At 41.6% G+C, this 122619-nt stretch overlaps 3 protein-coding genes across 3 annotated transcripts; 2 read left to right on the forward strand and 1 right to left on the reverse strand.

The window, feature by feature from the left end:
• The first annotated feature begins 892 nt into the window (after nucleotides 1–892).
• On the forward strand, nucleotides 893–7744 carry LOC138200944 (immunoglobulin superfamily member 3-like). Its single transcript, XM_069153971.1, has 10 exons — nucleotides 893–1000; nucleotides 1663–2037; nucleotides 2166–2582; nucleotides 2749–3153; nucleotides 3337–3708; nucleotides 4916–5287; nucleotides 5420–5812; nucleotides 5924–6337; nucleotides 6892–7284; nucleotides 7376–7744. The coding sequence occupies exons 1-10, from the start codon at nucleotides 922–924 to the stop codon at nucleotides 7579–7581; spliced, it is 3426 nt and encodes a 1141-aa protein (XP_069010072.1). The 5' UTR covers nucleotides 893–921; the 3' UTR covers nucleotides 7582–7744.
• An 18355-nt stretch (nucleotides 7745–26099) lies between these two features.
• On the forward strand, nucleotides 26100–92656 carry igsf3 (immunoglobulin superfamily, member 3). Its single transcript, XM_069153972.1, has 9 exons — nucleotides 26100–27053; nucleotides 42374–42754; nucleotides 64645–65064; nucleotides 68523–68909; nucleotides 71667–72074; nucleotides 74622–75047; nucleotides 85364–85774; nucleotides 87521–87985; nucleotides 88653–92656. The coding sequence occupies exons 1-9, from the start codon at nucleotides 27014–27016 to the stop codon at nucleotides 88901–88903; spliced, it is 3189 nt and encodes a 1062-aa protein (XP_069010073.1). The 5' UTR covers nucleotides 26100–27013; the 3' UTR covers nucleotides 88904–92656.
• A 6063-nt stretch (nucleotides 92657–98719) lies between these two features.
• Nucleotides 98720–101981, reverse strand: rpe (ribulose-5-phosphate-3-epimerase). The gene is made up of 6 exons (XM_069153973.1): nucleotides 101799–101981; nucleotides 101343–101422; nucleotides 101091–101230; nucleotides 100616–100750; nucleotides 99548–99634; nucleotides 98720–99442 (listed from the first exon to the last, which is right to left on the reverse strand). Exons 1-6 carry the CDS (start codon nucleotides 101954–101956, stop codon nucleotides 99320–99322), a joined length of 723 nt encoding a protein of 240 aa, XP_069010074.1. The 5' UTR covers nucleotides 101957–101981; the 3' UTR covers nucleotides 98720–99319.
• Between the last annotated feature and the right edge of the window lie 20638 nt (nucleotides 101982–122619).

A 122619-nucleotide genomic window follows, 5' to 3' on the forward strand; every position in this document is an offset into this window, starting at 1 on the left:
TTCCAAACTACCCTTGATTTACAAAACAGTTGTTTATTCCTTGTATGTTTTATGAACAGATAGGCAACAATGTCTATTCCTACCTCTAAAAATAAAGATTATATAGCATTTACTCAATCATATATCTTCTCCACTATGTGGCACTGTTGCCTCACTGATCTGCAGAGCCTTTCAAACTATATGAATGAGCCCAAACCTTCACTGGTTGCCAAAATCGTCAAACTTGGACTGCAGCTGTTTCCTAGCAACACAGATCACTTCAACGTTACCTGGTAATAGTCGTAACTGTATGATCAGATAAATGTACCTGAATATATTTCCAATCAAATAAATGAGTAATCAAAACCTGACAACCTGGAACTCCCACACATTTTATTCTGAAATAAGAAACAGTGGTGAAAGGTAAACAACTTTCAGACATGAAGGGAGGTTTCACCTCTGAAATAGAATCAAGAACACCTCAGCAGAGAAGAGCACATAGTTTCACTTCACACAAATTCAGAAGTGGTTAAAATTAGCGCCTCAATGTCCAACTGATTTTGTATCATATCATACAGGTGTTAAAGCATGTGATGTAGGCAACATGAGCCTTGCGATTAGTAGGCTGATTCGGTTTTTCTCACCATGGCTGTGCATCTACCGATCAAGGACAGAACTTGTTATTTTGTAGAATTGTTTTATTTTTCCAGAACACAACCACGAGCCATCTGCGCATGTACATTCTTCAGATACCGCTGTGGAAATGTTGCATCTGTGCATGCAGTATGCAGTAAACATCTCTCACTTCCTCTTGCTACACAGGAAGCATCAACCTCTTGAATAAATCCGAAATGGCATAAACATATTTTCACACACATAGACAAACTAAAAAAGGGCTTGGTCACAGCTAGTTGGCCGAAGACACAGTGTTACTGCTGAAACATGTTCAGGATGAGGTGTTCCCTGCTCTCCCTATGGAAGACCAGTTTGCTCCTCTGTCTGGGTCTACTCATGCATTGTGGTAAGTAGTACATTAAATTCCTGCAGTTACACTGGATTAGATTCTGGGGTAATCATGCTGAAAAGAGGGGGGATATTTGATACTTGGTCATTTAAAGTAAATGTAGAGCCATCACGTGAGCTCTTTAAAGCATTTTAAGGTGAACTTAAACTTACTGTGTCTGCCACTAATTAATAAAGATAATTAATAACTATGAATAAATATGTATATGATGCTTAATGTATATACATCTGAGATGCTGTCTGTCCTTTTGGCAACCTATTTTTTTTTTAATAATTTCATGAAATTGCATTGAGTAAAGACCTCTGTGATTCATAATCATTTCTTCTTTGGTAAACCCTCCTTATTTTTAAACACAATTTATTTGATGTTGGCAAACTGAAAAACCTGCAAATTATTTTCACAAATATAAAAAAAAAGCTGCATTAATTGCTTGATTTTTTTTGGAAGGAAAATCAATTCCCTGCATCAGAACATTTCTGTGAATAGTTATAATTAAATACTTTACAACAAAATGGTTTATATTTCTTGCAATGTGGAGAACCACCGAAGGACTGTTTCCATGCTGAGGCTAAGATTTGCACCCATGAAACACGACAGACTTTCTAAGTTGCAGCGTTCAACTGACTTCAACATCTGTGTTTTGTCTGTGCTCCTCTCAGGAGAGGCCAAAGTGCACACTGAAGCACCGGTCGGGCCTCTGTATCGAGTGGTCGGCTCTCCGCTCTCCATCGCCTGCAGTGTGAGTGGCTTCACCAGTGAAAGCACCGAAAAAGACTTCGAATTCCGTGTGACAAAGCCAGCGAAGCCGTCATTTGAGTACAACATCATCACTAGCAAAGCCCGACGTTTCAGTTATGCCATTTATCAGCAGCGTGTGACTGACAATGACATCAATCTGAAACGTGTATCTCCAAACTCAGTCCTCTTTGAGATACAAACCCTACAGAAGGACGATGAAGGGGATTATGACTGTTCTGTAATCAACACGGTATCTGCATTTGACGGAATCTACAGTGCTAAGACAACAGTTAAAGGTAATCGATCACCATTCTACTCTTAAAACTTACTTTTCAAAGTAATTGTATTCAAGCTCAGTGCTACAGAAACATATGAAAACATGTATGACTTTCAATGTCTTTTTTTTTCTGATGTGGTGCCATAGTGATTGACAACTCCCTAAGTGTTTCATCACCTGCCTCCCTCCTGCAAAGCTTTAATGAGGGTGAAGTTCTCACTTTATCATGCCAAGCCTCCAGCAACACCATCCAGCACACCCACCTGTCTTTTGCCTGGTATCTCCGTAAGGACGGGGAGGACGACGCTCAGCCGATCATTTCTCTGGACAGAGATTTCACACTGAGCCCAGGCCAGGAGTTTGAAGGGCGTTACCAAAAAGGACTCATAAGCTTAGAGAAATTGGGAGAGGCCACATACAGGCTAAAGATGGCTCAGCTTGAGCCGTCAGACCAAGGTAAGATCCACTGCCAGGCTCAGGAGTGGATCCAAGATCCTGATCGCTCCTGGTACTCCATCGCACAGAAGGACGCAGAGGAAATTACCCTCAAAGTCAAAGCCAAAGGTTAGAAGCAGCAATCATTTACTTGATTTTATTCAGTCATGCCACAGTATATCAAATAGGACATTCATATGTGAGCACATTTATCTTCGTTTTACCTTTTCACAGTAATCGTGGCTTCTTGACAGGATGTGGTTTTTTTATCGGGCTGTTTTTATCTTTTGAGCAGAGGTGGTGTCAGACACTTCGTCTCTGGTGGTGAGGATCTCGGCACAGCAGACAACTCTGCAGGAGGGACAGGAGCTGTCACTGTTCTGCAACATAGACACAGAGAACCTGGAGGAAAGGTTCTTCTCTGTAGCCTGGCTCCGGGGAAGCGTTGAGCTGGCCCGTATTGGCCATACGGGCGTTCTGTCTGTGGGGCCTGAGTACAGTGGCCGAGAGAAAGAGGGGGAACTCAGGGCCGCCCGGGTTGGGAACAAAGATTACCGTCTCATCTTGCAGCCTGTCAGAACCGATGACCAGGGAGAGTATATCTGTAGAGCATGGCCCAAGGACAGAGGCGCTGATGGTGTCTTTACTCAGGGAGCAGCCCAGGACTCCAGCTCCCAGCTGGTCAGCATCTCAGCCCCAGGTCTGTCCAAGTGAGACACACATACAAAGGCAGTTATTCAGGGTTTAATTTCCTTTTCCATTACCTCCTTAATTTTGTCTTTTGTAAATGAGGATTATAGATATTGATTTTAAAAAGTTAAATGTTTTTTATTAATGCTAATATACGTATGTTTTCTAATACAGTTGCCGTATGTCTTTACAGAAAGTGGACTCTCAGTCAAAATTCAAGACGCTTTAAGCGTTATCGAAGGAGACAGGCTGGCGCTCGCCTGTAATGTGGATGGGTTTAAAGGTCAGCTCTCTGTTACCTGGCAACACAAATCATCATCCCAACCAGCGGCCCCGTTCACCAATGTGGTCAGTCTAAGTCAGGAGGGTGTTATGGAGAAAGCGGGCGACTTCATGAGTCGCAAAGTAAGGGCCACGCGTCCAGCAGCTGGCCTCTTCACCTTCGAGCTGGATGAGGTCACGCCCTCTGACTCAGGTGTCTACCAGTGTGCTGTGTCTGAATGGAAAACCAATAGCAAGACTCACAGCCAGTCACAAACTACCACCGTGACAGTGACTTTGATAGGTAAGAGACGGCCCCACCTAATTATTCAAGACAAATGACGAAACCTTCATATTAACACAACTGGTTCCTCTAATCAAGTGGTTTTATTATTTGCTGAAAAAAGGTCATGTCAGTGTAAAGTATTCTGACACTTTTATAGGAAAACCCTTTTGATTTGTTTTAATGACTTTTTGCAGCACTTCGGTCACATTTTGTTGTTTATAGATGTGCTATATAAAGAATGCTGACTTGATTTGACGTGATGTGATGTGATGTGTGACGTGATGTGACGTGACTTGAGTTGGCTTGACTTGAAAGCTAAGGTTTTAAATAGTGGTCACGCGAAAATCAGTCTATTGTTCTGTACACAAACCAATCCAACAGTTTAGTCCATAATACAATATCCTAAGAACTGAAGGCTAGATTACCATGAAATAGAATATGGATATTTCTGAAGATTCATCTAATGCCCTCTGATCTTTACTGTAGCATCACCAACTGGACAAAATGTACATTTGCAGGCAAGAAATCTTTTTAAAAGAAATTTACTGAGAAATTGTAAAGAAAATATACCATTTCCATTTGCAGTACTGCATGGGCGCCACTCTTGTAGTCTCTCAGGTTCATTTTTTGTACATGGTATATTGCCATGACACATACACAGTCATGCTTCCAAGCGGAAAGTTGTCTTGGCTTTCAATGAGCATTTTTAGCTCAATCTCAAGTAAAGCTCTAAGAAAATACAAAATCTTCAGGATATACCCTCTAATATTCTTTTGTTGCACCGTGTAAAGAATAATACTGAGTTCACTTTGACAGCCTGAGACTGGAGATTTTGTTAACATTCGATTGTTGAAATGACACAAAACTCTCATCTTACTGCATTAGTTTGCATATAATTAGATACAAAAATTAGACTGCCTAAGCTTAAAAGCTTTATAAGACACAGGACCATTTTATATTTAATAAATGAACAACCTTTTTTCTAATATAGCCTCATGTTTATGATCATGTTAACTTAACCCTGTTTTAAGGAAGGAAATGATATTGAGAAATAATGTGCAATCATAAGTGTAATCCAAAGTGAGAGAGAAGCCAGACTTACTTTGAAAACACCATTTGCTCACGTCCCTTTTTTCCTTTGAACACTCATGATTGCATGACAATGAACACAAGCTTCTCCTTTCTTATACGTGCCACTGACAACTATTTTGGTATCATGTTTCAGACACAAAGTTCGGAGTATCTCTGATCATTCGCAACAACACAGTGACAGTAGGACAAAATGTGGAGTTGATGTGTCGGGTCAAAGGGCCTCGAGTGCCAATAACACTGACTTGGAGCGTGCAACGTGATGCCTCAACCATAGATAACATCCTGACAATGTACTCCGATGGTGGCATCAGCTGGTCCGGAGACCAGCACCACTACCAGCTGAAAGTACGAATCCAAAACAATGGCGTCCTTTACTATCTGCAAATCATTGGTGCCAGCCACAGGGAGGCAGGAACCTACAGGTGTATGGTGTCTGTCTTCCTGGAGAACGCACACAAGAAGCTGCCTCCATCCAATCAGCTGGCTGTGATGGTGAAGGACCCAGGTACTGCTCATATTTGTAATGCTACAACCGATCTTTGAAGCATTTTTGTGGGAAAACTGTACTCTACATTTCATTTCATTTCTCTCTTCCCATTCTCACCATTTGATGTCCAATTTTGTCTCCCTCTTCTAGAGAGCAAACTTTCTCTGTCCTCCAGCCCCACCGTGACAGGAAATATTAACACTGACATAGAAATAAACTGTTCAATTATCTCAACATCCTCAGCATCCTCTCGCTACGCTGCCACCTGGCTGCTCCAGCAAGAACCAGAAAATAAGACCATTGTAAGCTTTGACCTCACTGGCCTCGTGAGGTATGAGCCCCAGTCAAAGCTGAGCTTCAGACAGCGAATTAGCATGAGACGCACCGAAGGGCCTATTTTTCATTTGACTATTCGACAAGCTAAAATCTCAGACAAAGGCTCCTACATATGCAATGTGGAGGAGTGGCTACAAGATCCACGTGGAAATTGGTATCGGCTCTCAACCGTGTCCAAAACCACCAAGCTAGCAGTTACTGAGCCTGGTAAAGTTATTTTCAATAAACTCTCTTTTATGTAACATATGCAATTAGCCAAAGTATTAAATAAAATACCAGTTCTTAATTCACTCTTCTCTGCCTGTTCTCACTCTCTAGCCAACGACCTTCGGTTGGATAAGAGAGCGCAGCGGTTGATTGTCAGGGAGGGAGATGAAGCGGAGATCAATTGCAACATCATCTCAGGAGCATCCAGTTCTTCGTTTTTCTACAAAGTCACTTGGTTCTACGCTGCACACGATTCGCTCCTCATGAATGCTTCCCTGCTGGAGCTTGATCATACCGGCCTCCTGAGTTACCCAGAGAGCCCAGCGCTCAGAGGCCTGCAGGGGCGGCTTCGTCTTTCCAGACCCACTCAGAGCAGCTTCTACCTGAGCGTTCAGAGGGCCCATGAAGGGGACAGTGGGACCTACTGGTGCCAGGTGGAGCAATACCAGCTGGATCGTGAAGGGCTCTGGCAGCAAAAGGCCTCAGACAGTGCTGGCCCCATCACGTTGAGTGTAAATGTTGCAGGTATGATTGTATGTGTTAGAGCAGTCCTTAGACAGCTCAATGTGATCTGTCTGTCTCTGCATTTATATGCTTTGTTCTTTTGTAGGCAGATTTTCATAATTTTCCAGAGCCAGATTTTCCATTTCCCTCTGTTTCTATTCTTTGTGCTAAGTTAAGCTAACTACCTGCTCATTTAAGGTTGGTATTAACTTAGCCACACGAGTGGTATCAATTGCCTCATTTTACTTCCTGTAAGAAAGCAAATAAGCGTATTTCCCAAAATAGCTAACTCTTTTTATTTTTATTTTGCAGCTGTCAGTACATTCACTATGTAACATAATGTGTCTGTCTGAATGTCTGCATGCATTGTGATGACTTCTGTTGGACAAAAATGGAAGTAATTGCTTTCTCAGCAAAATGACCACTTTGTTGTGTTTTCTTTGCCTTCTAATCTCCTTTTTGTCTCATCTCCATAACTTGTGTGCACCCAGGGATTTAATTGAAATCTCATTGATCGGTTTGCCTTGTTAAATCCAAGTTTCATAAGATGTTTCTTTTCATGTGCTTTTTCACAGAAAAAAATCTGTCCATTGTGAAAACAGAAGCTGAGTTGAACGTAAGCTCATCTCAGGATTTCACCATCCCGTGCCACATCACCCAACAGTCCAGCAATGAATCCGCATTCCAGGTGACATGGTTTTGGCAGAAAGGGATGGAAACTAAACAAAGCCCCATATTCACAGTTTACCGAAACTCCACCCTACAAAACTGGTTTGAGAAGGATGCTAATCTAAGATTTGAGCGTCCTCTGCCGAGCCTATTCAGTCTCACAGTATTGAATTCTGGTCCTGAAAATAATGGCCTGTATTTCTGTGAAGTCGAAGAGTGGCTCCCATCTCTGTCTCATGGATGGAGGAAGGTTGCTGTGGAGATGTCTGGAAATTTGAATATCAATGTTAATGCAGAAGGTAAATTTATATATAGCCCTTTCTTTCAGAAGATGAAATTTATATAAAGTCATGGATGTGAAAATTAGTTTCTTTGTCTTCTTCTTTGCAGGAGGTGTTCAAGCTGTCTCTGAATCAGAATGCAAATTTAGTATCTGGATCATGATAACTGCCATTATTATCTTCATCTTGCTGCTGGTCATAGTGCTACTGCTGCTGAAGATGTACAAATGCATTTCCTCAGGAGGAAAGACGCAAGATTCGTCTCTCTGGACTGAAGAACATCCTCTGAACTCCAAACCAAGTGCAGAGAACTGACCTAAGGGACTAGAAGGAAAGGAGAGAAAAGGCACTCTTTTTTTCTATATGTATGTTGTGCAGTATCTGCAGAAATGTTTTAAATTTAAAAAAGAATTTCACTGTTCAATCTTTTTAGTCAAAGTTCAACCGTCCTTATTTGAATAAATCTGTTTATAATGTTTAATAAAAAAAAAAAAATAGCTTTACTGTTCTGTGCAGCTGTCTGGGAATAATTTTTCCTTTATGAATTAATGAAATTTATTAAAAGCTATGAAATTAAACAGGCACATTTCATTTTACAGCTAAAACGTCTTTGCATAATCGCCAGCTTTTTACTGCCTGCAATGGACAGTTGAGCGAGGCAGCAGATCAACTTTGTGGCTTTACACCTGCAAAGAAACATATTCTTACTGCCAGATTCATTTGCAGAAGTCAAAGCATAGCATGTCTACGTACGGGAGCAGCTCAGCATTAAATGTGGTAAGGTTTGAAACTTTTCTCTGAATGTAACACAGCAATAAGTCTAGCAGGAAGTGGTTTGTGGTTCTGCGCAAGTTGGCTGTAGTCAGCAAATAGTCAGCAAATAGTCACAGTTGAAATCATTGTAGACATTTGTACAAACAGTCACTTTGCTCTTAGACGCATTCGTACGGTGTTATTTGAAATCTGCTAATGCAAACATTATTTTTGCTGCCATTGCGTAACTGTCTCGCTAAAGCCTTCACATTTGTTTTGGGATGATGAGCACAGCTGTCATTTACATATGCTTCTGGATGCAGTTTCATTTATCCATGAGATGTTGAAGATGCGTGTGTATTTGTGTGAGTGTGTTTGTGTACATTCTGCACAGTCCACATGTAATAATAACACTGGAGTAATTTTTCATCGCCATGGCTCTACTCCAGCATATAAGATTCAAAATGAAACGATGAATAGAAAATTCGGTGTCTGATTTTCATGGCTGTTTCAAGGTGTTCGCATCTATAATAATTGAATAATGCCGACACTGTATTGTTTTTTCATCATAAACAGGGGATTAAATGTAAAACCTACTAAGGCTAAACTATAAAACCTTACGAGATTATATACCAAACATCTGTTGATGTCTATGAGTAAATCATTTGCAACCAATTTAGAATATTTCAAATTATATTCCCAATTGATTCATTTCTTAAAATTGCAGGGCTAAAATCTCCATTTGTTTGGATGACACCTTCAGAGTACAGATTAAAATCTGCGCTTTATAGTCCAACAGAATAAAAATGTGCATTAATGCAAGTAAACTGAGATTCATAATCTAAAAGTATCTCTGCTATAAATTCTTGTTTGTATAACAAAGTTGGATACAAATCAAATTTAAGAGGAATGTGGTGGCTTCATGTGCTCTCTCTCCCTCCATCTTCTGTCTCCATGTCCTCCTGCATCAGCCCTATCAATGTTTAACACCCCATCTGTGTGAGAAACTGGAATAGAATCCAGCTTTTGCTTTCACTTTTGAAGAAACAGGCCTAGACACCAGATTACTCCCATACAGAGAAAGGCTCTTGTTTGATGACTGGGTACAAGTTCTGTACAATTTAAACTAAAATGTAATGTTTTCCTTAAAGAAATGAGGGACTAAAAGTACACAAAGGAACTTTAAGGTAGGCTGTAGTCATCTCAGCCCCAAAGTGATGATGTAGTGCTGCCTTTGGTCTTAAATTATAGCAGCCCTTCACAGTCTGGTGGACTGGCTCCCTCTCAGTCTCCCTCTTAACTTTACTGTAATTCCACTCCCTTGTGTTTCCATGGCAATGCCTGTCAGAGCAAACAAAGAAACATTGAATTTGGGAGGCAAATCAATGCTTGTGTCTATGCTGCAAATGTAACTGGGGCAAACTAACGGCAGCTGTCCTAGAGCTCCCTCCTTATGCTCTTAATAAAGTCTCAAACATTAACATATTAAACAGTCATATCATCCGTTTTTGTGTTGACAGAAGTGCCGTTGCATGAAGTGCCTGGGGAGAAGAGGGATTTACAAGGCCACATAATCCTTCTCTCGCCTAAACTCAGAGGTGTTTGCCTGTGTGTGGATACTTTGAGCTGGTTATCTCTGTTGCTCTGGTCTCTTTCCAGATCTGATCTGGCTTCAACTTGATGCTCTGCCCCTCATATGACATGAAGGGACTGGATTTCTGAAAATTGTGTAACCATTTTTCTCCATCTCAAGTAGTCCTTGAACTGCTGGAGCAACAGCATTGTTGTATACACACACACACACACGCACACGCGCACGCACACGCGCACGCACACGCACACGCACGCACGCACGCACACACACACACACACACACACACACACACGCACACACACACACACACACACATGCCAAACAAAGGCATACATATATTAAAGTAAAAGCCACCTCTTTACAAGAACTGAGAATGAAAGACGATTACTCATAATGATGGAATTTCATTGACGTATGCATAAGGTTGTGCATGTTGTACATCTGGTTTTCAGCATACCTGCAGGGCACATGACCAACATTATTGTTATTACTTTTTTTTACTGGTGATCCCTTCACGTTTATTTGAGCACTACTATGAGGAATTTTTTGCTTTTGGTAAAGTGTCTTCACGCCCAAAACATGATGAATGCTAATAACTTTGGTGATTCCCTGACTTTTAGTTTCGTGCCATTAACAGGACAAGATGTTTGCTGGCTGAGTAAAATATTTCAACATTTCCGAGATGGATTACCACAATGTTATGGACAAACACAGATGGTTTTTCTTGTAGACTCATTCACTGACTTTTGTAATCCTTAGACTTTTCTTCTAGTGCCACCATGAGGTTGACAATTATAGTACAGTCTTAACTACTGAATGATTTTCCACTATCTTTGACCACAATGAGGTCAAAATTTTAGTGTCCAGTACTTTGGTTTATGAACACATACCTGGAAGAAAAAGCGTTTTCATTCGTGCTGAATAGTAAATGTTACCTACTTAAACACCAGCAAGTAAGCATTGCCATGTTAGCAACAGACTTCACCTGAAACAGAAGCTCCCTCTGTGGGAATGTTGTGGTATTTCTGTGTGTTCACACACACACACACACACACACACACACACACACACACACACACACACACACACACACACACACACACACACACACACACACATGTAAACAGCACAAGTGATAATGATCAAAGTTGGCCCTAAAATACCCTCCTGAACAAGAGGATAATGTGTCCTGGCAGAGGTATGGATACAACATGGTGGGAGAGAGACACTCAAACTGCCATCCGCACGAATTACGTAACTCCTCTCCTAGAATCTGAAAGTCTTCTCTAAAGTACTGCCTCCTCTCACTACAACTCACTGAATCTCTTTGCTCATAACCTCAACTCCTCTCTTCTCCCTTATGGCCCTGTCTTGGCTTTGATATTCCCTTTTCTCACAAGGAGAGGACACAGCCTGACAGAGCTGCCTTCTGTTGATCTGAACCAAGAGGTACATGGTTTTACTCTCTCTCTCATTCTCTCTCTCTCTCTCTCTCTCTCTCTCTCTCTCTTTCGCTCTCTCTCTCTCTCTCTCTCTCGCTCTCTCAGTTTAATTTTTTGTCAGCACCAGAGGGAGCTATTGTCAGAGATACACAGCGGTCAACAGGTTACCATAGAGATGGCAAGTTAAAGTGTTTCCCATCTTGTCATCAAAGCACCCAATCTGAAAATCTAAGACTCTAAAACTAGTAAGGACTTTCTTTCCCTTCCCTTGTTGATATGAGGTCTCCTGGTGCTGGGAGCTTGGTGAGCATGTGTATGTGTGAGAGAACAGAAAGAGAGGATAGAGACGTACTGTACAGGTGGAGAGGATGGAAGTCAGCGTGATGTCTCTGGGCTATTGGGGGTGTGATGACACCTCAGGCTCCACTTTGTCATCTAAAATAGGAGCATTTGAGAAAGTCGTAGTAAACGGCATGAGTGACAGGTCCTTTCATGCAAACACACAGAGAATTACTTCATTTCTCTAACCCACACCACAACACATAAATATATGGATGCAAAAACTATACACAAGCCTCTAAACTGATAAGAGCTCCTCGCCTTTTCTTGTTGAGGCCTGATTGTTATCCCCAGAGACTGCACCGGCTGGTGGAAGGAGCTGGAGAGTCCAAAATAAAAACAGCTTAAATGGTGCAATATGAAGTAATAGCCTGTTCTGTGCCGTGTCAAGGGAGCTCTCAACAAAACTCAGAGCTCACATTTTTTTCTCTCACAGCTGTACTCTCACATGCTGGAACTGCATGAATGAATATCCGAATATCCCAGCACAGCTTTGTATCTGTGCGCCTCCTGTTATTATAAAGAATGCATGCATATGTCATTCATGTTGGTGTGCTTGCCTGTCAACATATGTATGCGCATATGTTGTCACTGAGTCCTTTAATCATGTTTGCAGTATGCTGTTGTAACCAGAATAATTTAATCTGGGATCTCAATTATTATGTTTTGGAACTATGTTATTGTCCCCTTAAGTAAGGTCGACAGGTTGTCACAGCCGTTTTCCTCTGTACACAGAAAAGTACGAGGAGAGTCAATCTTTTCCTTAATATTTCATCTTTGTTACTCCATGCACAGAGTTCGATAGAAGTGATCATCCATCTCTTAATCTTTGTTTTTCTGTCGTCTGTGCTTCGGTATGGTACGAGTTGTGAGCAGGATAAGATTAATCAGATTCCACGAAAGAAAAGTGAACAACTTTAAATTGAATGTTGAACGACGAGCCATTGAAGATCTGCAGGTTCGCCAACAGATCCTTAGAACTTTGAACATTTGATATCCTGGTGAGTTTATTGAAGTTCAATGCTTCAGCAGGAATGCTCGACGATATTTAGAAGTAAGTTGTGTGTGATGTTTACAGCCATGCGGGTTGCAGGCCCAGTTGAGTAAATTGAATTAGTAGTGAACTATTGTCCTGCACATGTGCAGAGGTTGTTGTTTTTTTGGAATAACTTCTTCGTTGGAACCAGAGGTACCGTCCATCCACCGTCCTGCCTGCCACCACTCACCCCATCTTCATCCATCTTACCGTCTACCTTCACCTGAGAGAATCTTCATCTCAGCTGGACATCACAGTTCACCTGGAGTCCATTTCGCTGGACATTGTTTGGGGGAGGGGGAGGGGGGGGGGGGTTGGACATTTGAGGACTCAACTCTTTCTTTTATACCTTTTTTTTTTCAATTTAATTTATTCCTGAGATCTCAGAGGTTTTTTTAAATTTTCATATTACCTGCTTGGACACTTCTTGATGTGTGGAATTGTTAATTTGTTGTAGTATTGGTTAATATATTGTGTATATTTAATATATTAAACCTGTTGTTGTAAGCGTAATTCGGGGTGGATATTTCTTGTCTGTGCAGCAGTCAGACGAGTGATAGATGAACCAGTCTCCTCATCGAACCTGGATTAGATTTGATAATTCCCCTCTTTTCTGTCTATTCTGCACTGTCTCTGAAGCAACAGCTGCATGGGGGTTACACTGACTCCTCTGACAGAAGATACAAAAAAACTGATGATGACAAGTTCAGATTTCCCCATAACTGCACCATGAAGCATGTATTGATTTGCTCTTTTGATGGCTCATTTTGTTTCTGTTGTTTCTGTTTTATTGTTTTGTTTTATTCTGCTGGTTGGTGCATGAATAAAAACAATGCACCCTTAACTAAGTCTTGATTGAGAGTATTTCTCCGCTGCCATTCTATCTTGCCTATTCTCGACAGACCACTCCACTTAATAAGACAGCAAAGACATTCCCATCTCACTGACAAACAAGAAACAGATTTGTCGTTTTGGGATTAAATGCAACATACTTTCCAGAGCTGATAAAATGATAACGCTCCCTCTGTCTGTGTTTCTTTATAGGACTGCAGGGGCTTTTACTAAGAGACGATTGCCTTCCTATGGTGCAAGCCTTGCAGCTACTGGTCGTAATCTGTCATCATTCATGCTCGATTCATTCAGAAATAATTGGCCATTTATAATGAAGACGTACCAGTGGCGTGTTCCAAGTGTGAAACACATACAACTGGCATAGTGTTGCCATGCAATCAGAATCAAGCATCATCGCTGACAGACGTCAGCTGCAGAAGTATTTTATTTTATTTCAGCGCAACCGCGATTTCTGATTGATGTTGTTGATGTGAACTTTCCTTGGTGAGAAAATGGGCAAACAGTTAAGCTGGTTCCACACTCTGTGTGCAGTTTGATGTTATCCGATTTTGATACTGACAGAGCTGCTGCAGAGAAGAGGCCTCTTTGTGAAGGGATGAGAGAAGAGGAAAATGTCAGCTGCTTCCAAAACATTTGTTCGTTGGTATCTCCAAGCAGTGCAACAAATACAGCTATCAACAGAGGCCATCCAAGCTGCTAATCAGCCAGTACATCAGCCTCTGGGACGGAGGCTTTCCTCACTACCAGTGCTCATTAGGGTCTTGTAGCCAGAATGTTTTCCTGAAAGGTTGCAAGGATAGAAATGTCATGGTCAGTATGACTTTAACTACTCCTTCTTCTTGCAATGTCTTGCAGAGATGTGACCAAATAAAGAGATTTCTGCCACACATTATTTGAAGCCTGTCTGCCTAATGATGATTTCATCTCATATTTTTTTATGCAAATCTGTATTTTACCCGATATATGACTTTTTACCAGTTTTTTCCATCCAAAACTTTTTCATTAGCCATGTATGATCATTTTCACCCACTGCTGTATGTGCAAACAAACACAAGCACATCAAGAGCAACCTGAAAACAAACAAAAAATGAAACTTTCAGCTTCCTCTGCTGATTTCAGCCACTCCACTCCAGCCTTTGTGGATTACTGTATTTGCCTGCCCAAATTATGCAGGAAAGACTAAGATGACATAAATCAGCTCAGGGCTCAAATCAGACAGATCCATCAAACAAACCAAGCCAATCTGATTGTGTTTGCTCTGGTTTTTCAGTTCCACTATGCACATTTGAATAGCTGTGCTGTGCCATCAGGACACCGCCATCCTTACTGGGGTGAGATAATTGTGTGTTCACTGGCACAAATATTTTTGTTCTTCAGTGGCATGTGTACGTCTGACAATTCTTCTGCGCTGTCTGAGCAATTTATTCACGCAGTAATGCCAGTTTTGACGGTTGCCTCGCCTGTGACTAAGATGGCTATGCTACTGAGCTGATGTCTTCATTAGCAGTGGTTTAGATGCTGTACCCTCCTCCCCTACTTCCTCCTCCTCCTCCTAAGTCACCAGCAATGACGCTCTGCTGTGCCCATCAGCTCCCATCAGCCTTTCCCCGCGTGTGAGGCGTTCTCCCAACTGCTGTAGCACTAACTCATGTTGCTAATTAGCTGACAAACACTGTACACTTCCACTCAGGCTGGCATGTTTAAAAAACTTATGTTTGTATACCTCAGCAACCACACACAAATATGGAAGATACGCACTCCCTAATTATACATTATATATCACATACATATGGCTGTAATGCAAACATTTCCCTACAGTGTGTTGTTCTTAATGGGTACAAATTAAGTCAATGCATTATTTTACATTTCCTAATCTGCACGAAAAACGACCCAAAAATGCTACAATCATTCAAGATTATTCCACATAGAAAATATACACTGTAGCATACATTTTATTGATTTTTAAAGTGTACTCGATCAGCTGAGATAGAGACTCTGATTACCATATCCCCTTTTAAATCATCCTGGCTACCATGGTAACCAACTCCTTGAGATGAGTAAATGCAAAAAAAAGAAATGTTTTCAGAATGTACATTTACTGCATGTGACTGACATTAATGTTGATTTTTATCTAATTTAAGATCGTTTATACAATTTCAGTCACATTTCTATCTTTGGCCAACTGGAACAGTGTATGGAGGACTTTGAAACTAAAGGACTTTCAGTGTTTCTGTCTCTTTCAATCTCACTCATGCAGCTTCTCTCTTTCTTTCAGCAGCTGCTACATGTGACACTGAGGCCGACAGACCTGTCACACATTGTGATGGTCTTGAGGAGTGACACTGTAGGCCTTTAGGCAGAAAGACGTTCTGGGCCAAATCCACGTCGGTATTTTAGTTTTTTTTGCACATGAAGACTCATGAAGATTTTTAAAGGAGCAAACGAAATGTCCCATAATACTTATATCCAATGTTTTCTTCTATTCATCATGAGCCAGTCTCATTTTAAATAACATGCAATACAGATGTAGCCATTAAAGAAGCAGCTCCTTTTATTTTATTTATAACAAACTATCCTGGATTAGATAAGGAATTAGAACAAGGCTATTTTTGATTATATAACATGCTGGTGATACAGGGATGACTACCTATGTAATACTTGGTTGTGAATACTACTATACATCAATCCTTCCTCTCTTTAACTGGTTTTCCACTCAGAGTAATAATCCACACGGATGCACACTTGGTAGAAAATTGCTGTGAAAGTTTGAACGTGTCCAGCATTCGCCACGCTTCAATCAGAGATGTAAATGCATGTAATTTTCTTTTTTGAAAACAACCCTGATTTGGAGTGTGGCCAAGAATGCAGCCGCTTTACAGTTTTACCTATAGAGAACATTTCAACAGCAATTTTGTCCTCTGTGTAATTCAGTACAAGTTTCTAAAAAGAGTTTTATTCTTTGAAAAATCCAATCACCAAGTAAACGTGTTCTACACCATTTTACATGACAATAAATGCTGCCATTCTTTAGATTTTTTTTCTTTTCTCTTCATGAGAGTTGAAAATGAAGAATAAACCTCCAACTTGAATATTTACATAGGTTACAAGTTACTGGGCACGCTGTAGGTTTTATTTAAATGCTTTAATAATGTAGATATTTTCTGAGCTTTTAATAATGTGTTTACAGCAGAGACAGCCAGATATGTTACAGACACAGCTAACATGAAAGGCTTACTCCTTGTAAATCTCACGCAGGAGATGTAGCCCCATAGCATGTTTGTCACACTTAGTCTCGCTTTTCTGGGTGAAAATGTACAAGCAACAAAGCTCGTGTGAGATTAAATCCTCGTTTATGGTCACCTCACAGCAGACGATGTCCTTTAAATGATCCATACACTATATTTAGTGCCATATATGAGCTGAACAAAAGAACATGCATTGATTAAGGTGTATCAAAACCAAGTGTCAGCAGTGGATCTTTTAAAACCGTACTGTTAGTGGTCTTTAAACAAGCAGCTAAGAGTAGAGATACAGATTTTATTGTAAGAGAATTTAGCCTTTCATCCTGAGCATCTCTCTGCCACAGCAGGCCCATTAGGCGTCATGATGCAGTGTGCTGTAATTGGTATTTCTGTTGGTAAGCAGCTTCTTTTCTTTTCTTTTCCCTGAGCTGAGCCTCACGCTGTGCTCGAGTCTGTCTGATATCAGAGCCGCACAGAACACATGACTGAACCTGTACAGCGAGCGACACATCACTCAGATAAACTCCTCCCAGAGTTTGAAGAAAACTCTAAGACTTTACCAACAAAATTCAATCATAGACTGAACGATTTGGTTTTTGCTCCATATCCTGCTACGGTAGCCTTTTTATATGATACCAGTGAAACAACAATCCCTCCCCAATTGGAAAATGTCTGTTGCATCTCCCAAGCATACTCAACAAGATGACCCCAACACAGCTAAAGGGAAGTTCATACAAATTTACATTTTTTAATTGCTCTGTGTCATCAAAATTGGCTGCTCGGTTTACACAAATGGCAAGAGGGTGGTTGCCCCTTTGATGTGGTAATAGGGTGTTTTGATTTCTGTGTGTCAAGCATGTTTTAACGGTGAGAGGCAATCCCAACAGCTACTACTTCAAAATCAATTAAAACGCCTTTGCTAACAGCTCTGCCTGGTTCAAAAGAGGAAAACTAATTCTCTCAGACATACACGCAGTCATTTAAAGAATGTGGACCAAGAGGAGCGGAGATACAAAGTCCTGAGGGAGTGTGAGTAAAAGTCATGGATACAGATATTTCAGCTGTAACATTATCTTTGCTGCATGTGCGCTGCACTCTGCATGCTTTACTGTAAGCATGCAGAGTGTGACCATGAGAAGCACGTATAAAACATAGGCCATCTGGGCTAATATAGACTCTCGGTTTTATGTCATTCCCCCCTTTATTTTGCAGGTGTGTGCATTTAACTTATTCACAAGTTATTTTCAGTGTTGAGAACTGATTATATACAGTTTGTTGTTGCCACAGGGATAATAGTCAATCTACGGTCATCACAGTAAAACTGAAAGGGAAAGGAGATTTTATAAACATACAGTCTTAATCCACTTTTGATCGGTTTGAATGATGTTCCAGCTATGCTTATCAGTTGTGCAATTCAAGCCAAATCTTTCAACGGCAATCTGATTAATAAACTCCCTGAACTTCCTGTCGCTTACGCAAGTCCTTGAACTAATATCCTCTGGAACATTTCTTATGCTTAAACTAATATCACATGACCTGGTGCTGCTGATTTAAAATTTCCAATTGATTTTAAAATGATAATCTCTTTTATGCCAATACAATCTTTACTCTAGCCTTACTCTATTTACAGTACTCCACAATAAACTGTAATTATTTTCTCCACAATCTGTCAGTGCCAAATGTTGAACTATCAAATCAATAAGGACTCACAAGTCTTATTTCTGGCTTCATGCAGTAAGATGAAAATGCCAAAACTTGCTAAATGTTGTATGTTATGAGTCACTGGATGGAGGGTCCTCTGTTACGCAAGTGCTCGCATAATATAAAGGCTCTGAAATGTGAGGTGTGTCAAAGTTTGTTTGAGCAAGATCAGATTTTGAGCACAGTCAACACATACTCATATTAGCCTGTATGTGGGCATGCGTGATTGTCTGCAAGTCTACTCGTGATGGTTACATGCTGATATTTTCCACCTTCTCTCTCTCTAAAAAACAGTATTTATCCAGCAAGGGAGCCAGTCACTGGGAGCAAAGCTGTAATACTGTGTAACTCTGTTTATGATTGTTGAAGGACATGCAAAGCATGTAACGTTACTAATCAGTGCAGGAGAGATGAATAAAGAGAGCAGGCTTAAAGGCATATGGAACACGTTCTGATGGCATGAGATAGTGTTTGCATCAGAGGCTGTGTTTTCTCGTACCAGATGAATGTGTATTCTAATCTGTGTGTGCACATGTGTCTCTTTGTGAGTGTCCACACAGATGAATATGCAAGTGTGTTTGCTTAAGACAGTGGAGTGCATGACTCAGCCCGAGGTAGGCAGGCAGCTCATGTTTCTTCTGCTTGGCAGGCGGCACAGATAAGATCGAACTGACCCGACCATTTAAGAAGCCCTGGGCTTTACCTCAGCAACAAACACCAGCGACTCAGAAATCTTTATCTGAAAACTCTCAAGTCCCATCTGACTGGTTTGATTAAGTATCAGTACACAGATCGCCTTGATCTCAATCAAAATAAGAGGATTCATTTTTGTCACTTTCATTGAAATTATAGAGTTTAGCCAGACTGGCATTAATACGGCTAGTTAGTTAGTTAGATGGATGGATGGATGGATGGATGGATGGATGGATGGATGGATGGATGGATGGATGGATGGATAGATAGATAGATAGATAGATAGATAGATAGATAGATAGATAGATAGATAGATAGATAGATAGATAGATAGATAGATAGATAGATAGATAGATAGATAGATAGATAGATAGATAGATAGATAGATAGATAGACAGATAGATAGATAGATAGATAGATAGATAGATAGATAGATACACCACTTAACATTATTTGCGTTTATTCTGTGCCTCACTGTGTGTCAGTGTAATCAATACCTCAATGTGACCTTTAACAGGATTTAATACTTGTGTTCAAGAGACTGTGGCGCTCCCAGTTTTCTCTTCTCAGATTTCACCGTCAGTGATGATGTCACATTGTTTTCACAGTGCTGGTGCAGAGACAAAACCAGCATGGCATCGCATGATTGTAACTTTTCTGATTTTCAGTCTGAAAGACACTTCGACAGAGGTTGTGGCAGATTAGAGAACCCATCAGTTCCTTCTAGGAACTACGAAGTTAGAAAGCAACTTGAGTCCATTTCCAACCTCCTGGTTCAATATGCATGAACCTAATTTGTTGATGGTTGACATGTGAATGACTATGGGTTTGTAATTGAATTCACATAAAGCATGATGTCTCACTCATAATTTTATGACTGAATATAAACTGAACTGAATGACACAAATAGGCCTGGGTTCTGGCTTGGACCTCACTCCCTAGCTGGGTGGAGTTTGCTTGTTGTTGATAGATTGGTGGTTAGAAATAGCCCATAGGTGTGAATGTTTTTTCTGTCTCTATGTGTCAGCTCCATGATTGACAGGTGACCAGTCCAGGGTGTACTCTGCTTCCAACCCAATGTCAGTTGTGATCAGTTTGATTGGTGAATGAATGATGCAACCTAGTAGCTCAGGGCTACACATTGTCACCTTTAGGGTGATGATACTTTGATAAAGTTAGGATATTATTATTTTTGCTTACTTACAAAAATGAGCCGTTTGATACTAGTCTTGTGTCTATACACTAAACATGATGCTGGAGCCTGCAGGCATCTTGTTTAGCTTAGCATAGCAACTACAAACATTAGAGAAACAGCTAACCCAGCAAAATTCACTAATTAGCACATTAGATGTTGTTTGTTTTTAGGATTAAACCAAGTGTTAGTCCGCTCTAGAAGTGCTTGTAAGATTATTTTATTACCTTTCGGACAAAGGCAGGCTGGTTGTTTCTCCCTAATTCCAATGTAAATTAAACTACCTGCCTGCTGGATCCTGTTCTATAAATTGAGTAGAAGACCATGTTTGATGCCAAGCCTTTTTCGTGGATGCAGAAATGGGTGTCTGTCTTTACATCCTGTGATGGACTGGAGATTTAGCTGGAGATGCAAGGCCTAGAAAAACCTTTGTTAATGCTGGGACAGGCTGCGTCCCCCTCAAGTGATACCGACAAGTAAAGCAAGTGTAGAACAAAATACTGACCTGCAAGCAAGCTGTATAAAACAGAAATAATCTCCATTTCACAGCCACCAATTATGTGCCAGCTTTTTATGAAATAATTACCACTTAATGTCCCTGCTGTCAGATTAAATCCATCTTTTCCCACTATAAACCACTTTCACATGGAGACCTTATATTTGACACAGGATAACATGAAACAGGTTTCACCCATTTACCAATTAGACTGCTGTCAGGGGTTAATAACATTAGTCTAATGCCCACAGTTGTTCCATACAGATAACTACTACATCACAAAATTATGCCAGACTTTTGCAAAAAAACAGCAGTAGATTTCCAGTTAATTAACACTGGTTGCTGCAGTTTCTACACTACTTGTTCAACAATAACAGACAACATTAATAAGGTAGTCTGATATAACAGGATTTCTATTTGTATTTACTTATTCAGATTTTTTTTTTTGAGAATTACTTTCTTTTCTTTATCTTCTAAAAAGCTAATGAATGTTCTCAAAGACAGAAAATAATAATGCCGTAAAGGAACAGGAATAGACACTGCTGTCCTCAATGAAAGGGGTGATGTGATGGCACAATCACGTAGCAGCCTTTTCCTATTAATATTGTTGACACATGTTGTTATCAACCTTTCATACAAAATCAAGCCGTGTCACATGTGTTCAGCAAAAGTCAGGAGAAGGTTTGTGAAGTCAGGTCAGATAAAGATGTCTGAGGTTGTGCTGTTGGTCTGAAGGTGGACTGAAGACGTTCTTCAGAATCAAGCTGAAGCCTTTTGATTGAAGAAATCCCATTAACTAAAGAATTAAAGTTTAACTTACTGCAGTAATGTCAGGTTATACGCTGTATTTGTGAAACTATATAGTAAAACATGCAATATAAAAGTAAAGGATGTACTGTCTGCGAATATAAGTAAATACACTCTTAGCATGCTGTCATGTATCTGTTGAAATAATACATCTTTGATGCATTGCCCCTCTTTTCTTTGGGTAATGATGTGATTCAGTCATCTGATGTTGTATGAACTGGGCCTCCAAAAGCTTTTATAGCCCACATACTTCCTTTTCCACCCATGAGTCATATCAGTTTTACATGTGTGTGTGATACAAATGAGTTACCTTACCAAAAGCTCCAGTAAGTGTGACCATGAAAAGCAAATAATGTTTTGCAGCCCCGAGTTGATAGATAGCATCTGCGTTGCTGCTGTTTCCCAACACCAAAAAGGACAAGCCTTTACCTGCGAGGGGCGATGATGAAATGTGTGTGTTGTGTAATGTGGTTGGTGTTTTGGTGCATAAAGTTGAACAATCTTCACAGTTTGTCTGAGCTCACTTTGATGCTCTCGCTATCATGTGTGTGTATATATGTGTGTGTGTGTGTGTGTGTGTGTGTGTGTGTGTGTGTGTGTGTGTGTGTGTGTGTGTGTGCATGTGTGTGTGTGCGCGTGTGTGTGTGTGTGTGTGTGTGTGTGTGTGTGTGTGTGTGTGTGTGTGTGTGACCAGTTCACCACAAATGAATAATGTATGACATTCAGCTTCATTTGCATGTTGGGCAACACCCACATAATCAAGAGGAGACAGACAAAGACAGACAGACAGAGAAGAGATGAAGACAACACACAATGCCTTACTAAAATTATTTCTAATGAAGATCACAGAAAATTAGTTTTTGCCGCCTGCAATGAGGAACAAGTGGACACAGCTGTCCTTCATCATGACAGGAGGATTTGTATCCACACTGCTGCCAGAAACTGCTATAATTGTACCTGACTTACTCTGCTGCGTATGTGAACACCTGGTGTCACACAGCGTAATAATAGTAAGCCTCACCGGGCCGGGTGAAGGCATCTATTGTTTCGCCGATGTTCATGTATTTGTTCACTTCATTCAGAAGCCTTTAGGTGCCACATTCAGCATTTGCAATTGAATAAATATAGGGAGTGTCCTGCAGCCCTCTTGTCTGTTAATAACAATTATAATTACTTGTGGTATTTGGTCCTTGTTGCCGTGTCAGCTGTGCTATAATGTAAAACCTAAGGGGATTAAAATGAACACATACTAATGTCTTTACAACTATCTGCAAAGGTAAAGAGTGGACGGTTTCACTCGAGTGTGTAATTACTGAAAAACTGTGTTCATGCAAGCATGCACATATAAAAATGAACATTCATTTACACAAACATGAGTACCAGATGATATAATTGTTAAGCAATCATGGCAATCAATGCTTTCAAGTGTAAAGACGCAAAGACATAAAGTGCCATGAGTTGTTTGTAGCACAGAGGGAAGAAAGTAGGAGAAAATGTCTGTAATTGCTGAAGGATGGAAAAAGGAGACACAGACAGATAGAAGGCCTCAAAACTTGAAGCTTGACATTCATTTCATATTAATACTCTAATTTAAAAGCCCCCTATGATGAATAATTAATCTGCTGGAAAATGTAGTTATTTGTGCTCCTGGCCAGCTAATGCAATGTACAGTAAAATAAAAAGATATGTCTATGAATGTACACAGAGTAAGTTTGATGTAGAACTGAGTGTGATTTTTATCTTTAAAAAAAACCCCAACTGCTTGGGCTTGACACTTGGTTTGTAACATAATGACAAAATAAATCGCTGCACCACTCTGCTGTAAATAATGACAGGTTATCTGACAAAGCACTATGTAATCTTCCAAGCTGATTTGAAGTGTGGTGTGAGAAATTGGACAGTATTACTTTGAGTGTGAAGTGACTCAGCTCGTGTTGAGATTGGTACAGTTGAATTTGTCTGGGTGGACCTCGCTGGAGTGCTGAACTCCCCTCAAAAACAATCTGTAATTCTTTCTACCTCAAAACCTCACTTGTACTCATATTTAAGTCTGAGATATTATAACATAACGTTTGTTTGACGATGAAATGTTACACTTTCTCGGTTCTCTGTTTGTCTTCCCCCCATCTCTATCCATCTGGATTATTTTCCCATCCCCTTTCTGCTGTGCTCTCTGTCTCTGTCTCATTTCTCTCAGGGAAGCCTCCTCGAATAAACATGGAGATGAGTAGTTTCAAAAGTTGTTTTTCTTTTTGTCTATGCTTTTTGACTGCACCGGCACAAAGAGCTTTTGTTTACTTATTTATAATTCTTTCATTTGTTTCAGAGACCATTTATATAAGGGCACTCTATGTATCCTTGGCGTACCCCAGATTACAGTCAGGATTCATCAGCAAAAGGATGTACATGAGATTCTACATATGGAACTCTTGTTTTCAAAGTTTATTGCCTCAAATGAGGAACTTTCCTCTGTAATTTGAAGTGACACTTGCATCTGTATGCACGCATATCCTCTAAATGTACACAACTAAACGTTGACATGTGCTTCTACGTCAGTTTCCTCTACGCTATCCTCTGTGTAATACTGACAACATTCATGTGAGACTAGAGGAGAATGCACAGAGAAATCCAATAAATCATTCATATACTTTTGGGACGTAGTATGAAAATGTGTGTATGATGAAATGCGTGAACAAAACTCTCTCTTTCTCCACACTCTGCGCCTCTCTCAGCCATCTGATTGCTGACACCAGCTCAAAAGATAGTGCTAAAGGGTACAAAATATTACATTTACAATGATAATAATGATACTAATAAGTGTGTCTCTACATTATCAAACACTGCTCAACAACTGAAGCTGTGGATATCAAGACTTTATCTAAGTGATGGACCCTGTCATGAAGCACACATAAAGCAGACCCCTCTGTTTCCATGGAGACCTATTGTGATCCCTAGCACCCATTATGCTCAACATTCCTCTGAAGCCTTTTTTTCCTCTCTCCTCTAAGCGAATTCATATATTTGTGGATAGTTGCCAGAACTGGCGTGAGGTGTCAAAGGTGGTCTCATCTTCAGTGCTAACACGGCGCCGGGCTAAAACAGTGTTATAGCTGCCTTTTAGCTGCCTGCCTGTGCAAACTGTGCTATCACTTGGCCATGCTATAAGGAGTCTGTGGAGAACTGTGCTAATTTTAGGTGCAGCAATATGTAGACCAGGTGTAGTGCACATGGCCTACCTAGCCTGCTCTCTTTGGCTGTGTATTAATTCAGCTGCATTGGACCTGGATAGGCCTTTGGAGAAGCTGGACCAATAGCCCACATGCTTCATAGGGGTGTCTAATCCCATTCTGACTTACTTTTAGTTGGCAGCAATATCTGCTAAAGCCTTTGTTTTTTCCTGTATAAACATGATAAAAGCTGGCTCTCTTTTCTGATAATACTGTGACACAGTTTCAGACAGAGGGACAGACCAACAGATCTCTTCCCCCCCTCCCCCCCATTAAACTATTTGTAACTGTTATTCGGATGTGAGGTTAATTAATATACTGTACTCTGCAAATATCTCTCTCTGTGCCTCAGGGTGCACACCCATTCACTGGTTGTTTATGAAGTTTTATCTGAGCTCAAATCAACACAGCAAGGGAAGAAAAATTGTCTCTACTGCTTCCAAAAAACAGCATTTATGCTGCATTCAGGGTCCAGAACTTGGAATTCCCAGTTGATGAAGAGAACACCAGATGGGTCCATTGCAATTACGTTTTGTATGCACATGCAAAGGCCCTACTAATTTATTTATGCATTACACAGAAGGGAGCTTTGGGTTTCACTAAGTTAGAGCTTTTTGGATTCCATATTCCTATTCTTCTGCAGAAAGCAGCTTTCTTTTCACAGCTTCCCACCAAAGCAGTATTATCTCATTGTGCTATTTTCTGTTTCCCTGCAAACTCCCATTCACCCTGTCTATTTTGAGATCCTCCTAATAATGCAGCAGAGTCGAGAAAATCAATAAATCTGTGCTTATGGCAAAGTGATGCTCGGTTTAGCTGCTTCTAATCTGAATCAAAGAAGGATGGAATTTGCAACTTGCCACCTCTGAAAGGTGAACAGTAACGCGTTGGGAAAAAAAAAAAAAAGTTTGTTCTGATATTTCCTACAGTACCCAGGGTGGGTATCATTATGTTGATTGCCTGTAGTGTGTATGGCAGTGTGGGGTAGAAAAACGTTGGGGGGAGGAAGTGGTACATCATTTTTGTCTGTAACAGACACACACAGAAAGCTGGGGAAATTACGCATGAGAAGGTGGCTTTTGTCATCTGCACAAGACAAGTAAACATTATTAATAAAAAGCCCAATTAAAAAAAAAAAGGCTCTATCATCATGCACCTAATATGCAAATGATTTTGTGCTACCAACTCATATCAGCCGCAGAAGGTTGGTTAAACTCTACATTTCAAAATATAAGGCTGAGAAATTTGGTAGCTTTATAGCTTTAATTACCCTGCACTTCGGTTAACCTATTCAATCCAACAAAGGCCTGCCCTAGAAATGGATTCAGAAATGCAAATGTGGCCTCTCCCATAGTAGCTGGCCCCACACGGCCGGGGCGTGGTCTTTGTAAGGGGGTGGAGGCAGACAGCACGCTTTTAACTTTTCAAACTGCTAAAGTGCAGTGCCAAGCAGGAAACGAGGAAATAACCTTGGAAGAGGGAACGAGGTGGGCTGATTTCTTTCTGGAATTTAAACAGCATTTTGTTGGATAGATTATAATGAAGCAGTTTTGTTTGATCTCATAAACCGAACTGATCTTATGACCGCTCAACAATCTTGTTGAAATTTAGGCACATAGTAATTAGAACCATATTTGCTCAGGTGTATAGTGCAGTATCGTGAACCAAGTGTTTTTTGAGTTAGAACTATTAATTGAGATCTGCTCTGTCAGAGCACAAAGCCTTGTCTGCTTCATCGAGAACGCCCGCCCATCGGGCTTTCTGCGGAGCGATAGTGGGAGATTGATTATATTCTCCGGGATTTACCGTGAAAGAAGCCGGAGCCTGCCTGGACTGTGATTTGCTCTCCCATCAGTGAAGGGGAGGAAAATTAGCAAGGACTTATTCCAGTCTGACTCCACACCGCCTGCACATCCAGATCTGTCAGTCTCCTGCCTTTGATCAGGTATCCAAATACGCGCACTGGACTTTTGGCTTTTAGGATACAGAGGAGGCTGTGAGTGTGAATCGCCTCCGCAGTCTCGGATGCGTAGTAAACGGGGAGTGGGTTGGGTCGCCTTGGTGCCTGGCATACGCACACGTCGTCAGCGATAAAGGCAGATATAGGTGAAGGTGAAGGCGTGAGGAAGCGACACCCGAGGCTTTTTAATCAGGGGGACATTGTTGGAGAGGTGAGTCGTACACTTGGAGACCGCCGGCTTCACCGGCTGTGGATTTCACTCTCAAGACGAGCTCCGGCAGCGTTTTGTCGCCGGGGATTCGCAGAGCTTCCTCCTGTAATTTCTGATTCAGGACCAGCGGCTGACCACACGACCAGACGTCGGCTCCTCATCTGAAGGGGGTACTGGAAGTGAATCTGCGGAGCAACACACAATGGCAACCGGTGCGCTCCTTCTCGCCTGTGCGCTGCTTGGTAAGTCATCTGAAAAAAGATTTCAAGATTTTTTTTTTCAATTTTCTTTTACCCTCTCTGTCGAGATTTGCGAGGTAAATCAGCATCTGCTTTTTTCTGTCACGGCACACCTGTATGAGACAGGAGTCTAACGGTTCATAGCTGGGAGATCAACTAGTCATCATGAGTCAGGTGGAAGTAGACTACATCGATGATCACGGCACTAATAACAGATGCCTGTGAACAGCTGGGTGTGTGTGGTGAACTAGGTTAATGTGATATTTGGACTTTAGTCACAGATTAACCCCTTACTGTCTGACCTGCTGTGTTATCATATAGAAATCCTGCTATTGTAATTCACGACACATGTCTAAATACAGCCAGTTTATATATTGATGATCACACCAGACACACCTGGATTGCACGTCACTAACCTGCCACCCAGCCGTGAGAAGACACCTCGTCCCTGCTTTTTGCACAGTAAATCATCCCAATAAGGTGAACGTGAGTGTGCTCACTTCTCCCTCATGTGTCACTTGATTTGTAATTTATTGGATTTCACAGACAAATACAAGTACAAGCATGCGCAACACGATGACACACAGTGACACAAACATTCATACAGGCGTAATGGCGCGCATGCACACGCACACGCACACGCACACGCACACACACACACACACACACACACACACACACACACAGTACATCCTGCCTGTGAACTGTCCCAAACAAACACCAGATGGCTTTTCTGTTCCTGGACGGGGTGGCCTGTCAGTGCTGCTGGGAGACAGAGGGAGGGGGGCGGGAGTGGGAGTGGAAGTGGGCCCGCTGGAGGCCCCCACTTGGCCAAGAGGATTACCAGTCTGCGCCTTGCTTCACCTCCCCTTTCATCACATCACGAAGTCACTTTCACTGAGATGGGGCCTAGACAGGTTTTCCTAATCCAAATGTGAGATGAATTGTTCCTTGTACAATAGAGAAGCCTACACGCAGTCAGAGGGATACCAGAGGGTTTTCATATTACATAATTGTGGATAGATGGGAAGCGATTTGAAGTGGTGAAGAACATTTCAGGTGCTAGGAAGGAGGTGGTTGTGTTTAATGTGACGTGGGAAATCATAGTTTCTCATGATAACCACTAATGTTATCAGCATTAGTGTTTTTAGCCTGGAAATATGCTACAAAATAATAAATCTCCAGGGTTGAAAAGTTTGTTGATTGATAGAAAACAATGTCTTTGGAATTGGACTGTTTTTCTCACAGAAGAAGGCATCCCATTTTGGAACTTGTGATGGGTATTTTTCACTATTTCCCTCCTTCAGAAGAACTAAAAAAAAAAAAAAGGCTCTGCCTGCCAACCATACAGATCATTAAAAATATTAGGGAAGCATCAAATATGCTAGTAGCCAAGTTGAATTTGAAAAAGAGCAGTCAAGTCAGCACTATAACATCAGAAACTCTTGTTTATTTTTCCAAGTTGTTGCCTTGAACTCATTAATATTAAGAGGAAAACATACTTCTAAAATGACCTGTCTTTATGAAGGATAAGGCTATGTTCAACTTGCAACAACACTGCATCACTAGACAATGCATTGCAATATAATGCCATATCACTTTGTTTACCTGTCATCTAGTGTGCATACATGAGCATCTGTGTTAAGTGAGATGTCCGTGTGTGTGTGTGTGTGTGTGTGTGTGAGAGAGAGACATCAGCTGTCTGATTTATTCACCATGTGTCACCCGGCATGCATGTTTGCACTTGAATTTGTTTGTAAAAAAAAGGATAGAATAAAGGTGTGTGACAGCTGTGTTAGATTGAGACTGTATCAGTCATTGTTAAACCCAGAGGTGCCACTTACATTTTTTTTGGCAGGCAAATCTTATACCGGGTTATTTATGCTGCTGACTTTGCAACCAGGTGCGAGTGAGTGCGCGTGCGTGTGTTTATTTGAGGCACCGGGGTATATGATATAAAGCATATAAAAGAGTCGCCTGAAGGAATGACTGTTTATTAGGTTTACAAACAGGATGTCTTCCTTCTCTCCCACAGAGAGTGAGAAAGATGTCATGCTTTCAGTGTGGCATAACAGTGTGTGTGTGGTTTTTTTTTTGGGGATGTGCTCCTGTTTGTGTAAGAGTATGTTTGAAGCAAGGAGCCAACCTAAAGTATCCAAGACGTCCCAGTTTATGTAACCTAAATTGAAAGTGTAATATGTGCGAGGCTGGCTAGTTTAACTGTGAAATGCCTCGGTGGTTTCCATTTACTGGGCTGACAGGAGAGCTGCAAACAGCCACCTAGACTATGAGGAGCTGCCGTTGGTCCTGTTTATCGGCTGGTCTGAGAGCAGTTTCACTGTGAACAGAGTCAAATCTCGAAGCTTGTGTCTGACGGGATGCACATATTCTGCCACCTGCACGTATTCACGCATTTTTTTCGTGATATGATATTTTATATGTAGTATCTTCATTATTTCTGCCAGCATGTGAAAAAGACGGTTTTTACCTTCTTCTCACTGTATTTTCGTGCTGTGAATGATTTTGCACATGCCTGTGTGAGAACGTTGGTTGTGTGTGTAGGAAGGGAGGGATGCTGCTGATGGTGTGGCCTCTTATTTGAAAGGAACATTGCTTCACCAACATTCCTACAAAACACAGACTCCTACAGACACTGTTTTCATGTCTCAATTTTCAGCAAGTCAGACACGTGAAGAACCAAACAATCAGCTCATTTGCTACAAACCAACAGCAGTATCAATTGAGCCCTACAGAAGCTTTTCATCGGTTCTCTTTCTTTTTCCTGTATGGGAATGACAGTACTCTGACAAATGAAATGCCATGTCATGTTTGCATTCTTATCATTTATTATTGTGAAGTAAGTCAACATAAACTTTTAAAATGAGTCTGCTGTTAAACTTCTTTCTTAATTGAATGAACACTGTGATGGATGACGCAACTCAACTATGTGGACTTAACTGGGAAATAAATTAAAAAAGCTAAAACGGTATGCAGCAATATAAAGTATACTTTCTATATATTATTGTCGACCCAGTCAAGCAGCAATATAAAGGAGAGGAAGTCAAACTTGCCAAAAAACTGTATGATCCTTGTCTGCTGTCTTCTTTTTCTCTTTCAGTCATTTTCAGTGAAATTTTTGATGCTATTTTTGATCAGAAGAGACATTGAAACAATAGCCTGTTATCCTGGCTCATTACAATGCTATTGATTGAAAAGGGAGAAGTTCTAGTTGCAGTAACACCATCAAACTTTTTGATTACCAGCGGGCTGAGTGTAATGCCAGCCCTCTATAATTGGCCTGATCAAAGCACATGAAGCCACTTAAAAGCTATTTTTTTTAAGTTTAGGCATAACTGTGAATTGTTTTTTTTGTTTGGCTCTCCGATCCACTCATGTACAGAGTTGACTGATCGTGTGAAGCTGTGACAATTGTAAACTACTTGAAAGTGGAGCAATCTTGTTCCTTTCAGACAATCTCTTCAAAATGTGTGCATTTCTTAATGTAAAGCAAGTTTCATGATTAACAATAAAATAAATTTGAAATCTGGCTCACCGATAACTGACGGTATGAGCAATATTGTGGTGAAGGTTTAAGGAAAAGCAGGATGAAAGATACCGTGGTAAATACTCAAGTATAATAATTATGTAAATCTATAAAGGCTGTGGTGACGTGGTTGATGTTGACTCAGGCATTCGAAACTTTGTCGGGATTTGAAGTTTGCCCCGCCACTCCCTGATGCCCACCCAGCTTCTCCTCTGTCCCAAATAGGAAGGACAGCTGAAAGCCCCCACCCGGAAATTAAAGGGATTTTAGTTTGTGTGTGGTCAAGCCAGCGCGTCCTCTCACTGAGCACCTTGAGTCAGCTGTTGGAGCTCTGGGAATACTTTTCGTGTGTTTTCTAAGCCTCAGCTGACACACGAGAGAGTTCTGTCTAGACAGTGATGCAGATTGCAGTAACTCACTGTCCTAGCTGTTTATAAAGTGGTGCGATATATATATGATATGGAAATTCTGGCATGCGCGCATGTGACTGTCCCAAGATTTGTTACTCATTATTTATGCCTGTTGTCACCCGTATCAGAGAACGTACTTCGCTCTGTTTGGGGAAACACAGGCTTGTGCAGCTGTCTGATTGCAGTGCTGTTTGCTCCCCTTGTTATTTTCTGTGCCTGCTGTATTCGGGTGTAGCATGCACGCCTGTTTGCATCATAAGCACCAGACCCATGTCTTTGTGTACACCCATGACAAGATGCCTTTTGTTCTTTTATTTTTTTCATATCATAACATCGTTGACTCAACTGACAAAAAAACAAACAATGGAAAATCAGAAGCGAGACTGTCAGCTCGGCATTCATCCACCAACTGTGATAAGTTTCCAGTAAATATTCATTAAAGTTGGGATGCATGAAAACACAAGCTATCGCTACGACTGAGATGTCCCATTAGTCGTGGATCAATAGAAGTGGATGAGGGGTATGTGATTGTGCTCATACAAACATGCGGTTGTTGCTTGTGGAATTTCTTGCATCAGGCGCAGCTAAAAGCAAGTCAAACACGGGTGACCGTCTACCGTCCACAGTCTGTAATACAGACTTCACAGTCTTCTGCAGAAACTCACACCCAGCTACCACTGCAGTTGTACAACAGACCACTGGCGTCTGTTATCAGGCTCCCTTGTCTCTCTGTGTCCTCTCAACGGTGGAAAGTTAGAAAAAAAAAGAAGAAAAGCAGCTCCTCCTCCGATGGAGCTTTTGGAAAACATCAAGGAAATTTTTTTTTATCAAACTGGTTTCAACGCTATTGCTACCGCAGCCATAAATGAAAAACTAAAATTAGTTATGTGTAATCATAACTCCTCTCATGCAGTGTCTTTTATTTTAAATGATGATCCTCCCCTGTGACCCAGATTAGTCTCTCTCCAGTTCACGTGGGGAGATGAATGACTAACGAGAAACAAAGTTCTTGAGGGAGACTTCCTGCCTGCAACAGTGAACCAGGAAAGTGGCTGGAGCTGCAGACAGAACACAGGCCGTGTCTGCTTTGTGTCTGCTGTTGACTTCTGTTACCTCTGGTAACTGTCACGTTGCCTCGATCTCATGGAGCCACGCCTGCACATCTCTTTGCGCATCAGATCCTATCTCGTGTTTTTGTGATAACAACCCGGCAGAAAGCCTTTGGCCATTCACTTCGTAAACCGTTTAAGTGTTCTTTTGGGCTGATTTGCATGTATCTCTGCTGCTCCTCACTCACACTTAAAAGGTACTCCAGCTGCTGCCGCCTCCTCCTCCTCCAGTGAATAGCCCCTGACCTCCCTCCCCCACTCTGTTCTAAACAATGCTTTGCCCAACCCACCTCCTCTTCAAAGAGCACTAATTAGAAACTGCCCTCAAGTGTGATCCAAACTAGATATTTTCATCTTCCTAACAGTGTCAGAGGAACTATCTATGCTTAAGAGTCACATTTACCTCAGACTGTTTACAAGCCCGATCCTAAGGAGCTACTAAAAACAAACGCACCCCCACTTCACTTTGGGATTTCGTCTGCTCCTCCCCTTTTGCCATTCTGCATTGGGAGTGATGATGACTGGCTGGCGAGAGGATTCCACTTCACTCCTACACACACACCACACACACCACACACACCACACACACCATATACACACACACACACACCACACACACACCACAAGCACCCACAGTGCTCGGAGCTGCTGTCCTTCCGTGCAGCTACACTCCCCTGCTTGATCCTCCACCCGAGCAGATCCCACGCTGGTGGGATGCACACCAGGCGCTGTAACTATGACGACCGCTCCCCACTTGCACACCGCTGATCCATATTTAGCAAAACATGCTCAGCTTGGTGTGCACGTTGAAGGATGCACGTAATTAAACGTCTACATGCATCTGAAGTGTTTTTTTTTGTTTCCCCCTTTTAAAAATCCCTTCGCCTAATAATGACGAGCGCTTCGCTCGCTTTGCCATTATGTTCTATTAATGCAGCTTTTTTTTCTGCTTTACACATAAAACCAAAGATGTGCATGTGTATGTTTGTGTGCCTAATTGCTTATGCATAAATGCATAAATTTACAAGCGCAATGTCTTTGACTGCTGGAGAGACAAAATGACTGACAATGGCAGAAAAAGTCTGTTTGAAGTCGTCTAATTAATAGTAAATTAGTTTCCTTTCCAATCTGTAGCTTAATGCGCAAACGTAGGAACTGATAGCAAGTTGCCAGCCGTACAAAAAAAAAAAAATCCACTGTACATAAAGTAGATACAGCTGTCAGGCGTAATTGTACACAATCACAAGATGGATAATAACTGAAGATAGCTGAGACTTTTTTATTACCTTACTTTCTCTAACAACAATTGATGCAAACGTTCGAATCTGCTGGAACAGTTGTTGCTGATGGGATATAATGTGTTGAGATTTGCTTATTTTTCTTTTTTTTTTGTCTTGGATCTGAGACCCCAGTGCTTTGTCAGTCAGACAGGGTGGGGGATGTGCATCGGGATGGTTATGAATGGGGGTTGGGAAGAGGAGGTTAGTGGGGTAGCAGGTGTCCATATAGAGTTAATGGGTTTGGGGAGGGGTGTAGATGGGGGCACTTAATGTACTGGAGGTGTGTGTGTGTGTGTGTGTGTGTGTATATGTGTGTGTATGCTCGGGCTGATATGAATGGACCAGTATGACTTTCCCTTTCGACCCCTTTTCCCCCCTCAGTTATAAGAAGCAATATATGGGAAAAAAAATGGACACATTTTCTATTAAAAAAAAAAAAAAAAATGGATCATGTCAGTTTTAACTTTTAGGCAAACACCTCCATGTGGCGTACAGAGCCCTGCTTTGAGTTTTATTCCTCAGTGTACACTAACCGTAGCCATCTGTCCCACTGTAGATGTTTACTAAGCTCCCGTTACAGGCTGTATAATTCTGGAGTTATACAGTCATATGAGGAGATTTCAAACACTTCATTTTTCAATGTAGCCTTTTGGACAGAAGCTAGAAAGTTGAAATAGACGCATTACTACCCAGCTAGAGTTTCTCATGGTCTCTCTCTCTCTCTCTCTCTCTCTATTTTAATTATTCATTCATAGTACGGTTGGTAATGAACTTTTTTCACCTGCGCTTTTTAGGTTTTAATTACATTTATATGTCAAGATGCTGCTCCGGCTGTGTCATATGTGGCTACGGTGCAAGTTCCAGCTCTGCACAAGTTCTCCCTGTTGACTTGTGCTTCACTGCTGCGCAGCTAAAAAGCAGAGTCATGCAAAGTTTCAGAGTAATCATGTTTACATTCCCTCTCCTTTATATTAGCTCTGCAAGATGTGAAGGAGAAAAATAATTTATCTGGTATCAGTGATGAGAATTTGGATTGAAACAGTTTGTTAAATGTTATTCAAGAGTAATAGAGAAATTACTGTGTGCTAATTTTCAATCTCAAATGATCGCTGTAAACTCAACAGCTCTTTTCCGTCGTGGTCCAACAGGAAGGCGAAGCAGCTGAGGTGTAGGAGGGAGGATGAAGAGGCAGCTGTTCTGCAGAAAAGGATAGATTATGATCTGCTGTTGACATTATTGACAAATACTCACAGCTCCGGAAATGGAAAGAAAAAAATATGAATCAGCCCACATTGGGAAAAAAAAAATAAAATAAAAAATAAAATCCCATTTTTGCTGCGCACGCACAGCTCCTACGCTTAGTTACAGTGTAGTGGTCACTCACACCTACAGTATTCAGTCACACATTGACGCACAAATATGAATTAGCGTGGAAATCCCCCCCCTCCACACACACACACACACACACACACACACACACACACACACACACACACACACACACACACACACACACACACACACACACACACACACACTGCTTCCATCCTGAAATCACCAGCTGTTATGAGCAAGAGCTCAGGTGGGGTCATGACTTTTGTGGCCCAGGGGGCCCATAAATTAGGACGAGTTAGCATAGTGAGAGCAGAGGACGGCATGACCCAGGTGTGATTCAAAGCGGACTACCAGTTCAGACAGAGATTTGAGTCGCAAAAAGGCACACTTATGACTTGAATACAGCGAGGCTCGACTCACTTGACACTTAAAAGCAAAAATCCTTTATGTCCCATGTTTTACAATCATTGTGGAAATGGTTGAGAGCAGGTAGCTTGGCTCCGTTCATTGTTACATCTATTTTCTGACTAAAAGTAGGAGTCTTGACATCATTTTGAGGTTGCCAGGCAGAGACCCCAGAACGTTACTGCTTTTAGCCCCAAAAAAAATAGCCCAACACGCCTCTGTAAAACTGCAGCTTGTGGTTTTTGTATGGAGGATATCATCTTTTAATTAGTGAGCTTTTGAGGTGCTTATGGGTGGATTTTGTTACTGTTGGACAAACTGCTAAGCTAAGCTAACTGGCTGTGGGCTGGAGTATTAAGTTTACCACATTTACTTCAGGGCAACAAAAAGGGCATGCAAGTGAATAAATGCATTTCCCAAAATGTCAAACTGTTTCTCTAAAAATCAGCTCTGTCCCAGTTGTGAAAAGAGAGAGCGAGAACTACGTTGATGATATTTGCATCATAAGTCTTTCTGCTCCAGCATAAGAATGAAGAAGGAGCATAGACATTCATGCAGTATACATGGAGAACACTTGTCTGTTTCTTCATGTGTGATCCTCCTCCTGCCCTCTGGCAATGTTTCCTTCTTCCCAAGTCTTTGAAAAGTATGACGGCGAATCCTCCTCAACACTGGTGGCTTACAAAAGCTCCCCGAGTGTTTTTTTTGTCTCTGCATGTAACTGTCCCTCCTCATCTTGTAATCATTTCATATGTGCTCTGTTGTTCCTGCACTGATTAGAGCTGCGTGGGTGTAATGGACAGTTGTTGTAACTGTTTGTCAGCTGTCGGAGTGACCAGCCGCCCCGTCTAACTGGCCTCCAATGGAAGATACAACACTTTGTCTCATTCTCGCTGTGTTTGTCCATGTCAGACACAGTGTCACAGCTGCTTCTCAGCTGACAGAGCTTCCATGTTTTTCCTTGAAGATCCTTTCACATTCTGTTCCTTACAGAAGGAATAAGTCTCCCTTATTTGTCCCATAAAAGATTCTATTTAATAAATTAGGCAGTCAGTGAGGGATTTGCTGAAGATTCTGAAGCTGGAAAAAGGGTCAGGGGTTGTTAATGACATCCCTGCTACAGTGATTTCTACATTCTGACGCAGATGATGATTATCGCTGCGGGAAGGACATGGACTGGAAAAGAAGGAGAGGATGAGGCCTGAATTGCAATATTTGATGCTGTCTAAAGCCCTTCAAAGAGCCAATACTATGAGGAAGAGGAGGGGAAGAAAATGGGGATTCTCATCCATCCAGTACACAGTTTACATTAGGATGTGAGGATTACCCAGTGCCATGTACAAAGAGTGAGAAGCCAAATGTTCCCTTCCTTGCTCGAGGACAGTGTGAGTTTTCAGTCTCTCAAACCACAACATTTGTCCATCACTCAAGCATCAGCCCTGGCACAAATTTGCTCATGTCAAAACAGATAAAGTGTGAGAGGCACTACAAAAAGGCCACTCTGAATTTGGAAAGCCAAACTATAATGAAGCACGTACAGGTTTATATTGTCGGACAATATTGGAAAACAGGAACAATTTGCATTGTAACATGGTCATATGTTCTCTAAATGTCAACGTTCCACTTCCTTAAAAACCCCTCGTCTCTCTGCCGCTTTCATCTGTCTCCATCCAGTTTTCCCTCATCTTGGAATCTCTCTGTCTGTTTCGCACTCTTGCTCTCTCTGGTAATGATGTTAACGGGGTCAAATGCTTTCGGGGGCCTAGAGGGAAAAAGACATGGAGTGATTTTGGAGAATGGTTAACTAGTGCTGAGAAGTGTGGAGAGGAAAATACTCTTCATCTCTCTGCGGAGTGTACATCTCTGTAAAGCGTATGTGCCGCACATGAGTCGGTGACATGCTTATATATTCACTTGGTTCTGAGCATTTTTATAGTGTTCTGCACCAGGGAGGCTGTCTCTTTAGCTTTCTACCTTTTTCCTCCTTTTTCCTCCCACCATGTGATCCTTTGCTTTCCTCATCACCACCTGGCTGTCTGTGACGCTTCACAAGATTTCAGATGTGGTGGAGGAGTTTGAACCTCCCCGGTGGAGATAGGACATTGATTTCATCCACTGATTTATGTCTAGCATCCAGCATGTTCATATTTTTTTTATTCATATTTTACTGTCTCGAGTCATTTCAGGTCTCACTTCAACTTTCCCAAATAGTTTTTTGTTGTTTGTCATTGAGAGCTGGTGATACCAGAGTTAAGCATTGGAAAAACTCGACAAAATCAAACATCTCCAACCAACTTTCTTAAGATTGTGTTGCTAAATCCTTGTTGGTGTGTGGGAATGCATGACATCTCCTTTTTCCATTTGAGTCATTCTCACTTCAAACCAATGAGATGAACCCAGACACAAATACAAAAAGCTGTTGTTACTTGGGTTTAAGATCTTGTGTTTGCGTCGTACCCAGTCGCTCACAGTAATAAGGTGATTGTGGCAAGTGGCAAATGTATTGGGGAGCAGTCTATCATGACTGAGTGATTTATGACATGAATTCACTGTTAACTGGTCACTTGAGTTTACGTTAATTACTACAAAATAATGTGCTAAATTATTCACTGGTGCTCCTCAGTCATTCAGATTGTGAGAGTGTATGTTTTTCTCAATGTCTTATTGAGGTATGTACTCACCTTTTAGCTGTAGATTATTGCCTGTTCGTGTGTATGGAAAAAAAAAAAAGTGAGGAGTTGATGGACAGCTCGACTCTCCACATTAGCACATCTGCGACTGCTGCGAATGTCCTCTATATTACTTGCACCCTGTAGTGTTTTTATTATACACCTTTCTAGGTGTATAATTATCATGTGTCAAAGAAGAGTGATGATGTGAGGAGTAGGCATGAATGTGAGTAGCCTCACTGCTGTTTCCACTGAGAATAAGACACTGGCCACAAATGATTGGATTAGTGTTTAACCCCCCTTCCACTTAACTTAATCCTCTTTGCTGCCTTCTGTGTGTGTATAGTTGTATGTGTGTTGGTATGTATGTATGTATGTATGTATGTGTGTGTGTGTGTGTGTGTGTGTGTGTGTGTGTGTGTTTTAGAATCATCTGCTGCTCCCATTGCGCTGTATGCTCCAACCGATGAACAGCAAGGTCAGCTTGTTTGTGGTCATTCACCATTGTCTGACATGAGACACACGTTCCCTGCAACCAGTGAAGTTGTGTGGGAAGCAACTAGCAGCTAAGATGAGAGATGAGACATTGGATAGGGTAGCCAGGGAGACAGAGGGTGGGAGGAAGAGAGGGGTAGCAAAACAAGACATCTGTGGTATGCAGAGATGGAGATGAGTGTTAATAATAGAATATGAGGCCTTGTTGAGCAAATATGGGCACTTAAAGATCGAGGGAGCACAGCCAGAGGTGAGGAAGAGGGGGAAGTGGCGGGCGGCGGATTATTGTGAAAGGCTGGTGGTATAGAGTGATCAGTTGAAGGTCTGCAGGGTTTGGTATGTCATTGTCATCCTTTCTAAACAGCCTGCGGAGCGATGGGCACTTTGAAGTTTCACAGAGCTGCCTAAATCCTGCCTGAAAAGATGCAGGGAACCGCGAGGCATCGAGAAGAGACAGGAATACACAGAGAGAGAAAGAGAGACTGGAGGGCAGGACGAAGGGAAGGATTGATGATGGGTGAAGCATGTAGGGAGGGGAGTGAGCGTAATCAGAAGTAAGGAGGCTTGTTTCAGGAGGATGACAGGAGACAGACAAGTGGAGGAAAGCTCTTAGTGCACCAACACAGTATGAGTAGTTTGGTCTTTTTTTTTTCTGGATGTATGAGTAATGTGTTTCCAGCAGTTCTAGATGAGAAGCTGCAACACGAGAAGCAGTGATGCAGCGGTACAGCTTTGAGCTGATCTTAGCTGGATGTGGGTAGACTGGGTGCCGCCAGATTAGCACACTGACATCACACTGAAGGAAAACTAGGAACCAAGGTCTGAGTCAGTTTTGATGGCTCCTTCTTTTACCTACTGCATCTCATAACATGCTCAGCCAGATTTGATATAGACTTCCTGTCAGTTTCAGTGTTGTGTGTTTACTCGCTGTGGAAGGATTCTCGATGTTAATTGACTTTTTGAATGTCAAGGGCTAAATGTGTACCTCTCGTTTCACAGCAGTGTGGTACGGCGGTATGTGCAGGTCACAGACAGGCAAACTGAGTGCACACATTGGAAAAACATGCAAATTTATCCCAAAAAACTATGAATAAATGGAAATGTTGGGAAACGATATTGAAATGCAAATCTGTATGGTGCGCACGGTTTATTAATTAATTTCTATAAACCCTCAGATAAATATTGCTCTAGCACATGACCCCCTGGAGGCTCCTTATAAATCTGAGGGTATATATTTTGTTTCTTAAGTGCCTTATTTATTCCGTTTCATTTCTATGTGCAAACAAAAAACTACTGGTCTAAATGCATTATTTGTTATTGATTATATTTTTGCAAACAAAGCATCAGGAGATGGCGAGAGATATTATTCAACATGAAAAATGCATGCACTCAAGAATGCATGACAAATGTAAGCAATGTGCATGAGGGCAATAACAAGTACAGAATTATTAAAAATACATTGGGAACACTTGTTAACTCCGTTTATCATTTTGAGGCAACAGTTCCGAAATTATTCCTAAAATATTTATATAGGGACTTATCGGATGGAGGGGCTGGTGACATTTGCAGTGATAGTTTCTATTATTTCACGGTATTTCTGTAATTATGTATTGTCTTTATATATTAACTTTAGAGTATTAATTGATGTTCCTGCCACAACAAAGAGATATCCGAGATGCCGATGATTGACAAAGAACATTTTTTTCTTTTCTTTCGAGGGGGTTAACAAACTTGTAGTTGCTGCATAAATCATTGCCTGATTAGTCCTGTGGGGGTTCTTTGGGAGAAATCATGCCATAAGGAGTTATTACATTAATGAGTTTTCACTTTGGTATGCCGCTGTGAAAATATTCAAATCATATTCATGTGAGGGACTCTAAAATAAATTGTAGATTTGTAAGGATTTTACTTGCTCATGAGAAGGATGTTACCCAGAAAGGAAGCAAAACACCTGAAGCTCAGGAAGCGCAGGAAGGAAGGAAAAAGACATGTGATGCACACAATCAGATATACATGTTTGCTTAAATAATACACTCATAAATATATACACATTTAACAAAATGATTACGTCCCTTCCTCCCATTCTCCTCCGTTTGATAGTGAACTAAATCTTGAAAAAATGATTTAATTTTTCAACAGGATAACCTTGGATCCTGATACACATTCACAGGAGTCACGTGTGTTTTTTTTCACTTGGAAACACGTACATAGGTTTAAATGGACCCACAAAAATAACAGTGAATGGAAGAACAGGGGTGCAGTGAAAGTGTGAGAAGAGCGTGGATGTTAAAGTTTAAAAAGTTGTTCTGGTGAATTATTAATGCTGAGCAATGTGCCCACAGACACAGCCTCTCACAGATTTATACACACACACACACACACACACACACACACACACACACACACACACACACACACACACACACACACACACACACACACACACACACACACACACACACACACACACAGCTGCAATCCCCAGTTGCTTGTGCAGACAGGAAACAGTGTACTTGTCACTCTGTCTGGATTTGGGGTATGTGTAAATGCTCTGTTGTCTCCGGCCCCAATGAGAGGGATGTTTGTAGTTGTTCCCTGAATGGTGAATGTTCTCTGTGTGTGTGTGTGTGTGTGTGTGTGTGTGTGTGTGTGTGTGTGTGTGTGTGTGTGTGTGTGTGTGTGTGTGTGTGTGTGTGTGTGGTGTGTGTGTCTGCAAGGGGCTTTTACACCATACAGTCTCCTCACAGATGGTTGCAATACTCATTACATGGTTTGTGGTTCACTCTAATAATTATTTTGTTTAAAAGAGATCAGCATTTGACCAAAGAGGATTTCTTATTTATTCCCCTCAAACGTAATACATCTGAAAGCATGGTGTTTTGAAGTTTATCCTTCTCAGATCCCTGCATCTTTTATTTTCAAAATTCAAATGATAGACCGATAGATGAGTACAGTGCGTGTACAGGATAAATTATATGGTGATTTAAGTGGTAGCAGTTTTGACCGCTGTGTTAATGTATGTAATTAAACTGCCCCTTCTGGCATTTTCAAAAAATCCATTTGGTGCCCAGATTTGTAATTCTGAATTAATAAGGACAGCACATATTTTTCAGTTCGCAATGTGCTTAGTCACATATTGAGAGTTTAAAAACTCTGGTGACATTATATTAACTGATACTCAATTTTGTACACAAACATATGACAATTATGCAAACATTACGGTTACGATCCCCCTGACCGAGATGTGGACTGTGTGGGAGAAATACAGTTAAAAAAAAATAAACCCATCAGTGCTGTCTGGTAGACAAGTTATTGAATGTAATGGTTAAACCTTTTTAAATGACCACAACCATAAAGTATATTTGGCATTACTATTCTAAAAGGCTGGCAATAACCAAAATATTTGTCAATAATATCAGCTCTGCTGATTTATCCATTTGACTGTAATCTGTAGTCTCCACACATCCTTGCTCAGGAATCATGATGAGGACTTAAGATTAGGGATAACAGTATTTATTATCCATGTAAAAAAAAAAAAGTAAATACTCTGTGCAGCTTGACACACTTTAATATGCCCCACTGGTGTTTTACCAGCTCATACTGACCTCTCTTCCAACTCCCAGATGGCTGCCTCTCACCTCCAGTGTAGTACAGCCACGCTGCTGTCCTTGTGGTGAAGGGTTAACATGTGACTGTGTAATAGCAGTGAGCGTGATTAGACGACAGCTGTTAAAAAAGAGTTACTGTGAATTTTTTTTAAGTGGCTTTTGGTGTTCAAAAAGTGTTTGTGTGAGCGTACGTGTGCACTTCAACCTCAGTAAGCACTCTCCAGAATGCTTAGTTGCACATGTCATGCTGTTTCTGTATTTCCAGGGAGATGTGGGGTGCGTAAACTCTGCCAAAGCTAAATATTTAAACTGCAGTTTTGTAACCCATGTTCTCTTTCTCCTTTCTCCCTGCCCTCACCATATCATTCTTTCTTTCTTTCTTTCTTTCTTTCTTTCTTTCTTTCTTTCTTTCTTTCTTTCTTTCTTTTTGTCCTCTCCATCTCTTTCTCTTCCCACCTCCATCTGTAGCTGGTGTTGCTGTGGCTCAGAGAGTGGTGACGGTGCAGAGTGGACCGCTGGTACGGACTGAGGGCTCCCATGTGACCATCTGGTGCAACGTGACGGGCTACAAAGACGGCGTAGAGCAGGACTTTGAGTGGTCCATGTACCTGCCATCAGTACCAGACCGGGAGATCCGCATTGTGAGCACGGCTCAGGCAAACTATGCCTATGCTCTCTACGCCCAGAGGGTGAATAGTAAAGAGATCTTTGTGGAGAGGCTGAGCCGGGACTCGGCTGTGCTCCACATCACCAAAGTGCAGGCCAAGGACCAGGGTCTGTTTGAATGTTACACGCCCAACACTGATGGGCGGTACCTGGGATCCTACAGCGCACGCACCAACCTCACTGGTGAGTCTCTAAGCACACACACATTCAATGTAGAGATAAACCACATCTTGTTGCTGCAGATAAAGCTGTAAATATAGGTGGAGATGGCCACTTACTGTGCTAGAGAACAATGTTTTGTATTTCGTGCTCTGCCAGCAAAGGACACACATTTTTTCACATGACCTTGCAGCGTATAAGACATACACAAACATATTGGATTTTTTTTTTTTATTTTGAATTGGCCTTCAGCCTTGTCAAGGCCAGTCCACTTGTATACTGTAGCACCTTTCAAACACAGAGGTATTTCACTAGCGCTCATGTAACCTTTGTAGCAGTGTTACAATGCATTGCATATGCTATTTCCATTATCTTCAAGGCCAGATTAATCTGCTAGTAGACTTTGCAACTTCATTCCCAAAAATGTAACATGTCCTGCCTCAAGTTTACTGTGTGTCAGTTAGTCAGGGGTGATTTGATTAAACATGCATTTTTATTTTTGCTTGATTCACCATGTAAATGTTTTATCAATGAAACTAGAAAGCTCTAAAAACTAGATTGTGACTCAGGGCTCAACACTAAACTGGCCCTTGTGATGACATAACAATGCCGAACCTTTCAATTCACTAGATATTGTGTTTTATGTCCATTTCTCTTAACACATTTAAAATACTATTTTTGACCTAGGGCCTTTGGGGCCCTGAAGGGACTTGGGGCTTTCAGCAGTTTGTGAACTCAATGTGATGTCTTATTGTTAGTGGTTTGTAAGTCAATGACAGTCAGGGTGATAACTAATATAAAATCTAAAAATCACGCCCTCTGGATCGAGTGTCAGAGGAAGTGCCCCTCCAGTGCCACACAATCCCACCTGTTCAGAGCGGGGAAAACCAGGCTCATAATGACACACACACACACACACACACACACACACACACACACACACACACACACACACACACACACACACACACACACACACACACAGGATGTGTGACTGTTTCAAACAGTAGCACAAGTTTCCCTCTTCCAACTCCTTCTTTGTCGGAGTCATATGCAGATCTACCCAAAAAGGCCCGCAGTACTGAAGGCACAGCTGGCATAGTTGCAGATTCCATTCCTTCCATAGCTTCGTGCCTGTGTCCTTCACATGGCTGACCTTTCTCTTAAGGTCACAGTGCAAACCAAATGTCTAGGGCTGAAAGTTGGAGTTGCACTTGCCTCCCAGTGTATCCAAGTCACTGTGTGGCACTGTGAGCTGAGGAATACAGATATTTGTATGCTTTCTTTCTTTCTGGTCAGTATTTCATTGTTACGTTATGACAGAGGTTTTATTATTAGAGCCTCGGCAGCTGTACTTTCTGGTGTGTGCAGTATGGACTGAATGTGGGGCAGGGCTCCGTTGCAGTGCACCGTGATAGCACACAGTATTTATAGATCTGTGTGTGAGAGAGAGAGAGAGAGCTGAACAGTGGGTGAGAGCAGAGGTGTTGAGGGACTGTTATCTGAGCCTCTTTCTGTGTCTCTAACCTCTTAACCCAGTTTCAAAGGTCAGGGGCATGCAGCGGGGTCTCTCCACTCTTTTCTCTGCTATGCACCAGCGGCCCCCTGGGATCCTCTGGCAGCTGCACGCCTTCTTGCGAGCAAACAGGCCCTTGACAACGATCCTATTGCGCCTCTCTTCCCCAATTCTTCTGTGTGCCTTACTGTCATGTCACTTTCTTCATTCATGAGCACTGGCTTCTTTGTCTAATTTGCTCTAATTCTAAAATATTAAAGGTAGTAGCGTTAAAATAAAAAGCCCTTTGCTAATTCTGCATTTTGGCATGTGTGTTTCAAGGGTGATGTTAAAGGACAACCATAAGCGGGGAGTATTATGATGGAAATACGTGGAGGAAGGATATAAGATAGAAGGGCAGACAGAGTGGATATGTCTGTGTGAGTGTCTGGCGATAGGGTGGTTGGGTTAATTGTAGGGGTGCTGTAATCTGTGCCCTGAGCACTACATTAAGTCTTACTCACAGTGATGTGTTTGGTCCACTGTCACCTTTCAGTACAAAGAGCAGGGTAGGGTTTTAAAGTGGAACTTAATACCTGCTGCCTGAGGAGGTGAACAGTTTCAGCAGTACACCTGGACACCGTCTATGACTTAATGTTTTCATGTGTTGCATTGTCTGTCACATAGAATCGGACACCCCGGCTGTACGTGTGGTTAATTGCCTGGAAAGACGATACCAGTTTCTATTTGTATGCTTCTTTTTAAGGGAGTGAGCAGTTAGAGTGTTTTTTTTTTAAATTTTTGTATGCCCTCTGTGATACTAAACCTAGATTAATCAAATGAAAATGTAGCTCTGTTCAGCCTCTAAGCACCAATAAGGCCTTAGGCAATGCTGTAATACTTCACATGTGAAAAGAATAATTGGGCATCAGAGCACACATTCTGGATCATGTCCACTAAATCAGGGAGTGGCGCCGAGATGATGGAACATCATTATTATGAAATACAGAAAACGGTTTGATTTGACATTTCGTCTGTAATTTTCCTCCCAAGATTCTAAATGGGAACGCAGGAAAAGCTTACTGGCTTGTCTCCAGCTGTAGCAGGCAATTGTTTTCCCTAATGAAGAATCTCTAAAAACACACTATAAGCTACTAGAGCACCACCAAACAATAAACAGACACATTTAGCAACTAGCTGGTGAACATAGTGGAGCATTCTGAAGCCAAAGCACCAGTTATTTACCAAAGAAAATGGTAGAGACCAAAATTGGAGCAAAAAGTCAGGTGAATAAAGGACTTTCACTAATCGGGTGACCAGACACATCACTTTATATGTTAATGTTGGTTGGATGTGTAAATAGGAAACTAACACATTTCCTATATCTACTTCATAAGGTGAGAAAGTCACTGTGTTGTTCCTGTTGACGCCACATGGCCCAAAAAAAAAAAATCACTTGTGTTGTTTTTTTTTTTTTTTTTTTTTTAACTTTTAGCAAGAATTGACCTTGAAAACACAGAAACCTACAATAACATAATAATAATCATGTTTACATGTTTTTGGTGTTTACAGCGCTTTACTATTTTGACAAACTGAGAGGAGTACACCAAAACTTGCCATTTTCATCAAAATAAAGCATGTCATTAATCTCACACAAATGTATCAGTGTGACATTTTTTTCTTTGCTTTTGTAATTATTTCTCACACTCTTTGTTTGTCTTTTTACTGCAGTAGTGGATGTTGTTTGTGCTCCATTGTTAGTGGTTCTGTTACAAAAGTGACGCATTGAACCTGGATGTTTTGAAGCGGTTTAAAGTCAAAGATCTCTTGTAGTTCCGCTTTGCACACCTCCACTTTCTCAAGTTAGGGTTTGACTAAGCTCAGTCTGTTGCACTTGCGTGCACGTTTCTGTGTGCTTGTTTGTACATTTGTTTTTGTGTGTGCCTGTTTGACTTCCTCCTACTCATCAGATTGCAGAAGAAAAGGACAACAGCCTGACATGGCCATCATGGTTGTCCTTATCCTACGCACCAGCCTGTATGTGAGCGTGTCCAACAGCTAGCAGAACAACAAGCCCTCGCTGAGACACACTGCTCTTACTTCTGAAGCTCCCATATACCCTCGCTGTCATACAATGCTCCATAGGAGTCATTGTGCTGGCAGATGCACAGATTCTAGCCTCCGCATTTGGCAGTAGTCGTCCGTTTCCTGTCCTGTAGTAATATGGTAATAAAGCTGGAGAGCCAAAGCTTGGGGAATCTTGGAACAAAGGCGATCTCTCGCTTCTTTCACATCCGCTGGACGAGAGAGAGGAAGAAGACGTCCATCTTCAGATGTGTGACACTAGAAAAAAAATAAGTTTGGCAGCTTGTGGTTTTGAAGAAAAAGAAAGGTAGATGGATGGTGTGAAAAGGCAGGAAATTGAAAAAGAGAGGAATGGGGAAAGAAGCAGTCGTATTGGAAATAGGTAGTGGAGCGATGCTGAATAGAGTGTGTGACCAATAAATGATGAGCTCTTCCTCACTTCAATGTGATTGGTTACACCTCCCCGAGGCATTACCCACAATACAACTGCTGCTATAGGGGTGTGTTTTAAATAGTCTCTGCCTGATGTGACTCCTTAGGTTAATGCAGTTACGAACCACCACACAAGTTCTAAATGCAATTAGCCAGCACAAATTGAGGAGATTCGGGGAAGGAAAAGGGTAGAGATGCAACCTAGGAATTTCAATTAGGGAAAACTATTTGGCAAATAACAAGCCATGGCAAATTGCCACACATCTCAAGTCATACACTTTATTTTCATTATTTTTTGGCCCATAACATAGCGGCCATTTAATTCCGTCTTGATAGGAAAAAAAGAATCCTTTCACCTGATGAAGGTGGGGACCCAGTGTAAGCTAAAAATCTGTTTATGGACTGAAGCAGTGCCTTCTGAGGTCAAAGGACAGTTATCTTTTCGGTGTGCATGTGACTATGTGAAGGCAAACTGTGTGGGTGTTCATGTAGAGGGCAAAGAACAAGAATGTTGATTTTTCTTGCACTGTTAAACATACAAAGTCAGTCGGAGAGGCTGAATCATGCTTCTGCTGAGCTCAGCATTGAGTGTGTGTGTGTGTGTGTGTGTGTGTGTGTGTAGGTGTGTGTGTCTGATTTGTGTGTCTCCCCTGCCTTTCTTTTCGCGAGGGAGTTGACGCTGCCAAGCTGCACTTCTCTACTTCACTTAATGAGATGGACCAAATGGGAAGATGTCATCTCGCATTCCATCTTTTACACTGGGTGACACAGAGACCCCGCCTCCATTTTCCCTATTCTCCACGCTGTCTCCCCATCTGAATACTGCTCGCTCCGTCAATTGAAAGCTCCAGATTGGATTCCCAGTCCCTGACTCGGCCTCAAGTCGGTGTTGGTCATGCAGGTATATGGTTTTGTCAATACAGCTGCTCTTTGAGCTTTATCACGGGAGAAAGGATGGTGGTGATCGACACGTAAGATCGGGAAGGAAACCAGTGATTGGATAAAGACATAGAAGGAAGAATGGAGGGAGAAAAATAGGAGGGTAGGATTTCTTCTCCTTTTTTTTTTTTTTTTTTAAGACATAAGGATAAAAAAAACCCTGTGTCGACAAAAAAAATGATAGTAAGACATTGTCTGCTGGAGAAAAAGGTGAATAGAGAAGAGAAAGTGTAGATGAATAGACAAGAGGAGTTGTATCTCTTGGTATTGATTGGGAGCACAAGCCCGTGACTTACTGAAGCATTTTGTCTCTCCTCCCTCTCTCTGGCCTTTCTATCACCTCCAAGGTTCTTTTATAATTACATTTCCTTTTTTTGTCACGTGTATGTATACACATCTTCCTGTCCGTTGTGTGTAGCATGAAACCATCAGGCGAGGATGTTTCTGTGTTCTGTTGTAACTTTTTTTTTCTCTGGTCCTCACACTTTCAAAGGGCTTTCTGAGAGTTAAACTTGGCGTTAGTGTTAAGATTAGAATTAAGTTTATCTTGGCGCAAAGGTTGGGATTTAGTTGCAAAGTTAGAGTGGGGAGCTAAGGAGTGCATTATGTCTACGAGTGTCCTCACAAGCACGGAGATATACTTGTGTGTGTGTGTATGCACAAACTGCTTGTAAGCTGCAGACCAGGCAGGACTCCAAATGGAAAGAGATTTTATCGCTATGTCTGGCTCGTCATTTCCTTGCACATCCCATCTACTTTAGCGGACAAGGCTTCCTGCTCAATAACATTACTGCCACTCTGACCCAGCATACACCGATGCACACTTATACACACTGGAAACACCAACACAGTTGCAGTTACACACTGTGTTGAGCTGTCAGTCAGGACAGATGTCACAACCATAATTGAGTCTGAAAGGGACGGTGCTGTAGTGCTCCCATCGGAGCGCACACTTTCTACTGAACATCACTGAAGAGGGCTTTAACAACCCAGCGGATCACTGCGGTACACAATACAACTGCTGAATAGAACATGTAGCACCGCGAGTAAAACTGTGCTGAACAGGATATACCAGACACCGTGATACTTGGGCTTGTAGGACAAGCTGTACAATACTGTATCTACAGGTGTGGTGGATAAGTGAGAGAAACAAAATGTACTCCAAATTTTATTATTTTGAGACCAGTCCTACGGCCTCATAAAGTTGGCAATTCATTTAGTTTTGAAGGAGCCACTGCATTTTCAGTTTATCTTTAGATGCATTATCTCATTACAAAAAGGTCAAAATCACATCTGGCTCTTTGACGCTGTCGAAGCAGTGGTTTTAAACTCTGAAGATAAATTTAGCCAGAGGGCATTTTGGATTTTGGACAAATTATCCGTGAACACTGCCAAAGTCAAAAGGGACCAAAGTAACAACTGACTTTCACGGGTGCAAAGTTTTAGACCCAATCCAGAACCTGACCTGAAAACAGATCATGATGATTATGTCAGCTGGGATCCGTTCACACAACGCTACCAGGTTACACAGAATATCATTTGGAGGTTGTCAAAAATCCGTCTTCGGATCCAATTTTGAAATGAAGGGACCTACTGGAACTGCAAATACCTCCATAGCATGCATGCCCTACCTCTTGCTCCAAATATTGCTGCTAAAGAGTATGATGGACCAATTGTGAAGTGATTTTTGTATTAAACATGACTCTAAATGCTCCACGGATGCTCTTTCAGGCGTACACTGCCTTGCATATTTTGACTGTTACACTTAGGAAAATATAAATGATGTCTGTGATCTCTGCATTTAGCTCATCACCCACGCTGAGCTAGGCTAATTAAAGGATTTAATATGTTAACAAATTACAATATGGCAAAATGCACGTGTGTGTGTGTGTTTGTGTATTTGTTGGTGTGCGTTTAGGTGTATATGTTTATTGATGTTTATATAACGGGGCTGAAGATGCGCCACTTTTCCTCCGGTTGATTTGATTAGCTTAGCTAAGCGCTAACCCTCAGGGGCCCGCTGGTTCTTCTCTGTGAGATTAACTGAGCGAAGACACGGTTTGAATATGAATTCAGAATGAATACCGACGTGAATGAATGTGCTCACGAGTGTTTGTATTCACGTTAGGAAAGACTGGAACTTGCGGTGTAATAGCCTCGTTTGCTTTTAAGCTTTATCTGAGCACGGTGGGGGGGGGGGGAAGGGGGGGGAGTGGGGGCAGCAATTATTGATCAATTATCAATTGATTAATGCCGACATTTATTTGTGGTATTATTTTAGTCACATTTAACGGCATGTCAATTTAGTTTTGATTTTGGAAGTTTCGGTCCTCATCCTGAAGTAGTGTGAGGTGGACATCCTGAAGTAGTGTGAGGTGGACATCCTGAAGTAGTGTGAGGTGGACATCCTGAAGTAGTGTGAGGTGGACATCCTGAAGTAGTGTGAGGTGGACATCCTGAAGTAGTGTGAGGTGGACATCCTGAAGTAGTGTGAGGTGGACATCCTGAAGTAGTGTGAGGTGGACATCCTGAAGTAGTGTGAGGTGGACATTCTGAAGTAGTGTGAGGTGGACATTCTGAAGTAGTGTGAGGTGGACATCCTGAAGTAGTGTGAGGTGGACATTCTGAAGTAGTGTGAGGTGGACATTCTGAAGTAGTGTGAGGTGGACATCCTGAAGTAGTGTGAGGTGGACATCCTGAAGTAGTGTGAGGTGGACATTCTGAAGTAGTGTGAGGTGGACATCCTGAAGTAGTGTGAGGTGGACATTCTGAAGTAGTGTGAGGTGGACATCCTGAAGTAGTGTGAGGTGGACATCCTGAAGTAGTGTGAGGTGGACATTCTGAAGTAGTGTGAGGTGGACATCCTGAAGTAGTGTGAGGTGGACATTCTGAAGTAGTGGGAGGTGGACATTCTGAAGTAGTCCTTGTTCACAGGCCTGTGGCAAGAAAGGCACAAGGAGGTGGGGGGCGCCGACGATGGCGGTTTAAAGATTAGCATCACACCCACCTCATTAGCATGCCAATCACAGCCACATTATTTGCAATGGGAAACAGAGATTTAGTTAAAACGTGTGATGTCATGGATTTGAGTGTGGGCTTGGAGAGCCAGCTGTGGGCTGTTTTTAAGTGCTGCCGTTGAAGTGAAAAGTAAAAGTGGAGAAGCCTGCGAGGCTTAAATCATTTTTGTGGAGTAGCACCGAGGCAGGAAAGCTGATGGCCCTCAAGTTCCATCTCTGTTCCCTCAAATAGCTCCAACACTGCTGGAGGAGGGTCTGCTTGGAGTAAACAAAAAATACTCTGTCTTATTGGTATTTCTTTAAGTCAATCACAACCATCTCAGGTGGCGCTAAGTAACACGCAACCATGACAACCTTGCAAAATAGTGTCGGGACTTGTTTTGGTGAAACATTTGCACATGTGGAGGTGAGCCGTGGGATTAAAAGGGCTTAAGCCCTGCAAAAGACCGGAAAAAAAACCCAAGCAGGCCTGCCCTGTTGCAAGATCCAAATCTTTGCCAAAACTTGTAATTTCGGTGTGTCTGTTGCTAACTCATAGCTTGTTGTCGTTGATTCACGTAGCAACGGGGATTTTGAAAACATTAGAATGCAGATATTGAAACGGGTGGAGAATGTCTGTTGAAATGGTTGGTCAGCGGAAGGCTTACAGTCTACGTCGGATGAGTCAGACGACCATCTCGGGGACATGCTACTATCAAAAATCTGCTGTACGGATTCCAGTAATGAGCGCGCACTCGCAGATATGGAAAAGCTTTAGAAAGGACATGAATTGCGCAATACCGCACACACAAACAGACAGAGGCATGGCCGCTTCCTCCTTCTCAGTTGACTGCGGGGCAGACGACAGACATACGCTGCCACCTGTGCCCCTGGCCAGGGTGACCACTTTGGGATGTGTGTGTGTGTGTGTGTGTGTGTGTGTGTGTGTGTGTGTGTGTGTGTGTGTGTGTGTGTGTGTGTGTGTGTGTGTGTGTGTGAGATGGGGTGGGCATATGCCTAATTCCCTTCAGTGCTGGCAGCTCAGACAGACAGTTGCTCCCTCATCTGCTGCCCTGCTGGATGGATGCCTGGTGATTGAGCACTGCCCACCTCCCCTAGCTCTACTCTCCTCTCCCCTCTCTCTCTCTCTCTCTCTCTCTCTCTCTCTCTCTCTCTCTCTCTCTCTCTCTCTCTCTCTCTCTCTCTCTCTCTCTCTCTGACATTGTTCAACACATGTGCAGCTGCTGACAGAACCTCTGGCCAATCTCACACTCAACCTCTGCCATGCAACGTAGTGATAGTGTAGATCATGTCACTGTGCTTATGCACACAAACAACACACAAAATGCTTTAGATTGCCTATTCCTGGACTTGTATGCCAGTGTACCTTTTTCAGGGAAGTGTGGAATGGGCCGAAAAGCAAGGCTTTGTACTCTGATTAAAACACATTGACATGTTTTATAAGGTTTATGTGCACACACACACACACACACACACACACACACACACACACACACACACACACAGAAATGGTCAGATGGCTGGGGCTATAACTGGTTCTGTCCTCAGGGAAGTCTTTAATTGGTCACAGTGCTTTACCATCTGGGGCTGGAGTGACGACAGAGGGGGGAGAAGAAGGGAGGTAGTGGGAGCTCCTCTAAGGGGTATGAAGAGGGGGGAAAAAGCGGGAGGACGGCGGCAGTAAGTGCAGCACAGGGATGGAGCTTATTAGTTTTAATACTTGCACCTCCAGTAATATTACAATCATAATATACTTGACAAATGCTGTTTATAGTGTACGAGTGGGGAGGTAGGCGAATGATTGCACATGGTGTGTTCATGTGCGTTTGTGCATCCATGTGTGTCTGTGGTGTGTGTGTCTGTGGTGTGTGTGTGTGTGTGTATAGAAGTGATAATGACTCTGGGATGTGTGTTTGTGCTGATGCTGGCAGTCAGGGGGCAAAACCCTGCACATGTGCTAACAACCTCCAGGACAGCAGCAATGGAGAAGACAAACAAACCCACATGGGGGTGGCGTGTGAGTGTGTATTTCTGTCTTCTTGGTTGCAGAGCATTTGCTGTAAGTCAGTGAATACACAGGCAGATGGAAAATACTGAAGAAAGCGAGTGACAGATGGAAAGAAGGATAAAGTTGGTCTGAAGCTGATGAAGATGAAGAAGAGAAACATAGGGAAGAAAAAAAACAGGGTGTTACTGAATTGGGGGGAGTAGAAGGAATATTTCATGTGTTTAGGCATGATGAGTAAATCTTTGATGCTCTAAAGGATTTCAGTCAACGATAGCTTTGCACACAGCTCTTCTCAAACGCTCTTAGGAAGATTTGTCTTTCATACTCCCACCTCTCTTCAGACTACCCCTCCTCTCACGCCTTGCCTTTTAATCTGTCGCTTTACTCTCCATCTTCCCAACACACTCACTCAGGCTCATTTCCTGGCTGGGCCTCAGCTAGAGCTAGTGTCACGTTGTGTATATGAACGAGCGTGTGCGCCAATGTGTGTTTGTGTGCATCTCAGTTAGTGTTAAATCCTCCTCTTCCTCCTTTTGTGTAAACAGCGTCTCATATTTGAAAGCTTCTTCTCACCATGAATCCCTCTCTTATCACAACATTCAGCCTTTTAACTCCACGTCACCATTCTCCTGCTACAATAACAAAGCCCACTCCTTCACTCACTGCCCATCTTTCTTTTCTTTTCTTCTCCCACTTTTTCTTTTTGTTATACCACTGCCTCTGAGAAAACCTGGACACATGCATATAAGGCCCATACAAGCAACCTGGTCAAACAAAGGGGCAAATAAACTGTATCATATACAACTATTATTCCCATTTACTGTATTAGCAAGGCTTTGTTTTGTGCGTCCCTTAGTTTTCTTCTAATTTCTTCAAAATATATTTAGTATTTGTTTTGGATGAGAGCTGGTATTAATCCTCATGCCATTCTTTGGGAAAGGCCACACTTTGTACTTTATTAATAAAGGCACAACAGTGTTTGTTAAATTGGTAGACTCGGTATGTACTCATTAGAATTTTTTAAACTGGTAATAATTTATTGTATTTTCCCCCAGTTGGGTCCTGACAATTAGAATTCATTTAGTGTTGTGTTTTTGGCAATCAGGCCCAATTATTACTCTCCTCTCACCTCTTTTCCACTCTCTACCAACTCCTTGTTCACCCCTGATATTCATGAGCTTGTTGCCAACTATGTATTTCTGCCAGTTGAATGCTGGGTTGGTAAAATATAGTAATGTTTTCAAGTTTTTAGCAGAAAATGACTGCCTGCTGCTGCTGCTGGAAACGAGGCTGCTGAGAGCCGTAAACGGAATATAGAATAGAAAAAATAGTTAGTTGCAGAGCATAAAACGCTAAAAGAGGCTATAATGTTCTACAGAGGTGATGGGGAGAGCAACGACACCTTTGGGTTTGTCCTCAATAGGGACACCTTTCACATTATACAGTGACGCAATCCATTTTTAATGTATGTTCACGTTATCATGTGCGTGCTAGATGTTCATTATATTCCTAATTGAAGTCATAGATAAAATACACTCTGAGATGCTGTCATTCCTTTTAAATCTCTTGAAGTTGTCTGCCGCCCTCAGTGTAAGCTCAGCTTATGGTATTTGGAAAATTAGTAGGAAAATAAGAGTTCGTTAGGATGAAATGCTTTCAAAACACGCTGTAGTAATATAAACAAGATGCTGTGAAAGGGTTAGTAACCTTCTTATTTGTGCGTTTTAAAATCCAGCACATCCTGTGCAAGTAAGTTCTGGTATTAACCTACTGTATGTTCTTAAAAAAAAAAAAAAAAAAAAAAAAAATTGCGTTAATAAGCAACACATCCCTCGGGCCTGTGTGTGATTCTGTGACCCATCACGGCTGAGTCACGGCTCTGGAGGAGATGTTTTTTTTGGCGAGCAGAGGGGAATACCTACGTCACTTACACTCATCGGTGTGTGTCAGAGAGCAGCTGTTCCCTCAGGCTCGACTATCTGTGGGTTTTCGGGTGGGTTGGTAAGAAAGAGTGAAACTGACCAACTTTGATGTGCCTCTCCTTCTACCTTAAGACATAATGAGTCATCATGGGCAGAGGGGCCTAGCCCTGTTTCCCGCTCCCTCTCAAAAACACTGACATACACAGAGAAGATGTTACTCCATTTACTATAGTAGTACTGCAGAGCTTTTAATTAACTTGCAGGAAAGGACGATTGTATATAGAGTGCAAGCTGGTAGAGATTAATACTCTAATAAATGTGCACCTTCCTGTGTTCTAAGACCAACACGAAAAGGACGAGCTGGAAGAGAAATGAGGCTGATTTAAAAAAAAAAAAAAAAAAAAACGGAAAAAGTGATAATTAGATGCGGACAAGTAACTTGTCAAAAAAAAAAAAAAAAAAAAAAAAAGAAGCAAACTCACCAGATAGTGTGGATGTGAGAGGGCGGCTTGGATTGGAGGTGGTGGAGATGGAGGAAAGCCTGAGTGAAAATTGTGATTTGAAAAATGGCACGGGGCCTGAACATGAATGACGGTGCAAGGAGACAGAAAGAAATGATTTGAGAGACCCCTTTATTAAATTGAGGCCTTTTCCTTTCAGTCACTGTGACCTCGGTTACAGCGCAGGACACACACCTACTCTCACACACCCACTGAGAGTGATGCTCCGTTGGCAGGAGACCTCCGAGTTCCTCCCTGGAAATCTCATAACAGCATCTGTAAGATCTCTCATATCCTCTCAACCCTTTCAGCTGCCGCCCCTCCTCCCCTCTCCGATTTCTATTTCATCTCTCTTCACATTTTTTGAAGATTGGATTTGGTGTGATATGATAGGACAGTGTGGAAGTCTCTTTGATCAGGCCAGATAGTGTGAGACATCCAACTCATAAGGCCCCATTTAAACAGCAAATTATTGCCTAATTTGTTTTAGTTTGTTTATGTAACATTTACATATCTGGCACTTTACATTATGGGGTTATATGATAGGAGTTTATTTTCAATTAGAGGTCTGTGTTCCTGATAAAACAATAAGTGCTTATGCATTCATAAAGAGTTACTTTACTATTCTGCACTACTTTGCATCCAGCAGCCTTTGTCCTGATAGATTCCAGTAAATGTAGAAAATTCAGTTTTTTTTCTTTATTTGCAGGCTGGTGTGCTTCACAATATTCCTTGAAGATTGAACCGTTACTGTAAAAAGAGAGTGACACCTCTGATATGGCTGTAATACTCAGATGTGCCTTGGCCTTTTTGCATTTTTGCTTTTAAATGACATGATTGTAAACACAGGAAATATGTGAAGGGAAGAAGAGTTAAAGGTTAGCTTGCAACACGGGGCTAAATGTTTCCAGGGACATTTAATCCCACTACAAGGCTGCATCTGTCATCTGCAGAGGGAAAATAATATTTGAGAAGAAATGTGATATATTTTTACGAGAACTATTTAAAAACCAAAAGACATTCTGTGCATGCAGGCTTTGACTTTGTGCAGATACAGTAAGTATGCGGTAGTGAAAACGTATTTTGCTTTTTTAACACCTGAATGTTACATTATTAAAAGATTTTCTCATTAGGCTCTTATTCGATGATGTGTTGCAACCTGTAATTATTATAATGTGTCATTAGCAGATCTGGCCACCTTTTAATTTGATTTGACATGCAGATGTAGCTACAATTTTCAGCATAGTCATCTAGTGCATATTTGAGAACCCTAACCCTTTATGCTGTAAAGTGAGTCGGGTGGAAAAATTAAAAAGGCTGATGATGGCATTTTTTAACAAACTTAGCTAACATTATCTTGATATTTTATTAGCTTCAGCCATAGACTGTATATGATGGACGTCACAAGGTGTGACATAACCCATTGGTTTACATTTAGAGCTGGTTTGAAGCCCAGAGGCACCATCTTCTCTTTTTGAAGCTGAATAAGGACTGCAGGACTTCCGTCTGTCACACTCTTTAAATGAACCCTACTTCCTCAGACCAGATGCTAGCTTGCTGGAAACACACCACTGTAGTATTAACTACTTCAGCTATATTGTGCTAACAGGACAGGACTCCCAGTTACAGAGATTAATCTTACAAAATATTACATGAGAACATCCAGCAAGGTTGTTGTTTTTTTTTTTTGCTGTGACTTAAGCACAGACACATGCAGAAAAATCACAGTTTATTCCTTAAACAGAAACTCTAAAAGTCAGACTCAGCGGGAGTTCGGGAGATGCAGATGAGCTGTCAATCACAGCTGTCACATGGCACACAACAAATCTTTCTAAATCCATTCAAATTCCATTAACTGAGAATTTTAATCCAAAATGACCAGTAGCACACTTCAAATTTAGCGAAACCACAATGACGACATGTTTCTGAAATCAGGCAATTATTTCATTTTAGGAGGAATTTTGTGAGGTTTACTGAAGTTTATTCTGGATAGGGATTCTAAAAGTACAGTCCCAGAAGTAGTTTTGTAGAGACCATAGTCCCATATGTTTTTACTACGTTTGCCCAATTCATCTCCACGTGTTTTCTTACTGGAAGAATTTCTAAACTGTGGTCTTAACAGGACCTCATTTATGGTAAACACCTACTACTACGCCCATGCTTGTCTTCATCAGGGAAACAATGGCATTTAGGTAAAAAGAAACATAAATTCTCTGTAAACAGTGGATTTTGTTTTTCAGAAAAGGATAAGAAACTGAAACAACATGTATTAATAACAGCACCAAAGCAGCACATTGTCACAAATTCACAGGAGAATGTCGCATTAACAAGCACATCATTTTGACAGGTAAATCATTTCCCTGGGTCCATAGAATGCAACTGCTTTTAAGCTTGAATTACATAACACACATGTGATAATAGGCAGACGGAGTTGTGTTCTGCAGCTTGGATTCAATTAGGTGCAGCGCTCATCTGATCCTGTGCGTGTGTTGTATTATGGATGTACCTCCTGCTGTGGACTCAGATCCCCAAACGTCAGCCTTCCATTCTTGTCTCCTCTTTTTTTTTTTTTTTCCGCCCACCCTCTTATTCTCTGTTAAAGGGGGCCTCCACATGGATCCAAGTCATGTTCCTTGCTTTGCCCAGTTTTTTCTTGTTTTTTTACTCCACATCCTGTCCTTTATCATCAGTACGGGCTCCTGGGAATGGTGTGTAGACCTGAGTTTGTCGGAGTTTGCTTTACTACTTGCTCACAGTGTTTTGTAAACATTCTTGATTTCCCGGTCTCTGAAAAAAGTGCTCGCTCTGTGAGTTGTTTGTCAGATTTCCGTTAGTGTGAGCATGAATTTAGGGTACTGAAGAAGGAATGACAAGTGCACTATCTTTATATAGGCTACAAACAGAATAATAATATTCTATCTGAACATTTTTCACTTCCTGCCCTGAAATCAGGGAGAATGGGTGTGTGTGTGTGAGTGAAGTGGGATGTGCAGCATCAAACAAAAAGAGCATTGCCCCTTTGTTCATCTTTGCTCTTTTCTTTCCTATCTCTTTGTCTTCATCCTCACCATCTTTCCTCATCCTCCTACTTTCCCTGCTCTATCCCAATTTCCCTGTTGAACCATTGCATCCCTCATTCTGACTCATCAGCAGCTCTCACAGAGAAGAACAAAGGAGTGGAGGATGTGAATGGGCATGATATTGGGTAATAAGAATGCAAAAGACAGGTGTAGGCACCAAATCTGTATTTATCTCTCCCTGTATTACTTCCTGGCCCCAGTACGCCTGCATACGTTGCAGGCATCCTGGGTCAGTAAATGACGTCTGCTCAGCGATAAGGTTGGACTCGCATGAAGTCGAGCTGAGGATCGCCCACTCGTTTCTGTTTCCCTCTCAGCAGTACTCTTAGTTTCACAGAGTAATTAACAATAATTACCCTACTGGCTCTGCCAAATGGCCATTTGCTTTGCAGCAACGCGCGCGCACACACACACACACACACACACACACACACACACACACACACACACACACACACACACACACACACACACACACACACACACACACACACACACACTTAAGGTCATTATACAGTGAAAAGTGTTAACCACTTCAGCTGTGGCCAAACATCTGCAGTGCTTGGCAGTGGTACTGTTGAGTGGCACGCAGTATAGGGCCAAAAGTATATAGACATGCCTGCCTGTCCATACTTTGCTTGCTTTGATTGTTTTCTTTCTTTGGGTTTGGGCCATTAGTTTCAGTTTAGGAAAATATAAATGTTACAGCATGCAGTGATATTTTAAGCTATAATGTTGTTCCAAATTTTTGGAAATGATATTTGGAGGGCTATTCGAAAGTGAAGCGCAAATGTTTGGGTGTACAGAGAGCTGATTCATTCCCGTACAACAATACGTGAATTGTAATGACAAATGTCAGCCAGGCCCTGTCACTTGACATCAGTAATGACTGCAGCTGCCCTGTACAACCACGGTCTCATCTGATGGCCACTCTGTAGCTCATTGGGGTTAAGTGCACCACAATGATGTTAATGAGGGAGAGGATACCGCTGTTTTTTAACTTTCCCAAACAGACTTTAAACTGCTGCTGCGGGGGTTGAACTAACAAATCATAAACTCGCCTCTATAACCTTTAGGCCTCACTTTGTATAAAACCAGAGGTAAAGATGTCAGCGTAGCAGATTAATGCTCACGGTTTTAGAATGACATGTTCAATATAAGACATCCGTGTAGGTACGTACATGTGTTGGTTGTGTTGCTGAAAGGAAAAAGAGAGAGCCTGAACATTTTCAGCATTGGTAAGATCCAGAGGGCAATGTGCTTCTCTGCAGTACCTCCAGTATCCTAATCATCCTCCACAAAGGCCACATCAGAAAAATGAAACTGATCAGTGGTTGGATCTTTACTGTGTGCTAATTTTGTTCTATCTTCAAAAAAAAAAACTCTCTTATGTGAAACCAATGGATGCACAAACCAGCACTGCCACTTGATTTTCTGGTGCCTCTCTTTTTTTGTAAGGAACTCTTACTGCCACTGTAACCTCGATAGCAAAATCACACACTACAGAGAGATGTTAAAAGTTTTGATAGATGCAAAGCGTGCAGATCCGACTTCATGAATTATCATCTTTTTCTCCTCATGTCATCTTTCCAAAATCCCTTTTCCTCCGTTGTTGTGTCCTCGTGTCCCCCACACTTCCATCCCTGTGTGACTGGACTTAAAAGGCCAGCTTGAGGGATGACAACCGTCACTCACTTCAGAGGGCTGAAAGAGTTGAGGAAGAGGTGGAGTAGGGGGAGATGAAAGCAAAAATTGCAGATGAGGTAGAGCAGGAAGAGAGTAGTTTTAAAGATTTATGAAGGATTGACAGCTTCTGTGTCAGTCATAAAAGCAGAATTACATCCACATGAGAACCTCCATCTGAAAGTATCAAAAATTACCTGATTCACAGATAGAAAATGCATTAATTGTAAGCATTTTGAGATTCCAGTCTCTGTAAATGATATACAAATGAGGAAAATGATCTGCAATCTTTCATAAACTGCAAGATTTTTGTATTTCTTTCAGGGTGGTAAAGACTTGATTCCACTGAGCACCCACTGAGTTTTTCACTGTGGTGAAATGACTAAATGTGATGCTGAATGTTTCGAAGGTGTGGAAAAAAATTTAGGCATTTTTGTTAACTTGGGCTCTCTGTCTATCTAGTTTGCTATGGTTAGTTTGAGAAATTAAGCAAGTTAATTTAACACTACAAAGATATCAGGCGTTTTCTAATTTATTAAGCTAATTAATAATGTCAGCATGTGTGTGTGCGTGTTTGTGTGTTTGTTTGTATTAATATTTGGGTTAGCAGTCTGGGAACACAAATACACAAATTTGTTCCCGCCATTTTTAATTTTGAAGTTTTTATTATATGTTTTTGGATAGGTTAGAATTGGGTACATGTTAATATAAGGCTGCTGCCATTCATTTTTTTTTTTTTCCGTCTCTGAATTTTATGAAAAAACCAAAACTTTTTTCTGTCCTTCACTACTTTCCAACTTTCCCAACGACTTAAGTGTCACAAGCCGATTCATTCTTAATAAGGCTGTAAATCTTTAAAAACAGGACACATAATCCACACTGTCATTTTAAAAAAAGGCTCCATAATGTCATAAAACTGATGGGTACTGCAGTTTTTTTTTTTTTTTTTTTCCTTACTTAGGAATAAGTAGTCCTTGTATAATGCACTATTTTCAGCAGTGGAGTGATACACATTTAGGGTTAGTTTGACAAACACATTTTGGATGGTCTGTAATACCACCCCAAAAAAGAGGTGACTGTCCACTTTTTCTTCAGAACCGTTTCCATGGAGTATTTAAGATTTGAATATTGTCCTCCTCCTTTTTTTAGGAAAAAAAAACCATTTTTTATTTTATTTTATTTTCCTGTTCTATGGATTATTTACTGCTCTTGTAATTTTTTTTCTCCAAAAACTGTTTTCCTTACTTTATTTTCTTTTATCATTATTGCGGTCCTTGCTGAATTTTCTCAGTATAATATTCTTAAATCTGACCAGTGGAGAAATGCTTTTTTATTTTTTTTATTTTTTTTAAAAGCCCCAATTTACCCACAGTTCATTTTATAGTAGCCCGATAGATAATGAAGTCCTTATTGTCACTATAGTGAGCTGTAGTGAGTCATTATCTCTGCAGGACTTCAAGTCACTTCAGTGCCTTTGTTCATTGAAATGAAGAAACATGTTACTCAGGGAAAATGTGTGGCTGAATGGTGTGTTTACTCCTTAGAATACTTTTCTAGACAACAACTGAGGGCTTTAGTGCAGTTTTTAAGATAAAAAAAAGTAAATACTTCTTTTCAAAAAAGTCAACAATCTATTTGATTTGCCCTGGAGTGGCCAGGTTTCAGCCGTATTAAGGAGCTGGAGGAGTTCATTGTTGAATTTGGTCTTTTTCTGGAATTTGTTCAAGACAATGAAAACATAGAACATCTCCAGATTTGTCAATGAAGGTTATTGTAAGGGTTGTAATTGGGCACACAGGAGATAAACTGTGAGTGCAATGTCCCCACAAGTGACAAACATGAGTTTGTGTTTGTGCCAGAGAATGCTATCTCATGCTGTTCTTAATCCTTCCCAGATTGAGGTCAGTAGGGTTATTGGAAAATCTCGCTGTGTTTACAACCTCAGCCCGACCCTCTTGGCTGGTGTCGTCTGATTGGTTCTGTCCTCTTGATCTATCCGTGTGCAGAGATCTGATTGGCCCAGAGGACTTGAGATGAAGTCAAAATCTGAAATATCTCCATAAGAAGTGGGTCAAGGGACATGAAGAATTCGGTTTGCTGTTTTTACCCTCCGTAGGTGAGACTATAGAGGGAACGCGAGTCGGTTTCAGAATTGGGTTGGTGTTGGTGGGTGCGGTTGTTATAGTAACTCCTGACTGTTCTCAAATGCCCTGTGCGTCATGTGGAAGGGTTGCTATGGCAATGGCAGGTTGTAGCGTAGGTGTGTTGTTGTGATGACACCACATCTGCGCAACGCTGCCCTTCACTCACTGTTGAGTGGAGTAACAGCAGGTTCTTGACAAGCAGAAGTTATGGTTGTGTTAATGAAAATAATCAATTGTCTTCAGAGAGTGCAAGAGCGATATTAGGCTAAGCGTAACTCTCCTCTGCCTCAAAGGTTCTGGCAATATAGTTAACATTTTTATAGCAATAGTTAATGAGGATATTTGTTTTTTTTCTATATCACAACATTGCAAATATATGCAACATTTCAAATTATCCAGCTGATGTTCAAAGCAGTGAACTTCAGATCATCTTCATATCTATGAAGCATAAATGAACTGGCAAATTTTGTTCATTTTCATTTGATAATTTAGAATCATTCATTTTGACAACACAAATTCAACAACAGTTTCACAAGATCAAAAACAGAAGGAATCCACTAAAAGAGAGAAAGTGATTATATTGAACAATTATCGCCCAGGAGTTCCAACTCGACCAACGATTGCTCACTGGTATAAACAAAGCTTTTGAAGATAAAACACCAACACCAGCCCAGGTAAATTCCCATGTTAGTCATTTTATTGTCTAACCAACAAACAAATATATGAGCAGTATAGTTTTATTGCTGCCCTGGTAGACCATTTGCATCCTTCGCTGCTCCAGTTTTTCAAGCACTCGGAGCAATTGAAAAGAGCAATAGAGGTCATATTCAGTCACATCTTATCAGTATTTTCAAAAATGCCGCAAAATACTGTTTATTCCTGTTTAGACTTAGTTTATACAGTATATCTTCAAATATGAGGCATCTTATTAGAGTGCCGCTGAGTCTGACCCATCTGATTACTTACCTTTTTTGCCTGCCGCTTTTGTTTTATCGTCGTTTCTTCTTTTGAGTGCCTTGTTAAACTCCAGTAACCACATGTCAAGTCTCTTCTCTCCTCCGCCTCTATATTTTTTCTCTGATCTCTCTGCCTTTGTTCCCCCGTTAGTTTCATTAGCGGTGGCTGTGTCTCCGTTCTCTCCATCTCAAAATTGTACCCACGTTTTTCCATATAGAAACATGATCGCACACACAAATACACGTTTGGTGTGTATGCATGTAGTATGTCCTTGCATACGTTTCAGATTATGCCAGGGATAAATCTTTTTCTGCATTTATGATTAGTCATTGCAAGTGACTGGGGGAAAAGTAGAGGCCTCAAACATGCTGATTTGTAGTCTGCACAATGACAATCCCTTAAGAGCCCCAATAGCCAAACATCTTGACAAAGCACTCCACTCGCATAAACCCACACAATGCACTTCAATTTTCTGGCTTTTTAAGAAATGCTCAGTCACCACATGGCTATAAAGGGAAGCTTATGTCTGCATTTATTTGCTACATTAATTTTATCCGAGCATATCTTCAATTAGTTGTCCTTTACATTTTTGGTAGTGCGACATCTGCGACCTTTTGACCTTTATTCCTCTCGGTTAATGCAAAGTTTTGAAGTCTTAAATCTAGTGTTGTCTCTCTCTTTCCGTCTTGTACAGAGACACACACACACACACACACACACACACACACACACACACACACACACACACACACACACACACACACACACACACACACACACACACACACACACACACACATACAGAAAATGCAGAGATGCCCTGCTCCACATCCAAAAATACCTCTTTTGTGAATACAAGTTCCTTTTTAAAGCTATACATGTTTATTTCTGTCAATGTGCTGAGTGTTTCCAGCCTGCTTTCTGAAATTATCTCATCTTGATGTCTCGTTTGCTTCCTTGCACCTGACTCTCTCCGTCTCTCATCTCTGCTGTTTTCAACCATCTGGCTTGAATTCTGTCCTTTATTCTTGGTCGTATTGTAGCTAGAAAGACGGTGCTGAATTTATTATAGTAATTTTAACTCGTTATTTGTATATTTTAGTATGTGTGATCAAAAAACTGTTTGAAAACTTTAGTGAGATGAAGTGTTGCTGTAAGATGACATTGTGTTGCGATCGCTGTAGCAAACCATATGTGATATAATCAGTCTGAAAGAAGTGCCTGAGGGGTCTCTGGAGGCTTCTGGCTGTGTGAGATAGAGAAAATGACATCAACACACAGCGACATATGAAAGTCATGTATGGAAGAGGAAATAGGTGGCAGTCACCTCGGAATAAAACCTTTGTTGCATTAACACCTTTTTCTCACACTCTTTCCTGGGAGTAAATCAGATTATTAACCACTATCAGCAGCATGTCTATTTACTTTCTCATCCATAAACCAAAGAAATGTAGCTTTCCCATGGTGAGCACTCCACATTTAACAACAGCAACCCATGATTTTCAAGATGTTTTAGTGAGGCAGAAGGTTCATATTTTATGTAAGAGACGAGATAACACCTTTCTAAAATTAGTAATTCTAACATAAAAGTCTCCACATATTCTGACTCAGAGTGATAATTTTCTCTTTTCTTCTTCTGTCTATTTTTGCAGTCATCGCTGACTCACTGACAGTAACAGCTCCAGCTCAGACTTTGTCCAAAGTGGAGGGCGACACACTACAGCTCACCTGCGAGGTGTCTCGGACCACGATGCAGCACACTCACTTGTCAGTAGGTTGGTACTTAAGGTCCCCGGAGGACGCAGCCGCCCCGCCTCAGGAGTTGGTCACCCTGTCGAGAGATTTTGTTTTGCGCTCTGGGGGACCGTATCGACAGAGGATGGCGGCGGGGGACCTCAGGCTCGATAAAACCAGCGCTACATCCTACAGGCTGACCATTCACAAGCTGCAGCCAGTGGACCAGGGACTGCTCTACTGCCAGGCTGCTGAGTGGATTCAGGACACAGACGAAAGCTGGTTCGCCATGACCCGCAAGCAGAGCGACAAGACTCAGCTCCGTATTCAGCCCACTGGTGAGTGAATGGTAAATGGACTGCACTTATGTAGCGCTTTTCTACTTTAACAGATAAAGCACTTTACAATTAGCCTTTCAATGAGCATTCATTCAGCAGTGTGTGTGTGTGTGTGCGCGTGTGTGCGCGTGTGTGTGCGCGCGTGTGTGTGTGTGTGTGTGTGTGTGTGTGTGTGTGTGTTATTGAGCTGCCATGCATGACTGTGCCCATGGGGAGCAACTGGGGGTTTATTGTCTTGCACAAGGACACTTTGACTCATTGACTCACTGACACAAGAAGCCGGGAGTCGAACCCCCGTCCCTGTAATTACTCTGCAACCCTGTGCCCTGTACCTCCTGAGTCACAACCATACTGTAAAGTGAAGAGATTCTGTGGGAAACAGAGAGAGGGTGAAGACATTGGTCTAGATCCCCCGCTGTCCTTTTGACATGCACACACGCCTGTATGTGGGCCGGGTTCCTCTGATTGCTGATCAGTATCTCACACTAAGCTCATTAGCTTACTAAAAAGGGCTTAACTAAACCCCCACAGACTCCCCACTTTTGTATTTGTGTCTGTTTAATGGGCAACATTACAAGAATCCAAGAATCCATTTAACCAGCTCCAAATAGTGTGGGTGTTTGACACGGGAGACCTGCGACTTTCACATAAACAACCTCCCCAGGCAACAAGTGGCCCTGGGTTCAGAAGCCAAAAATGGGTTTTTCAATCACCTTTTGCCAATAGTTACACCAGTCTAGTTTGTGTTGTCGTGCATTAGTGGGAGCCGTGCTGGTTAAGTGCCAAAGCCAAATCTGAAGGAAGAGATTCCCTAATGGAAGAGAGAAAGGAAGTTACAAGCTAAGGGAGGGAGAAGAAAGGGGGGAGTGGGGGATGAATTAAGTAACAAGGGGTGCATCATAGAAGTGTGTGGGAGAAACAAAGACTGTGTTGGGGAGGATGACTGAGAAATACATTTCACATGATAATGATCTAATAAACCATCAATTGCGAGACCAGTAGGACCAGAAACAAAGGCAGTTTCACGACTCCTCGTGTACTTCTCGCCCGACTCGACCCCAACACATCCACTGTGCTGTGTTTCACATACATAAAGAATGTCTTTGTGTGCTTCCACGGAGATGGGTGATAAACTGCTTTGACATTAGCTCAATTACCAGGGAGGCACGCAGTGGCGAGTGCCTCATACCAGTAAATCACTTCAAAGTAGAATCGTTTTGCCTTTCTCCATTAAGCATCAGATCCGCTCTGGACCAATGCGAATTGATGGTGCCCCAGATAGTGCTGTGTGGATGAGACGGAGAGTGGGAACTTGGATGTAAAGCAGGTTTGTCAGATGACTTCCTGCTCCTTCAGGGAGCAGACAAAAGGCACGAAGAGATCCCCTCTCAATACCCTCTGTCACTCTCTGTCTTCCCTGTAATCTATAATGGATGGAGGTATTGTTGCGTGACAAAGAGAATAAAGCAGTTGTGCCGCAGTGTGAGGCTGTGAATGCAAGTGCACAAACTTAAGCATATGTGTAAATTCATTTTGATTTTTTTGTGTGTACTTATTACATGATGAGGGTGCGACTTGCAGCTTTAAGCTGAACTGGTGGATTTGAGGTTCCACCTATCAAAGTGCAAAATCGACAGAGAGCGTGCGAGAGACATTTAGAAGGGGAGAGGGAGCAACTTCTCCATTAGGCTCCTATTATAAAAGATGGAGTGGATCTCAAGACAGCCCCATCACTAGCTAATCACCCACAGCCAGCATCAGAGAGAGGAGCAACAGACAGAATCCTAATGTACCTTTCACTCTGTTTTCACCTTATCGTTCTTTCTTTCTCTTTCCTCTCACCTCCTCCCTTGTTCTGCGCTGTCACATCACCTCTCATCTTCTGCAACCACTTGTCATCACTGCATGTCTTTCTGTTCCCTCAAAATTACTTCTCATACTTGCCTTTTTTTTTTTTTTTTTTCTAATTGCGTCCAAGATGTACAGCACAAAGCCATCTTCTAATGGTCCATACCATAATTTATTCTTGTAAAAATGCTCTTAATAATAGAGCTCTATGCCGAGCTGTGACCAAACTTGGCCTAAGTAGTCCACAATACTTTTAGTGTGCTCCACTTCCTTCACAACTCATCACATTCAGATGTCACAATACAATGTCCTTCTGTCCTACTGCCTTATTGTCATTGCAGCAACCAATTTTGGCATATGTGGGCTGCTTCCTTCTCCCCTGTTGCATCATATGCATACTTTGTGTGCACCACTGCTGCAAATAATCCTTACTCTCATTATCCTGTTGGTCAGTTGTGCATTGTTCTCCTTAATTTTCTGAAGGTGCTCTGGCTTCCTCCCACATGCATGTGAGGTTAATTTGTGATCCTAAATTGGCTAATAGGTGTGAATGTAAGCATGAATGGATGTTTATGTGTCTGTATTAGCCCAATGTTAGCTGGGATAGGCTCCAGACACACCCCGCCCCCCTACACACACACACACACACACACACACACACACACACACACACACACACACACACACACACACACACATATATATATAGTGTATTTGCATGTGTGTTATTTTAAGTATGTGTGTGTATGTATTTGTGTAGGTGTAAACAACATCCCCTTCTCACCCATCATAGTGCTCGCTTTGATAATGAGCTCTATACCAGGGGCAAGGTTTGAACTTTTCCACATGACTGTGTTTCTCAGGAATCCCCTTTAAAGTCTTTATAATTACAGCTTGGAGCTACCACCTCACTGGGATGCAAAGCAGCTGTGTCTGGTAAAGCTGCGTAAATCATCTGGAAATTAATAAAACAAATACAAGTGGACACACAGCTGCATACTGTACACACACACACACACACACACACACACACACACACACACACACACACACACACACATACACATACACATGCATATGCAAGTAAAGCAGTGCATGCACAGACAACAAGTATAATTTAGTGAAGTGGAAGGCTAGCACTAGCAGTGTTTACTCTATCTGTTGTCTTAGACTTTGCAGGAGGAGGAGAGAGCGCGTGACTGTGATTCAGACAGCTTGAACAGAATTTTAATTAGATGGGTTTTTTTTTTATTGCAGAGGTGAAACCAAGGGGGGAGAGAGAGCAGAGCTGTCTGAAAGATCACAGTTTTACTGGAGTGGTGTGCTGTGACCTCAACCTCTCTCTCTCTCTTCGACACTAACTGATGCTATTTTGATGTACCCATGCATGCAGGTTCAGCATACCTAACTGGATATTAAGAAAATGCAGCAGTGTTATGCATTTCAATTGTAGACCTTTTTGGAAATGTAAAAACCTTCTTTAAGACTCTTTCCTTATTAATGGCTTGATTTGAGATCTAGTGGCACATGAAAAGTTTTGTACTTTTTCTGGTGTTTGGTGAAAATCTTCTGTTTAACCCTGATGTTTCTTCTGTTTTCCTTTCGCTCAGACCGGGACTTCAGCATCCAGGTGAGCACGGAGCGACGGTCCTTCACGGCCGGTGAGCCGCTGGAGCTTCGCTGCACCATTGAGGCGCAGAATGTCCCCGAGCGTTTCTTCTCGGTGTCATGGGTCTTCAGCAGCTCACCGGTGGCCGTGGTGGGCCCCAGTGCCGTGCCTGTCCTGGGCCCCGATTACATCGCCCGCGAGGCAGCCGGTCACATCACGGTGCGGAAAGAGAGTGCCAACGTGCACCTGCTGAAGCTGCAGCACTTACGCCCCGAAGATGCTGGGAAATATATCTGCCGCGTGACGGAGCGGGAGAAGACACCCACGGGAGACTTCATCGACCGCAGCAAGAGGTCCCGCAATGTCCAGATCACAGTCCAGCCGCTCAGTGAGTAATAATCCATACACAAGGCCACTGGCTCCGTTGTTCTGTCCTTAGTTGTCACTTAAACTAAGAATGATGACCTTTTCATGAATGCAGTTTTATCTTCATACAAGCCATATGCAATATCATGCTGTGTTTCTCTCCAGCCTTTCTCTCTGTGTTCCTCCCCCTCTGTCCCACCAAGTATTGCCCGTAACAGATAGCTGTGCAGCCTCTATTGTTAGCTGTAAGTAAGAGTGGAGAGGATAACGCTACTCTTCTTAATGTATTTTCTGTTTGAGTGGATTGCTAAGGATGGGTAATGCAGCATTATGGTCCTTCCCATTTCCTTGGCTGGGTGGGTGGTTGGTTGGGGGAGGTGGGTGGGTAACACTATAGTAGGATAATGGAGGCAGAAGAGTCCAGGCTGAAGGACGCTGAGCTAACAGCCATGAAATGAAAGTGTGGAGAAAGAAAAGAAGCACAGAAAAGCACCATCTCTTCGGGGCCCTGTAAGTGGTTCCCCAGGCTAAATTAATGTGTTCTGCTGGGGCAGACCTCTTCATCTGGTTTAAGCAGGGCTGGCCATCGGGGCTGTGACAGGGTCGCAGTTGATTGATAGAAATATACAGTTCAATTTAGCTCTCAATTCTCTCATCTGTCACTGAGACTTTCCACCTCTCACTCATAGAGTTTGGGTCATATGCTGCATTTCTCTCCTCTCTCTTTACTTCAGTGTCTCTTAGGACTGGACTAGTGTATAGAGCCAGCTGCTACCAGCATAATAAACCATAATAACTACAGTGTGGTATCTCCTCTCAAGCAGCCAATGTTACCTTATTCCGACTGCTCTGCACCCCCTGCTAAATCAGCCCAAAACAATGGCTCACAGCCTGCAGCAGTCTCCAGGGAATATCTCTGTATGCAAGGTTTTGTTTTTCCAACAAAAGACCTTAATGCCCTATAAAGGATGTTTATAGGGTTTACACAAGATAATAGCCATGGTTATTGGGGGAGAAGTTCCACAAAGCACAGCAGTAGTGGTCAGGAAGCCGGTGTTTCATGCACAAATTTTCCCTTCGTGCCCGCTTTCTCTCTCAAACACACGCACACAATTTCAAGATGTGGTTCATCACACTAATTGGGGAGAATTGGGCTGGAGTTAGTAATAGGTTGTGACATAGGTTAGAGTTGATGAGTCAGAGAGCCAGGCAGAGGTGACAGCAAAGGAAAAACCGGGGTAAACACATCTGACAAATGAATGTTGATGGATGAGTTTACCTTTGCAATGAGAAAGAGGGTGAGACCTTACTTGCCAAAGTGAATCAGATAGAAAGGACAAGTGCAAAGTTAGAAGGGGAAAAGAGGAGGGGGGGGCACTGTAATGGAGTGAGTGTGCATTCTGTTCAACAAAATACAGAGTCAACTGGTGGAGAAATGTGAAAATACGAAAAAGAAATAAAGTTTAAATGGGTAAGTTAGATAAAGTTGTCCTGGAGTTAGACACTTTTAATGGAAGGCAGATATATCTACAGGTATAACTGTCTAAAAATCATCTCCTCATGTCTTGGTGTAAAAAAGAGTCAGAATAAAATATGTTCTTGGCTCTAGAAAAAGCTCTGAAACTCTTAGTTAAAGACAAAAGAAAGTAAAAGGATGAAGTTTTTTTTCCCCCTTTGTTCATTTGAGTGTGATAGAAATAAGAAGCGAGTTTATTCCATATTCACAGAGGGCTCGTGCTTATTAGGAGGACGAGCGAGCTGAGAGGGAAGCAGCAGAGCTTGGCCTGAGGGGAAGGGAGAAAAAAAAAAAGTGAAATCTTAAGCCACACCCCCTCAGAGACAGAATCACTGACCCCACAGGGGGAAGAGAGCTTATAGGTCAACCAGAGCTCCATGATGTTGGATGGAAGTTGAAGTGATGTGAGTCACGATAAAGAAGGAAAACAGAGCAGAAGAGCCAGTGAAGACTTTTATCCTTCTCTTCTGAAGTGCCACTGAGCCCCGTGATCTGAGCCTTCTTTCCTGTGTATGTGGACTCACAGGATTCGCAATGAGAATCTCAACCCACACACACAAATTCACCAATGTCTCTACTCTAGCTGTCACTGATGGGCCCGAGGCCAGTTACAGAACTGCATGATCTTACTCTCAAACACGTACTTCCACACACACCCACAAAATGCAAACACACATGCACAGCACTTGTCCAGGACTGTGTTAAACTCCCGGGAAGAGGCTCCATGCAATTTGTTTTTATTGCCCCTGGCCTCCTCTACTCACTGAATATTTTGACACAGACAGCCTGATTCTTGTTGTCTCTGGGCTTCGGTGTGAAAAGGAGTTCAATTTTTGAGAACTTTTTTCGAGCTTCTTCTCCACCTGCCTTTCTGCGTACTGACATCTGTATCAACTACACCTTCAGTGGGTTCAGAAAGTATCCAGACGCCTTCATTTTTTTTCCTTCTTTTTTTCCATAGAATTATTGAATAATTTAGCAAATTAGAGATTTTGATTTAATAAACTTACAAACATTTCTAAAATTGTTCACTTAAAACTAACTGAAAAAGTAAAAGGGATCTGAATGCTTTCTGAATCTACTGAACTGAGAAATATTTTAATGACCATAGTCAACATGCAAATATAGTAATACTTTAGCCATGCAAATGATAAAGGATTTAGCCTTGTTTTTACAACATTTTATACAGTAAAATATTTTACAAGTATACTATTTTGTTGTACTTCAACTTTATATATTTCTGTGTTTCCTCTTCCCACTCAGAGAGCAACATCACAGTGTCGCTGTCGAGTAACTCCTCGGAGGTCCTGGAGGGCGACGTCATCCAGTTGACCTGCTCAGTCTACTCCACTACGGGGCCCCTGTCTATTGTCTGGCAGTGGCTGGACAAGCAAGCAACCGGACTGATCCAGGAAGTGGCTTCCGTGGATCGGGAGGGCACCGTATGGCACAGCCCCACCTACAGAGAGCGCTCCAGTTATGGGGAGATACGTGTGGAGAAGTTGCGAGCCGACACGGTCTCTCTGTCCTTGTACAATGCCTTACCTGGGGATGAGGGCCAGTACCGCTGCATGGCCACCGAGTGGTTTCAGACTGGAACTGAACCAGAGCTGAACTGGGAGAAGATTGGAGAAAAGTCAGCCACCAAAACGGTCACCGTCAAGACTGTTGGTAAGTTATTTGAATCCTAATGTGTCTTTGCCCCGAATATAATCTGTATTCTAATATCTTCAAGTCAGTAAGGCGTGTAAACGTTCTGACAAGTACGGCGTGTTTGCGCAGATGAACACAGAATCAGAGAGAGGCATATGGTTTGTGATTAGCTAAAGATTGATGAACGGCTCAGAAAAAAACAAAACATGCAGTCCACATAGTAGAAATACAATGATTTATTCATGCATCGCTCAAGGGAAAGAGCTATAATGACACACATACACTCTAACACCACCTGCCTCATGTCAAGAGCAATGCCTCCATGACACCCATGATAGACCCACACACAGTCACACACACACCCATATGGATTAGCCAGAATTATTAGAATGGAAATGCAGTGGCAATGTGTTTCACAGTCTGTGGGTCTCCTCTGTCATTGCTAAGTTAAGCTGAACATCCTCGGTACAGGCTGAGGAAGCCACTGGAGCGGAGCACTGAGGAGCTGGCAGGCCAGGAGCACTGGGTGCAACGCATGCACACACACACACACACACACACACACACACACACACACACACACACACACACACACACACACACACACACACACACACACAACTAGCGGATTAGCTTCATGCAGCAGCACGCAGAGGTGCTGCAGAGAAGAGATGTCAGTTTTTAAGTGGGCATTTGTTAAGTCCGGGCAACAACAGAAACATTAGTTTGAGGAACAAGGGACACATAATGCAAATAAGGGAAAAGAAGTACAAAGCTACTCATCCTTCTTCAGTTACACTCCTTGACATCGCCTCTTCTTCTCCTCCATGCTTGTTGATCAAAGGATTTTCTAAATGTGCACTGTTGTGTGACGGTCAATGTGTGTGTTTTACTTCATCTCAGATTTGTTTTGGCCCTCATTTTTCTCACTTTAGCTTGCAACTGCAGTTTTATTGGACCTAAGCCTGACATGCAAGTAGAGCACTTGTTTTTATTCCAGCTTTTTTTCTTTTCAACAGTTCTTGCTACTTTGGTCCTTGCTTTTTTTTTAATAAATTATAAAAGAAAGAGGAAAAAAACTTGTGCTCCACTTTCTCTCCCAGCTCAGATTGTATTTCACATTGACCTGTCCTCTGAGTGAACCAGTGTAGAGGCTGTAGTTCAGCATATTATATATGGCCACTCTACCTTTATTTAGTCTGGAGCTCCCTCCTTTATAGACTCCCTTTGCTTATTGACCAGACCCAGAGGGAAATGGGAGAGGGAGGCCCTCTGAGTATTTGTTGCCACGGTGAAGACAAAGGTTCCCAGTGGAGAGTCTTCTTTCCAGCTGATTGGATAAAGGGGCACTTAGTGTTTCAGGGGTGGCAAATATGTATGAGTGAGAGCCTACATGTAGTAGATACCCAGAGGCACAATCTTCCAAACAACCACCACACGAACTTAACAAAACAAACGCATTCAAGTTTATTCACAGAAACACGAACACAGAGTTGTACGAGGAAAAAAAGATTGGCGTGATATCGTCTTTCTGTCACAGAGGCAGGCAGTCACTGTGGGAAATGGATGGATTGAGGAGGGGTGCCGGGAGATGAGAGATAGAGCGAGAAGGGAGAGTTATTGTCTGTTGGAGAATTATGGCCCCAGGCGGCTGTCCCAGCAGAAGCCAAGTCTGGACAGCAAGCCATTGATTACACACCCTGAAGGACACCGCAGATGATGGCTGTCTGAGGACGAGAGAGGGTGAGGGACGGAGAGAAAACAACGGGGCTGTTGACAAGAACATAATGGACAATCTGCAAAGTCTCAAGGAAATGAATGATACGATCTGGCAAAAATCAAAGCTCATCAACATGTCTCTATTCCACCTGCCACTTTATTTTATCTGTGTATGACCATCTCATTCATATTCACGCTCAATCATTCTCATTCACTGAAATGCCCTGAAATAGGCGCAGCAGGGCCAAGTTTTTATGAGCCATGGAAAAATGGGATTTTTCTTTATCTAGTCTCTCTCCCTCTCTTGTTTCTTTTGCTTTCCAGTGTAGGTGTATCTTGGCAGTAATATATAGAGTTGGGTGAATGTTTTTAGCTTAATGAGGATAGTTTAGACTTGGCAAGGAGTTGGGCGTAGATCGAACATCGGTGCTTAGAGAAAATCTGTCCCCTGGGTTTTCTTTGTTGCATCACCCATTAATTTTGAGGCGCACTCTCGCTGTCAAGCACACAAACTTACATACACATAGCTCTCTAAGGCCACAATGTTGAAGGGAAATACTTGTGGAGATTCAGAACTGCTTTACCTATAGATCAATGCACTTGAAGTAAATACTGTCAGTATGAGTTCCAGCAGGGGGCTTTGTTCCTCTTTGTAGCTGTGCTTAAAAGGTAAGTTACTTCCACGGAAAGATTCAGAATCCCCACATAATTTGCGGAGCTTCAAACGTATAGAGAATAAATTCAATCACAACCAAGCTAGTGTTGTGCTATTACATGATTGAAAAGTTTATCTGTAGTCAAATAAAATCCTAACTTCCTTTCCCATCTGTTTCTCCCATCATCTAGAGTCCTCCTTCATGGTGTCAGCCTCATCGCGGACGCCATCTATAACCTTTGGAGACTCCTTTGACCTCCTGTGCCTGGTCAAGCCCCGTCATAATCCTCGTGTCCCTACTTCTGTCACCTGGCGCTTCATGCCAGCCGGCACAGAAGCTGACGACGAGGATGAGGGAGAGTTCAAAGACCTGGTGACTTTCACCCGCGAAGGCACTCTGCAGTGGGGGGAGCAGTTGCTTGGGTTGGGTACCCGCACCACGGTGGACCGCTCCCACTCCAACACAAACTTCCGGCTGTCAGTGACCCGGGCAGGGCGTCGCGAGGCGGGCAAGTACCAGTGCACTGCTGTCCTGTGGAGGAGGAACTACGACAACAGCTGGAGCAGAGTGGCCAACCGCACTTCCAACCTGCTTGGCATCAGTGTCCTACAGCCAGGTAAAACTGCATGGCTGCTTGCCAGGCGGACGCATGCCTAATTGGAACAGACACAGACCGGCACACAAACACAGATAAACACAGATTCAGACACACACACACACACACACACACACACACACACACACACACACACACACACACACACACACACACGTACACACGTGCGCATAGGGCAAATTCACCAGAGCTTAGAGGATTTCTGCCAGCTCTAATTGCTCTTAGTCTCTGGTTTAGCACTAATTGGAGCGTCTGCGGACCTGTTTGTGTGTGTGTGTGTGTGTGTGTCTGTCTTTGTGTGTGTGCAAGGCAGGGTGCAGTCTCCTAATGGAGCGCAGTGAATGGATTGCTAAATATCCCATAGGAAGAGAAAACTAAGTGAAAGAGGTAGAAGAGAGGCAAGCAAAGGATGGAGACAGAGAGAGTGAGAAAGCGTTATAAAGCGAGTGGGCGATCTGTCCTTGAACCTTTTTCCTCAGTGGAGGCATTAAACTGTCTACACCGCTCTCATTGGCCCTCGGTGCTTCATTTACAGACACACACACACACACACACACACACACACACACACACACACACACACACAAAAAAAACCCCATTCAGACACAACCCAATTAGTGGAAGAACACAAACAAAACACACACAGAAGCCCAACCTCACATTGGCCCAATTTAGCCGAGTCTGCTGTGCCCCAACAGTATGATACTTCATTTATTCAGGTGAATGCACCTCAGGCAAATACACATCCCGCTGATAAAAATAAAAATTTTATAGGTTTTGAAGCAGCATTGTGGTACCTTCAGTACCAATGGAGTTCAGATTTGTTGAATTTAGCATGAGGAATATGAGTGAGTGTGTGTGGGTGGGAGGAGAGGTAGGTTTTCAACTTGTAATAATATCAGCAATCACTGAACAACTTCTGAAATGCCAAGTGTTGGTCTGCAATGTTATATTTGTGAGTGTGAGCAATGTGCGCCCACTGTCCTCGTCGTGTTCGGGTTAGGATGAGTAAGATGCTGTATTGAGTTCAGAGGCAGAGTGTGATGATCAATACCTCTTTTAAAGTGAGCCAGTGGAATGTGGCCACATGTACACCATAGATAGTCTCTCATTCTTCGCTGCTATTGATTCAGATACACACACACACGATAGCAAACAGATGTAAACAGACTCACACACGCACATCTAGCAGCACCACCGTGCAGAGACAGTGGCTTACTTGCTTGAGTGACTGTGCTCTGACCTTAACCGTTCACGCAGAGCACACAGCCTCCCCGGGCCCTTCAGGAGTCATTTGAAAATCGACCTATCATCCTGAATGCTCATTTACCTTCCCCTGATGTGCAGTTTACTTTGTTTATCCTTAACCAGAAAAACCTTTAGGACAGACACACACACACACGCAAACATTTTGTTGTTGACTGGGTCCTCCTTTCACTCTCTTCTCTAGCAGTGTCTGTCTCCATGACAAAGTGATCAGTTACCTTGGTAATGCCATCAGTAACCGTGGCGATGTGAGCAGTTGCCGACTAAAATCCAATCAGTAACTGTAACAGTGTGATCATTCTGTGTGTAAGGGCACTATCTCTCAGGGGAGGGAGAGTGAGTAATTCCTTTATCTCATTGGTTGCCGAGGCCCGGCTCAGTCCCGGTCATGCTGTGTTTGTCTTTTCTGCCTCCTATGTCTTTTTTTTTCTCCCCCTGTTCTCTTTTTTTTTTTTGGTTGTGTAGTCAGACCTTCATTTAGACCGATGATTCATTTGTCAGAATGTAGGACGTCTCTCTGTGCATCACGCCTCTCCTCCCCATCTGCTATTTCCTCACTGTTTTCCTAAATGTTAACCACTCCTGGCTAAATGAGCGGCTGGCATTTTCACTTCCTATCTCAAAGAAGTGGGATAAAGGAGAGTGTGTGTAATGAGGTGTGAGCAAACACAAAATCTGACCAGATGCATAATTGAGAGACTTTAAATCAAGCTTCTAGAGGTACTTGCTTAATATGTACGAGCTACCTCACCAGCGTTACGTGTGCAAATACATACTTGTGTGCATGTCAAACTTACTGCATGAATGCCCCGGCCCCATGTGATGTGCTGCTGAGAGCTTTCATATGCTTGCTATGCATATGTACAGGAGCCTAACTCACCCGTGACACCCGGAAACACAAGTTGAACTCCTTCAAGGCGCTAAGGCTCTGATGATCTAATGCACCATCATCTTGTCTTCAGAATAAAGATCTATATTCATATGTGTGCCTAAGATAAGGTTTGCAAATTCAGAGTGACACTCCTCAATAAATTATTGTGAAACTTCAAAAGCGGGGAGTGAAAACCAACATCAGAGATAGAGCTCTTGATCCAACATCAATGCATCTTAAATAAGCAGGAGAGAAATGTTGGATGAAGATAAAAGCTGGACCAAAACCCACTCACAGAAGCAGTCGTCCGGTCATTGTAGTGTTTGGTCAAACCAGTGCAGTGCCTGTGGCCCCGCCCAGGCCTACTTCCTTCTCCAGATTGCATTAGCAGCATGCTGCCCGTGTCCAAGTCCCGTGGGTCATATCAGGAGAGTTCACCACCATATCTGCACACGCACATGTAATGATTTTATGTTCACTCAGAGGGCAACACTGTACAGCAGTTGGGCTTGAGTCATCCACCATGGGCCAGAAGCAGAAAACCATTGAACACACAGGAGCACAAACATCATCATCCTACACAAACATGCAGTGTGTGTGTATACACACTGAGAGGGTTACCTCCCAGAGCAAAAGTGTAATTATCTCACGACGGAACATGATTCAATATTAACCCTCGCAGCAAGGGATATCCACAAACACAAAAAGAAGAGCATAAATACACGGTATACAGCTTCACGTACAGTGGCAGTGATATTAAATTTCACCTGATTGAGTTTTCTCTTTGTCTCTTTCTGAAATGCAATAACGGCAAACACATGTTCAGCATGGCAGATCACCAGGGAAGCCTCAGTCTCCACAAGACAATCTAATATTATCTACTCATAACTCAAACTACACACACACACACATAAACACATGCACTTAAAACACGCAAAACTAATTATGCCGAATCTCCCCTAATGGAGCCAGAGTTTAGATTAATGATGATTTTGGGAGATCAATACATTTTTCTCATCATTTGAGTGTGTGCATGTGCACATTAGTGTGCGTGTGTCTGGCATGAAGAGTGGGATATTAAGACCACCTGGTTATTGGCGGAGTTAGAATGATGGGAGGGGGGGGGGGGAATTGTCCCACTTAGAGTTTCTCATCTCTCCTCACACACCTACGCTTGCCTGGCTACCTTTCACTCACATGATCAAACATCAGTATGCAGGGTGTCTTTTTTTTTTTTTTTTTTTTTTTTTAACTTATTTCTTTCCTCCTCTCTTGTTTTGCTCTCGTGGTTGCGCTTTGAGTTAGAGGATATGTTCCTCCTACTATCTTGTCCTTGCCTGGTACACTCTCAGTGATAGTTGAGGGTGTCTTCCCATTTAATTTGGGCCGGCACCGGCAGATGCTGCATGTGCTCTCCTTTCATGCCACTGACGCTGTTGCCACCCTGCTTTCATTGATGGTGCTGGCATTACTGCAGTGATTGCACATTCCTGCTTATCGAGGCATGTATAGGAGCTGTCTATCTTCATTAAGGCCCAGCCTATCACCCTCTTGTCCTCTTCTCTTGCTGCTGCTCCATCTCTGTCTTTCTGTATTTTGTCCTCACTCTCCCCATAAGTCTCTAATGTCTTTTTTCCCCTTCACTCTCACTTAGCTGCATGTTTCCCTCCACACACGCCCCCAGCTTCTTTCTCACTCTTGTGATTTTTCAATATTTTATAATTCCCTACTTCCCTCCTCCTCATAATTCTCTCCATTATCTTCACGTTTTTCTTCAAATATCTTTCTTACCATTGTCAGTATTTCATGAATAATAAGGATATGGCCACTGTACTTGTTTGCACACAATTGTGGCTTTATCACAGTTATTGTTATTGTTATTGACAGGGTTGTAGATCTTCTACATGCCCTCTTTTTGGCTGTAGTGGATGTAGTTTAGGATTGCCACAAGCTCACCTGAGGCAGAACTGTGTGTATGAGGCTTAAGGAAGTGGGATGTTTTTCTACAGCACACCACCTTTATACAGTTTGTACTCTGCATATGCAAATAATAAGAGTGCGCTCGCAGTCCGTCTGTCTGTTGCACACGCTCTGAGGGGTGCACTGACACAGAAAATAATTTCATAAAAGGTTTTTGATTAATCACGTCTGTTTCAGACATTCAAGGTCAGGTTCCACCCCTACATGTCTCCCCCTTCATAGGAGGAAACCCTCACACTCGCTCTTGTGCGCTCACACGGGCACATTCTTCTGTCAAACTCAATCCAATCTTGGGCTCATTTCCTTGTTCGGCCCAATCTGCAGAAACAATGAGATTCTCTGTGTTGTGTCTCTCCATCTCTCTTAAGCACCTGTGTGTGTGTGTGTGTGTGTGTGTGTGTGTGTGTGTGTGTGTGTGTGTGTGTGTGTGTGTGTGTGTGTGTGTGTGTGTGTGTGTGTGTGTGTGTGTGTGTGTGTGTGTGCACGTGCGCTTGTGTGTCCTACTGCTGCTGTAATTGAAGTCATAACTCAGAGCTGGATACAGTGCCCGCTGCTCCCCATGTAAATCAGTGGCTAATAGTAGGCGCAAGCAGGAAGGGCTCGGCAGTGCTGCCTTCTATATATGCGCTCATACACACTCACCCTTTCCCAGCCTGTACTAACTGAATGGCCACTGTTCTCTGTGGTTTAATAAGCATAATGTGTTTTATGCTTATTGGCAGAGCCCTTTCACACACACATGCACATACGGCCTGCAGACGCATGGCTCAATCTGATATGTCTTTATGCTCTCCTCTCCGTGTCAGCTTCCTTTGGCTCATTAATCTCCCAGAGTTCACCTTCCCTGACCCTTTGTCTCTCCCACATCTTCTGCATGTATGTTCCCACTGTCTACCCTCCATCGAACAGTCAGTCTTTCAGACAGGCAGGCAGGAATAAGGAAAGTGCAGTCAGTTTGTCAGTGTGTTTGTACCAATGATAGAGAGTAGAGAAGATATGGGGCAAGGTTTTAGTGTGTGTGTGGTCTCTGTATGGGTGTGTCCAAGGCTGCCATTACATGCGCAGATCCCCATAATTAGCCCAGTGTTAATGACACAGAGGGGGAAGTTTCAGGGAAGAAATGACAAGTGGTAATATCCCTCTGACACAATGGGATCATGGATACATCACAGTCATTAGTATAGAAATTAGGCTCCCAGTTCAGCAGTGGAAATACTTTTTTAGTTGGGGGAACCCCATCCTTCATCGCTTCTGACTAACGGCCCGGTCTGATCCATGCCCCTTGTGACAGAGTGCAGCATTTTGTCAAGTGTGTTTGTGTGTAAAGTGGCAGAGGCTGGCAAGTAGCAGCGGGCCAAAGTGAGCTGTCCTGGAGGGGATCAGGGTGCGGCTAAAGCCCTCAGTCCTGACATGCTTGGTGTCCTGGCTGCGGATAAGCCCAGGGCTGTGCTAACGCTAATGCAAAAGGCGGAGCAGGCAGCCATTAAGACTATAAGTCCATTGGAGTACAGCTGGAGAGACTGCCTGCTGCTTTCCAAAATCCCCCCAGGAGCATGTTCTCACTTTCTGTCTTTTACATCTCTCTCATCTTCTTCAGGCTCTCTCCCTCCCTCTGCATACTTGCTCTCATTCGTCTTGTGAATATCTGTTCAGTTCGGTGATATATCCCTTAACTTTCTCATTTATTTTTTCTCATCCCGTCTACTTTGAAAAAAAAAAATCCCAACCCTCTCTCTGCATCCGCCTTTTTTCTTGTATTCATCCTTTTAATGTCTGTGTCTCCCTCTCTGACTCTTGCCTGCTTTGTCCTCATTTTAAGTGGATGAATTACATCTGTGGCTCAGCGGATTGGTTTAAAAGCACAAAAATGTTAGGCTGAGACCCCACCTGCACCTCTGGTGTTCGCACTTCATTTAGGTGTCATTAATATTAATGACGCCACAGGTTACTGTGCTGAATATTCATTTAAACATCAGGTGATTAGACAGGAGTGACATCGATCACGGTAATACCAGAGTATGACATGATTGATCAAAACAAAGACTGTTATGAGGACGAGAGGCTTGAGTCAGACGTTTCAACCCTGGAGCCTGACCTGTATTAAAAGACTTCACCTGGAGCCGCAGCACAAAACAGAAATGAAAAATGAATTGAGTTTCCTCCCTATACAAAGAATAAAGGATATTGTTCTGTGATTGACCATCTCCAGTTTTATTCTCTTCCTCTGAACACTTGGCCCGGCAGTTTTGTAGCTCTTTGAAGTTATCTTGAGATTGTGTCACACGTGTGTGTGTGTGTGTGTGTGTGTGTGTGTGTGTGTGTGTGTGTGTGTGTGTGTGTGTGTGTGTGTGAGCGTGAGCGGTGGTTAGTGTGCTCTGATGTGCCACAGTGGCATCCTTAGCTGTTCACTTCTCCTCCCCCTGGAATCAAACTTGTTTCCATCTGCTCTGCTTCGTAAACAACTACTGTGCGGTGCTGCTTTTGGGGTTTGCGGTGCACTTTGCTGTGTTTCCTTTGTATCAGAACTGGGCTGCTGTTTGTAGCTTTTGTGTACTTACAGCCACTGATAAATAAAAGGAATAAAGACAGCTTTGTCTCAACTCAGCAGTTTCCTGCAGCTATTAAACCAGACAAATTAGGCACACATGGAAAAGGAGGTGAGACAAGGGTTCAATGAGCCAATTAGTAACTGTACTGTGTGGATGTGTGCGTGTTTGAGTGCACTGTAATGGCGGTACATGCCCAGCAAACTGCTGAAACTCAAGTGCTTCCAGTGGAGCCGAGACAGTTGTGGGGTAAGACTCTGTCTCTCATTACATCTCCATTTCACCCAATACTACGTGTTCAAGGTGTTTAGCAGAGGGAGAATTAGCCTTTTGGTTTGATTTAATTTATCCATGCCTGCTGATGTAAACAAAAGGCACTCACCTTGATTAAGTGAGTCTTGTCTTTCTTGAGGATTAGTGACGGCCTTAAACGTATCATAGCCACATCACGTTGATCTTAGAGACAGGGTTGCCCTGGAAACCACAGAGGCAGGCTCAAGGTTAGAAAATTATGATTTTATTTTTATGAGTTGAAAGAAGACAAATTAAGGGCTAGTGCATATAAAATGTTTTGCATTTTCATTCATACTCAGATGACAACTTCACTGGCACACAAACTAATGCGAAGTTGTGAGAAGTGTTTCCAATTACAGCTTAGTTTTACTTTGTGGATGAACCCTTGAGGCTTATTAAGGAAACACTGCAGCAAAGAACGTGTGATAACACTTTAAAAATGGTATTGACAGCTTTGCTGATGCACAAGAACACAGGACTACTCTTGCTACGTACACATACTGTACATGATGAGCAGCCTTGTTTACACTGGCTCCTCACGCTGGTCGTCTTCCCACAAACATAATGAAGCTTCCCTCATCGATACCACACACACAAACACGCTGCATACTGTACGTACATCAAATTGAATTTTTAGCCTGTATACTGCATGCGTCAGCAGATGCATTGATGTAACTGGTAGGATGGCGACACTGTAGCTGACAGAAGGAGCCTCACTCTCTGTGGGAACGGACACATGTCAGAGGATGTGACAGGCGGGTCTGTGAAGTCGCTTTCACAGCAAGAGGATTCTGCAGGGAGTGGAGACTTTAAAGTTGTTTTGGAACATAAAAAGACAGCATTTCTTTTCCCTTTATTTCTCTTCTGCCTTTTTGCCCATTGTTCCCCTCCATTTTATTTGTCCCTTCGGTCTCAGCATGAGTCTTTAGTAATAATAACTTGAAATAGCTCATGATGCCGTCTAATAGGGCTTAAATAATTAGCCTATTTTAGATTTGAAAAAGGCATTTCTGTAAACACTGATGTACGGCAACAGGCTTTCAGCCCCCAGTTTCTCTCCTAGCTGCCGAATTCAACTTCAAATGGGAACAGCAGAGAATTGCTTTGTCCTGTGCCAATCCAATCCTGCATGGTTCCACTTCAGGAGGTTCGGAGGTAATTCTTCTGCAAAAAATAAGATTGTTTGGATTCCAAAGGGGCTCTGAAGTAATTCCAGTTGGGGACATTTTCAGTCTTCCTACAAAGTCTAGAGGGTACAGAGGCAATGATGATGACTAATTTGAGATGCTAGCTTGAAATACTGTTGCATAACGGGGTGGTCTGGCGATGCCTCGTAGCCATACATCTTTTGAATGCAACCAAGTGCACGACGCTGAATGTGTTGTGCAAATATGGAGGATCAGAAACAGCTATCATTTGAGCATGCTTGTCAATCTGTGGATAAGGATGAGGTTTTCTAGGCAGATGGCTGTGACCCCAGGTAGTCAATCAGTCAGTCAGTCATAGCAAAGCCTGGTGTGAGATAGGAGGGTGCATGAAATTGGAAATGCAGAGGATTGTTTAACACAAGAGAAGCATGGAGAGGAAATGGAGAGGTTCACATGGAGTCAAAACTATTTCAGTTGAACAGAAAAAGAAAAAAAAGACTTTGAAATGTTTCTGACAACTCATCAACAATTACTAATTACTACGAATGTACTGTACTGGTCAAGTTCTGTTGTTATCTGATTTTATTGGACCGATACCAAAACCAAAACTATGAATGCATACCTTATCGACAAAATCGCTTATTTTGTTTGACTAAATAAATGTAAACATAACTGTTAACACAAGCAGTACAAGAACCATGCCTCTAAATGTACAAAAATATTTGATCAGAAACACTGTTTAAAGAATCAAGAGAACAAGAGTGTAATTGCAAGCCAGAATTCGGTGCCAGTTTTAGGTACTTTCAGTGGAACAGATGGATGTCAGCCAAGTACAAAATCATGTAGGCTTCATACTCACGCTGTTAGTGAACACAAGTATTTTAACACCTATCTTGGGTCAGCTAGTTCCATATATGAATTTTCATACAGAAGTTCATTTTTTCTTTTTTTTATGTTGATGCTTTTAATAACAGTCAAAAACTGTTTATTAGCTTATTGAGCACCTGTATATTTAAAAATTTTTTTTAAGATATTCTCAGATATTTACTGGTTGTCATTTGTGCATACATAAATCACCTGTATTATTTAGGTAATTCTGGTGGAAATCAACCCTCTGATTGTTTCCCCAAATGTCTCTCAGCCAGCAAACAACTGTTTGCTTGCTGGCTGTGTGCCAACACTAGATTACTAGTGCTACCAATCAAATAGTTATTGTTATCTGTATTATAATCATCTCAATTTCTCAACATCTCCTGAATAGGTTCTCCAATTAATATCAGATTATGTCAAATGCAAATCACAGCAGGTCTGTGATCAGGGAAAATAAACTGCTTTCAAGCATTTTGTTAAAGATTAGTAAGGGACAAATTCTTTTCTGACTTGTGTCCCTGTGTTTTCATACATCTTGTGTCAGAGATATGTGCGCATTTGTGTATTTCTACATGCTTTGTGCTGAACTAATCCTCCCCCCGAGCATTTGACAGTAGGGCTCTGGTCACGGTCACACCTGATGTACCTGCAGCTAATCCTATCCCACAACCGATGTCACTGTAACCAATCCTGTCACAGCACTCAGGACAGCCTCAGCTCCATCCTGACATCTCAGTCACACCTCTCTGTCATCTCCCTCCTCCCCCGTCCGCTCTCTTCCTTTGCTTGCTTGACTTTATAAATGCATTCCTGCTCCGTTTTCTTGCTGGCAGACTGACAAGACCCCCTGCCCTGCTTTTGTCTTATATCTTACCTAATAATATCCATAGCTCTTCTTTACAATCCTCACCTCTCACATTCACCCTTGTCTCCTCTCTCTGCTCTGCATCTTATCTTACATTTCTACCTTGATACGAACATACCTCCCATCTCTCCAGCTTTGATTTGCTTGACATTTCCCCATTTATCCCTTTCTTTCTTTCTTTCTTTCTTTCTTTCTTTCTTTCTTTCTTTCTTTCTTTCTTTCTTTCTTTCTTTCTTTCTTTCTTTCTTTCTTTCACTCTCTCTCTCTTTGTCAACTGCTGCATCCGCCCACACAACACTATCTTCACCTGCCCTGCTGCCACCAGAAATAAACGCAGCAACAGGTCGTCTGTCACAAAACAGAAATTGCATTGTGTATCTGTCACTGGCACTCACTTTTTCCGACACCCATCGTAATGATTGTTTGATATTTTCTCCTTTTCTCCTCAACCCTCTCTCCTTACATTTTTCTTGCAGAGAGTAAGCTGAAAGTGCAAAAGAACAACCAGTCTCAGGTGCACCTGGAAGACAGCCGTGTCAGGATCAATTGCTCCATCACCTCCCAGACCAGCCAGGACTCCCAACATGCTGTGCTGTGGTACGTGAGACGAGCAACTGGGTCAGAAGCCGATGAGCTGCTGCTGCGGATCGAACGCTCAGGGGCCTTCGAGTACGGTGCCTACGCAGATGAGGAGAGACTTAGACGGCGTGTGCAAGCCGAGAGGCTTTCACCCCGTCTCTATGTGCTGACGCTGAACAGGGCAGAAAGCAGCGATTCTGGGACATACTACTGCCTGGTGGAAGAGTGGCTAAGTGACCCAGATGGAGCCTGGTATCGACTCTCCCGGGAGTCCTCAGGATTCACGCAGGTTCTGGTCAGACAGCCAGGTGAGCAAGCAGTCAAAAGTACTGCTCTTTTTAACAGAATGCATATTTATTCCCACTACACAGACGCATTAGCTGCCACTTTAGCCCCACGCGTTTTAATGCTTTACACTAGTTTAACATTGCCCCAACCTTTCCTCCCTCTGTCACATGTTCTGCCCAACACCTCATGGCCATCGCTCACTGGTGCCCTTACACCTGCCTCAGGTGGAGAGAAAAATGTATTGAAATCATGCCAGCTCTCTGAGAACGTAATCCTCTTGTCCTGTACTCAAAAACTTCCGCTTAAAGCCACGATGTACCTACTGCCACCCACACCCTGATATCCCACCTCATGACAGTTCTCTTAAGTACACTCCATCTCGTATCTTTTTCTCTCCCCGACAGAATTTTCCCTTTTTATTTTACCACAGCCTTCATGCCTTTTCTTATACAATAAAACATCATGACTCCAAAATGCAAAAAAATAATAACCCACCTTTCCCGCTGAAGGTGACTTCTTGCAGACAACAACGTTTGTCTGCCAGGTGTCCTATTTACAATTCAGAGAGAAATCATTGATATGGCATCTGTCCAACTTAAATGTGAGGACGAAAACAGCTGGTGACAAGCCTGTCGAGCAAAGAAAATGCTTACTCAATATAATAATCTGCTTTCAAGTTGACACTGGTCTCACAATTAATGTAGCTGCGGTACTAGAGATTTGGGAATATGTGCACCTCATATTGATTGATATACAGATTACTTTTATGGTTTGGGTGCATTTCAGCTTTGATTTAAAGACTTAATACATTTCTGGAAGCTCATTGAGGGACTAGGCTATTATAAAATGTATCACACATAACCATGTAGATTTTAACTGTTTATGACATGTAAACATCTCCGTAAAATGAATATATCATGCCGTATAAACATCATGTATATTCATTAAGGTGTTAAAACATTCACCCAGGAAGCCTGTCAAGAGGAAAGATGAGTGGAGATGGGTGCCAGAATTAGGCTTTTTTTTCCTGCTCTCCTGCTGTGCTTTCTGCTTCTCATTTTGCTTTAACAAGACGACCGTTCCAAATGAGTCCAAGCAAGCCAAGTCTTTACTGCTACTGTTGTTTTTTTACTGCAGTGGAAGTGGGTCATAGTACCACCCCTCAAGGGTTGTAGCATACCAATACAGACAGACACACTGGCCTTGGGGTAGAATATAAACCTGCTGGAAAGCTGAAAGACTGGCAATAGCTATGGGCTGCACTGTGGGATTTATAATTTTTTTTCCTGGTATTTGTGCATTTTAAAAGGTTGGTGTCCCACTCGAGTCATATGTTAAGTGCTGTTAATTTGTTTGAATTGTTCAAATTAAGGCTGCAACTAGCATTCATTTTGATTGTCGAGTAATCTGCTGATTATTTTCTGTTATTTTGAGAGCAACATTTTAGAAAATACTGAAATTCATCTGTTACAATTTGTCCCAAGTTGACAGCAAAAACCTGGAAATCCTCATTTGAGGTTTTTGTTTCTATTTTTATCTGAAAAATAATAGCTGCAGATGAATCTACTAAGTGACTAATCTGTTTGTTTATTTTGGAACTAAAGCAGAAATGATCAGATATTCTTGAGAAGCCAGTGTTATTGTAAATTTGGTTGAAAACTGCCTTTTTCGTCTGTCGTACAGTTTCAAGATATATTGCACATTTCAATACTTTAATTTTATTCTGTTCCAATCCTTGTTTTTCTTTTCTTCTCGTATCGCTGTAGAGGTTCGCCTGCAGGTGGAAGAACTGGAGTCAAATGTGACAGTGGAAGAGTCCGGTTCAATCCGACTGGGCTGTAGCATTCCTTCACAGTCGTCCCGAGACTCCCGCTTCTCCGTGTCCTGGTATGTGGAGCGCTCTGACGACGAGGACAACGAGGACAACGAGGACAACGAGGACCAGCCGGGGGAAGGAGAGAGCGAGCGGGAGTGCGTCTTCTCCATCGGCCATGATGCTGTTTTCGGAAATGGAAACTGCAGCCCGAGAGAGGAAGCGGGGCCAAATTCCCGCTTGCAGTTTGAGAGGATGACCTCTGATCAGTACAGCCTGACCATCCAAGGAGCCCGGCCAACAGACGCAGGCCGATACTACTGCCATGTGGAGGAGTGGCTTCTGAACCCCCGCAAGGCATGGTACCGCCTGGCCACCAACAATTCTGGGTTCACTATTGTCAATATACAGCAACAAGGTAACCGAGTCCTTGGAGTTTTCTATGAATGAAGGTGACATTAAACACTGTGACAAAACCACATTTGTATCAATGGCTTTCTTCAAATTGTTTACTGTAATGAACAATTTTATATATAGTAAGCTGGCAATTTAAAACCAGAAACGCTCTTCACAGGATGTAATTAACTACTACTTATTTGTATGTCTTGGCTCATGGTGTGTATTGTCATATTGCCCAGTCCTAACCTGTCCTTTGTATTTCAGTAAAAGTAACTTGAGAATATTAATGGTCCAATTATAGAGCTCTTAAATACTTTGTGTAATTTCTGCCTTGAATGGTCTGGCCTCCTCTACTGCAACATTTATGATAATAAAACAAATCCAGTTAAAATGGGAGCCAGCGATGGCCACTCACTGTTTAGGAATAAGGCTGAGTCGTGAATAGACTCAGAATCAGGCTTAGGACCTAAATAAGTCAAATAGATTTATTTATAAGTGTAAACGGATAGATGAAAATCATATGTAACTGTCAGAAGTGCCTTCTACTCGCCGTAAGAGACATGAAAAGTAAACCTCTTTTCATTCTGTAGTCATCATTTTTCATCATCAGAACTGTAAGAGAAGGCTATTTGCAAAATGTTTTTGCATTTGTGAACGACTTTGATTTGTTTATTCTTTGTCAACAGTCTCGACTCTCCAGTCAGTGGTGTGCTCCAATGAGTCCCTCTTCTACTTTGTCTTCTTTTACCCCTTCCCCATCTTCGGCATTCTCCTCATCGCCTTGCTGCTGGTGCGCTTCAAGAGCCGCAACAACAGCAAGAGCCAAGAGGGCAAGAACGGCGCCCCGCTCCTGTGGATTAAAGAACCTCATCTCAGTTACTCTCCCACCTGTCTGGACCCACCTGCGCTCAGCCTGCACCCCGGCTCTGTTGACTAAGTGAGGGGCCTCCCCCCTCCTGCCTTGTGCAAATCGTGCATTCAGCCAACACAATGCCAGGGAGCAGATCTGGACTCCAACTTCAGACCTTACTGTCGTTCACTACTGTGTTGAATTAGTCAATCAGTTGATCAGTTTCAAAGTTCCTACCCTGGTGGCTGTCTGTTTTATTTTTAACAACTGTTTGTATGTGCGTGTGCGAATGAGAATGGATGTTCCATGTTGGCACAATTTATTGTGCGACCAAAAACTGAAGGACAAGAGATTGCCATGAGCCTCTCTCATTTTTGTTTTCTGTGTAACTTAATCTCACAGTTGCATTTTGATTTTTATTATTCAAAATATTTGTCTATTTTTCAAGAGGAAAAAAAAAATCCTGTGCACATGAGAACAATGGCCAATCTGGGCGCAACATTTAAGAGAAGGAACTCTATAATCGACTCCGGCAATACGTGGATGCCAAAAAAGTCTGTGCACTGATCCAAGAGCAGCCACAGCCTTGCCCACTATGCTGGTTGCCATAGTGATGCTCTGTGCCCACTGACTTCGTAGCTGCTGACTTGGTTGCCAGGCTGCATAGAGACAAAGGCTACGACACACAAGTCTGTGTCCTAAGTGAGGATGTGTGTATGTGTGTTGGCCCACCTGCCTTCACAATGAATTTGCCTTGGCAGACAGAAACAGGTCCTGGTGTGCCACTTAAACACTGCCAGACACTCTGGCCTTAGTGAGAGACGGTCCCGCTCTTCTCCTCCATCCTCTGCCTCCACGGCAGTGAGAGAAAGAGAAAGAGGTCAGAAATGATGGAGAATAAATGAACATTTCTCTGCTACTGAGAATATATGTATTTTAACACAAGTGAATTTTTTTCAGTGCCAAGTCCTCCTTATTTCCATGCTGTCCTCTGCAGATTATGTTTGAAGTTTTACAGAGAGGAAAGCTGATTAGTTTGGAGGCAGATTGTAAATATGTCTTCTTACCTCCTGCTGTGGATTTATGGGCCTTGTTGGCAAAAGGGCAATTTCTACACTAATGTTAAATCAGTTAAATTGTCCTTATTAAATTACACAGTTGGAGTTACTGACTGAAATTAAATTCTTGCACATTTCTTTAAGTTGCCCAGTATGACCACTCCGTCCTGTCTTGAAAAGATATCAGATGCATATTAGTCCCAAAAAAGACTTCATTTGATAAGAGCCACACTACAGATTACAAATGTGTAGAAGTATAATGAAACACTAAATGTCTTCTGCACATCATAAGAAAACAAGTTAACGAGGACAAATGTTTGACTTTTGTGTTTATTTTAAAAGTCTTTTCTATTTATTGTTTTATACTTTTTTGCATAGCTTTTTAAGATTTTTTTATTTTTATTTGTTTTTGCTTTGGCGTTCTCAAATAACTGTGCTGCTTGTGTTGCCGGGCAACTGCACCAAGCACAATTTGTCAATAGCTTGTGTGTTGACAATGTGGTAGAAGTAGAAATGCTAGATTTGTCCTGCGCATTGCAGTCTGTAGCATTTCATACCAGGTTGTCAAGTTTAATCAGTGTCAAAACACTGTATATCTTATACCTATAATGAAATTTACTGTGGCTTTAAATGTACAATAGTTGAACAGACAAGTCACAAAAATGGATTCACTTAATGCTTTTTGCTTGAGTCGCGTTTATTTAGTCAAATGTGATGTAACACCTAGGTAGGATGTTTGATCAGAGACGACTGAAACTGAACTGTTAAAATGTTTTCTAATCATGGATTCTGGCTGAAGGCGTCCTCCTCAGCTCCCCTGACGCACGGCAGAAGGGTTGGAAACCTGTGTCACCTTCTCTGGAATGCAACAGCCAGGGGAGAGGTGTGAAATCCTCGATCCGACGTGGGCCCTAACCCATTCACTGCCAAGACGGGACATGAGAACTCTTGAAAAACTTGACATTGTTGTCTCAGTCGTGTCAACATGTATATTGCATGACAATATCGCAGGAGGAAATTTTGATGTTTTGTAAACTTTGAACTCTTTGAGCATTGTGTTTGTGTGAGAGCCGAGAACCCCGCACCCTCCACCCCCACCCCCACCCACAACTTCCTGAGCCAAGAGTCAACGCAAAGTCCCTGGTTCCTAGTCATTTCCAATATTTGACATCCAATTCCAGATGCCCTTTGAACTTGTGAAGTAGTTAATTTCAAGAATGGGTGTTTGTGAAGATTGTGTTTGATATTATTGCTCATATTCGTCTTTTTATTGCTTTGCTTTTATGCAGCACTTCATTAAACAGATTTATGTCAACAAAAAAAAAAAAAAGGTTTGCTGCTGATACCGAGACAACTTTTCTTCTTTTCAACCTTTCCATCTGACGAACACTAGTCCAGGGTAAGTAAGCCTGGTGCTATTTAGTTACTAGAGTTAGAAATGTGATGCACGTGCAGCAAACACAGCTACAACTAAACTCACCAATGTCATCAAAGAAAAAAAGCCCATATATGTCAGTTCATTATTAACCAGGTGCTTTTACAAGAGAGATCGTTAGCAGAGAATCTGGTTAGTGTGCAGAGCGCACTCATCACAGCTGAGGTGCTGGAAACAAGCAGCACACAATGAAAAGAGAGAGGCAGTTCACACAAAAAAAAATCTATAATTTAATGAGGCAAAAATGAGTTTTTTCCACTATGTAAATAAATGAATACACCTACAATAAGAGGAGAACACATGATAACAAAACCTTGTGTAAGCAAAACATTATCCACTACATACAATACAGTATGTAAAACTGTCTTAACAGCCTATCCAGGGTATATACACCCAGAATAATTAACATTTTAGACAATGTACAATCATAGAAATATGTACAAAGATAGGATCATGCAGAAAAAAATGCATTTGTAAATAGTGTTAATTTGTAACATCATGTGATCTCCTGATTGTCAAAATCGTCTGTGTATCCAGTAAATATTCTTTTCAAACAAAGACTTGGTGGTCCAAATGTTGCCTCATTAAATTGCAACATTCAGTGTGTTTGGGTGGACTACTTTTCTTTTTCAAAGACTATCTGAAAACAGCACGATAATCATTCTGTACAGTTTCAGGCCCCAACATCACCGGGAATAATTTATCAAACTAGTTTGATAGAATGGTTGCAGATGTTATTGACTAGCATTTGCTTTGGCTGTAAATGCTAACAGGATGCTAATATCAGTTTCCGTAAGCAAACTTGCATAACCTTATTTGTTGTTTGAATGATTGCCTTTTATAAATCTAAAACAATCACAGAGATGCATGTTGGGTAAATGGTGCCACGGAACAGCTGCTTTAGCTTCAGTGTGTAAATCACATAATCCTAGACTTAATATGAAATTAAATTGATCTTTCCAGACTTGAGCCAGGAAGTGGAGGACGTAGTTGCCGTGTGTGATGTCACAGTACAACCGCCATCATTGGCGCCATACAGTCAAACTCTGGTGTTTTTGTCATAATAATATTAATACCATCCGTAGCTGCCTCACAAGATTCCTCCACACATTCTGGCAGTGCTGTAGCTGTGTTTTGAGGGCTGCATGTATTGGCCGTGTGCTGGCTCCAGATTTAGGTGTAAATCAGTGTGTTGATGTGTTCAGTTGAGCCATCGATGCTTTTTACTGCTGTATTCATATATGACCATGTTTTTTTTTTTGCTTTTGTTATTCCATCAAATACCATTGTGTCCATTAAAACGGCATTTCGCTGTTCAGTTCATTGCAATAAAATACATTCCGTGCATCTTCCCGTTTTCCTTCCAACCATGTGCTGTATTTGGAGATAAGAAAACAACATGTAGTAACTATGATTTACTGAAGTACTACCAGCACCCTTCTCAACCATTTAGCTCTGCTTTCACCGTAAAATCAAGGTTAACGCTCTGCAGGCAGCAGGCTCTTGTTTGGTTGATATGGGATCTTGACCTTAAACAACTCCAGGGTTTATTTATTCTGCATGTTCAGCCAGGTCTGTGTGTGAATGTGTTTTTGACTAAGCGAGTGGGAAGGTTTGGGTCAGCATGTCAAAGGTTAAATTATGCTTGGAGGGCCTGCTGCAAATTAACAAGAAACTTTTTTTGACTGCCTCAGCAAAACCATTTCACATTTCATAACTCATCTGATGCAGATGGACCTCCTCACGCCTCCTCCATCATTCTCGCTCACACACACAAATGCACATAACTCCTAAGCAGTAAACTGCTTTCTGCCACTAGTGCATGCCATTTGTACTTCTCCCTGACTCCTTCGCCCATGAATCCATATTAACTCATATTGATGCACACATAACCAATAAGGCCAAAAACAAATGCTACCACCCATTCCATAAATCACAGTGTCACAAAGGGAAACAGCATTCACTGTAAGAAAAATCATGGCTTGGTTTTTGCTTGTGGGTTCAGTAGATGTGTTTTCTGCGCTCTGTGATGCAGACAGGTTTCTCTGTGAGAGCTGTTGGTCGACTCAACGTACTGTCTTGACTGAAAGAACCCTGTCACTCAAAGATCTATTGAAGTATGCTGCTAACATATTGCTGATGTTTTTTGTCAGCAGGCTTTGTGACAACTTCATAGGATGGAAATACACCAAATCGTCTCGCTTTCAGCACAATCTTCCTGTCCCACTTTCTGCTCGATTTTTCTGCTCGGTCTCCATTTTCTCAAGCGCACCCCCTACGAGGAAAGACTTTGCATAAAAGTAGACACTTGCAGATCCATAGTTCTCACTGAAGATGCAGACTACAGAGGGCACACTTGGCCACCCAATATCTAACGATCCAGAGCGGCAGGGCGGTAGTTAGGCAAATATATCATGATTTATGACCAGTAACAGTGAAAGCATTAAAGAGAATGCAAAGATGGAACATGTTCACTGTCCTGCTTGTAGTGTCTGAACTGAGGTGCATCATAACAAGGACAGAGACAAAAATCTATGAAAGTGGGTGCAGACTAAGTTTTAATTTAACTAAGGAATATTTGCTTGTATGCAAAAACATGCTGACTTACTCTCAATGCTTAACATCTTCTCTATAAGCAGGACAGGCAGTTCTAAGAGAGGAGACATAAGGGAGGCAGTGGTACAAAATTAACAGCTTGTAGAGTGTGACTGGTAGTTGTTGAGGCCTGTGCACAACTTGTGGTTCTCACCCTTGTATGATACCACATCGCTCTGTGTGGTATGACTCACTCAGTAATGTAAGGGAAAGTAAAAATACTTAAGACGAAACCAGCTGGAGACGTTAATACACGAACTGGTACACTCACGTTTCAAATACACTGGTTTCTCTTGAGATGGAGAGGCAAGGAGAACAGAAGCGCTACCTGTACTGCTGAAAATAGCACTACAATTTGACATTGATGTATCAGCAGCAGTCAGTAATCTCTCGGGCTATGTAATCTGTGCAAATTCCTCCAGGAAAAAGAATCGATACTTGTATTAAGGGCCTGTTAGTTAAGGCTGTTCAGTGGGGGGGAAAAAAGTCACGAGTTTACTGATGATGATCATGAAACCTCCAGGCAGATCACAAGACACCTACTGACATGCAAGCAACAAAAACACTGAATGTCCCACATCATTCATTATGGATTAAAAACATGCACAAATTTACAAACACTCTAAAATATTCTCATCTCATCCATATTTTATAAAGACTAAAGTTGTTTGTGTACTTCCACTGGCTCTTCTTTAGATGCAGTAAACTAATGCTAAGGTTGCTGCAACGTTCCCGTGGGACCTCAACGTTTAGTCTACCCGTTCTCTGAGGCCCCGTGAAAGCCTGAAGATTCAGATGTAGAGCTAATTAACTGTTCTAGGTATTCATTGTTTTATTTGTTTTATTGGGAATTTAGATGAAAATGTAATAGTTGATGGGCGAAATGATCTTGAAAAATTAAGGTTTTTAAGAGACCATTTTGTCTTTAGCCCACTTAATCTGTCTTGGTTTTGAAAGCATGTAGGAACTTTTGACTGTCTACGGGTGTGTTTACCAGAGGTAGTTTAACATGAAGCTTTGGTGAACAGGAGCAGATGAAGGGGAAGATACGAGCCCTGAGGCAGTTTTAAAGAAGGCTAGTCCACAGCAGTGTTGGCATTTCTCAGGCCGTAAGCACAGTGGTGCTTTTGAGCTAATGAGAGCATATAAAAAAAATATCAGTATGTTGAAATTTAGCGGGTAAAATGTTTACTATATTTACCAAGTTAGCTTCGCATTTTAACATTTTCAGCAGCAAAAGCTCTCCTGAGGCTGGTGGCAGTATGTTTTGCAAGTCATATTTATGGCCAATTCAATAGCTATAAAGACACTTCAATTAAAGTCAACCTCATGGTGGTCACTGGGGAAAAGTCAGGGGATCACTCACCTGGGTCTTTAGTATTCATTCTCTATCCTCAGTGGGTATCATTACAACATTTAATGACAAAATCTATTGCGTAGTTGTCAAGGAATTCTTCTTAAAACTACTCAGGGTATCACCAGAGTCAGTATATATCTCAGACCCAAAGTAGTGGACCAACCAACCGACTGACCGACATTGTCATCTCCACTGCTAGCATGGCTAAAAACCAGACTTTTATATATAGTACATCCCTTTGATTTGCCTTTATTCATCCCAGACCCAGATAGAGTATGCTGCATCTATAAAGAGAGTTCTACACAAGCAAATTACCATCCTCAAGAGAAGATAAACTCATAATATAGACAGCACAGTAGTAGCTATGCCTTTAGGCATTTCACACATTGATATTATAAATAAGCGCTGAGAAGCAAAAAGGGCAAACGGGGCCCCTCCTCTTTCACTTCGCTGAATCAGATGCTCGGTTATCCATCAGATCTACAGTATGTACTGTACAGTAGCCCCCCGTGCTGTAGGGAAAAGCTAAGAGATATTTTGTTGTGTCATCTAAAGCACCCCGTTTTTAATTGTTAATAAGACGATGCATGCACATTCAATCAGATGAGGCCTTTATGCATAAGTAAAGTTGGTAACAACAGCGAGCTAATCAGCGATGTGCATCTTGTTCTCCTGTGGGACGCCAAGTAATTATGAATGAGCAGGAGGAGGCAAAGCCAGTTCACTAATGTGCCTTTAGTGCTGAAGATGAGGAGAGAAGCAGAAATATATAATTCTACTATATAATGATCCAATGAAAGGAGAAGGGGGAGTCAAGGAGGCGAAGAGAATGCAGCAGGGAATAGATGAACAAAATAAATGGCAGCAGAAGGTGCATGAAAAAGGAAAAAAATAAGGAGAGGAAATGTAAAAAAAACACATTCCCCTGCGACAGGCAGCTACTTCAAACAGTATCTTTAGAAGAGGCAGTTGAATATTTGACAGCATGTAATATACAAGGCTTTCCAATCCAGGATTTCATCTCTCATGATCATGAATATGTTTAAAGACATTGGTATCAGAATTTGAGACCCCGGGGTAAAATTTCCACGTGTGGGTTTTACTCCGGCTCGAACCAGGCGTAAAGCAGCTCCCTGTGAGTGGCGATGTGTTCCTGTGTGTGTGTGTGTAGCTTCTTGCAGTCCATCAACACACACTTTGGAGGGACATGCTGTTTGGCAATCTAGTTCCTGTGCAGTCGTACACCGTGGAGGTGCGTGCACACACCTCTGGCAGCGACCGAGACATTCCCTCCCGGCAGTTCTGTGAAGATCAAAAGCTCTACATGATGGCTGTCTAGCTCATTTTTGCACTAAAATCATTTGTGGACTGTAAATATACCCGCTCCCTCTTTTTCAACCTCTCCCAGTGTTTGTGTGTTGTCTTTTGTATGTGCCCAGTGGCACGCTGGGAAGGACAGTCACACATGACCAGGAGAAGCAAAAGCACTGATTGATCTCTGACCATTCGACTGGTCTGCAACCTCCCTCCCCCACACCCCCCCCTCTACCCAATCTATAACTGCTTTTAACCACAAATGACAGTACCTGTGGATGTAGTTGTCATGGCACCAGAACAGGACTGACTGACTTTGATGTATAAGTTAATAGCCCTACGTGTGTGTGCGTCACAGTATACGCATCACCATCCCACCATCTCTTTCATTGTCACCACTGCTGCTGCTCACTTTTCTTTCTCTATCACTCCCTGCTATTTAAAATTACAGAGTAAATCAACACGTAGTGTGTAAACAGTGCAAGACAATCTGGAGAGAGAAACAACAACAACTGTCAGTTAACTGCTAATGAGACTGCGACACGGATTAAGAAGTGTGGAGCATGTGTAGGGGCTGACAACTCCCTCACATTGAATGTTCTCTCCCTCTCAGTGACACTGGCATACAAACGCCTGTCATCATCTATTACAACAGAAATCGGTCACAGGAGATTCCCTCATCATGTACAAAGGCATGTACCATACACAAACCCTGTGGTCACACTTATGTCCCCTAAATGAACCTCTGCATGCACATAGCATCCAGTGAGCAAAGACGATGACATAATCTGCCATTATATATGGCTTTGAAAAGAAAATACAGATTTTAGGCATCAATATTTTAACGGGTCTGTGATAGCCTTCGAGACATGTGCTGCATTATTGAGTACAAGCGGCTTGCAGTTCGAAGTATGTCATGGTTGATTCTCATTGACAGGGGGGATTCTTTCAGCAGACAAAAGAGATGAGAGACAGTATCGACGAGCCTTTGGTCTTTGTGGGTGTCCTCAGGAACAGGGTTCTCCACATTCAATTGTGACTCGACGAACGCAGAATTACACATTTATTCCTGAAAACACATCCTGCTAAGAAAGCTTGAATTTCCACTTATTCCAACTAAACGGTCACCGGGACCACTGCCGCATGCAACTCACTTGACAAACAACAACACAGCTTCGGGGAATGTATTGATTTAAACTGATGGGGGTGCTGAAAGTTTCTGAGAAAAGGGATCAAAGGTCAAAACTGCACCGTGAGTACGCACACGGTCAGACAGAGCACTTACGATTCAAGCAATTTTGCCATAAGCGGTTTGTCAGCAAAGACTTACTCTATAGTAACTGTGTCTGATTCTCAGCTGAACGCTTAGTGGCCCTGTTCACACCATCAAACCTGATGACATCACAGGACTGTAGTTCTAGTTTAGAGCCATGCAGCATATTTGTTTATATTTACCAATGAATAATACATCTCAAACAATTTAATCAAGATTTCTTATACTAACCAACTATTAGGGGTATTTGTCCAAACTCGCCACCTAGTGTTTGAAGGGTGCAAAGGCAGTAAAAGTCTTGGTTCATGTACTGTACATTTTATCTGTGGAAGTATCATTACTCTCCTTTACTTGAGTATAAGTAGCAATATCACAAAGGAAAAATACAAAACAAGAAGTCTAACATTCAAAACCTGAGCAAGGAGTAACAAAACTGATTTATGAGTGTCATATTATTAGATTATAAGATTAACATTGCTGGATTTATTTTAAAAGGAGGATTTTACTGTAAAATTTCATTAAAGTGGTTTAGTTTTTTTTTTTTAATTTAACAATATTTGGTGTCTATAATCATTACGGTTTGTTTTTCTTTAATGCTAAATATTGTAAGCATTATCTCCAAATATGCATCCTCACAATAGATTATCATATCAACATTAAATTAAAACTGACAGTCTTCAATTTGCAAACATCAAGAGAAATGACCGCTGCATGTCATTCAGCATTTTGTTGTGTATGTAATAAAAACATTTAGTTTAGTTTTAGGTCAGCAATCATTTTCACAGAATTGCAAACTTCTTTTTTTTTTTTTTTTTTTTTTAAATATGATCATATGAGAAACATTCAAAGCTAAAATGCAAAAAGTACACACTTCACTTGAGATTTTTTAATCTGCCAACCCAAAGTTTGTTGTAATTTAGTAGTGTACAACATTTTTGCTCAGTAGTACAGTAAGTAACTTGTGATTTCAACAAAACGGCAAACACGCCAAAATTGTTGTCTTGATCCATGAAACATTATTTCAGATGGAAGTCAAAAAATAATTAGAAAAACCGGAGGTATGTTTAACCATTGTATTTTCATGAGTGATTTATACTGAAAACGTACAGTGTAATTCAAAACACCATCAAGGAATGTTAAAAGAAAATATCAGAGTAGCTTTGGCTTCAGTCCTGAAATTGTTGTCCACAAGCTGAGGTAAGACTCAGTTTGAGTTCAGAAAGGAGACTGTGGCAGCAGAGGATGAAGTTCAAACAGTTTTGTGGAGGCACGACGCAGCTTCACTCACATCAAAGCGATTGGAATAATTTGGCTGTCAGCTCATGCCTCTGCTGAAGCCCCCGCTCTGACCGTGACCCTTGACCTCTACCCCAGAAATGTCCGTGTTGAGTCATTTCCTCCGGCTGCTGTGGTGTGTTGCTGGGACGGGCAGGTGGAGCGTCGCTGCGGGGACTTCCAGAAATAGGACACCTCAGCGGTCCAGCGAGCGCTTCTGGATTGCCTCCGCCACCACGGTGCGCAGGAGAGCGATGACAGAACGAGGGTCGTCGCTGCCAATCACAGCACTGCCTGACACAATCATGTTAGCCCCTGCCTGGAGTGGACGAGAGCAAACAAGTAATGTAAGAGAAACTGGAAAAACAAATCCGCAGATTTATAGGTGGGTGTTTGAGTGGGCTGTAATGTTTGTATCTCTTACCTCTGCACACTTGTGAATGGTGTCGGGGCCGACCCCTCCATCTACTTCAATGTCTAATGAAGGGAACTGACTCCGCAGCCAGCTCACCTGGGCACACAGAAATAAAACAGAACTCAAAACCTGACGACACAATTTTGATAAATTAGTAGGATTGCCAAAAAGACACGGTGCTTCTACAATTCAACAATTAATCACCACGTGTTAAAAAGAGTGAGAGAGAGAATTAACACGAGCGACGACAGCACTAAGTGCAAATCTATTGTGTTTTTAGTACTTATGTAACACAGTATTTTGTATTTCTGTGGTTTAACATAAACTTCTAAGTCTCACATTATTGTGAAAGTGAAACTTTACACGGCACTTATGTAATGCGAGTCTATAATTTCAGTTTAGCAGAGGTGTGTGAGAAACTGTAGCCTTTCATTTTACAGATATCTATGTATAAAACAGGTGCGTAATAATCATAAGATTGTTGTTTATACAACTGGTCAAATCTAGCCCACAATTACTTGAACTGAAGTGAGCTTTGCTTGGGAAATCATTTCATGGCAGCAGATCATCTTCCATCGTCCTCCCTCTGGAGAAGACACAACAAATGTTTCATATCATCTATAACTGGCTTAAAGAAAACTGGTCTGCAATATATAGTCTTGTCAAACTACGTTGTGAGTTTACACGAGGCACAAATGTGTGGCATGTTATATATGGGAACAGGTGTCAGTGCGCTAAACATTCGGAACGTGTTCTTTTGTGTGCACGAGTTGGGATATTGCACATTTTAGAGAAACGCTAAGTATTGCCACACCGGTGATTTTAATGATGCAAACTTCTCTCTGCTCTCTTACATCAAATCAGTGGGCTGCATGTACTCCACAAGGATCGTTCTTTATCTCTCATTGCGTATTAAAATAACAGCGGGACCATAAAGTAGTTTACATCCACAACGTAAACCAGCTGTACTGCACTTCTCATTATGTTCAATGTTTGCCAGGGCTGTTGACAGAAAAGTGACTGTACGATATGTGTTTCTGTTGTTTATTTTATTATTTCATTTTCGTTTGTCCTTACCTTGGGCATCATGTCTTCCATGAACTTCTGTCCTCCAAATCCAGGTTCAACAGTCATGACCAGAGCCATGTCGATCTGGTTAGCCCAGGGTGCCAGCTCTTCAACTGTGGTACCGGGCTTTATGGCCACACCCACCTACAACACTCACACACAAAAGCGTATTTAAACAGCGATGCCCGAATGTTTCCGAAACCGGAGGCGGCACCGTGGGGCATGGCATGCAACGCAACAGCACTGGTTGCAGCGGTGCATCGTATGCAACGTGCAGCAGGGATTTTTTTTTTTTTGAATCCCCTTGGTGGAGGGTCACAGAGACTAAAATACAGTCATCTTATGTTCGCTGATGTCAGTATTTCATATTTTAGCAGCAATATAAGCCAAACCAGCATGTTTCATAAATCCATCCTATGAATCATTATACATTTATTCTTTTAAACGTAATTCCTCTTCCTGGAGTGCGGTGTCATGGCCTCACCTTCATGCCGCTCTCTCTGATGTCCTTGATGAGGTTTCCAGGGTTGGTGGTGGCCTCCAAGTGGAAGGTGTACTGGCTGGCTCCCGCTGCAGCCATGGGCTTCACCCACTGCTCCGGCCGCGACACCATCATGTGCATGTCTGCAACATGAACACAATCACAACAACGGTGTTCCACCACACAGAGCATGCGCGGTTCAGTTCATCGGGAGCTTTTAAAGGTGTCACACGTGTGTTTGTGTTTGTTTCTCACCAAAGAAAGGGTCCCGGCCCAGGGACTTCCTCAGGCACTCCACCGTGGGATGGCCAAAAGTGATGTTGGGGACAAAGTGCCTTTAAAAGAAATAAAATAAAATAAAAAATAAAAAAGTGGGAGGGGGGGGGGAACAGAATCAGATATTCAACGTGCAACCGTTGAGAAATCCCGTCATCTTGCAGCAACAACTGCAAAGTGACGTCATCTTGCAGCAACAGCTGCAACGTGACGTCAGACACACACAAGCGAAGAGGAAGAGGAACATGTCTGAACTTCTTAACGCGAGGAAGAGGCGCTAAAACTCGGGAGGAAAGTGCACCGCATGACGTTTTCGAAAGCCTCGGACTAAAAACCGGAAAACTCCAGCTGAATAATTATCAAACTGGCCAACTTTGTCCTCTCAGGCGCGTGCTAACCGTGCTAACCGTAATCCCAAACCCGTGACAAACTGACCCGTCCATGACGTCGAGGTGCAGATAATCAGAGCCGCACTCCATCATCCGGACGCACTCGCTGCCCAGACAGGACAGGTCGCTGCTCAGGATGGACGGACCGATCTTCGCACTGTAAGCCATAATGGTTTTTTTTGCTGCTGCCGTTACTGTCTGCATGCAGCCTAGTGGCAGCTAACGCCAAGCTAACTGTAGCATATAGCACCACTTCCGTTGATAACTTTCAAAATAAAATACCGGAAATTGGCCGGAAATTTACTTTCATGACCACCATATGTCGTCGGGAAAGATAAATACATGTTTGGCTGTACTTTTATACAGTTGGCCTTGACTGTTGTTAGGATTTTTTTTTCTTTTTTTAAATCTTCATTGTGGTCTAAAAAGTTTCATAGGCTATTTTCATTCATTATTTTCCCTGAAGTCTCTTACAGTTTTATTTTGAGACAAAATTACCCAGCTTCCGGTTTTACTTTAGGTATCGATGGTACATTTGATAATTCTGTGGCTCATGTTCTCTATTTACACTTCCGGCTTCAAAATTGCACAATGCTCGCATGTCAACACTAGATGGCGCATAGCCCGTATGGTAGTGCAGTTTATCTCAGCTCCTCGTGGTGGGTGATTTGAATGGCAGTGTTAGTTAACATGAAGATCACAGTAATAATAATTAAAAAAAAACAAAAAAAAACGGCTCCTCAGCTTTCGTCTCTGATTCCCCTTAGATGAATTAATTAGCATGTAATCCTTCAAATCTCTGGTTCTTATAATGTCCCTGCCGCCTCCTCTGAAGAAGAATAATGGCAAAGCATTTTCCATGTCAGTTACTTAAAACTTAAACCAGATTTCTTTTGGGCCGTTAATAGGATAGTTAGTGGTGTAATGTGTGTAATATGGGAAACATTTTTGTAATCAGTGTTTTGTGTCCAACGTAGTAGGACACTGGTTAAGTGGGTAATGTGGGGCACAGTAAAAAAGGCATAAGACTGCCAAACTTTTGAGTTATTTACCTATTCAAATTACCCAGCATGCTTTCTGCTTCTATTTTCTCTCTGCAATTGGCCATTGGTTTTATTTATTAACTTCTCTTTCAGATTTCACAGCTATTATCCTTATCAACCACCTCTCTCCATCTGTCTCTGTTATTCTGCAAAGCCATTACTTAACATATATGTTATGTGTTAGTATGACCAGACAGATGGTTTAATGCCATAATAAGAAAGCCTCCCTTTCAGTTGGTGTACAAAAAAATAGTTTTTATTGATTCAAGCAGTCTTCTGGAACTGGATGGATGAGAGGTTAGCCTGCAGGTTACGGTTGTCTCAGAGGACCTGTTGTGAATCTATTCCTCAAAAGACATGAAAAAGAAAACCTCTTACAATTTTTTTTTTTTTTTTAAAATGCCCATAGGCCTTCTACCATTAGAGAATCCTTAAGCGGCTCACGTTATTTGACCAAATAATAAAAGAGACAAAACAAGAAAAAGGCTTCCAGTACAAAGATCTTTAGTGCAGATGTACGAAAAGCTTAATTAAAAACATTGCAGTCCTGAATAAACAATTTAAATAGCACTTTTATAGTTTATTGCCTGCTTAGTACGTCCGATTCAATGATGACATGATTGTGATGTCGTGTAAATCTGATCATATGATGTTAGTTGACAAAAGTTAAGAAAATGTGAAGTTTTAATTAATCCCAGACTTTTATTTTGAATATTTATCTCATAACGTGGCATCCATAAAGCTCTTGTTTCTGTGATTTGCTTGTCACCCTCTTCATTTTGGATGCAGTCCAGTGAAATAGTTCAAATGTTCCTCAGATGAGTGTGCAAGTTGCTGTGATTTACAAGGAGCAGAAGACTGTGGTTTTAAAAAGCCTCTCAGCAGCACTGTGCTGGGTTTCAACCCATAAAAAAGCAACACTCATATACGCAGATAGGAAAAACAGAATCTGACATTTATGAGCTGTGCCCATGTCTTGCATTACTGCCGCAGTGATGGAAACACTGGCGGCATATCTTACCCTGGTAGACAGGCAGACATGATACGCACAACGTTTGGGTCAGGCTGAGGCAGAGTAAGTTGGCGCCACAGAGAAATAGGGTCTCAAGAGACTCGGAGGAAAGTAGTTAAAACAATTTTTTTTTTAAGTTTGGGCTTTGACAGCCATATCGTGGAGCAGTGGAGCTGCAAAAGGGGTTTTTATTGGTCTGTCTATACAAAAGTCCCTCATGGTACCTCTGTGAAAAGTGTCCCTTTAATTCTCAAGAGCGTGGTTGATGGGAGGTAATTCACTGTATCTCATGAAGTGGTTAAGTGGAGCAACATGAAAATTTAGGACTGCTTGAATAGTGTGTTTCCACTTGGGTCACGGTCAAGTTTGATGAATTGGCGAGACTGGCTTAGGCGTTTGTGTTTCAGGTTTTAAGAGGGGTTATTTTTCCTGCTGCTGACATTAAGACACATTCTTCACCTTTCCTGTAAACACCTTTAACACTTAACTCATCATTTCAGTCAACTGTAGGCTTCTGTTTACCGGAGGTCACTATTAATGGATTTGCAGAGCAGAACCAGCCCAGGAATGTGGCCTGCATTCATTTTAAGGATGTTGTCATGCTGTTCTCTATTGCTCGTTGTTGGCATATTCTCTATTTACAAAACACTCGAATAACCAGCACTGTACAATCACATGTATTCACATAGTTTCTTGATGACATGTACTGTAAGAAAAGAAAATTAAAAAAAATTAAAAAAGCAATATGAGCTAAAAATGAAATTTTTAAATATCAAGATTTTGCGTTGAGAAGTGAGATGTAAAAATCTTATAGATATTTCATATTTTAAATAAAATCACAAATTTAGCCATTAGCAGTGGAAAGCTGATTTACCACACCTGAATTGTTTATTGGTTTTTAAATCTGCCCACTGTATAATGCAGTGCCATCTCGTCTTACTTACTTTCCATCTTCTACTACTTCACGGCATGTGAAACACATGCTGTGATCCTAATGAGCTGGTGGATGAAGGTTTTCTCGTTACACGCGTTCCTGCATCGGAGTCGTCTGTGAAGACAGTTAAAACATGTCTTTTCAGCACATCGAGACAATTATGAGCTGAAGTGGATAAAAGCTGAAAACTAATCAATTCCATTCCCAAATCCTCTAAATTAGTGTGAGCCCATTGCAGTCAATTAGTTGTTGCCATTTTAAGTAGTTTGAAGTTGTTGAACAGCTACAGCAATTAATAGGCTTGTTTATTTTTACTGAGAATTTTTTTAAATAAAATTAAAATGACTTTTTTTTCATATTACAGTGGTCCCACAAGATGTTCGTGCTGTTGTCAATAATTTATCATTTGACTAATCAGCACTTTTAATGGTGGTGCCGCCAGATGGTAACCTGCTCTAGCAAAACTAAGATTAGGCTGCTTCAGACCAGCTACTAAGCAGCCCCAAAGCTTTTGTTATGAAAACAAAAAATCTATAAATCTATAAAAAAAAAAATTTTTTAAAAATGAATAAAAATGATCTAAATCTATAAAAAAAAATTTTAATAGTTTTGATAATAATAATGATCATTTTGTGGACACTTTTTTTTTTATAGATTTATAGCAAGTATTAACTAAAACCTGGTGGAAAGCAAGAGGTAAGTTTTGTGAGAATGTATCTGGGGTCAGAGGTCGTAGGTCATGAGCCGGGCTCACTATCTAGCATGCTCCAATAGAACATGGAGAAGCTTCTCTTAAATCAAATTAACGATCGCAAACTCCAACCTTGCTTTCACCAGTGAGAACCCAGTGATGATGAAACATGCATTTCTTTGTGGGTATTGTTATTTCGCTCACAAGAGCTTTCACTAAAGAAACTGTATTTGACCTGTTATAGGTTTAGCACCATCGATAAACTAAATGCAGCCATTCAACGCACTTATAAGTGCTGGACATAAGACCACCATGGATGCATGGTCTGAATGCAAGTTAGGGAGAGCAGGACATAATGATGATGATTGCCATGAACAATAACAACAGACAATGTCCCGCTCTGACAGGTCCTTCGGTAGGTTCTCTGAGTGTGTGTGTCTTTGCGGTGGGGTTGGGAGGTTAAATACCACAGCATACCCGATTTAAAAAGTTAATAATTGTCACTGTGTAAGCTCTAGTCAAACCATATCCGACGTGTTGATAGTAAAAACAGGAATAGGCTTGCTTGGCTGACTGGAATTACAGTTTGTTTATTTATTTCAAAAAATTGACAAGGAACTCGGTGCTCCCTGTCATACTGCAACTATCAAGCTACTGCAGTGAAACATCCTTACAATTAAGTCTCAGGAGGTTTAGATCTGAGTTTTTTCAGGTGGCTGCAGACGCATAGCAGCGTTTCTTCAGCAGGTCTGAACTCGTCTTTTGAAGTGCATCATTTACCAGTGCTGAACTAATGATCGAGTAAATCAAGGACAAGCTCAGCTCCACTGAAGAACATACCGATAACACAACAAACTGAAAACAACCTCTCCTATAACAACGGTGGAAATGATGTGAATCCACATACAGTAAGAAGAATTCCTGTTTTTGTGCTATAAGTGCTCTTCAAGATGCACACATTTGCTTGCAGCCGTATTGTGAGCGCGAACCTCGATAGGTTGAGTTTATGTGACTCTTTACCTCTAAAGGCAGGGACATAAGTGGTTTCTGTGCTGCTCTACTTTTGTCTTTTTCCCAGCACGGTAGTTCATAAGAACTTGGTACGACTCCAAACCCTTCATGTATTATGTTGATTGAAACCTTCCTCCTTCTTCTGGCCAGCAATGGCCTCTTAGCGCCTGAGACAACAAACAGCGATAAGGCAGTTTCTTGTGATGGTCAGAAGGAGAGAGTGGAACGTGTCTTTCTAGCCTCCCCCTCAGGTTTTATGTCATTGTGGTCAGGGTCCATAAGTGGAAAAGGAAGGGTGGGGTGAGTGCTTCCTCCCTCTGCTGTGCTACTGATCAAGTTTGTCTTCCTGCCAAAGAGGTCACAGGGAGCACGTTTGTGTCTTAAATATGGACTCTTTACAGGGACACTTTGATTGGTAAATATTTGATGAGGGATATCCGTGGAAATGATTAAATAAGATTAGGAACAAGCACAGCAGGGTTGTCTCCACATCCTGTTAAAGATGTACTTTACAGGTTCACAGAATCCCATTGGGCAGATGTAAAGGAGGTAAGACATAAAAGAAATGTTAGAGATCACCACATCTCATGGATTTAAGATCTATTTGGCTGTTTTTTGTTGTTGTTTTTTTTGGTAAAGAGTTCAGCCTTGCCTATTATACTTGCCTTTTCTCAGTGGGTGTTGTAAAAAGGCTTAAAAATTCACATTATATTTATATTTAAGACTTAGGATTTAGACTGTCGGGTTTAAATTGAGTTTTTCAGACTTTTTAGCTTTATTGCCCAGTTTAGAAGGTTGTCAGAAAAGTTATCAAAAAGTAATTAAATGTAATAAGTTACATTACTGTGAAAAGTAATTGCCATAGCTACATTACTCACCACATTTTAAAAGGTTCACTAGTTATAAGTAACCTATTACATTTCAAAAGTAACCTTCCCAACACTAATGATGATACACTTACAGGGAATGCAATAGCTGCAAAGAGTTGTTGTGGCTCACAGACAGTGAGCACTGTTTGTAATGCTTGTCCTGGTGTGTTCACATGATTTGGTTTGTTCTTAGCAAATTATAATTTACAGCATGTCCAACCATTACAAGTACATACAAACATGTTGAAATCATTGATGTGGTCCTATTTAGCCTACGTACTGTATGCACATGTTTTGCTACGTGGTCAAATCTGCCAGTGTCATCAGCATAATTGGTTTTATATTAGTTATTTAGACAGTAATAATCAATTTAGGTCTCAGTGCATCTTCTTTGACATGAACTCATGTCATGACATGATGTACCCTGGCCACAGCACACTCCTGAGCACTACATTCACGTAAAAGTAATTGCCAGTGAAAATCCCCTAGAGAGAAATGGACCCTCCACCAGTCATAATTTATTGCTTTATGGATGACATGTCGCTTCAAAGAAATGAGAGTGCAGGGCCATCAGTGGCATTTCAAAATAATAGCACGAGGTTGGGAAAAAATAAAAACACAGATTTATTGAGAATGCTTTTTTGTGATTTAATACCAGTAGTCCACCAAGTAGTTCATGAAAGCAAATATTACCTCCAGACTTCATAATAAAATCTAATCCCCCTGCTTTAATCTTTAATATTTGAAGATTGTAGATGAAAGTGACCTGCCAGAAAAAAAAACACTGCCAACTATAATATTTTCTCGCAACATGTGCTCCTAGAGTTCAGGAGTTTGGTTTATTAAAACTGGAAATCCACCTCTAATAACCCTCCTTCTGAGATCAGATAGAAAGATTTTAATATATCTTATAAATTCCTTTTTCCTTCAGAATGATGCAATGCTGTATTTGTTAGGTTGTGGTGTCAGCTTTATATCAACCTAAATCTCAATATAAATTTTTTTGCACAGATATGTTCCAGCAAACACATAGTCTACTGACAGTATTTCAAAGCTGCCAACAAATCTGGGAGTTAGGAAGCTTTTTTTTCCGACTCTGCAGAGAGTATCTTGGTCTGTAGCCATGTAGATGCTGCAATATGAAATCATGACAAATTTATACTCTGCTGGGAAGAATATGAAATGCTTGTAGAGCTAAGAATACAACAGGAACAGCAGCTGCTGAACACTGCCCAGCTGTGGCAAAACAAAGGATCATGTGGGAAACTCTTTGGCACTGAGCAGCCACCTCCTGTGGAGAAAATAAATTTGTTGTGAAAAAATAGTGAGAACAATCACACTATCCCATAATACAAGTGGGATTGAGAATCCTGACCCCAGCTGGTGTTTCCAACAGCTGCTGGACCCACTGTGGAGAGCGCTAAGGAGTCAAGCACTTTCAACACATTCTCCAAAATACTTGTCCTCTGTGAGCTCCTCACTGGCTCACATTGAGGGATTTCAACAGCAGCACAGTGAAAGATGAGTAAGTGAGATGAACATGGATGCAGTTACATACATGCAAGTTGAAACATATACACGTGTTCACATGGTGAACATAGACACGCTAACTCTCCATGACATTTTCTCTTCCTGTCTTTGAGGTCAAATGGGCTCCTGGGATTTGTTCAGGATGACTCTCCAGGGAGCTCACAGCTAATTGAACTACATCAAACTGCCTAAAACAATAATCTTCAAATGTTGTAGTTTTGTGCTGGAACAAATATTCAAATCTCTTTACATTGTGTGCAAAATGTACTACACATCAAGCATTAATTTGTAAAGCAACTACAAACTATAGCTGTCAAGTAAACGTAAGGAAAAGTAAATACCACATGTCCCATTGTGTTGGAGTATTAAGTGGCAAAATACCAGGTTAAATAATAATAGGTAAAACAAGTACCTTGCTTTTATTACAGTACTACAATAATGTATTTAAACCTTTTCCATCACTGTTAATGTGGACTGCAACTGAGGTGACTGACATGTCTTACATAAGCAAACCTTGCCAGCATTTAGAAGAAAAAAAAAATCTTATCCATCTGCAGGAGGGAATGGGAGAGGGAAGGCGAGCAGATGTATTAGGAGTGCAACTAAAAGGCAAAACTATGAGGAAAACTAAAGGAAAAACCCAGTAATTCCCCCCCAAAATCAGCCAATATAGTAAATGACAATATACCTGACCTCTTCTAATCTTGGTGTATTTTTCTTAGATGTCCAGATGACTCACCAAACAAAGAAAATGTAATTTAATGTCAGCATGTTTCTGATGTATTTAATGGTCAGGCACTACAATCGTCGACTCTAAATGTCAGGTTTTAAAAATACAAAGGTAGCAGCCTTGTTTTCAGCTTCCCCATTGTTTATGAAAACCTTTGTAATCTCAGTGAGATCAAGGCCTCTTCATCAGGAGAGACTGTGGTTCAACAACCATACAGGGCCAATATCAGCAAAGAAGAGCCACATCCTCTGTCTGATTTACACACACACACACACACACACACACACACACACACACACACACACACACACACACACACACAAACACAAACAGACTGTGGTTCAACAACCATACAGGGCCAATATCAGCAAAGAGCCACATCCTCTGTCTGATTTACACACACCCACACCCACTAAGAAATGTGATATTTCAATACATAAAACTATCTCCCTCTACTCATTCAGCACACAAAAGGACAGCCTAAAGTTATTCTACAAAATGCAAGAAAATAGCTCTTCACATGCACTAAACAACACATTTATGATGCCTGCAGCTTGGATTTCTGTTAAACTATACTCCTTTTGAATTTTCAGCCCTGGGAGTGAGACATACAGCACTATTAAAACTGCTTGCCCCACAAAAAAAAAAAAAAAAGGATGGGGAGGAGGTGGAGTCTTTGTGAATGACTCTAAAGACTCACACACGGACATCCCAAAAAAGTGTTATCTCACTGTTCAATTAACCTCACATGGAGAACGGATGGAAGTACGAGCAGCAGTGTGATGGGTTACAGCCCCCTGGAGACACACAGGCCTTCCACAGCCCTTCACCAACGTTCCTACAATCCAAAGTGTTTTCATTCAGCCTTTAGATATCCCTTCAGGTATTTTCCCTTCTTTTATTCTGTTTTTCCTGCTGCTGGTTGGCAGTATAAAAGGCCAATATTGACTTTACTGATGTGTTTTTGTTTAGCATGGGAACGCTCGAGGCTTTGTCTGGTGCTGGCCTCTTTGAGTGGCTTACTAGAGGGGCCTGGCAGATAGCCAGCATGTATAACAGCTAATAATGGACTCTGCTATACTGCTCCTCTCATCACATGGGAGATGAGGGAATGAAGAGACAGCTATATTGGTACAGGACAAGCAACTGTAATTTGGATTTGTGTGTGCAGAGCAATGCATTAAAATAGTTTAGAGTAATGTTGGCCCCTGTTTGGTTTCCTGAAGCCTGCCCTGAGCAAAAAACCCCGGAGAATGGCTGCTTTATCTTCTTTGCCAGGAAACATCCCATAGCATTGACAGAAAAGAACAGAGTTGAAAGAAATAAGGATTACAATTGAGGAGCAAGGATCAGTTGGCACTATGCCAGCAGGTTTCATATAAACAGAAATGGAGGTACGAAAGGGAATTCCACAAATCCACACGAGCCTTGACAAATCTTTCTCTCACTAATGCAGAAACTATGTGAGAGACAAACCAAAAACATTGGCAGTGTTAGAAAAGATCCACCCAGAAATGTAACAAAATCAATGTTGTTTTTCAGGCTGTGACAGGGTGTTCCCCCACTAGGCTGAGGTGTAGCACTGGAGAACCAAAGCTCTTCATTATAGTTCATTAGATTGAATGTCCCTTAATTCAAATAACAAGTCCTGCAGGTCACTGAAAAAAATAACAATGTTTATGTAACTTTTCATCATAGTTAACGGAAAATTTCTGAAGGTATTGCCATAAATATGTTTTGTAAAATCATAGTGATCTTTGACTCCCAAAGTCTAATCAGTTCATCCTTTAGTCCAAGGGAATTCTTCTGCTAGAAGAAATATCATCAAAGTGTTTCTGAGATATCACATTCTTGAGAATGGAACGGACAAATAGGACGAACGTGAGTTCAAAGTGAACCTAAACTCTGATCTTTGATAACCAAAATCTATTTAATTCATCCTTCAAATCAAGTGAACATTTGTGCCACATTCGAGGAATGTGACAGTTGTTATGGCACAGTGACCTTGACCTTTGACCCCCAACTTCTAATCTGTTCATTATAACCAAAATTAAAGAAATTCTCTCAAGGTGTGTTTACAAGAACAGCGCAGACAGATAGACAAACCAAGACATGCCTATGGATAAAGCTGTTGCTGTCCTGGAGGAATAAAAATGACAGTAATGTTCTGGGCTATCTACTGATCACCTGCCAGGAAGCCGTCTGGCACATAATACACCATAAAATAGCAAACTGCTGCATTTACACAGATTATTCATGCAATGTATAACATGTGCTATGGTGTGCTGGTGAGCAGATTTTCTTTGGACAGGGTCAGGTAAGCTGTTTTTAGTCTTGTATGTTGTGGTTCTGCCTTTTAGTTTGTTGATTTTCCTGTTTTACTTTGAAATCCCTCAGTTCTTGTTTGTTTTACTTCCTGCCCTTGTGTTTTTTTCCCCCCCTGCCTGTACTTGCTCTCACCTGTGTTTCATTAGCCCATCAGCATTCGCTATATTTCCTTCTGCCTCTTCCCCCTTTCAGATGCCAAATCATCTGTGCTCATCTCTCTGAGTTCAGAGCTTTCTAGTTGTTTTGGTTCTGTTTAGTTTACCTCATGGATTTTTGATAATCTCCTGGCTTTAGCGTGCCCCTTGAGTTTTGGTTTGTTTGTCAAGCTCAACCCGACTACCTGCCTCGATGCGTTTGGGTCCTCCCCTTTGTGAAATGTAACACTCTATGCTGAGCTAATGTAATCACATCTCTCTCTCTTTATTTCTCACACACACACACACACACACACACACACACACACACACACACACTCTCTCTCTCTCTCTCTCTCTAGTGGTATCTTGCCTGTTCTCTTGTCTAACTTTCAGCAAGAAAGCCAGGGAACTGTCAAACTATTCTCTTAATCTAATATGAAATAAAATATGTGCAAAATTGTGAACGCAAAATAAAATCCAACACTAATAATAGATTCAATCCTTGTTTGAACTCAGATTATTCAATTCTTAATGGAATTAATGTTATCTGAAGAAATACTGATTTGTTTTGGGAAATTGCTTGTTTGCTGTTTTACGAGGAATTAGATAAGATTGATTGTATTTTAATGAGTTGTATTTATCGTCTGTCAACACAATGGAAGTTTTGTTAAGAGACCACACACACTCTGTGGTGAATCCTTAAAGGCTCAAATGCTGCAAACAAACAACATAGTTTAACAAATGTAATCCGTGATGTAACAAAGTGATAAAAATGATGTCCTTTGTTGGTCACCAACAAATAAGAACAAACAGTAACAACAGCAATAACAACCACTGCTGGTTTATCTTGCGCCATATCACTAGTTGTCATGACAGTCATGTAAATTTGAGTTTTGCATTCCTGTGGTATTAAGACATTCATGGTCCCTGGCAGGAATTTCCCCCGGCCTTCCCTTTTGTCCTACTACTGTGTCCCTGCCCTGCCTCTGAAGGTGAGGGAAAGTTCAACCACACAAAATCTGGAATCTGAAAGAGCATCATCAGTTTTCACATCCATGGTGTTCCTCTACACTTTCTGGTGCTTGAACTCGGCATCATTGGCAAACAGAATTGGCCACCGTGAGATTCAAAGCTTTCATGTGTTTTGCATATGTTGTGCAAACACCGAAATGGAGTGTTTTCTATGTGTGGGTGTGGGTGTGGGTGTGGGTGTGTGTGTGTGTGTGTGTGTGTGTGTGTGTGTGTGTGTGTGTGTGTGTGTGTGTGTGTGTGTTTCACAAAGCTCGACAAACCCACAAATACATAAAGGTCTAGGATAACTATGACGGTGACCAGTGGGAGTATCAATTTACTCGCAGACAAAGGACAACACAAACCTGTGAATAACATATTCATAAAATACCAGAAAAACAAGAAGTGATCCATGTCATAGTCTTGGCAACATCTTTACGTTCCATGCTGGATTTTTTTTTTTTTATTGGAAAAGAACATCTCGTCGCCATCAGGGGCCAATTTTCATCGTTCTGTCTCCAAGCTCCGCGATTTATGGGTAAATCTAGACTATAATCGATATCACCTCAACTCCATAAGGTTGTGTGAAATCTTCCGCAGGGCTTTGACATTTCCAGTGAGGATCAGTAGACTGGAGACATGGGTTGTCAGGGTGGGACTGGTTTTCCTTCTGCGTCCTTCCTGAGGAGCGATGGTAGATATTGTGTCCAGATGTGTTTGCAGGACACAATATCTTTCCTTCTATCTGCACTGCACAGGATTACACTACTCGGAAAAGAATAATTAAATCATTTGATAACTGCATGAGTCCTTGAAAAATGTACGCCTTAAAGCCCCAATAAGGAACAGTTTTAAAATACAAATGTTTCCAATTACTGTGTAATATAAAAGGTGTTGTTACAAACCCAGATTGCAGTTCCCCTCAGCTCAGAGTTGTGCCTTTTTTAGGGCTGAAACTTACTGTTTTGATTCACTCCTGCTGCTTACATAGCTTTGATTTTAGCTGCATCAGACAACTGCCAAAAAAAGCTGGTGGATATAGTGGAACATTTAGCAGCTTGAGAGTCTAAGCTAAAGGTGTTTCCCTCCGACCAAAAACAGCAAAAAGGAAAGAGAATATTGGACTTATATTTGTTAGGTGGCCAGAGACACAACTTTCCTGGGTGATAATACAGGATGTTTGTGTTTTCATCAGTGGCATTGTAAAGTCAGATTATTTGGGGCTTCAGTGCAGCACATGAAGGAGGAAGAGAAGCGAGCTTTTTTCCTGGTACAGGTAAAAGCAGCTACATGGGCATGAAATGTACAGCCTTCTTGACTATTTTGAGAGAAACAAAGGTACATAAAAAACGTGCGAAACACCATTGACAACCGAAAAAAATGAAGCTATGTTACAGAACTGAGATCTGTTTTCTGACATTCCATAGCAACATATGCAGTTTGTTTACTCTATCCACACACACTGCGGCTTCTGTGTTTGCTAAGCTCCAGTCAGAGGAGGCACAACTTTTACCCTCTAAGAGGTAAAGAGGTCTCTAGTGGTAAAATTAGAACGTCAGAGAGAGAGAGAAGTCAAACCGGAGGACAGCAACAAAGCCAGAAAGCAAGGAGCGGAACACAAAACAGGAAAAACAAACAGATCATTTTACTGTTTTTAATTCACTCTCCCCTTGCTCAGAGTCTTTGTTTTGGCCAAAAGCTTTAAAAACTGACTGTTCACTTGCTATCAAGCACAGAAGAGCAGATAGACAAATTTAGCAATTAACCGAGCTTTTAGCTGCTTCAGACTTGTGTACAGGCAACATGTTCACTAATGACCTTCTCACTGCCCTCAAGCGGCCAAAAAAAATCATATATCCTTAGACTGCAGTGGTGTCTTTTCACTTCTTAAATTTTGACTTTATTCTGCTCCAGAGGCTGATTTGGCTTAATTGCACACTCCTGCTTCTGGTTTACAAGTCAGATGTGTATCCCAGCAGAGTCACTGCACTTTGACACCACTTTCACCACCACAGCATTCAAGACATTTACAGCTGCAATTGTCACTCCATGACTTCACTGTTGGTTCAGGCTGGAGGACGAGACATAAACTAAAAAACAAAACACGATGTAACTAGGCAAAAGTTTACACATTGCCAATTGTGACACTTATGTCAATAATTCTTATGCACTCAAAGGACTGAGGTTTCTTCAGGCAGCACACAGCAGCTATGTTAGGACTCAGTTGTCAGCCAAAGAAATGAAGTAATACTGCAACCAGGTCGCCTTCATTTCTAAACCTAAACTGTCGAATGAATCTCGGCAAAATTCATCAGGGTGACACCGCAGCTCTCAAGACCGAGCTGTCTAATAAAAAATGAGATCTGACAAGTACAGTAAGAGTCTCATGACTGATGCTAATGTAAAAGCAGAGGTCAAGATAGATGTCATAAATACCTTTACTTCTTTCTTTCTAGTTTCTTTCAGTCCTTGTAGTTCTTGTGAATGTAACAGGAAAAGTTGTTGCATGAAAACACAAATCTGTAAGTTCACTTAGCCGTTCATTCAAACATCTTCGAATTTACATGAAACTTTCACCGAGCCCGTTCTTGTGAAAGAATGTAAACCGTGCTGCCATATGTTCTCACCTGTTGCATGACATGCACGCTAACTTTTCCAGACGGCCACGCACGGTTGCTTGCTGCACGTTTACAGCCTTTGATACACATGTGCTCAGACACATCTGTGAAACACACAAGTCCTGATTAATGTGTGTGGAATTTGAAAGAAGGGGGCTAAGTCTTTGATATCTGTATATCTATGTTTCCATTACAAGGCCACCTACTGAGCCCTATTTACAAACTGTACTGCAAACATAATCCACATAGCAGGGGGAACCAGGAGGGAAATAATCTGTACTGAAAGGGCAAAACGTAATGGAAAAATGGATTTAATTAAGAATGTGGATTAAAGACTGAAAATAATTACACATGATGGGGACAGAGAGGGAGGTGAATTTTAAACCTTGGAACATAAGGGCACCTGTGTGTGCTGGGAGGTGACCTGTGTTTTATGTGTGTTTGTGTTTGTGCACCCCCAGAGGAAAGCCTGTGTGTGTCCAGTCTGTGGCCTGGTGTGGATCGGGTTAGCAGCTTGTGTGTCCCTCCGTGGAAGCCCTCGGGTGGGCCGAGGTGATGGATGATGCCTGGCAGCTTTGAAACTGCACCATGTTCATGTGAGTGCTGTCTGAACAGCTGCTGGACAGTTGTGAGCGATGAGTGCTTTTGAGTTTGTGTGTATTTGTGGAGAAGTTTGGGTGTAAATGAGTGACAGGTTACTGATGGCTGCTGTGTTTCAGGTGTTATTCTAACATTATTGATTACAAGGTGACGGGCATGTGAAGGAAAGCTATTTAATACTGTAGCAGAGAGCGGTGAAACACACACCTACACAGCCTCCTCCCTGAAACGTGTGTTTGTTCAAACCCCCCCCCCCCCCCTTCTCCTATAGAATTACAAACCATATACCAAGTGTAAGGCCGGGACAGTAAGCCCAGTTTGGGTTGCAGTCTTTAGTTGTGGCATTTCAACCTCAATGAAAATGTTCATCCATCAATCTACCACTCAGACAGGTATAAGTTTACATACCAGACCAAGAACTATTTTTTGGAATCATACCCTAACAAAACCAAAATATTTCTACATAAAGTTTTAAAGATAAAGTCATGACCTCATCCTATTTAAATTTCCATGGTCCTTTTCATGAGTTTTTCCCCCCTATGAAGAATATTTGTTAATTTCTAAGGTCTAAACTCTCATGAAATTAGTATTTAAAAAAAAAAAACAAGACAAAAACAGGTCTACAGCCATGAAGCTCTGAGACTGTACTTCCGTTTAGAGGTGCTTCGAGCTAACTTTGATAATGCTAAATCTTCATTTTACAATTACAATTTACATATTTTAAAATTATAAAGAAAAACTCTTTACCATCCAATGATAAATAAATTTCTATGGCCTCCAACATGTCAGAAAACATGTCACAACTCGTGAACTTGGAGCTGTTGGAGAAGTCTGAGGTCCGATGTTGTGAATACAACAAGGCCGGCACTCTTCTCGTGAACACAACAAACAAGACCCCATTTGGAGGCAGCACACATCACAGTAAAGTGTGAAAGTTTTGCAGGTATTTGGTCATAAACCAAAGTATACTGGAGAAAACTGACATTTTGTCATTTTGACAGACATAAAGAAACGAGAGAGAAGAAAATCAAAGAACTTCAAAATTAAGCTTCACTCAAATAAATCATAGTCATTTTCTTTCTTTCATGTTTTTCATAAAAAAAAAAAAAGGGGGTCTTTGCTTTCATTAAGGGGCTTTCCACTGGAATCCGAAAATCAGACACAAAAGACCTAAATTTCCATCTCTTGCTCAACCCCTCCATGTTCCCTGTCTGGCATTTTTTAGCTGCAAGCTCCAAATTATGGTCCTTTGATGCTTTGTGCTGTGACTTAATTAGACAATGCTGCAAATTATCAAGGTCATACATTTTGAGTCAGTGAGATGAAATAATTGAAGTGCCAGGGTTGTTTCTCAATGTTGGAGAAATCTTTATCTTGTATCTGGCAGCTGATGCCAGAATAAATTTTGTATATTTTAGCCAAAAATAACTTTGAGTTGTTGATCTGTTGCACCGTCATTTCAGGAACATTATTAGAAAATCAATATAGCCCAGAGAAAAATACGTTTCTGTTGGGTTCTCTATGTAGAACTTGGAATCAGCTTCATATGGACTTGATTTTAGGTGGTGCTAATTGCTACATTAGCTCGGTTAGTATTTCTGATACAGCTTTTATTTTTAAAATCTTAGTTTTTGAACAATAACATGTCCACAGCTGTGACAACAATGATGAATTGAAGCAAATGAAACTAGCAATTGATACATGAGGGCGATCCAAAAACCACTGCAAGGGTGAAAAGGGGACACAAGAGGACAAACCCGGAGTTCAGTTCCTTAAAATCTTCTATTCATAACTGAATGCCCGGAGGGAAATACAATCCATGGTTTGTTTTCATTTGGTCAATTGTGCGGCTGAATGCTGAGATTCGGTGTCACACTGGGCGTGTCCGCTTTCAGCTTCTCCACCCTAAACCACCCTCATCCCCACCCGGAAACTACAACTTCCTCCTCCATTCATCTCACTCCAATTTTGTTTTATTTCTCAGGAGCTGCTTTACAAACTCATTTGTCAAGCAACATTAAAGTTTATTGAGCCCTGTTGAAACCAAGCTTGGGAAAACAGTGGCGAGGAATCTCCTTTTCATACAAGGAGAAGAATTACAGAAACAGCAATCAGTCAGGAATTGAGGTTATTGCATTGAGGTCAACTGTAGCAAACCACAACAAGGAGATGTACAAGTTTCAGTTTCAGAATTACACTTGGAAACAGTCAAATGTAAACCATCTTGTTTGTGTGGGTGTGTTTATGAATGCTCATTATGAATTCCTTATTATCGCAGCAGGGTGCATGACATAAATCACAGGTTGCTCGAGCGAGAGGGAACCTGCAACCAAAACAACATCATGGATGAAGGAGTTGAGTGATTTCCAGGGAAGCAGTGGAAGTTTCCCTCCTGCGGGGGCAGTAACTGGGGTGTTGTGGAGGATGACGAGTACCTCTCGGTTCAGCCAAGACACTGTGAGGTGGTTGTTGAGTGACATACAGACATGCATTTTCATCTAAGGGTGCAGATTTTGTGTGTGTGTGTGTGTGTGTGTGCGTGCGTGCGTGCGTGCGTGTGTGTGTGCGTACGTGTGTGTGTGTGTGTCTGTGTGTCAGTGGAGGTGGGAGAAACTCCCTGTAAACTGATACCATGCAGAGCCAATCTGTCCTGCTATCCAGACAAGAAGAAAAAGGGGTGCAGATAGGGAAAGAGACAGAGGTGTTTTTTCTTTCCTCCTTGGTGACAGACAGACATAAACACATCTTCAGCGACAATAATTGTTGAACTATGCTGTGTATATTATGGCATGTCTGCAATGAAGATATTATTAATGGCTGGGGATGTCCAAAACAATGTCTAAAATATATGTGTACCACAATTCTATAAGACTGTTGTCAGGAGTTTTGATCTTTGTTCTCAACTAAAGCACTGATGCTGCCATTCACAAAGCTTTTTTCAAGAATATTGTATGCTCACCTCATGACCCTGTAATAGAACCAGTATGTATAGAAAGCTACATTATACATTAGAATCACAATTATTAATCCCTGCCATCATCTTCTTCCCCCCATGATTTTGTAGATGGAAGACTGACCTGGGACTATTGCTTTACATGGGTATGTTTAAGAATTCAGGTTTTCTGATGACGTTTAATAATTCCCATGCAAAAAAAGTCAAGTATTTTGAATTACATTTACGACCACACACACAGTACACTCTGTGTATTTTTGTGTTCTATGGTGCAAATTGGCATTTGTTCACATATTACATTTCATCCTGGGTTAGAATGTCGTAACGAGAATATCAGAATGCAGAAAAACAAAATTGCCATTGTTTGTGCTGCATTAATGTGCTAAGGCAAAAGCTGGTAATGCTATCGTTTTTGGGGGATTTCCATGCTTTTACCTTCGCTGTAGAATTCCAATGATGTATGGAGGACTGACTCAAATTGTAATTTTTTAATACTTAATGATGCCAAAATAAACTATTATCCCTGAAATGAAAAACATTTGGGAGTTGTAGTCACAATGCTAAGTTTCACAGTCTCACTGTCTCACCGGCATGAAAGAGGAGACAACTGCAAGTTTACGAAGCCTGTTAAACTTGGTTGGTGCAGTGATGTTGTGTTGACTTGACTCAGGACAGCATTGCTTTTGCCTGAAAAAGCAGGCGTGTTTATTCAGTGGAATGTGGAGAGCCTGACCCCAGATGGGAACCAAAGGAGGACATTTGCCTCCTCAGACAACCCCACAGTCAAAACATCACATGCAGCCAAAAAGTTTGCCTTGTTTTCGTCACTTTAGAGACACATAAATCCTACTTTTGATTTTAGCTGTCACAGTTAACACACCCTGTCAGTTGCGATAAAGGTATGTCAACACCTTTATTCTATCGTTCTCTCCCGGGAACCGCAATAGGCTTTCATTATCTGCAGTCAGTCTCAAAGTGCTATAGGTAAGTCAGTCATTATCCACCTATGGAAAAAGGGGGATTTGACAGAGCGAAATACTGGACGATAAACATGACCAAACTGTGTTCTCAGGCAAGACTTTTAAGCTTAGCACATTGGTGTAGCATTAGTGCTTTGTGTCATGATGTTGTGTCTTGTAATCCATTTGCATTATCAACACACCACAGACATTTAATACTTAATAAGAAATGATACTTAGATAAATAAACATTGGTTTAATTTAAGTAAAATTATACTTTCAAATGAAGTTATAATCATCCTCATCCGAAACTCTAAACACATAACTGGGTTATAAAATACATGTCAGACATGTGTATAACCCAGCCAAATGGTTTGTATGGATTTGTGTGCCTCCGTAAGCCGTAAAGCAGCTGCCTTCCCGTCTCTGACACGTCTCTGAAGTTCCATTATCGGCTCTGACATGAGCGTGCTTCTGAGATGATCAAGTGGAGGGTGAATTTAAAGTTGCACATCAGGTTGAGCTCTCAAAGCTGACGGGATGGTGGATGAATTAGGTGATGGCTAAACGGCGGATCCATAGCCTGCACACGGAGTGTGGCATAAATCAGTCCCCCTAATATCAAGCCTTCACAGCATTGTGCGTCCTACCTATACAGTTACATCTGTATAGGTCTGGAAGAGATTAGAGGTTCCAGAATAACAGTAAGCTACAGGATGGTTTATGAGGGGTTGAACATCAGGCATGGAGTGGTAGGCAACAGGAGAAAACATCACATCCCATCATTTATGTCAAGCTTATTTTGGAACACTCTGCCTCTAATCTATGTTTACTCCATAAATTAGGAGCAGACTTTTAGCCAAGCGCTCGGACTGGTCCTATAACAACCACAAAGTTTGTGTTTGGGGAACACCATATTTAAACCTTTTAAGATTAAATGCCCTGTCACTCTTTATGGAAACTGTTTAACAGACATAATTTCACTGACCAACGGAATATTCTTATCAAATTTAGCAGCTGCCTTCAGTTCTAGAGAGTGTTTAAACATCTTTTCGCACATTGTTTTGGTTTTACAGGCACAGCAGCATGTTTTTGATGAAAAAGTTCTGAAGTATGCGCCAAAAAGCAGAATGACAAATGACTAGTTGCTGAACAAGGGGAGACTTTTAGCTGTCAAAAAAAGGTTTAACAACCAAGCAGAGCTAAAAGGAATGTTTTTGTATCATCGTTTTTATAACCCATTGATGCTCTCTTCAATATGATTGTGTCATTCAGGTTACAAAAAATATTTTGTTTATTTTAGCATAACTTATTTACTCATACTTTATCTAAAATGTCAGTGTATCTAAGATGCTTTTACACCCACTAAAAGGGGTGTGAAAAGAATTTAGTTTTCTGGTTTGTGCAATAAATATCACATTTAACATATCCAACATCTGTTTCCAGAGACAATGTCCCAGTTAACTCTGGATGATCCGTCGAACATATTGCATTCACTCTAAAATTGTATTTAATTCTATTGTGTTGGATGGAGGCAGAAATCTTTGCATCACATATCTTAAACTCAAACAATGCTTGAGTAGATAAAGGTAATTGTTTTTATTTTTTTATTTTATTTTATTTTATTTTAATTGTAGTGAAACATTCTGCAGCAGCTGCAGGACTTTTTGATCTGTTTCTCCTTGCCTACAAAATATCTGGATCTGCTCATGAATACAATTACAGAATCATCATTAATTTCCAATAAAGCAACATGAACTATAGCTTTGATTGTGCCTCAGTTCCTGTTGATGCATTACAGCTCATCCAAAGAATCTGCCCTCAAATTAATGTTATCGGAAAAGGTTAAATAAGCCTTTACTTTGTAAATTGCCGGATACCGGTGGTGTTGCTTCTTCCAAAATAAGGTTTGATGGTGTTTAACTCTATTTTTCTTTTAATTAACTAAACATCTGTCCAGCATCTGGGCATAGCCCTTCCCCTTTTCTGATGGTAGCAAAGTCATGCAGTACCAAACTAACCCTATCCTCTGACTTAATTTTTATTCACACCAAAAAGTCCCTCTGAGCACCAGCAGCTGCTGCTTTCCTTTTACACTTCATTAATAATTAAAAACCTTTTATTCATCCTGAGTCCTCATGTTAAATTCTTACCACACAGAGTGAAGCCAGCACAGACTTGATTGGTAATTGGACCTATTCTAAATGTCTGGAAATGATCCAGAAATAATGTTTCAGTTTCAGTTACTACTCAATCCTTAAGTGTTCGTGTGAATATGAACTGCAAAATGGGTGTGCAAAGAGAGCTCCTCCGGTAGACAACATAAAAAAATACAGTTGCTCTAAATTACTCTGCACTTTTGCACATCTTCTGTGTTTCATAATTCATTCATGTTATCTCTACTCTATAAGTCTGAGTCCATCATCGTGCTATAAAAAGAC

This window comes from Embiotoca jacksoni, unplaced genomic scaffold (genome assembly GCF_022577435.1).
Source record: "Embiotoca jacksoni isolate LCO1_2020_lvr unplaced genomic scaffold, fEmbJac1.0.p SCAF_2, whole genome shotgun sequence".
Taxonomy (NCBI): Eukaryota; Metazoa; Chordata; class Actinopteri; family Embiotocidae; genus Embiotoca; species Embiotoca jacksoni.

What these genes read in the sequence shown, in the direction of transcription:
- LOC138200944 (XM_069153971.1), top strand. Translation starts at nt 922, where the DNA reads ATGTTCAGGATGAGGTGTTCCCTGCTCTCCCTATGGAAGACCAGTTTG. An exon ending in CCTCAAAGTCAAAGCCAAAG is followed by an intron (nt 2,583 to 2,748) that starts GTTAGAAGCAGC and finishes TCTTTTGAGCAG; the next exon opens with AGGTGGTGTCAGACACTTCG. An exon ending in GCTAGCAGTTACTGAGCCTG is followed by an intron (nt 5,813 to 5,923) that starts GTAAAGTTATTT and finishes CTCACTCTCTAG; the next exon opens with CCAACGACCTTCGGTTGGAT.
- igsf3 (XM_069153972.1), top strand. Translation starts at nt 27,014, where the DNA reads ATGGCAACCGGTGCGCTCCTTCTCGCCTGTGCGCTGCTTG. An exon ending in GGTCACCGTCAAGACTGTTG is followed by an intron (nt 72,075 to 74,621) that starts GTAAGTTATTTG and finishes CCCATCATCTAG; the next exon opens with AGTCCTCCTTCATGGTGTCA. An exon ending in CATCAGTGTCCTACAGCCAG is followed by an intron (nt 75,048 to 85,363) that starts GTAAAACTGCAT and finishes TTTTTCTTGCAG; the next exon opens with AGAGTAAGCTGAAAGTGCAA.
- rpe (XM_069153973.1), bottom strand. Translation starts at nt 101,956, where the DNA reads ATGCAGACAGTAACGGCAGCAGCAAAAAAAACCATTATGGCTTACAGT. An exon ending in TCAGAGAGAGCGGCATGAAG is followed by an intron (nt 100,751 to 101,090) that starts GTGAGGCCATGA and finishes TGAGTGTTGTAG; the next exon opens with GTGGGTGTGGCCATAAAGCC. An exon ending in CCATTCACAAGTGTGCAGAG is followed by an intron (nt 99,443 to 99,547) that starts GTAAGAGATACA and finishes CGTCCACTCCAG; the next exon opens with GCAGGGGCTAACATGATTGT.